The sequence below is a fragment of the Muscardinus avellanarius genome, assembly GCF_963383645.1.
Source record: "Muscardinus avellanarius genome assembly, chromosome: 13".
Taxonomy (NCBI): Eukaryota; Metazoa; Chordata; class Mammalia; order Rodentia; family Gliridae; genus Muscardinus; species Muscardinus avellanarius.
The window spans coordinates 38905532-39027427 of record NC_137799.1 but is presented as its reverse complement, the minus strand read 5'-3'; the positions used below and the strand labels follow the sequence as shown (position 1 = coordinate 39027427).

At 40.1% G+C, this 121896-nt stretch overlaps 1 protein-coding gene and 1 pseudogene across 10 annotated transcripts; one reads left to right on the top strand and one right to left on the bottom strand.

Moving 5' to 3' along the window:
• Window positions 1–627: 627 nt before the first annotated feature.
• Window positions 628–102447, top strand: MELK (maternal embryonic leucine zipper kinase; the record flags this gene model as incomplete). Of its 9 annotated transcripts, none has more annotated exons than XM_080709594.1 (17): window positions 628–685; window positions 2368–2453; window positions 3100–3216; window positions 7363–7506; window positions 9572–9640; window positions 11537–11629; window positions 15428–15526; window positions 33090–33158; window positions 34504–34602; window positions 51500–51586; window positions 60109–60228; window positions 70132–70242; window positions 86215–86446; window positions 91353–91449; window positions 93474–93642; window positions 97399–97502; window positions 102270–102447. In XM_080709594.1, 17 exons carry the CDS (start codon window positions 628–630, stop codon window positions 102445–102447), a joined length of 1932 nt encoding a protein of 643 aa, XP_080565720.1. The 9 variants fall into 9 exon arrangements, with proteins under 9 accessions (XP_080565720.1, XP_080565719.1, XP_080565723.1 ...); XM_080709593.1 differs by having other exon boundaries at window positions 3100–3220; window positions 7313–7506; XM_080709597.1 differs by lacking the exon at window positions 7363–7506.
• Window positions 8185–9213, bottom strand: LOC308272692 (ornithine decarboxylase-like; annotated as a pseudogene). The gene has a single exon. The product of its transcript is annotated as an ornithine decarboxylase-like (transcript).
• Window positions 102448–121896: the final 19449 nt, after the last annotated feature.

The window sequence follows — 121896 nt, the reverse complement described above, 5'->3', positions numbered from 1 at the left end:
CTCACTAAGTAGCTGAGGCTTTCCACGAACTGCAATTCTCTGGTCTCTGCCTTCCAAATGCTGGGATTACAAGCGTGTTCCACCACGCCCGGCTCCTGGCCTCAAATTTGAGATGTTGCTGGGATTATAGGTGTGTGTTGCTGTCCTGGTAACAATATTCTTTTGAAAGTTTATCTTTTAGCTAGGTGTGATGATGCATGCTTGTAATCCCAGTACTTGGGAGGCTGAGATAGGAGGTTCCAGGCCAGCCTCAGCAACTTAGTGAGGCCCTCAGCAACTTATGGAGAACCTGTTTCAAAATTAAAAGAGAAAAAAAGGAAAAAGAGATCTGGAGGTATAGCTAGGAGGTAAAACAACCCTGGGTTTCATTGCTAGTACCCCCCTTCCAAAATTTATATTTCATGTTTCTTTATCTGGAAATTAATTTGTATGTGTGGTATGAGATCAGAATTCTGTTTTTTTTCCCCTCAGGTTGATAATCAGTTTCCAGTATCAATTTTATGCCTAAGACATTTATATTTGAGGTTACAATTGGAAGAGATAATGTGATAACATTTCCTCTATGGCATGTACTATTTCTGTCTTACAGATACTTTATATCATTTTGAATAAACTTCCAGGTGGACCATGAAAGATTATGATGAACTTCTCAAATACTATGAATTATATGAAACTATTGGGACAGGTAATTGTTACTATTTTCTTGGTGGCAGACCAATTATTTGGGAGTATAGTCTTATTTGAGTAGTCATGAGCTTTTTAGTTTAACTTAATGTTTTTTTTCTGGAAAAGTGCAGCAAGGATAGAGGAGTGTTGTTGGAGAGGTGCTGTGGGTCATTGCAAGGACTTTGACTTTTATCCTGAGTAAAAGTAGTTGGAGCTGATATGGAAGTGCAAACCTGTAATCCCAATACTTGGGAGGCTCAGACAGGAGGATCATAGGTTCCAGAGCAGCCTCTGCAATTTAGCAAGATTCTTAGCAACCTAGTGAGACCCTGTTTCGAGTCAAAAAATTTAAAAAAAGGGCTGGGGGTGTAGCTCAGAGGTAGACTACTTCTGGGTCCAATCCCCAGGAACGCGCGTGTGTGCGTGCACATGCAAACACACACACACACACACACACACACACACACACACACACACCCCAGAGTTTTGAGAGATCTGACCTTTTCACGGAGTCATGCTCTCTGCTTTGTGAAAAGATTGAGTGGGAGAGGGCAGAGGCAGAGTGAAGTTAGGAAGTATTGCAATAATTCGGGTGAATGATATTAGAGGTGATGGTGGCTGGGTTGAGAGTAATGGTAGTGAAGGGTATGTAGTTAGTTATTGAGGTATAACATATAGTAAAATATGCAGCATGCACCAATCTTTTTGTTTTTTGCGGGTCTGGGGATGGAACCCGGGGACATTTGACCTCTGAGCTACACCCCCTGCTCTATTTTTTATTCTTTATTTTGAAACTGGGTCTCACTGAATTGCAGAGGGCCTCACTTAAGTAGCTGAGGCAGTCCGCAAACTGTGATCCTCCGGTCTTAACCTCCCAAATGCTGGGATTAATTAATTAAAATGCTGGATTAACCTCCCAAATGCTCCCAAGCGTGTGCCACTATGCCTGGCTAGCAAGCACTAATCTTGATGGAGCTTCACACGCACGCACGCACGCACGCACGCACGCACATGCTCAGATAAGACAGTTTCTAGCCAGTGCCTACTTCCTTTCCTCAAGTAACCACTGATATATTTTCCCCAGGACAAGCCAGTGGGATTTGTTGGTGGGTTGGATATGGAATACTAGAGAAAGAAGAGTTAAAGGATGACCAGAGGTTTGGGCCTGAGAGCATCTGGGAAAACAGAGTTACTGGTTCCCCAAATGGGGAAGACCTTGGCACAGATTACTAAGAGCTTCTTTTGGAAAATGTTAATTTGAAGAATTTTTCCAGATATCTAAGTAGAGACATTTATTCAGCTTTTGACCCAGTTTTGAAACATAATTGCTTATCCTCAGTTTTAAAACTGAAGTTTTGTATAATTTGTCTTTGGTCTCAGTCACTTTATATTATGTTCTAAAAGTGTTAATTATAAAGCAAATTTAATTGCAAAGTTAATCTTAAAGCATATTACTAAAGAATAAATTGTTTTCCTACTTCTTTATTATAAAATTAGAGACATATTATCACGATAGAGAAAAAAATATTTGGCTAGACATTGAATGAGAAGACGCTAAAGTTATGACTAACATTTCAGAAGAGATAGAAGAAAGAACCACAAACTTCCAGGAAAATAAGGCTTGATAGAATATTTTAAAGTTATGTGAAAAGGTGTTTGTGTCCTGGCTTATCTTTTCATTTTACATTTTCTTGTGTGTAGGTGGCTTTGCAAAGGTCAAACTTGCCTGCCATATCCTCACTGGAGAAATGGTAGCTATAAAAATCATGGATAAAAATGCACTAGGGGTAAGTTTAAAATTTTTAACAACTGTTTTACTTAGAGATGAATTTTGTGATTAACACCTGCATGTTCTAGTTACTGCTTTTTCTTTTTTCTATGTGGTACTGGGGGTGGAACCTGGGGGCATTTTACCTCTCAGCTATACACCCAGCTCTCTTCTTTTTTTTTTTTCTTTTTTTTTTTTTTTGTGGTACTGGGGTTCCTGGAAACACTTCTACCTCCGGGCTACACTCCCAGACCTATTTTATACTTTTTATTTGGAAACAGGGTCTCTTAAGCCAGAGAGGCTGGCTTCAAACCTGCGCGATCCTCTTGTCTCCGCCTCCCAAGCACAGGGATTACAAGTGTGCGCCATCACACCCGGCCTAAGTGGAATATTTTTGAAATTTTCCTTGTTTGGAATGCTCACCTTTTAAAGGAATCTGAGATTCTTTTAATTTCTCTGGGTGTTGTACTATTGACCCACATTGAACTTGTTTTTCATAAAATCCTCAAGACTTTTATGTACACATAATTTTGTTTTTCTGTGTTTTGAACAATTTGTGTTAGGGCTGTTGATAGGTTTTGCAGCTTAGTATTGAAGTTGTTGATATTGATGTTTGGGATACTTCCTAATAAATTTATTACTCATTTAAAATGATGTTTTGTCAGAGTGATTTGCCCCGTGTCAAAACGGAGATTGATGCCTTGAAAAATCTGAGACATCAGCACATATGTCAACTCTACCATGTGCTAGAGACACCCAATAAAATATTCATGGTTCTTGAGGTGAGTATTATGTTCCAAAGACCGAAAAGTGTTTGATTACTTTAATAATAGTTGAGAGAAAATTACTTTTTACTTGAAAGATTAAAGTAAACTGTACTTACTTTATATAGGGTTCTATCTGTAACAGTTTAGATCAAAGAAGTAGACAATATATAATAAATTGAGTTTCATTGTACATGTGCTGTTTCTAATATATGCCTAATGGGGTAGTATAGTGTATTGGATGGATGGATTCTTTCTAATATACTCCTACTAGGTAGTAGTTTTTTGGATGGACTATTTTAGAATTTGTTTCTAAGGAAGGATCCATTTCTATATGGTATGTTAATTTCTTAGGGGTAACAAATGACTGTAAACTTGGTGGGTTAAAACTACAAAAATTTGTCTCAGAGTTCTAGAGCTAGAAGTCCTCTAAAATCAAGGGGTGCATAAGGTTGGTTCCTTCTGGAGGTTCTTTCCTGGTTTCTGGCAATGCTTGGCTCCTTGGCTTATAGACACACCACTTCAGATCTCTTCCTCCATCTCGAGTGGCATTTTCTTCTCTGTATCTTGGGACTCAAAGTCATTGGGTTAAGGCAGACTTTAAGGTATGATTTCTTAATTTGATTACATCTCTGAAAATCCTCTTTATGAATATGGTAACATAGGTACTACATGTTAGGATTTTTTTTGGGGGGTGGTTACAGTTCAATTCACAGCCTGTGGGTAGTTTTCAGTGCATGTGTTATGCAAACCAAACTCTTTGAAGTTTTAACTTGTCTTTTTTGGTATGAAAAATGAAGTCTTTAGAACTTGCATTATTCATCTCTTATTTAATTTTCCTTAGTCTCAGCCAAATTATCTGTAACTGCACATTTTCTCAGATTAGCACAATTTTAAAAGCATATTTTAAAATTCATGTTGAAAATTTTGGATCTAGAGCTATTTTTACTTTACTACACTGTAGATTCACTCATATGGCCTAGAATATTGATTCAGAAAAATTTAAAAGTGATTCTTTTTCAAATTATAAAGATTTTTTTTTTTTTTTTTTTTTTTTTTTGCGGGTCTGGAGATGGAACCCTGAGCATTCAACCTCCGAGCTACACCTCCTGCACAATTTTTTTCCTCTTTATTTTGAAGCAGGGTCTCACTGAGTTGCGGAGGGCATCACTAAGTAGCTGAGGTTGTCCATGAACCGCGATCCTCGAGTCTCAGCCTCCCAAATGCTGGGATTACAAGCATGTGCCACCACACGCCTGCTTTTTTTTTTTTTTTTTTTTTTTTGCTTTTGAGGAAGGGTTTTGCTGTGTTGCCTAAGCTCTCCTCAAACTTGAACTCCTGGGTTCAAGTGATTCTTCTATCTTGGCCTTCCAGGTGGCTAGGATTATGGGCATGTGCCACCATCCTAGCTGAAATTCTTAAGAAAAAAACAAAACCTTCTAATATTCATGAATCTTAGACAAAATTTTAAAAGTACAAGAGGGTATATAATGAAAATAAAATTTTAAGTTGGGCGTGGTTTATAATCCCAGTATTTGGGAGAATGAGACAGGAGGATCACAGCTAGCCCCAGGAAATTAGCAAGACCTTGTTTAAAAACAAAAATAGAAAAAGAGTTCGGAGTTAAGCTCAGAGGTAGAATGCCCCTGGGTTCAAGCCTTAGTAACACACACACACACACACACAAAACAGAAACATAAAACAACTCAAAACACACAAAACAGAAACATAAAATATATTTGTGTGGCACTTGGGATTGAATCTAGGGCCTTACACATGTAAGCGCTCTGTCAATGAGCATTCCGTCTCTGAGCTACACCCCTGTCCCTATTTTTATTTTGAGACAGGGTCTTATTAGATTGATGAGAGTCTTATTTCTTGCTGAGGTTGTCCCCAAACCTATAATCCTGTTTCAGTCTCCCAAGTACTGAGATTACAAGTGTATGCCACCATGCCTGGCTATTTGTATCCCTTTTTTCAAATTTTTGAGATGGTCTTGCTAGGTTGCCCAGGGTAGTCTTTGCTTGCTTGCTTCCTTCCTTCCATCCTTTCTTCATATTTTTTGTGGTACTAAGGATTGAGCCCAGGGGCATTCTACCTCTGAGCTATACCCTAAACCCCTTCTCTTTAAATTTGTAATTTTGAAACAGGGTCTTGCTAGGTTGTTGAGATTCTTACTATGTTGCGGAGCCTGTCCTCAAATCTGACCTCCTGCCTCAGCCTCCCAATGTGGGATTACAGGTATGTGCCACAACACTTGGCTTTTCCCACTGTTTTGAAGGTAATCTCTGTTACTGCACCTGCCTTGCCCTTCCCAGCTGGTCTCTTTTACCATAGATTATTTTGACCTGTTCTAGAATCTTATGTAAATGAATTTTAGCTGGCTTTTTTTTTTTGTTCAGCATAATACTTTTGCAAGTCACCATATCAATATATTATTTTATACTTTGCTTTCTTACTTAATACTTGACATTGTTTCGTATCAGTTTGTGAAGAGCTTTTTAAAAATTTTTTATTTATTTTTATTTTTTATTTTTAGATTACTGCCTAAAGCTAAGTGTGGTGGTACATGTTTGTAATCCCAGTACTTGGAATGCTGAGGCAGGAGGATTGCAAGTTTACAGCCAGCCTTAGCAACTTAATGAGGTCCTCCACAACTTAGTGAGACCCTTTTTATAAAGATTAAAGATAATTTTATTTTTATTTTTTGGTGGTACTGGGGTTCCTGGAAACCCTTCTACCTTGGGGCTATACTCCCAGACCTATTTTATACTTTTTATTTGGATACAGGGTCTCTTAAGCCAGCACGGCTGGTTTCGAACCTGCGCGATCTTCCTGTCTCTGACTCCCAAGCACGGGGATTACAAGCGTGTGCCACCATGCCTGGCAAGATAATTTTAAAAAAAGGGGTAGGAGTATAACTCAGAGGTAGAATGCCCCTGGGTTCAGTCTACAGTACCAAAAAGAAAAAGAGTTGGGGCTCTGTACTCATGAATGGGATTGGTGCCCTCATAAAAGAGGCTTGAAGGGGGCCTCTTTGTTCCTTTTTGCCATGTAAAGACACATAGCACAGGCTATCTATGAGCAATAGACCTTCACCAGACATAGGCCTTTGCAGACATCTGGCACTTTGAATTTGGGGTTCTCAGTCTTCATAACTGAGCAGTAAATTTTTGTTATTTATGAATTACCCAGTATAGGGTATTTTGTTACAATATCTTTAACAGACTAAGACACTTTTCAATCTTTTATAAACAATGCTGCTTCAGTGAATGATCTTTAATGTGCATCATTTTTTATATAAGTACATCTATAAGAACAATTCTTATATGTGGAATTATGAGGTCAAAGCTATAGGTATTTATAATTTTAATAACATTGCTAAAATGAAGTAAAGTTTTTTGGGTGGTACTGGGGATTGAATTTAGAGGCATTCTACCTCTAATCCACACTCAGTGCCCTATTTTTTTTTTTTTTTTTTTTTAATTTTGAAACAGGGTCTCAGGGCCTCACTAAGTTACTAAGGCTGGTAGTGAATCTGCAATCCTCTTGTCTCAGCCTCCCAAATACTAGGATTACAGGCCTGTGCTACCATGCCTATGAAATTTTAATTGGAAATCCTATTTATAGAAAAGTAGAGCTGCTTTGGATAAGGGTTGGAAAGCCTAGAGTTTTGTGCTCTGACACCTCTTCCTTCAGCAACCACTTGGGTACCTCTTTGTAACTGAGCTCCTGGTACAGAATAAAAATCACTGGTTTTGGGGCAGTGATCAACAGTAGTTACTGGAGGAACAATAATTACTGCTTTCTTTAAAATTGTAGGTAGCTATACTAAATGTGAATATAGCATTAGAATGAGAAAGAGTTTTAGTACTTTGCTATAAAAATATAAAGCCCTGAGTGAACTCTTTAAAATCACAGTGGTAGTTGGTTTTACTTCTGTTTGCTGGTAATAAAACTGTTGAAGAAAAGAGTTATCGTTTTCATTTCTAGAAGAATTGACTTGGTTGATTCTGAGTATATTTTTGAATATGCATACTCATTTCCCTTGCCTTTAAAGTTGAATTAATTATATCTCTGAGTTCAATATAATTTTTTTTATATTCCTCCTAAGTAATTTCTGTAAGATATAACAATATTTCTGTGACTCTCTTGCTGTTGAAGTACTGCCCTGGAGGAGAGCTGTTTGACTACATAATTTCCCAGGATCGCCTGTCAGAAGAGGAGACCCGAGTTGTCTTCCGTCAGATATTATCTGCAGTTGCTTATGTTCACAGCCAGGGTTATGCTCACAGGGACCTCAAACCAGTAAGTGACTACGGCATATTTAGGTGCTCATCTGAGAGTTTAACATCATCTACCCATTATTTTCAAGTTTCTAGATGTTCTGCTTAAGAATCTCTTTATCAGAATCTATGGCATTTCTCTTTTTGGCTTTTTTTTTTTTTTTTTGGTGGTACTGGGGTTCCTGGAAGCCCTTCTACCTCCAGGCTACACTCCCAGACCATTTTTTTATTTTTGGAAACAAGGTCTCTTAAGCCAGCGCGGCTGGCTTCGAACCTGCGCGATCCTCCTGTCTTTGCCTCCCAAGCGCAGGGATTACAAGCGTGCACCACCACGCCTGGTGCTTGGCTTTTTTTTTTTTTAATTTCAAGATACTTTATTTTCAAATCAGGTCACAACACTAAGCTTTTGGCCCATTCTGCCATTGTACAAGCTACAAATGCTTGCTCAGCAGCTGAGGGACACTCTTTAGAGTAGCATATTTGAAAAGTGAATAAAAATCCATATAAAACAAATGTCCAAATAGTTTCCATAGGAACACAGATAAGTGTGACCCCCAAGCTTCCAGTTTTCCATATTGCTGCATCTATGCCAACCCTACTCTACAAAGACATTTCAAAACTAGCAGTAATTAAGTAAAACAGTCCCCCCAGATCCCTTACTTCAAGCTAAACTTGCAGTTAACAGCTACAGGAATGGCATCTACACATTGATGCTCGTGGAAGCACAGGCTGTCGGGTGGCGGTTCATTCCGCTCTCCTGAGCACAGGACACGGGCAGAGCTCCTCCACGTCCTGCTCCTCCACTTTGGGCGGGAAGCCGTGGTTCTGGATCTGCTGCATGAGTTTCCACATTGGTCCTGACATCACGTAATAGATGGTCGGCCTCTGGAATCCATTGAAAGTAGAGGCAGCAGCAACAGTGTATGCGCCCATGTTCTCAAAAAGCATCCAGTCACCCATGTACAACTCGGGCAGGCCACAGTGCTCTAAGGCCGTCACAGGTTGGTCCCCAGATGCTGGATGAGTGATACTTCTCATCTGGCTTTGGTCTCTTCTGCAGCAGGGGCTTCACGTGTGTGTGATCATAGAGGATACAATTAAATGACCCATATACGCCATCATTCACATAATACATAAAGGTCTGTTCGTTTGCTTCATCTTCATCATCAGAACCTGTCTGCTCCTTCAAGACGAGCTTTTTTTGCAATGATGTTAACTGCAAGCATGAAAGCTGAAGCAACATAATATCTGCCCGGCTTGGCTATGATTCTCACTCCAGAGTCTGATGGAAAGTACTTGTACAGTGCTGGGTTGATCACACTGGTGATCTCTTCAAATTTAAGCCTCACATCCTCAGATCCAGGAAAGCCTCTGATGCCATTCAGCAGGCATCAGAGACTGCCTGCACGAAGGTCTCTGTTGGTGCAGCCACTCCCCACGTGAAATTGACACCAATGACATCAATGTTTAGTTCCTTTGCCCCTTCCAAAAGAAGTCTGCTGGTTTTGAGTGTGGCACCAAATTTAACACTGAGGCGACATACTGCTTTGGAATCATCAGTGGCAATCCGCAAAACCAACTTTGCCTTTGGATTTGCTCTGGCAACTTTCATCAGTTCAACTTCACTGTCAAAGGTCATCATCTGGACTCCCATACTGGCAGCATATTTAATTTGAGACACTTGTTTACAAGGATTTGTATAGATGATCCTCTCTGGAGGCACTCCGAGACTCTGCTAACTGTATTTCTTCCTCTTTTTCATGGTTTTTCATTTCGTTGTCATTGCTTTTTTTTTGGTATTGAGGAATGAACTCAGGGTCATTCTACCTCTGAGCTATACCCCCTGGCCCTATTTTATTTTTATTTTGAAACAGGGTCTCACTAGAAACAGGGTCTCACTACTTGCTGAGGCTGTCCTGTAATCGTCCTGTTTCAACCTCTTAAGTACTGGAATTGCAAGTGGGTACCACCATGCCCAGCTTTATCATTGCTTTTTAATATAAACAATGTTAAATTAGAAATATCTAGAGATGGGATGTGATATAAGGAAGTCAGAATATAGTTTTAATATATCTTTGTTTTCCCAGGAAAATTTATTGTTTGATGAATATCATAAGTTAAAGCTGATTGATTTTGGTCTTTGTGCAAAACCCAAGGTATGTACAGAAGTAAAAATTCATTTATTTCTTTGCAAGTAGACCTGTTAGTGTGTTATCTTGCATTGACTTCTACTTAGTCTCTATTGAGCTTGGTTGCATTTTTTTTTATCAAGAATGTTCAGTGTTATCTCTGGCATCAGTAATTTTTATGGTGTGTGTATGTGTGTACTGGGGTTGAGCCTTGTGGTATTTTACCTCCGAGCAAATCCCCAGACTTATTTTTATTTTTTATTTTGAAAAAGGGTATCACTACTAAGTTGTGGAGAGCCTCACTAAGTGTCTGAATCTGTTATTTTTTTATCTTAGCCTCCCAAATCCTGTGATTAACAAGCGTGGACCAACACGTCTGGCCTTGTAAATTCTTTAGATTATTGTAATATGTAGCCACAACTGAAAGCCACTGTTCTTGGTCTAGGGTTAGTTCTACTAAAGCCCCCTGGGTATGCTGTGAGAAAATTCACCTGAAGTCATTACAGCAGGAATGCTATTTGATCATGTGCTTGTAGTGTGAGTATGTTGCCACCAGGTGATGCCATTTTCATCTAGATAGGAGTTAAGAATTTGGTACATTATGCTTTGTTCAAAGCATAATGGATAGAAATGGAGAACCCCTTTCTTATGAAAGAAGGGAAGTGCCATATGAACTTGTATTCACAGTGTTGGGTGTTTCCCTGATTTGCATTCCATAGTGAAGCACTGCTGTTCTCCAGCATAACTTTTCTTTGAGGTGACTTTGAACCTCCCAGCTTTGTTGTCTGTAGCAGATCTCCTGTGTGGCTGCCTGTTGGAGGCTTCCTCCTGAGTTTTCTAATGATGGTACTCACAGTCTCTAAAATGAGCTGTCTACACTCATTAAGAATGTTGAAATTGCAGTCCGTCTTAGTCCTTTGTAATCCCATGACTATTTCCTGTCCCAGTCAGAATTAGCTAGGTGTAGAGGAAAGCAGATTTTGCTCCTTCAGCTGAGTGCTTGATTCTTTCTAATTCTTCTCCCTCCCTTAGCTTTTTACATATTATCAGTAGAGCCTTGTGTTTGGAAGCAAATGCTAGAAGTCAGGTACCCCTCCCCCACGCACACCTATAAAGACATATAAAGATCATACTTTAAACAGATGCTGGTTTAACTCATTGGGGAATGCTGTGATAGGCTCCATTAGCCTTTTTTTTATGGCTTCTGCAGATTCAGTCCACATAGAAAGTAGGTACGAGAGGATCACCTCGGCCTTCTGTGAGGAGCCCACTTCTGGGCATGTTTCAGTTGCAAATGAAATCTGTTTCATAAGTCCTTTTGTTTTAGGACTTTATTTAGGAGTTGGACAATAGATTCATTTTTATTATGCTTTTATATTTCTGTGGGAGAGAGAGAAGAAGGATGAGCAGATTTCTCATTTTACCAGATCTGGAAGCTAAGGTGGTGATTTCTTTTATATCTGAGTCTAGATAATGGGCCCTCAAGGCACTGTTCTATGTACCATGTTGCTCTCTTTGCTCTAAGGAAAAAGAAACTCTTTGGTATTAATAAAGATTTGATGTTTGAGTAGGAACTAGTAAAGAAATAATGCTTTTTCCATGAGTAGTTGGAGGTGAGAAGACATGTGCTTGGATGTAAGACTGATTTTTATGGGAATGGATAGCTAGGAAAATGTGAACCTGACTGGACTGAGCTAAGGGAAAAAGAACTTTGTACCAGATTGTAGCGGTATTGGAAACCCAGAAAACCAGAGACCACATTTGCATGCGTGCATATATGCAGAGTGTTAGGTTGGCTGCAAAGTCTCTTATTGTTTGGGGTAGTTCTAGAACTAGCTCACCTTTGTGTTCAGTGTGTTTATCAAGGTTTAATACTCTTATGGGTGGTAATTAATAAGTGTTTTATTTTTATCCTAATGATAGGGTAACAAGGATTACCATCTACAAACATGCTGTGGGAGTCTTGCTTATGCAGCACCTGAATTAATACAAGGCAAATCTTATCTTGGATCAGAGGTAATTATTCATTTATTAATATATAAGCAATATATATTTATTGGTAATTTAGAGTGAGTCAGGTAATGTGCATTGGGGATATAAAAATAATCTTGTTAAGCAAGGAGTTTAGTCTATTTGGATAGTGAGATTGATTTTTTTTTTTTTTTTTGGTAGTACTGGGAATGGAACCCAGGGGCATTCTACCTCTGAGCTACACCTCCAGCCCTATTTTTTAATTCTTTATTTCAAAACAGGTTTTACTGAGTTGCAGAGTGCCTCACTAAGTAGCTGTCTTAGTCTCCCCAATGCTGGGATTACAAGTGTGTGCCACCATGCCCATCTTGAGAGTGAGATTTTGTGTGTGTGTGTGGTACTAGAGATTGAATCCAGGGTGCTCGCCATTGAGCGATATCTCCAGACCCTCCTTATTTGTGTTACTGGGGATTGAACCCAGGGGCTTTCAACCTCTGAGCTACACTCCTTAGCCCTATTTTATTTTGAAACAGGGTTTCACTAAATGGTGGAAGGCCTCACTAAGTTGCCGAAGCTGGCCACAAACCTGTGATCCTTCAGTTTTAGCCTCCAAAGCATCAGAATTACAAACATATGCCACCATGCCTAGCTCCTAGCCCATTTAATTTTAATTAATTAATTAATTATTGTGGAACTGGGGATTGCACCCTGGGAATTCTACACCCCTAGCCCTATTTTTTTTTTTTTTTTTTTTTGTGTGTGTGTATGGTACTGGGGTGGAACCCAGAGGCTTTCTACCTCCGGGCTATACTCCCAGACCTATTTTTTATATTTTATCTGGAAACAGGGTCTCACTAAGTTGCTGAGAGCCTCACTAGGTAGCTGAGGCTGGCTTCGAACCTCTGTGATCCTCCTGTCTCAGCCTCCTAAGCACAGGGATTACAAGCGTGTGTCACCACACCAAGCCCTATTTTTTATTCTTTTTTAAAATTTATTGTTATTTTTATTTTTTGCGGGTCTGGGAATGGAACCCAGGGGCATTTTACCTCCGAGCTATAGCCCCTGCCCTATTTTTATTCTTTATTTTGAAACCGGGTCTCACTGAGTTACAGAGGACCACACTAAGTAGCTGAGACTGTCCGCGAACCACGATTCTCCGGTATCAGCCTCCTGAATGCTGGGATTACAAGCATGCGCCACCACGCCAGGCTATATTTTTTATTCTTCATTTTGAAGCACAGTCTCACTAAGTTGTGGAGGGCCTTACTAAGTAGCTGAGGCTGGCCACGAACCCAGATCCTACTCTCTCAGCCTCTCAAGTACTGGGATTACAAGCCTGTGCCACCACGCCCAGCCCCTTTTTACATTTTATTTTGAGATAGGGTTTCACTGAGTTGCTGAGGTTGACCTTGAACTTGTGATTCTTTGCCTCAGCCTCCCAAGTATGCACCATCACACCCACAGGAGAGATTTATAAATGAACAGATAGGATGACAAACTTGCAATACACATAATGATAGTTAATATACTTTTGAAGCAGGGATGTATTTTTGGTGTCCTTATTGTGTTTGCTTTTGTATCGAAGTGCCATAATTTGGACTAGTTCAGCTGGGTAGAGTACAAGGCCAGTGTTACAGGTTCACTTTTCAGAGATGCTGATTAGCACAGAGGAAACCTATATTTTATCCATACCTGACATGACGAGACCAGCAGTCCAGGATTGGGAGGGCAGAGTTTTGCCTGTTTTATACTTGATACTTTAAGCTAGTGAGCTCCTCCTATTTTTTGGAGTACTAGTTTTTCTGGTATTAGTATCATAAAGTATAATAAAATAAAAAATAAAAACCTTAATCATCAAAAGCTCAGAAAGTGCTAGTTTGAACAGTTTTCTTATTTCAGGACATCTCTAAATCTTTTTTTTCCCCCCTTATGGTGGTAACACTGAATATTACCACTTGGGAATATTGAACCTTGGGCCATTCTGCCTCTGAGCTATACCCCCAGCGTTTTTTATCTTTTATTTGGAAATCAGGTCTCACAAAGTTGCTAAGGCTGGCCTCAAATCTGCAATTCTCCTGTCTCATCCTCCCAAGTACTGAGATTGTAGGCATGTACCACGATGCCCAACTTTATTTACTTATTTATTTTTTATAATACTGGGGATGGAACTCAGGAGCCTTCTACCTCCAGACTATATCTCAGCTCTATTTTATTTTTATTTTAATATTTATTTATTAATTTAATTTAATTTTTTTTTTTTTTTTTGCGGTCTGGGGATGGAACCCAGGGGCACTCAATCTCCGAGCTACATTTCCTGCCTTTTTTTTATTCTTTATTTTTAAACAGGGTCTAACTAAGTTGCAGAGGGCCTCACTAAGTAGCTGAGGCTGTCCGTGAACCACGATCCTCTTGTCTCAGCCTCCCGAATGCTGGGATTACAAGTGTGCGCCACCACGCCTGGCTCTGATTTTATTTTTTATTTGGAAACAGAGTCTTGTTATTGTTGAGGTTGGCCTTGAACCTGTAATTCTCCTGTCTCAGCTTCCCAAGTACTAGGATTACAGGCATTTGCCACCATATTTTTCCCCGTTTTATTTATTTTGAAATAGGGTCTCACTAAGTTACTGTGGGCTGGCCTTGAACCTGTGCTCCTCCTGTTTTAGCCTCCCAGGTACTGGGATTCCAGGCATGTGCCACCAAATCTTTATTATGTTCTTGTACAGTGTGGTCCTTTGGAAGGGAAACATCATAGGTTGCTGGAGGGGTTGATTTTATTTGCCTGAAGAATCCACTTTTTTTTTTGTGTGTGTGTGTAGTACTAGGGATGAAACCCAGTAGCATTCTACCTTCAAGCTATACCTTAATTCCCATTTTTTATTCTTTATATTGAAACAAGGTCTCACTAAGTTGCGGAAGGCCTTACTAAGTAGCTAAGGCTGGCCGAGAACCTGCAATTCTCCTGTTTCAGCCTCCCAAGTACTGGGATTACAAGTGTGCACCACCACACCTGGCATAAGAATCCACTTTTCATGTGGAACATATTTTGGAAACTGAGAACTACCAGTTTAGTTAGTTTGTAACATGAAAAAATAAGAAGTAACTTATTGTTTGTTAACTTTATTTTGATACAATCTCAAACATACAGTGCAAAAATTAGAATGAAGAACTTTGGTATTTTTTTTTATTCAGATCCACAATTGTTTATATTTTTCCCTATTTGCTTTAGCATTCTGTCTCAATATATGTATATATATGTATATACATGTACCTGTCATTATTTTTGTGGTGCTACACCTCTAGTCCAATTTTTATTTTTTTTTTAACATTTCACAAAAGACTTTATTGGTTCTCAAAAAGTAATTAATGAATATTTAAAGGTACAGTTTATAAACAAAACAGTCTTATCTTGATTTTTACCAATTTTATTTCTTATTTGGAAACAAGGTCTCACTAGGTTGATGAGAGTCTCACTATTTGCCAAGGCTGGTCTTGAACCTGTGATTCTCCTGTCTCAGCCTCACAAGTATGGGATTATAGGCGTGCACCACCATGCCTGGCTTCAATATTTATTTATTTATTTATTTATTTATTTATTTATTTATTTATTTATGTACTGGGATGGAACCCAGGGGCATTCTACCTCCGAGCTACACCCCGAGCCCTATTTTTTATTCTTTATTTTGAAACAGGGTCTCACTGAGTTGTAAAGGGCCTCACTAAGTAGCCGAGGCTGTCCATGAACCATGATCCTTCTGTCTCAGCCTCCCAGATGCTGGGATTACAAGCATGCGCCACCATGCCTGGCTCAATTTTATTTTTGAATGATTTTTTTCCCCCTCTCAGGCAGATGTTTGGAGCATGGGCATACTCTTATATGTACTTATGTGTGGATTTCTACCATTCGATGATGATAATGTCATGGCTTTGTACAAGAAGATTATGGTGAGTATACAGGCATAGAATTTCAGTGTAAAAGTTTTCTATACTGTATGCTTCTATTTATAAAAGTATAAATACAGACAAAAGTAACCTATGCTGTTAAAAATGTATGTAGTAGCCAGGCGTGGTGGTGCACACTTGTAATCCCAGCATTCGGGAGGCTGAGACCGGAGGATTGTGGTTTACAGACAGCCTCAGCTACTTAGTGAGTCCCTCTTCAACTTAGTGAGACCTGTTTCAAATAAAAGAATAAAAAAATAGGGCAGGGGGTGTAGCTCGGAGGGAAAATGCTCCTGGGTTCCATCCCCAGACATGCCCCTGCCCCCCCCCAAAAAAAAAATCAAGGTAATAGAGACAATCCAAATAAAAAATTAAAAAATAGGACTAGGGGTATAGCTCAGAGATAGAATTCCCCTGGGTTCCCTCTCCAGTACCACCAATAAATAAATAAATAAAGGTAATGGTTATTGTTTGGGAGTAATCAAGAGGGAGGTGAAGGGAGGCTTTTCTTTCTTGATCTGACTGCTATTTACATTTGTGCATTCAACTTTTGAAAACTTACCAAGGTGTGCACTTAGGATATATGTACCCCTCTCTCTGTATTATACTTTCTATTTTTTGTGTGTGTGTGTGGTGGTACTGGGGTTCCTGGAAGCTCTTCTACCTCCAGGCTACACTCCCAGACCTATTTTATACTTTAAAAAAAAAAGTTTGGAAACAGCGTCTCTTTAAGCCAGCGTGGCTGGCTTTGAACCTGTGCGATCCTCCTGTCTCTGCCTCCCAAGCGCAGGATTACAAGTGTGTGCCACCATGCCCAGCTGTATTATACTTCTTTAATAAAACACTAGATTGAACTCAAAGGTATTCTACCTTCAAACTATACCAACAGCTTAAATTTTTTACTTCTTATTTGGAATTAGGATCTTACAAGGTTGCTGAGAGCCTTGCTAAATTGTTGAGGCTGACTTCGAATCTGCAATCCTCCTGTCTCAGTGTTCCAAGTACTGGGTTTCCAAGCATATGTCACCATACCTGGCTAAAATCTGACTTTAAGGTATATTAAGATCACAGTTAAGAGTACCATAAGCTTTGTTAAAGTCATGTATGTATTAGAGACAAATGGTTGCACAGGGGTGGGTATGGGGAGTGACTGTTAATAGGTATGGGGTTTCTTTTGGAATGATGATACATTATGGAATTAAGTAGTGGTAATGATTGCACAATCTGTTTTATTTATTTTTATATTTATTTTTTGTGGTACTGGGGATGGGACCCAGGGGCATTCTACCTCTTAGTTACACCCCCAGCCAAAGTTTGAAACAGTCTCACTGAGTTGCAAAGGGCCTCACTAAGTAGTAGCTGATGCTGTCCTCAAACCGCAATTCTCCTGTCTCAGCCTCTCGAATGCTGGGATTACAAGCGTGCGCCACCATGTCTGGCACAACCTGTTTGTTTGTTTGTTTGTTTATTTATTGCAGTACTGGAGATTGAACCCAGGGGCATTCTACCTCTGAGCTACACCTCCAGCCCTATTTTTTATTCTTTTTTTTTGTATCAGGGTCTCACTGAGTTGCAAAAGACCTCACTAAGTAGCTGAGGCTGTCCTTGAACCTGTGCAATCCTCTTGTCTCAGTCTCCTGAATGCTGTGATTACAGGTGTGCACCACCACTACCAGCCTTGTTTTATTTTTATATATGTGATGCTGGAGATTGAACCCAGGGCTTTGTTCAGCCTGAACACATGCTCTACTACTGAACTACATGCTCAGTCCCCCAAACTTTGTGAATATACTAATATCCATTGAATAATACACTATAAAAGGGTAAACTAGGCTCAGCAGGGTGCTGCATGCCTGTAATCCTAGCAACTTGGGAAACAGACAGGAAAATTGTACATTCTGAGGCCATAGTTAGGCAGCTTGGTGAGACCCTGTCTAAAAAAATAAAAAAGGCTGGGAAACTAGTTCAGTGGTAAAGTACCCAGAAACAAACTAAAAAGGTCAACTGCAGTTTTCCTGACTCAGCCTTCCAAGGACTGTGATTACAGATGTGCATGCTTGACTTTGACTTTATTTAATTTTTGGTACTAGAGTCTTGAATCAAGGGGCATTCTGCCTCCAAGTTGTATCCCCAGCCCTTTTTATTTTTTATTTTGAAATAGCACTGAGTTGCTGAGGCTGCCCTCGAATCTGGGATCCCCTGTCTCAGCCTCCCAAGTACTAGGATTATAGGTGTGTGCCACCATACCTGACCCAACTTTGACTTTAAATATTATATATTGTAGACATCAGTCAAGTGTGGTGGCACACACCTGTAATCTCAGTACTTGGGAGACTGAGACAGGAGGATTGCAGGTTTGAGGCCAGTGTGTGGTAACAGGGAAGACACTGTTACAAAATAAAATAGGGATGGGGTGTATCCTCAGAGGTAGAATGACCCTGGATTCAATCCCCTAGACATCCCCTCCAAATTATAGTGATTGTTTTTATATTTTAGATTCTGGTAGCTAAGATTTGAAGTTTATTATTAATATATGTAAGAATTCTTATTTCAGATGGTCTTATTTCAATTTTGTACATAGCTTGTCAGGTCCAAGTAGATAGTTTTTTACTCTTATGTTTTGGCTGATAGATTGCATGTGGTAGAGGTGATTGTTTACTTGTACTCAGTCTGTGCTTTCTTTGCAAGAATCTTGAGCTACTTGCTATTTTGTGAAGATTTAGTTTAGTTAAACTATATACTACAGTCAGGCGTTGTGGCGCATGCTTGTAATCCCAGTGCTTGGGAGGCTGAGACAGGAGGATCGCGCAGGTTTGAAGCCAGCCTCAGCTACTTAGTGAGGCTCTCAGCAACTTAGTGAGACCCTGTTTCCAAATAAACTATAAAATAGGTCTGGGAATATAGCTTGTATGTAGAAAGCCTCTGGGTTCCACCCCTGGTACCACCAAAAAAAAAAAAAAAAGAAAAGAAAAGAAATTATCTGAAGTTATAGCTGGCTACTCTGTGATGCTGAATAATAACAAAAGGGGTCATCTGTGTACCTGGGTGAGGACTGATAACTCTTCTGTGAACACTGCGCAATCTAACAATATTCGACTGTTTGATGATGGGTATTGGGAATTACAGTAAGATATTATCCCATAAAGGATAATCAGAGCTAAAGCTTTGAAAATTCACTTTGACAATAAAAAGTTATCAATGAAGATGTACAACTTTGAACTGGGTGTGTTGGCACATGCCTGTGATCCTAGCTACTCAGGAGACTGGCAGGAGGATCAAAAGTTCAAGGCCAGCCTGAGGGACTCTGTCTCAAAATATGAAGAATGGGGATTTATCTCAGTAGTAGAGTGCTTGCTTCACATGTGGGAGACCCTGAGTTCAATCCCAAGTACTGGAGGGAGGGAGAGAGACGGAGAGGGAGGGAGGGAGGGAGGGAGGGAGGGAGGGAGAGAGAGAGAGAGAGAGAGAGAGAGAGAGAGAGGGAGAGAGGACTTTGAGCAGTCTAACTTCATATATCCCTTGGATGTACCTGGTAAAGCAAAATGAATTACTGTATGGATTTACTGACTACAAGATTTTAGAATAATTATATATCCTTTATAGTAATGATTATACAGGGCTAGAATCTTTGATTTACAATGTTAAAATGATGTAATTCATGTGTAAGAAGAATGTTTGCCAGTCGGGCATGTGTTCAGCTGGTCCACTTAATACCCAGGTATTAGGAGCAAGTTAAAGAGAAGGCATAGGTGGGATGGGGCGTATCTCTCTCTCATCCTATTGGAAAGTACTTGCTGATCTGTTAAGAGATCATTTCTGCCATCCCAACCTGACTTTAAGTAGCATGATACATATTCCTATGGGTTTATGAATAGTTAGGAGTCTTTGTTGTAGCTTCTTCTTTTCTTTTCTTTTTCTTTTCTTTCTTTCTTTTTTTTTTTTTTTTTGGTGGTACTAGGGTTCCTGGAAACCACCTCCAGGCTAGACTCCCAGACCTATTTTATATATTTTTTAATTTGAAAACAGGGTCTCTTAAGCCAGCAAAGCTGGCTTCGAATCTCCGCGATCCTCTTGTCTCCGCCACCACGCCCGGCAGCTTCTTCCTTTCTAGAGTGCTAAAAGCAAAGGAAGTTTGGTTAAAACCACAGTCCTTTTGGAAAAATTATAGCACTGTTTGGGAGACTATGGTCTATGGGCAAAATATGGCCTACCATTTATTTGTTTAAATAAAAATTTACTGAACACAGTGATACCTATTTGTGCTTTATCTTTTTTTTTTTTTTTTTGTGGGTCTGGGGATGCAACCCAGGGGACTTTGACCTCCAAGCTGTACCCCATGCCCTATTTTTTATTCTTTATTTTTAAACAGGGTCTCACTAAGTTGCGGAGGGCCTCACTAAGTAGTTATCCTCCAGTTTCAGCCTCCTGAATGCTGGGATTACAAGCCTGTGCCACCATGCCCAGCTCATGGTTGTTTTTATATAACAACAATAGAGTAATTGTGACAGAGATTTTGTGGTTCACAAGACCAAAGATATTTATTTTCTCTCCCTTTACAGAAGATTAGTAATCTGAAGTGGAGTAGTACTGTCTAGAAAGTCCACATATTCCTTTCCTAGAACATTGGCCTGAAAGGCCTAGTGTTTATCAAGCAAGAAACTCACAGTCTAGCTGGGTGTGGTAGCGCATGCCTGTAATGCCAGTACTTAGGAGGCTGAGACCCCATCACAGGTTCAAGGCCAGCCTCAGCAATTTAGTGAGACCCTGAGCAACTTAGCAAGACCCTTTTTCTTTTTTCTTTCTTTCTTTTTTGTTTTTGGTGGTGGTACTGGGGATGGAACCCTTCTACCTCCGGGCTATACTCCCAGACTTATTTTATATTTTTTACTTGGAAACAGGGTCTCTAAAGCCAGCAAAGCTGGCTTTGAACCTGCGCGATCCTCCAGTCTCAGCCTCCCAGGCACTGGGATTACAAGCGTAAGCCACCGCGCCTGGCAGCTAGACCCTTTTTCAAAACAAAAAATAGAAAGGGGCTGGGGGGTATCTTGGAGGAACAATGCTATGCCCTGGGTTCAATCCCCAGACCCTCCCCAATACAAAAACTTGACCTTTTTACTTTTTAATTCCTCCTTGGTCTATGGGTCTTTGTTAATACTTTCTTTTGGAAAACATTGTTAAATTGTAGCATATCTTTAAAATGGAATACTCTATAGACAATTAGGAATGTTGTAAAACATTGATAATAAAATGATAGTAAGATATATTAAAGCCGGGCCTGATAGTGCACACTTGTAATCCCAGCATTTGGGAGGCTGAGACCAGAGGATCGTGGTTCGTGGACAGCCTCAGCTACTTAGGCCTTCTGCAACTCAGTGAGACCCGGTTTCAAAATAAAGAATAAAAAATAGGGCAGGGGGTGTAGCTCAGAGGTCAAATGCCTCTGGGTTCCATCCCCAGACCTGCAAAAAAAAAAAAAAGGTATATTAAGTAGAAAAGCAAGGGGTAGAATAGTATGTATAGTACACTGTCAATTTTGTAAAAAGTAAAGCAGGCTGATTGTGGTGTACATGGCTGTAAACCCAGCTACATGGGAGCTTGAAGTTGGAGGATCACAAGTTTAAGGCCAGCCTAGGCAACTTAGTAAGACCCTGCCTCAAAATAAAATTTTACAAAAGGAGTGGGATGTAACTTAATAGTAAGGGCAAGTGCCCAGGATAGGTAAGTTCCTGGATTTGATCCTCAGTACCACTACTACCACCACCCCCCCCTAAAAAAAGAAAGAAAAGAAAAAAGAAAGTAGAGGGAAATATATATTATTTGCTCACATATGGTAGGAGATAGTAGAGATAATTGCTATTTTCTCTAGAGGAAAATTAGAGACAAAGGGTGGAAGGGAGACATTATTCTCTGCTTTTTTTTTTTTTATTTTTTTATCTGGGGATGGAAGCCAGAGGCATCTGACTTCCGAGTTACACCCCCTACCCAATTTTTTATTCTTTATTTTGAAACAGGGTCTCACAGAGTTGTGAAGGGCCTCACTAAGTAGCTGAGGCTGTCCATGAACCATGATCTTCCCTGGTCTCAGCCTCCCAAATGCTAGGATTACAAGTGGGCACCACCAAGCCTGGCTATTCTCTGCTCTTTTGTTTCTTATTGTTTTTGTGCTGGGGATTGAACCCAGGAGCATTCTATCTCTGCCCCACATTCCCAGCCCTCTGAGTTGTGGAGGGCCTCACTTAAGTAGTTGATACTGGCCAAGAACCTGTGATACTCCTATCAGCCTCCTAAGTACTGGGATTACAAGCATGCGACGCCACCTCACCAGGCTTTTATGCCTTTTTATACTTTAAAAATTTGAATCGGGTATGGTGGTGCATACTTGTAATCCTAGCATTTGGGAGACTGAGACAGAAGAATCGTGGTTTGTGGACAGCCTTAGCTACTTAGTGAGGCTCTTTGCAACTCAGTGAGACCCTGTTTCAAAAATAAAGGTTTCCATCACCACTACCACCAAGAAAGAAAAAAAAAAATTCTATAGTAGCTGGGTGTAGGGGTGCACGCTTGTAATCCCAGCATTTAGGAGGCTGAGACAGGAGGATTGTGGTTCAGAAACAGCCTCAGCTACTTAGCGAGGCCCTTTGCAACTCAGTGAGACCCTGTTTCCAAATAAAGAATAAAAAATAGAGCTTGGGATGTCGCTCAGAGGTAGAATGCCCCTGGGTTCCATCACCAGTACTGTAGTACCGCAAAAGAAAAAAAAAATCTTGAATCCTATAAAGGTTTTACTTCTAGTTTGCCTAACTGCTCTGTCTAGGGCTTCCATTATTATGTTGACTAGAAGTGATAAAAGTCAACATCTTTGTTTTGTATTTCTGATCTTAGAGAAAATGCTTCCAGTGTTTTACTATTGAGTGTGATGTTAGCTGTAGATTTTTATGGTAGTGTTTTTTTCCCCTTCTCTTCCCAGTTTGTCAAATGTGTTCATCATGAAAGCATGTTGAAACTTGTCAAATTTTTTGCATCTATTTAATTGGTTGTAGAGTTTTTTCTTCCTTATGTTAATGTGGTACATTATATTGATTTTAGCATGTTGAACCATTATTGTATTCTAGGAATAAATCCCACTTGATCATTGCATATAATCCTTTTAATATGCTGTTGAATTTGGCTTGCTAGTTTTGAGTTTTATTTATTTATTTATTTATTTTGGTGATACTGGGGTTCCTGGAAACCCTTCTACCTCCAGGTTAAACTCATAGACCTATTTTTATATTTATTTGGAAACAGGGTCTCTTAAGCCAGCGGGGCTGGCTTCGAACCTGCGCGATCCTCCTGTCTCCACCTCCCAAGAGCGGGGATTACAAGCCTGTGCCACCACGCCCGGCTTTAGTTTTGAGTTTTAAAAAGTAGAACGGTAAAATTTTTAGTTTTGAATCCCAAAAGCTGATGTGGAGAGTAGGAGAGGTGACTTCTGCAGGTCACATCTAAGTTTCTGTATGTAGTTGTATAGAAATAAAGTTGTGTGCTTTTTTGAGATGTGTTAAAATCTCTTCTGCCTAGAGCAGCTGCAATTAGTCTATTTGTTGAATATTTTTGGTTTGCCCTATTTCTTTTTTTTTCCCCTCCAAAGGGGATAGAGCTTTCTGAAGTGTGTTTGTTGCATATCTTCTTGGCCTTTGCACCTGGTTGCTCAGGAAAAACTAAGATGTTGAATGCATATTCTCATTCTTTTGTAACCTAAGTAATACTTAACACTCATGAGCTATTGCTATATGCCAGGCTTTGCTCTAAGCGAGGCATTTGCTATTATTGTTCCCCTCCCATAGTATAGAGACCTTAACTTACATGGGGCCTTAGGACTAGTAAGTAACAGAGCTGGGGTTTCTATCCAGCAAGCCATCTTGGAGTCCATTCTTATAACCCTATGAATACTGTTTCTCAACTCTGTGGTTGCTAGTCTCATCTGAATTCAATTCCCAGAAGAGAATTAACTCCCACCCCAAGCTATTTTTTTGTGCTCTTTAACTTGAAAATGCTTCTAGACATCTCATGTTTTTAGATTTACCAAGGCTACCAATTAAGTTTCCCTAATTCATGTAGGTGTAATTGTGCATCAGCTTTTCCACTTACTTTAGATGTTACCCCCAAAAGACTTACTTGTCCTGGTTTTCTTCATAAGTAGTATGAAAGCATTGCAATAATCAGTTATTTCCAGCGTCCATTCTAGCTCCAAGTAGCTTAAGTTCTTTGACTTCTGTTTATTCACATTCAGTTTTTCTTGTTTCAGTCTAGCATTCTCTTATGTTGAAATTTTGAACCTTGGTCCTGCTGTCATGTAATAACAGCTGTCCCTGCGAGCATTGAGTCACTCATACAGTTCTTAAATATCTCTTAAAAAACTAAGTGGACTCTTGCGTGGCCCCGCCCATGGAGGTGGCAGCCGTCACCTACTCTGCATCATGGCTTTCCTCAGATCCCTCCTGAAGTCCAAGATGTCAAAAGAGGATCAAGAAGTTCATCTGATGTGTTTTGACATATCTGTTTGATAATAACTGGTGGAAACCCAGAAGGACTGACAACAGGGTGCAGAGAAGACCCAAAGTCTGGATCTTGATTCCTACCACTGATTATAAGAAAAACAAGAAACAAAGCACATGCTGCCAGTGGCTTCCAGAAGTTCCTGGTTCAGTGTCAAGGATCTGGATTCTTACTGTGCTGAAATTACTCATAATGTTTTCATCGTGAAAAGAGCAGCCTAATGGGTCACCACGCTGCACAGTACAAAAAATGTACTTTTTATTTATATTTAAATAAAAGCAAGCCAGGCATGGTGGTGCACACCTGTAATCCCAGTACTTGGTAGGCTGAGACAGGAGGAGTGCAGGTTTATGATCAGACTCAGCAACCTCCTGAGATCCTCCACAATTTAGTGAGACCTTGTTTGTTTATTTATTTATTTTTTAATGCGGTACTAAAGATGAAACCCAGGGGCATTCTTCCTCTGAGCTACACCTTCAGCATGTGTCACCATGCCCAGCTTGAGATCTTGTTTCAGAATAAAAAATAAAATAGAATTGGGGGTGTAGTTCAAAGATAGAATATCTCTTCATTCAATCCTCAGTACCAATAAGTAAATAAGTAAATAAATAAGTGAATAAATAAATAACACCCCCAAAACTGAATAGAAAGAATACTCCTAAGTATTTGGGTACTGGTTTTTAGACTGAATCACATATACCTAACTAAGATTTTATACTCAGGTAAAATAAGTGACTGTAACTACCCTACTAAAATTAAATTTCATTATGTTCACGATGTTCCTAATTACTGACTTATCCCTGAACTATCTATTTTACCTGTCTAGACCTTAAACTGCTATACTGTTTGTCTTCATTCGCTATTACTACAAGTTCATATTCATGTGGCAGCCATGAAATTAATACTATTAATTATTAATGTATTGTTTCATCAGTATATTTATTTGAATGCACTAGTGAGTCATGAATTAATCCTTTGGAAAGGAACTTACCTTAAAATAATACAAAAGCATTACACCCTAGTAGATATTAGATCCAAGTTTTGATATTTTTGGTTAATCTAATACCTTTGCAGTAGAATGAATGTGGTTGGAAATGTCTAATACTTGTTCAGTAGAGATTTGGCCTTTCTAATTAATATTATTTACTAATAGTGTATATTCTTTGTTTCTCCTACTCTGAATTTTATTTTTTAGTTTTTTATGTATTTGCAAGTTGAAAATTGATTCAAATTAGGACTTTTATGCATTATTGTGGAATTTAATTTCACACATTATAGATTTTGAAATTTATTGTAATCTTGGCTCAGAACTATTGTTCCGAGTCGCAGTGTAATACAGTCTGCTGGTTGAATCTAATTAAGGTGTCGTATCACTTGCATGCAGTATGTATCTTTGCCTAGAATGTTCTAAAATTCCTCACTTGGGAATAACACTTCCCTTAGTTCTTGGCTTGATTGAAAAAAATCTAGCAATATTTGACACACCATATGTAACTCTTGTTTAAGAGGCAGACTTCATTTATCCTTTGCATTTGTTGACGATTTTAACCAAAATGCTCAACTGCAATTTCCAGCATGATTACTAATAGATTGAGTATTAATCTTATTAATGTCACCTATATTCGTTTGCTATCACTGCATTCAAAGACAAGCATGATGTGCTCCAGCTCTGGCTCACAAATATTAGAACAGTGTAATAATTTAGTAAATGAACATTGGGTGGTTTGAAAGTAAAATTGCTTCTTCTTTTTCTTTTTTGTGTTGCTGAGGACTGATCCTAGGCCCTCAACCATTCTAGGAAGTGCTCTACTACTGAGCTACATCCCTCGCTCCAAATTGCTTAACAATTATAATTTATAATTTATAATTTTAAAGAAAATGAAAAAATTGTCTCTTTGTGAGGTTATATTTTACAACTATAGAGTTGACTACAGTACTGTGATTATGTGTTGAAGAGATCGCCTTTCTTCGAACCATGTGAAAAATGAACAATTTCAAGCCTGCTAGCATTCCCAGGATTATCTTGCTTAGCCCACAGATCTTTTATCCCCCTCCCAGTTAGTTTTCACTGCTGTTGCTCTTGCTTACATTTGCAAAGTAATCATCTCTTAAAAAAAGGAAACAAATTCTCCAAAGACTGAGCAGAAACAAGGGTTAAGGGGCATGGCCCCAATTGACACAGGGCTTTTTGTGGAGATTCTTTTTCCCAGCAGAATTGTTCTTGAAGGTCTTTTCTGTTTGGTCTTTGGATATATATTTAATATTTAAATAAGTAGTCTTTCTCTGTCTTCTTGTAGGTTTTCTCAGATCTTTTAGCATAGCACAATAGAAAAGTACTATATCTCTCTTCTGGTCTCATCTCTTGCCTGTTTTTGCTCTGTAACAGTGTTTCTCAACCTCAGCACTATTGATTAATACTTAGACCAGATAGCTCTTTGTTGGAGGGGGTTGTCCTGTGCACTGTAGGATGCTTAGCAACATTCATGGCCTTTACTGACTAGAAGCCAGTTCTAGCCCCCAAGTTGTGATTGTCAGAAATGTGTCCAGACACTGTCAGCTGTCTTTTGTGGGACAAATGAGAACCAATGTCTTATAATATTGAGAAAATACTTAATCTTCCTTACTGAGATTTCGTTTTCTTGTTTGTGTAATGTGGTTAATAATACCTGCCTACTCCACAGGATAAAACACATGTATTTTGTGCATTTTAAAGTGCTGTGTAGCCGGGTGTGGTGGCCCACGCTTGTAAACCCAGCATTTGGGAGGTTGAGACAGGAGGATTGTGGTTTGAGTTCAGCCTCAGCCACTTAGTGAGACCCTGTTTCAAAATAAAGAATAAAAAATAGGGCTGCGGGTGTAGTATGGAGGTAGAATTCCCCTGGTTTCCACCCCCAGTACCCCCCTGCCCCACAGTACTTTGTAGAAAAAAAAAAAGAGGTTGGAGCTGGGCATGGTGGTGCATACCTGTAATATCAGTACTGGGGAAGCTGAAACAGGACGATCATAAGCTTGAGGACAGCCTCAGCAACTTAGACCCTGTTTCAAAAAGAAAAGAGTTTGGGTTAAGTCTAACAACAGAACTTAGCTCTGGACTCTATTTCTGCTGATACTTCTGGGCAGGGATGAAGCCAAAAAATGTCAGGGTATAGTGACAGTCATGGGCCTCATGATTTACTGTACAGGATACTCTACAGAGGTTTTCAAACAGATAAAATAGGTGAGTGCATTTCAGTAGGTGATGTGACGAGGGAGGGCTTGACTAGATGCTCTGTTCCTTACCAGGTGCCATTCTGAGATTATAAGGCAGGTGCAGTGGGGTAGAATTCCATTAGGACAGCACGTGACATTCCTCAGAATGGCCTTAAGTCCTTTTTACTACACTGAGTAGCATTCTGTCACTCATGGCTTTTGGCCAACATGCCCATGACTATCTCTGGTCTACTGCTTTTTTGAGTATCTCCCTTTCCTGTTTTTTTTTTTTTTTTTGGTGGTACTGGGGGTGGAGCCCAGAGGCTTTTCTACCTCTGGGCTATACTCCCAGTCCTATTTTATATACTTTATTTGGAAACAGGGTCTCACTAAGTTGCTGAGAGCCTCACTAAGTAGCTGAGGCTGGCTTCGAACCTGTGCGATCCTCCTGTCTCAGCCTCCCAAGCGCGGGGATTACAAGCGTGCGCCACCATGCCCGGCCTTTCCTTTCCTGTTTATATCAGATTCAGTAAATATATATTTTGTGTGTGGTACCTGGGGTGGAACTCAGTGGTTTTTCTACCTCCGGGATATACTCCCAGACCTATTTTGTACTTTATTTGGAAACAAGGTCTCACTAAGTTGCTGAGAGCCTCACTAAGTAGCTGAGGCTGCCTTCGAACCTGTGTGATCCTCCTGTCTCAGCCTCCCAAGCGCTGGGATTGCAAGTATGTGCCACCACGCCTGGCCAGATTCAGTAAATATTTATTGTCTCATAAATACAAAGTACTCTTCTGGGTACTTTCACATACTTTTTTTTTTTTTTTTTTGTACTAGGAATTTAACCCAGGGCATTCTATCTCTGAGCTATACCTCTTTTTTATTTTCTTTTGCTACAAGATCTCACTAAGTTGTGGAGGCGGGCAATGAACCTGCGATTTTCCTGTCCTATCCTCCCAAGTACTGGGATTACAGGTATGTGTCACCATGCCTGGCTCACTCAATCTATATTCAGTGCATTTTCTCTTTTTCATTAGTTTTGGAGACATGGTGGAGTTTGCCATGGGTTAATTGTTTAGTTCTCACTGAGTAACACAAACAATTCTCTGATAAATGCTGTCATTTATAAGGTTTTATATGCCAAATTATTTGCTTAGCATAAAAGTTTTTTTGGGTGCTGGAGATTGAACACAGGGACATTCTACCTCTGAGCTATACCCCCAGCCCTATTTTATTTTGAAACAGGATCTCACTAAGTTGCTAAGATCCTTGCTAAGTTGCTGAGGCTAGCTTCAAACCTGTGATCTTCCTTTCTCGGCCTCCAAGTATTGGAATTATAGGCATGCGCTACCCTGCCTAAATATCATAAATTATTAAAAGTGAAGTTGCTGGATCAAGTATGTGTAATTTTTAATGCTTTTAATGTATATTTTCAAATTACTCTTCAGAAAAGTTAATACTTTCTAGTTGTATGATGAATAATAATGACTATTGTTCCTGAACTCTTACTAATGTTGGATGATGTCAGTTTTTTTTAAGTTTGTTAGTTTGAAAGCTGGGGATCATGTGCCTGTGCCTGTTGTCCCAGATACTTAAGAGTCAGAGGCAGGAGGATCCTTTGAGTATAGGAGTTCAAGAGCAGCATGGGCTATATAGCAAGACGTCATGTCAAAGACAGAAAAAAAGTTTCTCAGTTTGATAGACAAGTGGTATCACATTTTTTTATTTAAGTTGATTTTTTCTCTCTCACAGAACTAGGGTCATTCTACCTCTGATGAGCTACACTCATCGTAGTGTGGTTGGGAGCTACACTCCCAACCCTATATTTTGTTCTTTATTTTGAAACAGGGTCCCACTGAATTGCAAAGAGCCTCTTTCACTTAAGTAGCTGAGGCTGTCTGTGAACCATGATCCTCCTGTCTCAGCCTCCTAAATGCTGGGATCAAAAGTGTGTGCCACCATGCCCAGCTATTTAAGTTCATTTTTATCATTAGATTAGTTAGACATCTTTTTATGTTTGTTGTTGTTGTTGTTGTTGTTGTTGGTGTGTGTGTGTGTGTGTGTGTGTGTGTGTGTGTGTGTGTGTGTGTTTTACTGGGGATAGAATGCAGGAGATTTCTACTTTGGGGCTATACTCCTAGACCTGTTTTATGTTTGGTTTATTTGTAATTTTTGTGGGTTTTTTTTTTTTTTTGGTGGTATTGGGGTTCCTGGAAACCCTCCTACCTCTGGGCTACACTCCCAGACCTCTTTTTATACTTTTTTATTTGGAAACAGGGTCTTTTAAGCCAGCACAGCTGGCTTTGAACCAGCGTGATCCTCCTGTCTCTGCCTCCCAAGCGTGGGGATTACAAGCGTGCACCACCACGCCTGGCCTTATGTTTGGTTTAGAAACAGGGTCTCACTATGTTGCTGAGAGCCTAAGTAGCTATGGCTGGCTTTGAACCTGTGGGATCCTCCTGTCTCAGCTTCCCAAGTACTGAGATTGCAAGCATGTGCCACCACGCCTGGCTATTTTCGTGTTTATTGGCCTTGGGAGGCTGAGACAGGATTATCTCGCAGGTTCGAAGCCAGCTTCAGCTACTTAGGCTCTCAGCAACTTAGTGAGACCCTGTTTTCAAATAAAATATAAAATAGGCCTGGGAGTGTAGCATGAAGGTAGAAAGCCTCTGTGTTCCATCCTGGGTAACACACACACACACACACACACACACACACACACGCACACACACCAACCAGGTTTATTCTTGTTCCATCCCGGGTAACTAACACACACACACACACACACACACACACACACACACACACACACACCAACCAGGTTTATTCTTAGGAGTTTTACCTGTCAGTGTCTTTGTCTATTTTCTTTTGGAATGTATGCTTTATTTATTGAACAAATGTTAATTGAGCATTTTTTATATACTTGGGCCAGATACTGTTCTAGGTGAACAGAATAGACAAAATCCCTGTGATTGAAGAGCTTATAGTCTAATGTAGTGCAATAGAAAATGAATAAAATATGACAGATGGTAATAAGGGCTGTTAAGAAAATTAGGTGTGGATACGAAGTAGAAGATGATTGTGGGGGTGGTCAGGGGAGCCCTCACCAAGACCACTGGCATTTAAGTGGAGATCTGAAGATTAAGGCACAGGTTCTGCTGATTTCTGGCAAAAGTGTTGTAGGCAGAGGGAGCAGTAGATGCAAAGGCCCTGTGGCAAGACTGATTTTCATCTGTAACTATAGTTTGGTGTGTGAAGGGGAGACTGAAGAGGAGAGGTTGAGAGATAACAAGGATGTAGTGTATGTGGGGAGAGAGACAGACCACACAAGGCCTTGAAGTCAGGGTAAGAACTTCGGGTTTCACTCTGAGTGAGATGGGGAGTCACTGGAAAGTTTTAAGTAGTGAAGTGACATGACTTGACCTAGTGTCTTAAAAGAACATTGGTGGGCTGGACATGGTGGCACATGCCTATAATCCCAGTACTTGGGAAGCTAATTCAGGAGGATCACAGGTTTGAAGCCGATCTCAGCAACCTCACAAGATCCTGTTTCCAAATAAAAAATCAAAAAATTAAAAGACTGGGGTTATAGCTCAGAAGTAGAATGCTTCTGGATTCAACCTCCAGTATCCCCCTCCAAAAAAAGTGGTGAGTGGAGACTAGACTTTGGGGTCAATTATGGAATCTGAAAGACCAGTTAGGAGCCTATTGCACAATGCCAGATGTGAGACAATGTAGGCTTGAATGAGGTTGCTGGTGGTAGAGTTAGTGACAAGTTATTTCTGGATGTATTTTGAACACATGGCCAATAGATGTTGAACTGAATATGGGGTATGAGAGAAAGGGTTAAGATGACTCCAAACTTTGTGGCCTGATCAACTGGTAGGAAGCAGTTCTATTAAAGGATATGAGGAGAAATGTGGGCAGAAAAGTTTTACTGGTGGTGGTACCTCTTAATGATTTCTGAGACCTTTTATGAATGATTAAGTACATTATTTTGTCATGTAAGTGGAAAAGGTTTTCCCTACTATGTTGTTAATTTTCCTAGTGTTTTGCTTTGCAGAAATGTCAGATTTTAATTTATGTTAGTCTTTATAGTTTTTGACTTTGATGTCATGTCTAGAAAGATTCTGAAAAGAATCACCTTTTCTTGAAGTTCTCTTATGGTCTTGTATTTGCATGTAATCTGGGTGAAATTAATTTTGGTGTATACTGTGATTTGGTGTATACAGTTCAATCGTAATTCCTCCTCAAATAATTATATTGTTATCCTAACATCATTAAATAATTTGACATTTGGGAGGCTGAGACCAGAGGATTGCGGTTTGCGGACAGCCTCAATTACTTAGTGAGGCCCTCCGCGACTCAGTGAGACCTGTTTCAAAATAAAGAATAAAAACTTGGGCCGGGCGTGGTGGCACATGCTTGTAATCCCTGTGATTGGGAGGCGGAGACAGGAGGATTGCGCTGGTTCGGAGCCAGCCTCACTGGCTTAAGAGACCCTGTTTCCAAAAATAAAAAAGTATAAAATAGGTCTGGGAGTGTAGCCCGGAGGTAGAAGGGCTTCCAGGAACCCCAGTACCACCAAAAAAAAAAAAAAAAAAAAAAAAAATGGGCAGGGGTATAGCTCGGAGGTCAAATGCCTCTGGGTTCCATCCCCAGACCCACAAAAAAAAAAAAAAAAAAGAAAGAAAGAAAGAAAAAAAATTGATCTCTGCTGTGAGAAATGATTGTATCATTTCCTCTGATTTGGGAAAGAGGAATTCTAACATGTATTAGTGTTAGCAACTCCCTGGTTTTGTCTTCAATTGGTGACATGATGACCATAATTTCTGAGTGTACTAGGTTGTAAATATTTGTCTCTTAAGTGTTTTCCATTCTGTCAAAAAAAGATAATTGTCTTAGAAAGTAGCTTTTATCAGAATGATATGTAGCTTGTTTATATCACAGCCTGCTACCAAATGTGCTTGCTTGTTTGGTTTTTGGTGATGGTACTGGGGATTGAACCCAGGGCCTTAAACTTACACATGCTGGGTAAGCACTCTACTACTGAGCTACATCTCAGCCCGCAGATATGCTTTTCTGTTGCTTCATTCTGTCAACTGATAATTACTCTGAGATTATAAATTTCACTCTGCTTCAGCAATGCAAATTCAATACAGCGGTATACTTACTTTTCATATAATCATACTATGGATTCACAAGCCCTTTAACATTTGTTTTCCATTGATATATTCTCTGTGCTTTAGTCCTTCTCTTACATGTAGATAATTTAGAAATGATCTAATATTTAATTTACTGGATTTTGTTCTTTAAGGCAAGAAATAAGTCTTATTTTTTGCCATACTGGGGGTGGAGCCCAGGGGCATTCTACCTTTAAGCTACACCCCAGCCATATTTTTTATTCTTTTTCTTGAAACAGGGTCTCACTAAGTTGCAGAGGGCCTCACGAAGTGGCTGGGGCTGGCTGCGAACCTGGATCCTCCTGTCTCAGCTTTCCAAATGCTGGGATTACAAACATGTGCCACCACACCTGGCATAAATCTTATTATTAATAATGCTTAACAAATCTTATACTTGGGTGGCCTCACGAAGTGGCTGGGGCTGGCTGCAAACCTGGATCCTCCTGTCTCAGCTTTCCAAATGCTGGGATTACAAGCATGTGCCACCACACCCGGCATAAATCTTATTATTAATAATGCTTAACAAATCTTATACTTGGGTGAAGTCTTCAAGTTTGGAAATCAACCTCTAACATATCATTGCCTTAGAAATATGAGTTAAGACTGGTTTAACCTAAATCTCTTACATGTTTATCTTTGCTTTTTTATTTTTGTAGAGAGGGAAATATGATGTTCCTAAGTGGCTCTCTCCCAGTAGCATTCTGCTTCTTCAACAAATGTTGCAGGTAAACTTTGTTATTTATTTTTAAATAATAGAAAACCTATTGTAATTGTTTGATCCAACTTTTAAGATATCTATTGTAATGCCACATTATCATTGTCTGTTACCTTATAAAAGGATTCCATTTATCATTTCTACTTTGCAAATATCCTATTTTTAGACCGCCACTCTGTTTTTGAGGGTGACTTTGGCTTTTTCTTGAGCATTGTCTATTTCTTTAAACAAGCACTTGCTCCACTTTCCTGTTCCCACTCTTGCACAGTGCATCAGTGAATGCTTGAATGCCCTGGTGTACAACGGAGTGAGCTCTGTTATCTAGTACAGTGACTCTGAAACTTTAGTATGTGTCAGAATCTCTAGACAGACTTGTTAATACACAGCTTATTGGGCCCCATCCCCAGAGTTTCTGATGTAATAGATCTGGGGTAAGAGGAACACTTGCATTTGAAACATGCTTGCAGGTGATGCTGGTGCAGCTAGTCTTGGAACTGCACTTTGAGAAGCACTGTGTTAGTGGAATGAGGCTCTGAGGGTGAGAAGTCTAGGTATTCGCCGTACTGATCAGTAGGCACACCACCTAACCTGGTTTTGATATATGAAATGGGGGTCTGAGTCCACCTCACTGCTGTGTTAAAATAAAATTGGTAGGAAACACTTTGAAAATATGAGTGTCTTATTAGTGCACCATTTTATTCATTATGTATTCCAAATATCTTCCAGCTTTTCCATATATTAAGCCATCTCTACCTTTTATTCAAAATTTACCCCAGGCTCACCCACCTTGATTAAGTAGGCCAGACCACCAAATCTCCATAATGAGATTGAAAATGCCTCATCCTTTCTTCTGGACTCCAAAAAACTTAATCTTTGTTGATTAATTTTTCTCTCCTCACATTTGAAAATTACAAATGGGAAAGAAAGGTGTGCTTTTCAACTTGTTCTATGCAATTGTAAGCTCATTGGAGGTAGAGATTGCATATTCAGTATGAATGCCCTGCATTGTGGTTGCTTGAATATTAAATTGGTGAATATTTCCCATGAATAGGTTTTCCAGCAAAAGACTATTACATCATACAATAGATTGACTGAACTTCATGAATAATGTCCATACCAATGAAGTTCATGTTTGTTAAACATTTTTCTTCTAAGCCTGTTGGTTGCTGTAGTTTTCTTGCTTCTATTGCCTCTTTAAAAGAATTTATTCCAAGGCCATTTTAAGGTCTTTGACAGCATTTCTCTGATGATAAAGTGTACATCTGTTCTGGTGCATTTTGAGTTCTCAGGAGGAAAGGTGTTCTGTGTTTTCTATTTGAAAGGTTAATCTCTAGCTACTTCTTAATGGCCACTAGGTGGACCCAAAGAAACGGATTTCTGTGAAAAACCTACTGAACCATCCCTGGATCATGCAAGATTACAACTGTCCTGTCGAGTGGCAAAGCAAGACTCCTGTAAGTAAAATAACATCATGTAGATTTTTAAAAACTTTTTGTGATCTTCCTGTGATTTTGGGATCTATAATGATGTGCTCTAAATATAAAAGTAAATGTATTTGGTAGGTAGACTTACTCTAGGACAGTGAGAAGTTTCTTAACTTGGGCTGCACTTCAGAGTCACCTGGGACCTTAACAAAGCAATGCCTCTTCCCCATCCCCGAATACTTAATGACTATTTTTTAAAGCTCCCAAGTGTTTCTCATGTGTAGTCACTATTGTGAACAGTGCTCTGGGAATCTTGGCAAGTTACTTAACTTTGATAAGCCTATTTATTCATCTGTAAAAAGTAGGCTAAACCAGTTCTATTTCCCATAGTAGTTATGAAGTTATATCACTTCTCAGACTTTTTAGTCTGAAGACACTCTTACACTTTTGATATTTGTTTGTTTAAAAATAACACTAATAAACTTATTACATATAAAAAATTTTTTTTTTTGTGGTACTGGGGATGGAACACAGGGGCCTTCTACCTCCGGGCTACACTTCCAGACCTATTTTATATTTTATTTGGAAACAGGGTCTCTTAAGCCAGCTGAGGCTGGCTTCGAACTTGCGCGATCCTCCTGTCTAAGCCTACCAAGCGCGGGGAGTACAAGCGTGTGCCACCACTCCCAGCTTACATATCAAAATTTTTTGTGAAGAAAATCCATTTAAAAATAAATTTAGCAAGAACAAGTAGCATATTTAGATCTGCATTTTTTTTAAGTCTGGCTTAATAGAAGACACCTTTATAGTTACTTGCTTCTCAGTCTGTTTTGATAAATTATTAGACTGAAGCATATGAGGAAACTGCAGCCTCATACAGGCATGTTATAGGAAAAGGGAGGGCTATCTTAACCTTTTCAGATATTTTTGATAAATTATTCAAACTTGACAAATGTTAGGTTCCTCCTCCTCCTCCTCCTCCTCCTCCTTCTCCTCGTCCTTCTTCTCCTTTTGTGGCACTGGGAATTGAACATTGAGCATTCTACCTCCAAGATATACCCTAACCTCTTTATTTTTTGTTTTGAGACAGGGTTTTGCTGGGTTGCTGAGAGCCTCACTTGCTGAGGCTGTTTTCCAACCTAGGATCCTCCTGTCTCAGCCTACCAAGTACTGGGATTATAGATGTGTGCCACCAGGCCTGGTGACTAGTGGTAGTTTCTTAAAGATTTGTTGTGCTGATACATGCCTGTAATCCCATTGCTTGGGAGGCTGAGACAAGAGGATCTCAGGTTTGAGACCAAATTTAGCAACTTAGTGAAGCCCTTAGTAACTCAATGAAACCTTATTTCAAAATAAAAAAGGGTTGAGAGTATAGCTCAGAGGTAGAATGCCCCTGGGTTCAGTTCCCAGTACCTACAACACACACACACACACACACACACACACACACACACACACACACATCAGTTTTATGTGGAATTGGAAATCATGTCAATGAACTCAGTATTTTCCATAAAATCCACTCATCTCTCCATTGACTCCTTTCTTCCATGTAACATTGTTCATTTGGAAAGTTCTCATTCACTAGGTTGTACAAGTCTTCCACAGGTTAACATATTTCACTGTACCACTGTACAATTTATTTAATTTAAGTAATTAAATATTTCTCTGTGCGATTACCTTTGAAAATTAATCTCATCAGAAAATATCTCTAAGTACTGGAAAGTTGTCAGGTTCATGGTAGCAAATACAAGTTTCCCAAAATTCAATTATTTTGAAAGCCCAAATTATATCATTGGCAATAAATACTGTCAGTTAATTTCTTTAAAGTGACAAATTCACTGTTCATCTTCGACAGAGTGTCTGCTAAATATCCAAGTCTAAACAACCATACTTTGTTAATGTTCTTTCAAATAAAAAAGTGTTCTATGAAAGAAAATGGTTAATTGAGCTTGTAACACAGTAGCACAGGTGCTTTTCCTCCAGAGAGGCATCATACATTGGTGTGCCAAAGTGCAGGTTGATGGTTTGTATTTTATCTCACAGAAGAGTAAAAACATGAGTATTCAAGGTTGAAATTTAATAAAATCAATACTTTTTATTGCTTCATTAGACTTAATTGAAACTGCCTTTTTATTTTGAGTTATGAGTGCATCACAAAGAATATAGTGTCTTAGTAAAGTTTGTTGCTCATGTGTTGACCGATACTAATGCACCAATACTTTTATTCATTATTGCTTTTGTTCCATCAGTGCAAATGTCAGCACTGTGAAAAGTGAAAAATAGTTTTATTAAGATAGTTTTAGCTTTGGACAACCTCGGGGATCTTTAGACTTCACTTCAAAAACTACTCTAATATATAAACAAAGGACTTAAAAAGCATAGGATGCTGCTATTCAGGTTTTTTTGAGTATTTTAATATTAATCTAGGTTAATGTTTTAAAAAAAATAGGTTTGTTTGTTTCAGTAGTAGGAATTGAACCCAGGAGTGCTCTATCACTGAGCCCTTTTATTTATTATTTTGAGATAGGGTCTTACTAATTTGTCCATGCTGGCCTTGAACTTGGAATCTTCCTGCCTCAGCCTCTCGAGTAACTGGGATTGTAGGTGCTTACCACTGTTTTAAACAAATGACTTCTGGACTGTGATTAAAAATGTTGATATTACTAGAGGATATGTATACTTTGTGTGCTAGTTAACTATTGATGCATTAAAAAAAATAAACGCCTGAAAGTAGTGGCTTAAAACAATACTAATTTACAATTCTGTGAACTAGCAGTTTGGATTTGATTCAGCTGGGCAGTTCTCATGCTTGGTTTTTTTTTTTTTCTTTTTTCTTTTTTCTTCTTCTTCTTTTCGGTACTGGGAATGGAACCCAGGGGCATTCTTCCTCTGAGCCACGCCCCCGTCCCTATTTTTTATTCTTTATTTTGAAACCAGGCCTCACTGAGTTGCAAAGGGCGTCACTAAGTAGCTGAGGCTGTCCTTGAACCACAATCCTCTGGTCTCAGCCTCCCGAATGCTGGGAATACAAGCATGTGTCACCATGCCCAGCTTTCATGCTGGTTTTGCTGGATCACTCATGTGGCTTCAGTCATCTGGTAATTTGACCAGTGCTGAATGGTAATACAAGTCTCACTCAAAAGATTGGCTGAGCCAGGCATGGTGGCACACACTTGTAATCCCAGCATTTGGGAGGCTGATACAAGAGGACCATGGTTCAAGGACAGCCTCAGCTACTTATTGAGGCTCTTTGCAACTCAGTGAGACCCTGTTCAAACCAAAGAATTAAAAAAAAAAAAAAAAGATTGGCTGTTTTCTGGGCCACTTGTGTCCAGCAGCCTGGCCTGGGATATTTCATATGGTGATTGGATTCTAAAAAAAGGAAGAAAGTGGACAAGCCCTAATACCCAAGTAATTTTAAGCCTTTGCTTGCATGCATTGTGCTTGGTAATGTCTCATTGGCCAAGCAAACCCCATGGCTGAGCCCAGAGCCACAGTGGAGGGTATATTCCTCAAGGCCAGTAAAATTCTTATTCTTTATTTGTAGATAAGGAAACTGAGAAATAAATAAGAGATAAATTCAGTGAAAACAGTGCCATTGCTTTACATTTTTGTGAATTTCTTTAAGTCTGGCTTAATAAGGCACTTGAGTACTTAACTGCTTATGCATTCATTTGGGTCTGATATATTGTTTTTATTCAAGCAGATGAAGAAAATGAAGCCTCAAAGACATGTTTAATTAGAATAGGGAGAAGTATTTTAATAGCCCTTTTAGATAATTGAGGATATTCTCTGATATTGCACCAAAAATTCAGCAGTAAAGTGGAACATGCATATAGATCAACAAAATATCTTGTCTGTGTGTTTCAGATATGCTACTGTGTAGACTTGATACAGTAGAGACATATTTACTTCCTGACATAATCACACCAATAAACATACTCTTCTAGCTGGGCCTGGTGGGCATAGGAGGATAGTAGGTCCAGCCAGCCTCAGATACTTAGTGAGGACCTCCACAACTTAGACCCTGTCTCAAAATAAAGAATAAAATATAGGGCTGGGAATGTAGCTCAGAGGTAAAATTCCCCTGAGTTCAACCTCCAGTATCGTTTAAAACAAAATTCTCTTTCTAGTGGCCAACTGATCTAGGAAAGATAGACTTCACTTGCTTCAAGCCCCTTCTCACTCTTAACTATTAATGGCCATGCAACCTGGGCTAAAATCTTTCCTGATTCTTCTTTTACTGTCATCTCCAGAAATTTATCCATATTTCTCCTGACCCTCCATCAATCTTTAATGTCTTTTGAGCAAATACAATTTAATTTTAACAATTATGAACACTGAGAGCCTAAGAATTGTGCAAGTGCCTGAACATTATGGCAGAAGGGCCAGGAAAACTACGATGTGCCCCTTGTGGAGAGTGGATAGTGCAAATACTGTATTCAACCATTGGGGGTCATTGTTTCTCCATGTGTACAGGGCTTCGCATGTCGGCTTGGCCTCTGAGAGGGTACGATGCAATACTGTTTGTGGTAGAACAGATACTAAAACGAAGAAAGTCTTTTCAACAACCCAAAAGATTTTATCTTGGTCACAGTATAAAGTAAAATATAAAGCTTTATACATTAACCAGATTACTCAATTTTCCTTACTTTTTTTTTGGGGGGGGCACTGGGGTTGGAACCCAGGGACATTTTACCTCTGAGAATTTTATTTTGAAACAGGGTCTTGCTTAAATTGCTGAGATTGGCCTCAAGTCTGCAATCCTCCTGTCTCAGCCTCCCAAGTACTGGAATTATAGGTGTTCACTACCATCCCAGCTTCCTTACTTTTTTTTTGGTACTAATGGTTGAACCCAGAGGCATTCTACCTCCAAATTATACCCCCAGCCTGGTTTTATTTGTTATTTGGAAACAGTCTCACTAAGTTGCTGAGGCTAGATTTGGACTGGCAGTCCTCCTGTCTTAGCTTCCCAAGTACTGGAATTACAAGCGTGCACCACCATGCCTAGCTTTCCTTATATTTTAAAATAATAATTGCTAATATTTGTCAAGTACTCAGAATAGTGTGTCATTACAGTAAGGGATCTATCTGTATATGTTATACTGTAGTGTGATTAGTAGTCTAATATAGAATTCGTAGCATAGTACCCTTAAGAGCCAGGCACTATTCTATGGGCTATGTGTTTTTTTTGTTGTTGTTGTTGTTTTGTGGGTCTAGGGATGGAACCCAGGGGCATTCAATCTCCAAGCTACACCCCCTGCCCTATTTTTTTATTCTTTAATTTGAAACAGGGTCTCACTAAGTTGCGGAGAGCCTCACTAAATAGCTTAGGCTGTTCGTGAACTGCGATCCTCCGGTCTTAGCCTCCCGAACGCTGGGATTACAAGTGTGTGCCACCACGCCAGGCTCAGGCTATGTGTTTTTAACTCTTTTAGCTTATCTAATTCTTACACTACCCCTCTAAAATAGGGAGTTACTTTCTCCATTGTGCACATGGAGCAACTGAGACTCAGAAACATTAAGTAACTTGTCCATGTTAAACAACTAGTATGTGTAGAACCAGGATTTTTTTTTTCTTGATACTGGGGATTGAACCTAGAGGCATTATACCTCCAAGTTATACCCCCAGCCCAGTTTTATTTCTTATTTGGAAACGATCTCACTAAGTTACAGAAGACATCACTAAATTGCTGAGGCTGGCTTTGAACCTGCGATCTTCCTGCCTCAGCCTCCCAAGTACTGAGATTATAAGCATGCACCACCTCATCCTACTTAGAACCAGGATTTGAATATAGACAGAAGGGCTGCAGCATGTAATGGATCTGATAGGTCAACTGCTTCAAGCTCAGGGCCTGTGTCCTGCGCATCCGAAACCTTTGTGGCAGACATTGCTTATCTGGCCTCTACTGGAGCAGAGTCATAGAGAGCATTGTGATGTGGTAGAAAATCCCTGAGCTCATCTTGGGTGGCTAATAATCACTTTTCTGAATTTTCATTTTGTTACCTGTAGTATGGGTTTTTTTAATTTTTAATTTTTAATTTTTTAATTATTTTTTGTGGGTCTGGGGATGGAACCCAGAGGCATTTGACCTCTCAGCTATACCTCCTGCCCTGTTTTTTTTTTATCCTTTATTTTGAAACTGTGCAGCTATGATCATGGTTGTTCATGCATTAGTTTGGTATTTTGGTTTTCATTTTTTTTGGTGGATACCCAGAGGTGGTATTGCTGGATCATATGGTAAGTTTGTTTTCCTTCTTCTGAGGATCTTCTATACTGTTCTCCAAAGTGGTTGCACCAACTTGCAATCCCACCAACAATGTATTAGAGCTTCTATTTCTTCACACTTATTCCCACTTACTGAAAACCTGAAAGCCAGAAGGTGAGTAACTTTTGACAGGATGATCCACTTACAACCAATTTGTTTTTTTTTTTAAATAGAAGTCACTTGGGTTTGGAAATCTGCTGAGAGATTAGGTGAGGCAGCGGCAGCTTCTATTGCTTCCTGGCCACACAGTTGAAGAAACCCACTGGCCCTTTGCTGTGAAGTAGGCCCCAGTTCCAGGCCTGCCATGCAACAGGCTCCGGGCCCTGATTTGCTGGCCTCAGACCTGGCCTTGCCCCGCGGCAGACTCAGGGCCCGGCTTCACTGGCCCCAGACCCGGCCTCGCCTCATGGCAGGCTCAGGGTTCGGCCTCACTGGCTCCAGACATGGCCTCACCCTGCGGCAGGCTCTGGTTACTGTCACTGTGGGTGTGACATTTACAGAGGTTCCTATTTTCCTTCATATATATAATTAGTAGGAGAAAACAGCATGTATCATTTGCAGAAACTGAGAGTCCAGTTCCCTAGGAGCAATGGATTTTATCTCCCAACTGAAAGTGGAGGCACATATCCTCACCATGGAGAGTGGGATCCACTGGTCCAAGCACACCCTGATCCCTAGTGCAGTGCAGAGGAGCGCAGTAGCCATGAACTGAGGTCTCCTGGGACCTCTGGCTCAGCAAATCAGCCCAGCAATATGGGTGGGGCTCTCTCCAAATTGTCCTGGACATTTTTCCCCATATATGGTCAAGTTATTTTTGACAAGGTTTCCAAGAACACTGGGTGAAGAAAATAATATTTTCACTAAATGTTGTTTAAAAATAATAATTACATGAAAAAGAATAAAATTGGACCCTTACCTAACACCATATACAAATATTAACTCAAAATAGATAAAAGGCCTAAATGTAAATCTTAAGACTATAAACTTTCAGAAGAAAACCTGGGTCATAAAACTTCACAACATTGAAATTGGCAGTGATTTCTTGGATATGATTCCAAAGGCACAGGCAACAAAAGAATAAATAAACTTCATAAAAAAAATATTGTACATCCAAAGACAATGTAAGCAGAATTAAAAGTTGCTGATAGAATGGGATAAAATATTTCCACTTGCTATATCTGAAGGTATATTAATATTCCAATAGAAATCCTAAAAATCAGCAAAAATAAAAGCAAACAATACAACTTAGAAATAGGTAAAAGATAATGAATCTCCAGAGATTTTTTTTTTTTTTTTTTTTTTTTTTTGTGGTGGTACTGGGGTTCCTGGAAGCCCTTCTACCTCCAGGCTACACTTCCAGACCTCTTTTATACTTTTTATTTGGAAACAGGGTCTCTTAAGCCAGCAAGGCTGGCTTTGAACCTGTGCCATCCTCCTGTCTTCGCCTCCCAAGCGTGGGGATTACAAGTGTGCGCCACCATGCTGGCTCCAGAGATTTTTATATGACCAATACACACATGAATATCACTCATCATTATCATAAAATAACTAATCATTAAGGAAATACAAATAAAAACTAAGTGAAATATTACTTCACATTTGGTAGGATGGCTACTTAACATGAATTTCCTTGCTCCAGCCCTATACCTTGAGTTTGTTACTATCTTTACTTGTAAAGTATGTTTCTTGTAAGCAGCAGATGGATGGATTCTGGTTTTTAATCCATTTTGCCACTTTATGTCTTTTTTATTGGGGAATTGAGGCCATTTACATTCAGTGTGATTATTGAGAGATAACTTTTAATTCCTAACATGTTAAGATTTTATTTCTGTTTGAAATACTGTTTAGTTTTGCTTAGTTGTCTGCTGGATGGAAAATCTTGTTTCTCTGGTTCTGGTGTGTATTACCCATTTCTTCTTTGTAGTTAATCTCTGAGTATTTTCCCTAGTGCTGGTTTTGAAGACATAAATTCCTTCAGTTTCTGTTTGTCATGGAAGCTTCTTATTTTCCCATCTAATTTGATAGATAGTTTTGCTGGGTAGGAAATTTTTGGCTGGAAGTTGTTTTCTTTCAGAGTTTGGAATATGTTATTCCAAGCCCTTCTGGCTTTCATGACTTGGTTTGGGAAGTCTGGAGTGATTCTAATTGGTTTGCCTCTGAATGTCACTTGGCCTTTTGTTTTTGTTGCCTTTAAGATTCTCTGCTTGGCTTCTACATTGGTCATTTTGACAATTATGTGGTGTGGGGAACCTTTTCTCTGAGCCTGTATAAAAGGAGTTCTGTAAGTTTCCTGGACCTGTGTATTGACCTCTTGCTCTATGTTTGAAAATTTTTCTGCTATTATTTCTTTGAAGAGATATTGATCCCTTTGGTTTCACCTTCTTTTTTCTCCTCTATTCCAATTATTCTTAGTTTAGCTCTCTTAAAATGGGCCCATATTTCTTCAATGTCAAATTCCTGCTGTCTGACTTTTTTTTTCTAAGTTATAAATTATGTGTTCGTTTTTGGAGTGATCATCTTCTAGGAGTGAGATTCTATTCTCCATGTGGTTTAATCAATTGTTTATAGTTTGAATTGATGCCTTTACTTCAATGATTGCATCCTTTATTTCTTTTAGACACTCTTTAAATTCTTTTCAAAGATTCTGTATTATTTCTACAGTTATATTCCTGATTTGATCTTCTGGAGATCTCTGAATTTCTGTGTATTCAGGTTCTGATATTGTGGGGTTATGGGCGTTCATTGCTCTATTGTTGTTCCTCTTTCCCATGATTTCAGAAGTTTGTGCCTTCTCTGGGTTCTTCCCCTGGTCACCACAACTTCACTTAGGGTGCTCTGGATCTTGAGTTTGTGGTAATTTCAGTCACTACTACTCCTTTACTGGGTTCTATTGCAAAGTCTCAGACCCAGGGAGTTAATCGAGGCTGCAAGACTGTGGGGATGCCGGGCTGGGTGTTTTCCCATGGGAAGCTGTGACCAGGGTGTGGTATTTTTGCCACCACTACTCCTTCACTGTGTTGGCCTGCAAAATCTCAGACCCAGGGAGATTATCAAAGCTGCTCAAGTCCCTGGGGGTGCAGTACTCAGGTTTCTCCTGTAGGGGCCACAATTTCACTTATGGTTATTGTGCACGCTGATCTGGAGCTGTCGTGGGTGTGGTGAACTCGCCACCACGGTTGGCAATAAGGCGCTGCTGCCATGCCCTTGGCCGTGAGGCTGGCGTATTTCTTTTCTGGTTTTGAGCTTTGTTCCGAGTCCCTGGAAGGTGTGATGAGCTTGGCCACTGGGAGTTTTAGATGTTCTTTGTGCTGAAAGAACTGCTGAATTACACCTGAGTGATCTTCAGCTCCTTGTTTACCTTTCCTCTCTGGTGCCTGGTTTTGTGAGGCAAGATGCCACTGGCGCGGCTCCACCACCTCAATGCGGGCTGGTTTCTTTTCTGGTCTCTGGTTGTTCTTGTCTTCTTTTTCTCTGTCCCTTGTGTTTACATTTTTTATTTCTCTGCTCATAGTGTTTTCTGGCTATGAAAACTGCTGATTTTGTGGCAATAGAGATCGAGTGTTAGCAGGACTCGTAAACACTGCTTTTCTCGGTTGCCATCTTCCCAGAAGTCGACATTTTTCTTACATAGTATGTTGTTCAGAATTCCTGTACATGTGTGGCAAGAGGAGTCTACTTTTGTGGAGATATTTTCAAAAATTTAAGGTGGATTGGATTGGATATGTCTGCCCCTCCCGAATACTGGCCGCTCCTACCGCCATTTTGATTAGTCTCCACAAAACTTTTTCTTATGTAGTATGTTGCTCAGAGTTCTTGAGCATGTGAGGCAGGAACAATCTACTTTTGGAGAGATTTCTTCAAAAATTCAAGGTGGATTTGGTTGGATCTGTCTGCCTCTCCTGAATACTGGCCACCACTGCTGCCTTCTTGGTCTCTCCTACAGTATGTTGTTAAGTATTCCTGTGCAAGGGTGGCGGGAGCAGTGTGCTTTCTGATCTCTTCTGGGATATCCCGCCAAAATCACTTTTCTTGCAGTGGCAGGTGCCGCGATGTAGTCTTGCCTCTAATTCTGCCATTTTCCACTCTCTCTCCTCTATTTCAGATAGGATGTAATGACTGGAAATGTTTCAGTGTGTTGTCCCATTCAGCTATTAAATCAAAATGTGTTGTCCAGGGTTTCTCAGGGGGATGCACATCCTATTGGGCTGCTACTAACCATCACCGCTGCGGTTGTGGTCACTGCTGCAGCTGCAATTGCAGCTGCCGTCATCTTCCTTCCTCTTCAATATTTTTTAATAAAAGAAAACAGTACGTGTCTTTTGCAGCAGTTGGGAACCCAAGTACTTAGTAGCAATGTATTCAATCTTCCCATGAAGAGCAGAGGCCCACAGCTTCACCATGGAGAGCGGGTTCTGCTGCTCCTAGTGCACCAAGCCCCAGTGCTACGCAGACCCAACTATGCGGGGCTCCATCTGATGCGCCCTGAAGATTTTTCTTCCATAGTATGTTGTCCAGAGTTCCTGAGCATGTGAAGCAGGTGCAATCTACTTTTGGGGAGATTTCCTCAAAAGTTCAGGGTAGATTAGAATGAATCTACCTGCCTCTCTCCGATACTGGCCATTGCCGCCATCTTGGCCCTCCTCCCGAGCATTTTTCTTACATAGTATGTTGTCCAGAATTCCTGAGCATGTTGGGCAGGAGCAATCTTTTTTTGGGGGGAGATTTTTCCAGCAGTTCAAGGCGGGTTGGATTGGATTTATTTAGCTCTCCTGAATATTGGTTGCCGCTGCTGCTGTTGCCGCCGTCTCTGCCATCTTGGTCATCTCTTCTGTCTTATATTTTAGGTAGGAAGTCATAGCTATAAATGTATATGTTGTCCCAATCAGATATTAAACCCAAATCTGATGTCCAGGGTTTCTCAGAGGAATACACGTCCTATTTGGCCACTGCCAACTATTGTCATGGTCGCAGTGGCGTCTGCAGCCGCCAACATCTTGGCTCCTTCCTCTTTTTTTTTTTTTTTTTTTTTTTGGTGGTACTGGGGTTTCTGGAAGCCCTTCTACCTCTGGGCTACATTCCTGGACCTATTTTTTAAATATTTTTTTAAATTTGGAAACAGGGTCTCCTAAGCCAGCATGGCTGGCTTTGAACCTGCACTGTCCTCCTGTCTCCGCCTCCCAAGCACAGGGATTATAAGCGTGTGCCACCATGCCCGGCTCAATATTTTTTAATAAAAGAAAACAATATGTGTCTTTTGCAGGAGTTGGGGGCCCAAGTACTTAGTAGCATTGTGTTTTATCTCCCTACCAAGACCAGAGGGTCACAGCTTCACTATGGAGAGCGGGTTCTGCTGCTCTGAGCGCACCCTGTCCCAGTGCTGCGCCGAGGAGCACGGCAGCTAGGAGTGCCCTTGGCTCCTGGAATGCATGGCGCTGGCTGATCTGACTATGCAGGGTTCCATCTGATGCTCCCCGGACATTTTTCTTACATAGTATGTTGTCCAGAGTTCCTAAGCATGTGGGGCAGGTGCAGTCTACTTTTGGGGAAGATTTCCTCAGATGTTCAGGGTGGATTAGAATTAATCTATCTGCCTCTCCCCGATACTGGCCGTTGCTGCCACCACTGCCATCTTGGCCCTCCTCCTGAGCATTTTTCTTATATAGTATGTTGTCCAGAATTCCTGAGCATGTGGGGCAGGAGCAGTCCTTTTTTGGGGGAGATTTCTCCAACAGTTCAAGGCGGGTTGGATTGGTTTTTATCAACCTCTCCCGAATACTGGCTGCCGCCGCCGCCACCATCTCTGCCATCTTGGTCCATCTCTTCTTTCTTATATTGTTAGGAAGTGATGGCTATTGGCTGCCGCCGCCGCCACCATCTCTGCCATCTTGGTCCATCTCTTCTTTCTTATATTGTTAGGAAGTGATGGCTATAAATGTCTCTATATATTGTCTCAATCAGATATTAAACCAAAATGTGATGTCCGGGGTTTCTCAGAGGAATACCTGTCCTATTTGGCTGCTGCCAGGTATTGCTGCTGTGGCCGTAGTCACCAATGCAACTGTGGCCACCTCCATCTTCCTGGAAATCTCTAGTATAGGTATTTTAATGTCAGTTTCTTATGCATGTTTGGGTCATGTCTTGCCATTTATAGTTAAATTTTATAGATCATATTAGGTCATTTCTCTGCTTAGCCTACTATACATAGAGCTATTGCAAAGACAAATGAGTTATATACAGAAGAGGTATATGGAGTTGTTGCTTTTCAAATACTTGTTTTTCTTTTTCAGCATTGTGTTTTACAAAAAATGGAGTATAAGCTGGTTGTGGTGGTACAAACCTATAATCCCAGTACTTGGGAGTTGGAGATGGAAGGATCATAGGTTCAAGGCCAGCCTGAGTAAATAAATAAATAAAAGGGCTGGGGAATGCCCCTTGGTCCAATCCATAGCAACACACACACACACACACACACACACACACACACACACACACTCACTGAGCTATAAGAAGTAATTCAGATTTACATTGATATTTAAGATATAGATGCTATAACTATGTATGATCTCTTGCCATTTCCATTCACAGCTCTAGTACCTAACTATTGTTTCGAATAGAAGTTTTATTCAATTCCATTTTCTGCACTAGTGAACAGGAGATGTAACAGGCACAGATAATTCAAAATAATTGGCTAGTTTCGGGGTATGCATTTTCTTCTTAACCTAACTTGAGTATGTGTGACTGAGAATTCAGGACACATAAAGTATTGAGCCCCTTTGGAAAACCCAGCTGGAGAGAAGCCGTGTTTTTCAGACCTTGATGTCTTTTTTCGCCCCACTCTATTCATCTTTCCATTTCAGGAGTCCAGCAGAAAGCACAGCACCTCCTTCTTACCCTTCTTCCCTTTCACATGCATTGCTTTTGGTAAAGGTATAGAGCAGGAGTCTAAGAAGAGAGATGGTTTTCTTAAGAGAAATTCAAAATCTTTGTCTTCCTGCTTGAGCAGTGATGATACTGAATAAAGGATCCTCACTTGGGCTGTGTGTGGTGGTCCAGGCCTGTAAGCCAGCACTTGGGAGGTGGAGACAAGAAGATCGCAGGTTCAAGGATAGGTTTTAGGACAGCGGTAAGCAGTTTAGCAAGACCTCAGCAACTTAGTGAGACTCTGCTCCAAAATAAAAATATAAAAAGGACTGGGGGTATAGCTTGGAAGTAGAATGCCCCTGGGTTTAACCCCCAGTACCAAAAACCCCCACAAAATCCCAAACCCAACTTGGTGTTAAACTATTTGTGCTTTGGAAGTTGGGATCATTAAATGGGAAATTCTATAGTACCGGGAACTGCCAGGCTCAAAGCAAATCAATGAAAACTTATTCTTCCACAGTTCCACCAATATAAGCCTCTATGGCCACTATTTTCCCTGTAACCCATGGGGTTGTGCTGTACAGCCAATAGTGCAAATTTGTGTCACTCGGTTCCAGCTATTGCAACAAAATACTATATATTGGGTAAGAAATTTATTTCTTAGAGTTCTGGAGGCTAGGAAGTCAAGATCAAGGCACTGCCCTATTTTGTGTCTGTTGATGGCCTGCGTGTGTGTGTGTGTGTGTGTGTGTGTGTGTGTGTGTGTTTGTGTGTATGGTACTGGGGATTTAACCCAGAAGCATTATACTTCCGAGCTACACCCCAGTCCTATTTTATTATGTACTTATGTATGTATGTATGTATGTATGTATGTATGTATATATGTATGTATGTATTTGTGGTACTGGGTATGGAATCCAGGGTCCTTCTACCTCAGAGCTATACCCTCAGCCCTATTTTTTATTTATTTTGAAACAGAGTCTCATTGAGTTGCAAAGGGCCTCACTAAGTAGCTGAGGCTGGCTGTGAACCTTGATCCTCCTGTCTCAGCTTCCCAAATGCTGGGATTACAAGCGTGTACCACCACACCTGGCTCTTATTTTTTATTTTAAATAAAACAGAGTGTCACTAGGTCGATGAGAGTCTCACTACTTGCTGAGGTTATCCTCAAACCTGTAATCCCCCATCTCAGCCTCCCAAGTACTGGATTACAGGTGTGTGCCACCACATGCGGCTTGGCCTGCATTCTTTTAGTCGGTTCCCTTGCACTGCAGCCCGCCATGGTGGAGGGCAAGGGATCTCTTTGGGGACTCTGAGTATACTGATGTCGTTCATGAGGATGGGGCCCACTCTGGCCTAATCGCCTTCCAAATGCCTCACTTCCTTATGCTGTCACATTGGTGATTAGATTTCAGCAATGAATTTTAGTGAGATACCACTTTTAAGCCTCAGCAAGGGCATTGTTTCTCTCCTTCTGTAATGGCACAATGACTCCATCTTGAGTTCACTGTTAATAGTGTGGTGTTCTGCAAAAGGGAAGGTCATGCTGGGCATGATGGCGCACGCTTGTAATCCCCGTGCTTGGGAGGTGGAGACAGGAGGATCACGCTGATTCGAAGCCAGCCTTGCTGGCTTAAGAGACCTTGTTTCCAAATAAAAATATAAAATAGGTCTGGGAGTGAAGCCCGAAGGGTTTCCAGGAACCCCAGTACCAACACCAAAAAAAAGAAAAAAAAAAGGGGGAAGGTCATGATGTTGTTCTCTCTGTGCTGAGCAAGCCTCCCTTTCATGTTATGTGGTTCTGACCTGATCTTGAAGGTCAATGACAATCTTGCGTGTTCGATCTAAAGAAAGTGATAGAATGGTAAGAATAGTTAATCTTTAAGACTGGTTAAAGAAACTGGAAGAGAGAAAAGTTGAAGAGGAAAGATTGACTATTATATTAAAATTTCAGAAAGGATGTTATATCAAAGAAGAAATTGATTGTTGGTAAAAAAAAAATAGCTTTTTTTTTTTTTTTTTGGTGGTACTAGGGGTGGAACCCAGATGCTTTCTACCTCTGGGCTATACTCCCAGACCTATTTTATATTTTATTTGGAAACAGGGTCTCACTCAGTTGCTGAGAGCCTCACTAAGTAGCTGAGGCTGTCTTCGAACCTGCACGATCCTACTGTTTCTGCCTCCCAAGCGTGGGGATTACAAGCGTGCGCCACCACACCCGGCCAAAAATAGCTATTTTTTAATGGCTTAATCTGTTTAGATATCCTGGTTACTCCCTATATTTTATATATATTGCAAGGGATACACCATCTCTCTTTTACAGGTGATGAAACTTATAGAGGCTTAGAGAGGTGTAGTGACATGCTCAAGGTCATATGATTATAAAATGATGCCAAGGTCATCTAATGCCAAAACCTGTTAGCTGCCACGCTGCGTGGACTCAGAGTGGATAGAGATCACAGGGAGACAGACCTCAGGCAACAGGAGAAGCTAACCATCCCAGCTCTTCCGAGTTCCCTGCAGGAGACTACTTGAAGCAGAAAGTCAAACATCACTTCCTGGGGCTGTTGTGAAGAGGATGTCTTACTTTGGAAAGAGAAACTTGAAAATTACATTCCTTATAATTCTCTTCACATGTGATCTTCTGAATTGTTTGAGGCCAGGCCATTCCTTCCTTTTTGTTCTCAGTGATCCTTTTTAAATTTATTTCTGGCCCCATTTTTGGTGAGGTCTGTCACGCAGAGATATGAATGCGTGAATAATTTCCATCCTTAAGTAAACTGATATTTAGGTGATGGTTCTATTTTCAACATGGTGACAACTGCAGCACCTATGACACCATTACAAGGGCTCCTTGCATTGACTACCATATATCTTTCTTTTTAGCCAATTGTATAGCCATTGATTTTTGATGCCTGGATGGTTGATCTGTGATGAAAATGTCACTGCATTTCTTGCAGTAGGGAGGGGGGTACAAGTCCATTTGCTGTGCAAAGGAGTTTTGACAATTGATCATGTGATGAGGGGGCATATGAAAAACTGGGAAAGAAATCATCTTCTTAAAATGCCTAATGTCATCTGATAACATCTTTTAAAATTATGAGGATTATTGGGTTGGGGATTGCTCAGTGGTAAGAACACTGACCTAAAACAAGTGAGGCCCTGGGTTCAATACTCAACACCATAAAAAAAATTATAGCCAGATGTGGTGCACACCTGTAATCATAGTACTGGGCTGAGACAGGAGGATGGTAGATTAGAGAATAGTACACCAGCAACTTAACAAGACCCTTACCATCTTGGTGAGACCCTGTTTCAAAATATGAAATGATGTAAGCTGGGCGTGGTAGCGCACATTTGTAATCCCAGCATTTGGGAGGCTGAGACCCGAGGATCGTAGTTCGCAGACAGCCTCAGCTACTTAGTGAGGCCCTCCGCAACTCAGTGAGACCTGGTTTCAAAATAAAGATTAAAAAATAGGGCAGGGGGTGTAGCTCAGAGGTCGAGTGCCCTTGGGTTCCAATCCCCAGATCTGCAAAAAAAAAAAAAAGAAAAGAAAAAAAAAATGAAAGAAACAGTGTAGTTCAGAGGTAGAGCACCCTTGGGTTTGATCCCCAGTTACACACACACACACACACACACACACACACACACACACACACAATAATGAATTTTGATTCATACTGTAAAGTTAAATTCATGTCGTTTTTACATATGTGTTTGGTTTTATAAAGTATTATTAAAATTATGTTTGTAATTTTTGTTAATAAAGTTTATAAAATTCTTTTTTGTAGCTTATTCATCTTGATGATGATTGTGTAACAGAGCTTTCTGTACATCACAGAAACAACAGGCAAACAATGGAGGAGTTAATTTCATTGGTAAGAAATACATGAATTAAGAGTGAAGTCTTTTGTTTTAGTGTTCTTTTTTTTATCTGGACATTAAACATTATGTAACGTTTTTCATACCTGTTATTTTAGCATCAATGTAAATATTGTATTTATTTTATATTTATGTATACTTGAAAGTAATTCTTTTCTGATGTCTGTTGGATGTCCTCTTTAAAAATTATTATTTTAAGTTGGGCGTGGTGACTCACGCTTGTAATCCCAGCACTTGGGAGGCTGAGATAGGAGAATTGCACAGGTTTGAAGCCAGGCTCAGCTACTGAATGAGGCTCTCAACAACTTAGTGAGACCCTGTTTCCAAATAAAGTATAAAATAGGTCTGGGAGTATAGCCTGGAAGTAGAAGAGTCCCTGGGTTTCACCCCCAGTAACCCCCCCCCCCAACACACATATTATTACTCTAGCTGGGCATGGTAGTGTGCGCCCATGCTAGTATTGGGGAGGCTAAGACAAGAGGATTGCAGGTTCAAGGACAGCCTCAGCAAGTAGTGAGACTGTCAAATACCTAGCAAGACCCTGTTTCAAAATAAAAATAAAATAGGGCTGGGGTAAGCCGGGCGTGGTGGCGCATGCTTGTAATCCCAGTGCTTGGGAGGCTGAGACAGGAGGATCATGCAGGTTCAAAGCTAGTCTCAGGTACTTGGTGAGGCTCCCAGCAACTTAGTGAGACCCTGTTTCCAAATAAAATATAAAATAGGTCTGAGGGTATAGCCTGGAGGTAGAAAAGCCCTTGGGTTCCACCCCCAGTACCACAAAAGAGTACCAGTTTTCACTACTTTAAAGTTCTATGAGCAGGGCATGATGGCGCAGTTTTCCCTACTTTAAACTTCTCTGAGTGGGGCGTGATGGCGCATGCCTGTAGTACCAGTACTTGGGAGGCTGAGACAGGAGGATCTCAGGTTCATGGCCAGCCTCAGCAACTTAGTGAGTCCCACCACAATTTAGTGAGACCCTGTTTCAAAATAAAGAATAAAAAATAAGAGCTGAGAATATAGCATGGTGGTAGAATGCCCCTGGGGTTCAATCCCCAATGCTGAAAAACAAAACAAAAAAGCAGTTCTCCAACATGGAAATCTGGTTCTGCCATAAAAATGAAGTAAACATACGGTTTTCTTTTTACCTAAAAACCTGTAGCATCACATCATCCTCAACCATATGAAATAAATATCATATAATCGTCAAGATTTTGAACTGGGCATGATTGTTCAGAATTACAGGCACATTTATAATCTCAGTACTTGGGAAGCTAAGAGAGGAGGATTGCAGGTTTGAGACTGGCCTCAGCAACACTCTCAGCAACCTAGTGAGAACCTTTTTCAAAACATAAAAAGTCTGAGACCTGAGTGTGGTGGCCTTTGCTTGGAATGCCAGTACTTGGGAGACTTAGACAAGAGGATCTGGGCTCACAGACAGCCTCGGCTATTTAGTGAGACCCTCTGCAACTTAGTGAGACCTTGTTTTATAATAAAGAGTTAAAAGTAGGGCTGGAGATGTAGTTCAGAGGTAGAATGCCCCTGCATTCAATCCCCAGCACCACCAAAAAATAAGGGGGGTTGCTGAGGATATAGCCAGGAGGTAGAATGCCTTGGGGCTCAATTCCCAGTCCCCCCCCCCACACACACACAAAAAGATTTCTGATGTTGGATGTTGGATCACTTTAGCTCTTCCAGATGCTTAATTTATAGTTTATACCTATATTTTTTTCCGAGAGACAGAGGCATGAATGCCTCAGAGACACGAATGCCTCAGAGGCAACTGTTGTCTCTGAGTGCAGTCTTAGGCAAGGATCAGAGTCAGCTTTGCTTCTGATTCAGTACCATGTCTCATCATTTATGATTTATATTTGTTTTTTCTGTTTTCCAACTTGCAAGGTTCGGACCTTAGCTAAATTTTTTTTTTAAACAAACAATGCTTTACTTAGGCACTTTTATTTTTTCCACTGAGGAGGCTATATAAACAAATTCTTTTGAATGTATAAAGCTCTAGAATATGTCAGAAAATGGAAGTTTACTTTTTCATGGATAATGCCTTTAAGGAAACTTAAGCAATCTAAAAAAAAATTATATGCCTTTTTTGGGGGATGATCTTAATAGAAGACTATATTTCAGATGTAAAAAAATTTTAAGCCAGGTTTGGTGGCGCACGCTTGTAATCCCCGCACTTGGAAGACGTAGACAGGAGGATTGCACAGGTTCAAAGCCAACCGCGCTGGCTTAAGAGACCCTGTTAAAAAAAAATGTGTGTGTGTGTGTGTGTGTGTGTGTGTGTGTGTGTGTGTGTGTATGTGTGTGTATAGATATGTGTACATATATATATATATATTAGGTCTGGGAGTGTAGCTCGGAGGTAGAAGGGTTTCCAGGAACCCCAGTACACCCCCCAAAAAAATTAAAAAAATGTTTTTCAAACATCTATAAGAGTAGAAAGAATAGTATGATAACTATGAAACTCACCGAAATAGTTTCATTGTACTCATCATCCAATTTTAACAATTATTAGTATTTTTCCAGTTTTAACTATAAACCACAGTCTCTCTCATTTACCTTTTCCAACTGGAGTATTTCAGAGAAAATCTCAGACATTATGTTCTTCTTTTTTTTTTTTTTTTTTTTTTTTTTCCTTTTGTACTGGGGATTGAAACCTGTGATCCTCCTATTTCAACCTCCCAAGTACTGGGACTATAGGCTTGTGCCACCACCTGGCACATGATGTCATTTTTCTCTAGGAAAAATTAGTATCAAGCCCATAAAATTTCTTTTTTTTTACCCTGTGTTATTGGGGATTGAACCCAGAGGTATTCTACCACTGAACTATACCCTAGACCCTTGAAAACACTTTTTCTTTTTTTTGGGAGGGGTGGTATTGGGGTTCCTGGAAACCATTCTACCTCTGGGCTACACTCCCAGACCTATTTTATACTTTTTTTAAAATTTGGAAACAGGGTCTCTTAAGCCAGCGCGGCTGGCTTCGAACCTGGGCAATCCTCCTGTCTCCATCTCCCAAGTGCAGGGATTACAAGTGTGTGCCACCACGCCCAGCCTCCTTAAAAACACTTAAAAAAAAATTTAAAACAAGAATCAAAGTTGCTGAGGCTGACTTTGAACCTGTCATCCTTCTGTCTCAGCCTCCCAAATATTAGGATTGGCTGTGTGTCTTGCTGTCCCCAGCTAGATACGTAAATACCCTAAATCTGAATCTTTAACATACTTAGGCATGCTGGCATATGCATATAATCTTAGCACTTAAGAGGCCAAGATAGGATTGAAGGTTTGTGGCCATCCTCAGCAATTTTTTTTTTTTTTTTTTTTTTTTTTTGTGGTGCTGGAGATTGAACCCAGAGGCTTTCTACCTTCGGGCTATACTCCCAGACCTATTTTCTATTTTATTTGGAAACAGGGTCTCACTAAGTTGCTGAGAGCCTCAGTAAGTAGCTGAGGCTGGCTTCAAACCTGTGCGATCCTCCTGTCTCAGCCTCCCAAGTATTGGGATTACAAGTGTGTGCCACCACACCCGGCTAGCCTCAGCAATTTAATCGAGGCCCTCTGCATCTTGGTGCGACCCTTTTTCAAAATTTATTTATTTTTCGTGTGGTATTAGGGGTGGAACCCAGGGGCCTTCTACCTCTGGGCTACATTCCCAGGCCTATTTTATATTTTATTTAGAAACAGGGTCTCAGTGAGTTGCTGAGAGCCTTACTAAGTAGCTAAGGCTGGCTTTGAACTTACACAATCCTCCTGTCTCAGCCTCCCAAGTGCTGGAATTACAAGTGTGTGCCACCATGCCCAGCTTTCAAAATTTAAAAATAAAATAGGCCTGGGTGTTGCCGACTAATCTCAGTTGGGTCGTTATTGTCAGCTCCCGGTCAAATCCTCAGAAAGATGGGGCAAAAGGCAGGTGGAGTTCTGCAGAAACTTATCTGCAGCGATTCTTTCCCCTCTATGAATTCCTTAAGTTTTTAGGTACGGCGCTTTGGAAAGAATCTGAGGTGGACCAAGGCTTCTTGAGCCAATGACACTTTATTACAAAAACTCCAAGAAATTTATACCCTTCACCAGTAAAGTTAATAGTAAGAGGAGAGGAAGTGAATGTAATCACTGTGAAACAATAGTGAATGACACGTAAACAGAGGTAAAAAAACTAGTCCGGTTTTCAGCTGGCTTTTGGCTTTCAAGGGATTAACTCCGGCTCTCTCCCAGATCTTACAGTCAAGCAGTTCCAAAGGGCAATCTTTCAGAAGAAAACGGGCACACCCAAGGCTTGGAGGCTTCTCGGGGAATCTTCTTTAACTTTCCTGGAACTTTCCATCTTTTGTGCTCAGTTCCATATAGCAAGTGTGGGGAGATGTGGTGATTCAGGTGGATGTGATAGAGTTTCTCCAGGTGTTGGCATTTTACCTTCTAAATCTGAAAGCTTAAGCAAACTCACAACACAGTTTGGTAGACAAAATACCACAAACAACACCACAAAGTTCTTGGTTTTAACTGTCAGATGTATTTCCTTAACTGCTGAACACTCTTCTTTAGACAACGAGCCTATTAAAAGTCTAACCATCTTTAATAATCCATTTCCCTGTCACAAGCCCTCTGCAACCTGCTCTTAACCTTCTAATTCCTTTCTTTCTCAGTTGGGACTTTCTTATGATAAGCCCTTCTTCATGAAAAAGTGCTTTCTTACTCTTATGGTATTTCCTTTCCTTCATACATATATATTTAGAATATCTGTCCTTTATTTTGTCATTTTCATTTCTAGCCATGCGGCATTCTCCCTGTCTCGGGAACGCTCACACTGGGCGTAAAGGTCAACAATCTTTCTCCTTGGCTCTATTGTATTTTGGCAACTAAGTTGTTCATCAACTAAATTGCTTCGAAGTCACACACAAAATTTTATCTTCTCTGTCTCTAGGCAGGATCTCAAGGGTAAACAAAGTTTCCTTAAACTGAGCTATCGGTTACCGGTTACCGGAGTTAATAGCTTAACCTAGTGATAGGAGTTACCGGTTACCGGAGTTAATAGCTTAACCTAGTGATAGGAGTGAGGGTCGGAGACCCTTTGTGATTGCTGCAGCTGGAATGCTTATCACAGCATCTGAGTTCTGGCCAGTTTTTTCCTTACTATTGAGCAAAGCCAAGGACGTTTAGACAAATTATTAGTTTATTTCCACGGACTCAATTTCATAGTCCTAATTTCACATCACCGGAGCAATTCGTGTAGAAAGTTAAAAGGAATCATTAATAGTCATGAAGGGTATCTAAAAGTGGGGGATATATTGGCCAGAGACAACACCTCTTTCTCGGGGCGTTTTTGCCGAATAACTATGTGGAGTGGGGTCTCAACACATAGATGCCGAGGCAGCAGGATGTCTTGGCACCTAGGTTGTAGTTCAGAGGTAAAATGCCCCTGAGTTCAATCTCCAGTACTCTCCCTACCACCACACACAAAGTAATATAATCAACTGGGTGTGGTAGTATGCTCCTGTAATTCTGGTTTCTTGAGAGACTGAGGTTGAAGAATTCCAAGTTTGAAGCCAGCTTTGGCAACTTTTATTTGGAGATCCTGTATCAAAAAAAAAAAAAAAAAAGTTAAAAAGGACTGTAGATATAGCAGTGGTAGAACACTCTGGGGTTCAATTCCAAACCCATTACTGCTAAAACTAAAAATAAAACAACTCAGCATTCAAGAATCATTGAAAATAAAACCTTTCATGTGATATCTTTTACAATTAGGTCTCTATATATCTTCCAAACTTCAAAGTGAAATAGGAATTAATTGCTTCCCTCCTTATGCCGAAAGCACAGATATTGAAGCATATTGGGAATTATTTTCTGGTGTTACAGCTCTCTAAGAATCTTCTGAGTCATTCTGAAAGTTAAGCACAACCAACATTGATACTGCAGTGAGTAAAATAATCGTTTTCTCATTCTTAAATGCCTGTTTATACTCAAATCCAGTTGCAAGAATGAGGAGGAGACAGGCTACTCTTTCTAGGTCAGATTTCTCATCCTTGGCTGTACATTGGTATCATCTGGCAACTGTTAAAATAATCCTCATGCCTTAATTTTATCCCCAGGGATTATAATTCAGCTTGGTTATGACCTAGTAGGTGTTGGAATTTTAAAAAGCTTCTCAGATGATTGCATTGTGCAGCTGTGGGTTAAGCCTGTTTCAGATTCTTGCTATGCAAAGTATAGTCTAGGACCAGCAGCTTGTTAGAAGTACAGTATCTCCGACTCCACCATAGACATATTGAATCAGATTCTATGTCTTAATAAAATCTCTACGTTCCCAGCCAGGAGGATTTTTGCACCTTGGGGATATTTGGAGACATTTTTAACTGTCACAACGTGGGAGTGGATGTCTACTAATGGCATATATGTAGTAGGTAGAGGCCAGAGATGCTGCCACATATTCTATGATACACGGAACAGTCCCTCACGACAAAGAATTATTCAAAATTATCCAAAGAATTATAAAAGCCAGGACTGCTAAGATTGAAGACCCTTGTCTGAGTACTCTCGGAGAATTCACATTAGTTTTAGATACTTTCCAATTTGAAGAGCCCTGGGAAAACCAATTTAAGATCTCAGATAGCACCTGTTATAATTATTGTAGCATCTCGGGAGCACTGCCTTTTGGGGCTGGTAGATAAAATACAGAGAGATAGTTTGATTCCCTGAGGTCCACGCTGATCCGGTGTTGCTGGTCTTTGTGCAAAGACAAAGAAACATTATTCCTAAATAATCAATGCATATAGAACTCCCATTTTCATATTCTATATGTGAGCTTTTCTAAACTCTTATATGCAGTAGTCAGTGTCTCCTATGGCTCATTATTTTGAGCCATATCATCCTCTTGAGATTCGTAGCAGTGGTGACAGAGCTTCCAGCATACTGCTCCCCTTCCTTTCCCCCACTCCTCCAGCAGCAAGTGGCTCTGGATTGCAGGGAAGCCATTTATCTGTTAGGGGGACTTCACTGGCAGTCACGTGTGCATATGTGGACCTATTCAAACCAAGGCAGAATCCTCTCCACTCTCATGATGCAAACACCCATTTTTAAAAATACACTCCTATTGGTGCATTATAGTCTCACTATCATAATGTAAACCATAGTGACTTTCTAAAAACTTATTAAAACAAAAAGGATTTAAAAAAGCAAAAATCTCTTAAGAACAAAGATAATAAAAGAGGAGACAAAAGGATGTCAAGAGAATTTTGGAAATTATAAAATAGATAAATAGCAGCTGATAGCATTTTGGAGAAAGCTGAACGCCAAGTGCATGCAGTGGGAAAAGGCAACAGGCAAACTGAATTGATTAGAGCCTTGGAGCTGCAGAACAGCTCAGGAACTAGAGGTCTCAGGAACCTGAGGTCCAGGCAGGGAGAAAGACTAGACACGGAAAGATTGGTTGAAAGTCATATTAGAAGCAACAAGGACCCTAAATCCCTTTCTTTATTTGTGCTGCATGCTGCTGCTTCTTCTCCACCTCAGCAGAAGATTAGAGATGTTTAATAAGAGACTCTTGAACCAGACAGAGCTCGGTGGAGAGGATGAATCATTCTGAAATGGATGCAAAGACACACAAAGTCCTCATATTGAACAGTAAACCACTGTCTCTAGCCCCCTTCTCTGTTTAACTGAGAATGCTGGAATCAGGATTTTATCCTGTTTTCATTGACAGTGAAGAAAATATTGGAAGATTTATCTCTAGGAAACAGTGAATAAAGACCTACTATTGGATGTTTGGGCATTTGGATTTCTGTGACTATTTAATCCTTAGAGAAAAGCCTTGAAGGTGATGAGCAGCCCATCTCACCTATGAAGGCTCTAATCAGCTGTGTAATATAATTCCTTTTTTTCTGGTACTGGGGAATACTGTTTATATACTTATAATAATATAAATATTGATTTAGCCAAACATTATGATTAGTAGGAGGATACAGGGAAGCATGTGTAAGGAAGAGAGGGAGTTGCAGTACAGCCAAATTCTTATTTTTCCATACTAGTAAATCTATAAGTAATATCTGAAACTAAAGAAAATATTATGTAAGCAATTAATTTCAAAACAGGAATAGAAAAATTAAAACTTAAAGTGTTTATAAGTTTTTCTTTTTTTTTTTTTGTGGGTCTGGGGATGGAATCCAAGGGCATTCGACCTCCAAGCTACACCCCTTGCCCTATTTTTTATTCTTTATTTTGAGACAGGAGGGCCTCACTAAGTAGCTGAGGCTGGCTGCGAACTGTAATCCTCCAGTCTCAGCCTCCTGAATGCTGGGATTACAAACGCGTGTTACCACGCCCAGCTATAAGATTTTCTTTCTGAGAAGTGGAAATTACAGGTATGTGGAGGTATGGAACAGAGGATTGATACTTGTTATTACCTACCTCTGTAAAACTTTGACTTTAAAAATGTCTGTTACATTGAGGAAAAATTTTCAATAGGACATTAACAAGTAATTTCAGTCTTCTAAAACAGTTTGATTTCCTTTTCTTCCAGTGGCAATATGATCATCTCACAGCTACCTATCTTCTGCTTTTAGCCAAGAAGGCTCGGGGAAAACCAATTCGTTTACAACTTCCTTCTTTTTCCTGTGGGCCTGCCAGTGCCACCCCAAAGGTAAATTCCAGAAGCTTTTGTGTGAATATTTGCTGGTCTTGCCATGTACCACAACTTTGGGGCGTCAGGGAGCCAGAAGCAAAGCATTTTATGAGAAAAGAGGGGAGTTTTCAGTTTGAACTCTAAACGTTAATTTTATTTTTTTTTTTTGCGGAACTAGGGATGGAACCCAGGGGGCATTCTACCTCCAAGCTACACCCCCAGGCCTATTTTTTAGTCTTTATTTTGGAACGGGGTCTCACTGAGTTGCAAAGGACCTCGCTAAGTAGTAGCTGAGGCTGTCCCGCAAACCGCAGTCCTCCGGTGTCTGCCTCCCAAATGTTAAGATTATAAGCATGCACCACCATGTTCAGCTAAAAGTTTGAAATTTAACTTGGCATTGTGAATATCTCCTCCCTTCCCCCCACCCCCCGTTTTGGTACTGAGGATTGACTCTAGGGGCATTCTTTTTCCTAGCTGCACTCTGAGAGATTATTATTATTATTATTGTTTTTGTTTTTCTTTAGAAACAGAACATCTTGCTAAGTTGCCCAGTGTCCACTGAGCTGCTGAGGCTGGCCTCAAGTCTGTGATCTACCTGTCTTAGCCTTTGTAGTACTGGGACCCAGGTGTATGCCACTGTGCCTAGCTTTAGTTCTTTCTTTCACAATGTAGTTCATGATTATTGTAGAAATAAGCTAAAAGAATTGACCTATAAAGCTATTAACTACAGATGATATAGTTAATATTTTGGTATATCTTTCCAGTCTTTGCCTTTATTGTACTTGTTTATGTAATTTATGTACATGCAAGATTTCTTAAAGGCCAGGCATGGTGGTGCATGCTTGTAATCCCAGTATTCAGGAGGTGGACACCAGAGGATTGTGGTTCGAGAACAGCCTCAGCTACTCAGTGAGACCCTGTTTCAAAAAATAAAAAGAAGCTGGGCGTGGTGGTGCATGCTTGTAATTCCAGCATTTGAGAGGCTGAGACGGGAGGATTACAGTTTGTGGACAGCCTCAGCTACTACTTAGTGAGGCCCTTTGCAACTATGTGAGACGCTATTTCAAAATAAAGAACAGCCAGGCGTGGTGGCGCACGCTTGTAATCCCAGCATTTGGGAGGCTGAGACCAGAGGATCGCGGATCACGGACAGCCTCAGCTACTTAGTGAGACCCTCTGCAACTTAGTGAGACCCTGTTTCAAAATAAAGAATAAAAAAATAGGGCAGGGGATGTATCTTGGAGGTCAAATGCCCCCTGGGTTCCATCCCCAGACCCGCGAAAGAAAGAGAGGGAGAGAGAGAGAGAGGGAAGGAAGGAAGGAAGGGAGGAAGGGAGGAAGGAAGAAAATAGGGCTTGGGGTTTAGCTTGGAGGTAGAATGCCCCTGGGTTCTATCCCTAGTACCGCAAAATAAAATAATATAAATAAATAAATAAAAAGACTAAAAATTAGGACTGGGGATGTAGCTCAGAGGTACAACGCCACTGGGTTCCATCCCTAGTACTGAAAAAAAGAAAGAAAAAAGAGCTCTTAAGGGACAGTGTTACTAAATTGTAGAGAACAATTTAAAAAATTTTGGGGAATAAGAATAGGGTGTATTTGCCTCTTCTTAGTCATGTGTTACATGTATAGTGGGTCTTTTTTTGTGTGTTGTGATAGGGATTGAACCTAGGAGCATTCTACCTCTAAGTTACACCCTCAGCCTTATTTTTTTTATTTGGAAACAGGGTCTCACTAGGTTGCTGAAGCTGGCTTTGAACTTGCAATTTTCCTGTTTCAGCCTCCTAAATACAGGGCTTAATATCATAGGTCTTGTGTCCTTGGTAGACTTAATCTGTCTCCCATCTTTCCTCCCTTGTTGGTCTTTTGACCAACCTAATAACTAAAAGTAACAGTTCAAGTGTTTGTATTATGTGTGAAAAACTCTAAATCTTCATTTGACATAAAATATCCTAATAAACATTTTAAAATTTATTTTAAGGGTTTAAACTTTTACCATAGCTATAGGTCATACAACTCAGATTTCTTGCCTGAGAGTTGGTTGTAACCAAATTATTATTCTCGGTTTTGCTGTCTTTATCTCACTTTCCTTTGTTGTGGACATTTGCAATGGTGGAGAAGTTTTACAAATTGGAAGTAACATATCATTCCTAATTGTTTGTATTAGTCTGTTTACTGTGTGATTCTTTATATCTTCCATGGCTTAAAACTCACCTATCCAACATGGATATGGTACCTAATGCTTTTAATCCCAGTACTTGAGAACTTTTTTTAAAATAGAAGAATAAGCTGGGTGTGATGGTGCATGCTTGTAATCCCAACATTTGGGAGGCTGAGACAGGAGGATCGAGGTTCATGGACAGCCTCAGTTACTTAGTGAGGTCCTTTGCAACTCAGTGAGAACTAGTTTCAAAATAAAGAATAAAAACTAGGGCTGTGGGTGTAGTTCAGAGGAGAATGCTCATGGGTTCCAGCTCCAGTACTGCAAATAAGTAAATAAGCAAATAAATAAAATAGAGCCGGGCGTGGTGGCACATGTTTGTAATCGCAGCGCTTGGGAGGCTGAGATAGGAGAATCGCACAGGTTCGAAGCCAGCCTCAGCTACTTAGTAAGGCTCTCAGCAACTTAGTGAGACCGTTTCCAAATAAAATATAAAATAGGTCTGGGAATATAGCTCAGAGGTAGAAAAGCCCCTGGGTTCCACCCCAGTACACACACACACATACACACACACACACACACACACACACACACACACACACTAAATAAAATAAAATAAAAAAAAATAAAAATAGAAGAACTAAAGCTGGGCATGGTGGCATAAACCTGTAATACCAGTACTTGAGCGGCTGAGACAGGAGGATCACAGGATGAGGATAGCAGGATCACAGGATGAGGACAGCCTCATCAACCTAGTGAGACTCTGTTTCAAAATAAAAATAAAATTGGGCTGGGGATATAGCTCAGAGGTTGAATGCCCTTGCCGTCCCCAGTAACTAACTAACTAACTAACTAACTAACTAACTAACATTCTCTCTCTCTCTCTCTCTCTCTCTCTCTCTCTCTCTCTCTCTCTCACACACACACACACACACACACACACACCACCGCCGCCACCCCCCCTCCCCCGTCCAAATAACTTTGTTAGGAGGGTATAGAATTTGTAATAAAATTTTTTCTTAGATCAATTTGTTTTGCAACTTAAATTACTTTAGCATTAGGAAGCTGTATCTATATTATCCTCAGAGACAGATAATTGGCCATCTTTCTAGAATTCAAAATAACTCAAATGACTGTGGATGAGATTTTTTTTTCTTTAGGTCTCAGAACTGGGGAAAAATTTTTTTTTAAATTTTAATTATTTATTTATTTATTTATTTATTTATTTATTTATTTATTTATTTTGTGGGTCTGGGGATGGTACCCAGAGGCATTTGACCTCCGAGCTACACCCCCTGCCCAATTTTTTATTCTTTATTTTGAAACAGTGTCTCACTGAGTCGTGAAGAGCCTCACTAAGTAGCTGAGGCTATCCGCGAACCGTGATCCTCCTGTCTCAGCCTCCCAAATACTGGGATTACAAGCATGTGCCACCAGGCCCAGCTCAAAAAAAATTTTAAGTGCTGCCTCTTTCATGATCTTTCATTTAAATCTCTCTCTTGCCGGGTATGGGGGCGCACACTTTTAATCTACAAGCCTGGGAGGCAGAGACAGGAAGATCGCACAGGTTCGAAGCCTCAGGTACTTAGTGAGGCTCTCAGCAACTTAGGGAGACCCTGTTTCCAAATAAAATATAAAATAGGTCTGGGAATATAGACTGGAGGTAGAAAGCCCTTAGGTTCCACCCCCAGTGCAACAATAAATCGATAAATATCCCTCTCTTGAAATTTTTTCAGCACCTCATTTATATCTTTTTAAAAATTAATTAATTAATTAATTTATTTATTTATTGGTGGTGGTGGTACTGGGGTTTCTGGAAACCCTTCTACCTCCATACTACTCTCCCAGACATCTATTTTTTATATTTTTATTTGGAAACAGGGTCTCTTAAGCCAGAGAGGCTGGTTTCAAACCTGTGGGATTCCTCCTGTCTCCACCTCCCAAGCACGGGGATTACAAGTGTGTGCCACCACACCTGGCCTCATTTATATCTTTTTGACCCTTACCAATCATGTGCTTCAGGTCTAGTGCGTCTTAGGTCCCTGACAGACTTAATGTGACCTCATCTTCCCTCCATAGTAGGTCTTTTGACCAACTAAGAACTAAAAGTATCAGTGCAAGTAGCTGTGTTTAAAGAAATCTCTAAAGTAGGATCTTATTCCTAGGATGGTGTGTTAGTGTGTTTTTGGAGAGTTTTGTTGGGCTGGTGAATACCGCATGCCTAGATATTTTGCCTGAGGGCTTCATGAATCTATCCATCATCCTTCCTGCCCACAATGTCAAACCCTTTAAACTTTCAGGCTCATTAGAATCCAGGAGGATACCAAAACATGAACATTGCTTCTTATCAAGATAATCACAGAAAGGTATTAGATACCTCTATATTTAGAATAATTGCTTTAGTTATAATTTAAATTTACAGCACCTCAGTTAAGAGGTCTGAGACTTTTTACTGAGTCATTGATTTTCTTATATTGGAAATGGGATGGTTTCAATTGAACTGTAAAGTATCCAAGTGGAAAATATCTGGGAAGATACTCTCCCATCTATTACCTAAGGAACATTTTCTTAATAATCTCATCATTAGTGTAGTCATTATTGAGTCAGCTTTTTATAGCACATTTTAATGGCAAGAAATGAAATATACATCAAATTTTGGGTTCTTTTTTATTTGCGTGTGTGTGTCTGTGTGTGTGTCTGTGTCTGTGTGTGGTACTGGAGATAGAACCCAGAGGCCTTCTACATTTAGACTATACCCCAGGCCTATTTTATTCTTCTATTTGGAAACATGGTCTCACTCTAAGGCTGATTCAAATCTGTGATCCTCCTGTCTCAGCCTCCCAAGTACTGGGATTGCAAGCACTTGCCACCATGCCCAGCTTCTTTTCTGATCTTCATGCAAACCATTGAGTCTTGAAGCAAGCCACATAATTTCTTTGTGATGTTCTTTCCCTTAGTAGATGCCTTCTTTTTATAGGATATTATTTTTAGGAAAGTAATTCTGAATACTTCAGTGAAACATTAATACAATCTGAACCAAGAATCATCCAAAAAAAAAAAAAATCACACAGATATCAGCATTTTCAGGCCCCATCTTGGAAACAGATGGGGCCTGGATCTTGGGAAACAGATCCCTATAGAGTATGGTACTTGCTGTCTAACAGTCAAGTAAGGCAAGACATATATGAGAAGCAATATATATTTTAGTAGATGATGGTTGCCAAATAAGTGACTAGAGGAACTTGAGAGGATGGGAGTGATCACCACTGGAGGTCCACGCTAGATCAACAGTTGACAGTTGAGGTTTTTTTTTTTAATTCCTGAATATTGAACCCAGGGACTTTCTACCTCTGAATTACAACCCCAACCATATTTTTTGAGTGTGTGTGGGGTACTGGGGATTGAACCCAGAGGCATTCTACCTTTAAGCTATTCTCCCAGTTGAATTATTTTTATTTGGAAACAGGGTCTTGCTAGGTTGATGAGTCTCACTATTTGTGAGGCTATCCTCGACCCTGCGATTCTCCTATCTCAGCCTTCTAAGTACTGGGATTACAGGCATGCACCACCATTCCTGGTTTATTTTTTATTTTGAAAACAGGGTCTCCCTAAGCTGCTGAGGCTGGTCTTGAACCTGCAATCCTCCTGTCTCAGCCTCCCAAATACAAGGATTCCAAGAGTGCACCACCACTCCCGGCAACATTTGAGTTTTAAGAAATGGGGAAGAAGGAGCATAGTAACCAGGGCAAGATAAATGGAATCAGCTAAAGCTCAGACATCTAATTGTGTTTCATATATTCTCTTCACAATGATTAGGCTTCTTTGGTTAAAAATAAAAGTTCTAGGAGGGGAAAAGTAAGAGTGAAAAGAGAACAAGTAAGTTGGAAAGCAGGGCAGAGCTTAGACCATAGAGAACCTTGAAGTGCCATGTCAGGGTTTTAGACTTTGTGCTGTAGGTAATGAGGAACCATTGATTTTTGAGCAAGAAAGAGACAAGAGTATAATTCTGAAAAATTCGTCCCCTGGTAGATAGAATTGTGCAGTCAGGGATGGTATGTGTGTTGTTATTTCCTATTGTGGCACCCATGACAGCTATCATTTATACAAAACTAAACTTTTCGCCACTGAGCCTAGACTTAGCTTTAGTATTTTTTTCAGCCTAGCACTCCACGCATCCAGTTCTATTTGAGGGTAATTGTCAATCCTGAAGAACGCTGTCACCCCTGGTTGAGAGAGTGGGAAGAGACCAAATTGTCTGCCTAGTCCAGATGTAAGATTTGTCCTTGAACTGGAGCAATGTCAGCAGGCCTGGAAAAGAAGAATAAAGTATGAAATTCAAGTCAACTTTCCTGGCCAGACTCATAAGGTTTTGAGGAAAAGGGGACAGAGAAAGTAAAAAACACAATAATGTCCCACAGTCTTAGACTTTAGGGTATATGTATGTAGTATAACCTTAGTTTACAGAGGGGAAAGAATGGAGGAAAGTAAGTTAAACTCTAGTGGTAGTGTTAGCACAGGACCTCAAGTGTCCTGTCTGTAGAAGATCATTTATAAGGCTAACTTATTTCTGGTAGAAATGATTGATTATTATTACAACAAAAATACCTTAATTTCAAAGTCACTTTCTTTGTATCTTAAGTTTCTTATCTAATAATTTGAACTAGAATTTTTTTTTTTTTTTGTGGTGGTGGTACTGGGGTTCCTGGAAACCCTTCTACCTCCGGGCTACACTCCCAGACCTATTCTTATATATATTTTTTTATTTGGAATCCGGGTCTCCTAGCTGGCTTTGAACCTGCACGATCCTCCTGTCTCTGCCTCCCAAGCGCGGGGATTATAAGCGTGCGCCACTACGCCTGGCTTAGAAAAGTTTAAAAAATTTTTTATTGGTGCATTATATTCATACATCATAATGGGGTAAAAAGCTTGTGTAGACATACCTGCACACATCACCCAGTTAGCCCCTACCCAATCACCACCCCATTCCCTCCCCATCCCTCCTTCCCATGCTTGGCTTAGTGGTTGACTTCAGTATGTTTAAGTATATCGTGTGCTTTAGAGTTTCCTTCTTCCCTCCTCCCATCCCCTCAGTTAGGTTGTCTTATTTACTCTTCTGTAAGATTTCCTTTTTCATCTAGAGTTCTTCCTATGACCCATTTGTCCTTTGCTTTCACATATTAGGGAAAGCATCCGATTTCTTATTTTTTGTGACTGACTAATCTCATTTAGCATAATGTCCTCCAGTTCTATCCATTTCCCTGTAAATGATGTATTTTTTTATGTCTGAGTAAAATTTCATTGTGTACATTATCTCACAGTTTTGTAATCCATTCATCGGTTGATGGACATCTTGGCTGGTTCCATAGTTTGTCTATGGTGAATTGTGCAGCTATGAACATAGATACACATGCATTAGTTTGGTAGTTTGTTTTCTTTTCTTTTGGGTAGATACCCAGAAGTGGTAATGCTGGATCAAATGGTAGATTTGTTCCCATTCTTCTGAGGATTCTCCGTACTGTTTTCCAAAGTGGTTGCACTAATTTGCAATCCCATCAACAATATTTTAGAATTCCCAATTCTCTACATCCTCACCAGCATTTGTTATAGTTTGTGTTTTGAATGATTGCCATTCTAGTTGGAGTTAGGTGAAATCTCAGGGTAGTTTTCATTTGCATCTCTCCGATTGCCAGTGATGTTGAACATTTTTTCATGCATTTATTGGCCATTTGAATTTCTTCTTTCATGAAGTGTCTATTTAGTTCGCTTGCCCATTTTTTTTTATTGGATTATTTGTTTTTTTAGTGTTGAGTTTCTTGAGTTCTCTGTATATTCTAGATATTAGTCCTCTATCAGAGGGATAGGTGGTAAAAATCTTTTCCCATTCTCTTGGCTCTTGATTGAGGTTCTTGACAGTTTCCTTTGCTGAACAGAGGCTCTTTGGTTTCATGAAATCCCATGTATTGATTCGCCTTTTAGTTTGTTGTGCCTTTGGGGTCTTCTTGAGAAAGTTTTTATCTGTGCCTATGTGTTACAGTGTTGGACCTATGCCCTCTTCAAGGAGCCTCAAGATCTCTGATCTAATTTCCAAGTTTTTGATCCATCTTGAATTGACTCTTGTGCAGGGTGAAAAAGTGGGATTAGTTTACAATTTTCTGCATATGGTTAACAATATGGTAATTTAATGGGCATTGCGTTAAATCTGTAGATCACTTTTGGAAGTATGGTTATTTTAATGATATTTATTCTGCCTATCCAGGAACATGGAAGATCTTTCCATCTCCTAAGATCTTCAATTTATTTTTTCGATATTTTATAATTTTCTTTGTAGAGGTCTTTTACCTCCTTGGTTAAGTTTATTCCTAAGTATTTTATTTTTTTGTGGGAGAGCCTGAGTGGAAGTGTTTTCTGAATTTCTTTTTCAGTGGATTTATGGTTGGTATACAGAAAAGCTTCTGATTTTTTTAGATTGATTTTGTATCCAGATACTTTGCTGAATTTATTGATCAGTTCTATAAGGCTTTTGGTTGAGTTTGTTAGGTTTTCTAAATATAGTATCATATCATCTACAAATAGTGAAAGTTTGAATTCTTCTTTTCCTATTTATATTTTTTTGATTCCCTTTTCTTGCCTTATTGCTCTGGCTAGAGTCTCAAGTACTATATTGAATAGAAGTGGTGAAAATGGACTCCCTTGTCTTGTTTCTGTTTTTAGGGAGAATTCTTGAAGTTTTTTCCCCATTTAATATGATGTTGGCTGTGGTCTTATTGTAGACTGCATTTATGATGCTGAGATATGTTCCTTCTATTCAGATTCTCTGCAGTGCTTTTATCATAAATGGATGTTGGATTTTTATCAAATGCTTTTTCAGCGTCTATTGAAATGATCATGTGATTTTTGTCCTTGGTTCTGTTTATATGGTGAATTACATGGATTGATTTTCGTATGTTGAACCAGCCTTGCATCCCTGGGATGAACCCTATGTGGTCATGGTGTATGATTTTCTTGATGTGGTTTTAAATGTGTGTTGCTAGTATTTTGTTTAGCAGTTTTGCATCCAAATTCATCAAAGATACAGGCGTGTAGTTTTCCTTCCTTGAACTGTCTTTATTTGGTTTTGGTATTAATGTGATGTTGGCTTCATAGAATGTATTTGGGAGAGTTCTATTTTTTTCTATTTCATGAAACAGATTTAGGAGTATTGGGATTAGCTCCTCTATAAAGGTTTTATGGAATTCACTTAGGAAACCATCTGGTCCTGGGCTTTTCTTTGATGGTAAGCTCTTTATTGCTGTTTCAATCTCTTGATTGCTATTGGTTGGTTTAAATTTTCTATATCTTCTTGACTCAGTTTAGGAAGGTTGTATTTATCTAGAAAGTTGTCAATTTCCTTCAGATTTTCCATTTTGTTGGGGTATAGTTTTTTAAAGTAGTGTCTGATTGAACTAGAAATTTTGATTTCTTGTTTTTGGTACTTGTGGGGAGCTCGTTCAATTTTCCATCTCTCATTTGTTTCTGCTTTCAGAAACAGTGAAGTGAACTCAGGGACATTCTACCTTCAAGCTATACTTCCAGCCCTTTTTATTTTGAAACAGGGTCTTGCTAAGTTGCTGATGATGACCTTAAACCTGTGATCCTCCTGTCTGAGTCTTCAAAGTACTGGAATTATAGGCATGCATTACCATGCCCAGATGGAATATACTATTTTAAAAATCAAATAATGGTGCTGTATTTCTAATTTCTATTTTCTTCTAATTGAATAGTCAAAGAATCTGAGTCTGGAAGATATGAGCACAAGTGATGAAAATTATGTGACTGGACCACTAGACTATGAATGCTGTGAAGATAACCTGTCAACTCCACAAACACCACAGGTTAGTAGTTTTTGTTCTTATTTAAGTCAGAATATATGTCTTCATTATAAAAACATCTAGACTATCACAGATCAAAATGTGTGCTTGCAAACTTACTCAATTTCAAAACATTGAAATCATTAATGAGAGATTATTAGAATATGAATGTAAGAAAGCTACTTATTTCCAAGTTTAGGAAAAGCCAAGATTCCATTTTAGAGCACTTTATTGCTACTTCTTTTTTTTTTTTTTTTTTTTTTTTTTTCTTTTTTCTTCAGTACCGGAGATGGAACCCAAGGGCATTCTACCTCTTAAGTTATACCCTCAGCCCTATTTTTTATTCTTTATATTTGAAACAGGGTCTCACTGAGTAGGCAAGGGCCTCACTAAGTAGCTGAGGCTGTCTGCGAACCGGGATCCTCCTGTCTCAGCCTCCCAAATGCTGGGATTACAAGCATGTGCCACCACGCCCTTCTTTAATGAGGTATAATTTACATGTAGTAAATAGTTAATTTCATCTTTCCTAGTGTATAGTTCTATGTGTTTTAACATGTAATAACCACCAAAATTAAGATATAGAGCACTTTAGTTACTTCCCATAGTTCTGTTATGCCCCTTTGTGGTCAGCTCCCCCATCCCCCACTCTGGGAACCAACCAATCTGTTTTTCTTGCCTTTTGATAATCTTTTTATTCTACTTGAAGTCTATTGAGCTTCTTGGATATGTGGATTAATGTTTCCCAAATTTGGGAAGTTTGGCTGTTACTTTTTTCAGTTATGGTTTTCTGTACAATTTTCTTTTTTTTCTTCTGGGGTTTCTACAATTTATATTTTGGCACACTTTATGGTGCCGTTCAGGTCTCTGAGGCTCTGTTCATTTTTCTTTTTCCTTTTTCTTCTGTTCCTCAGACTGTATAACTTCAATTAATCTTTTTCCAAATTTGCTGATTCTTTCTTCTAATGAAATTTTCATTATAGTTACTTTTCAACTCCAGATTTTTTTATTTTGGTGGGAGTGGTGGTGGTAGAAATTGAACCCAGAGACATTCTACATTCGAGCTATACTCCCAGCCCTATTTTATTTTTTATTTGGAAACAAGGTCTTGCTAAATTGCTAAGGACCTCATTAAATTGCTGGCTTTGAGCCTGCAATACTCCTGTATCAGTGCCCCAAGTACTGGGATTACAAGCAATTACTACCATTCTCAGCTCAACTCCAGAATTTCTACATGGTTCTTTTAAATAATCTTATCTTGATTCTTTATTTGTTATGACATTGGTCTTATACTTTTCTTTAGTTCTTTTTTCCCCCTTCCTTACTAGTGATAGATTTATAAGTATTCTAGCTATACCCTTAACTCTTTTTACTTTAATTTTTTTTTTTTTTTTTTTTTTTTTTTTGGTGGTACTGGGGTTCCTGGAAGCCCTTCTACCTCCGGGCTACACTCCCAGACCTATTTTTACATTTTTATTTGGAAACAGGGTCTCTTAAGCCAGCGCGGCTGTCTTCGAACCTGCATGATCCTCTTGTATCTGCCTCCCAAGCACGGGGATTACAGTCGTGAGCCACCACACCTGGCTACTTTTTAAAATTTTTAAACAGGGTGTTACTAAGTTGCTTACTAATTCACTAAGATCTTAGTGAATTGATGAGGCTACTGTCTCAGCTTCCCAAGTACTGGGATTGCAGGAATGTACCACCATGTCTTACTCTTTAGTTTTTTAGGCATGCTTTTCTTCTTTGAATATATTTAAAAACTGATTGTGTGTTTGTGTGTTGTTAGGGATTGAACCCAGAATGTTTCACATGCTATGCAAATGCTCTAGTAAAAACTAATTTAAAGTCTTTGTCTAGCCGGGCATGGTGGCAGACGCTTATAATTCCAGTACTTGGGAGGCTGAGACAGGAGGATCCAGGTTTGTGGATAGCCTCGGCTATTTAGTGAGGCCTTTTGGAACCCAGTGAGACCCTGTTTTAAAATAAAGAATAAAAAATAGGGCTCAGGGTGTAGCTCGGAGGTAGAATGACCCTGGGCTCCATCCCCAGTACTGCTAAATAAATAAATAAATTAATAAATTAATTAAAGTCTTTGCCTGGTTTCCCCAAGACTCATGTGTTAAAGGCTTGGTCCTCAATGCAGCGGTGTCCAGTGGTGTAGTCCTTAGGAGGCAATTGGATCACAAGGTCTCTAATCTCATCAATGACTTCTCCATTGATGGATTCATAGCTGAATGCTCTATTCTGGAAATGGTAGAAATGTTAGGAGGTAAGGTGTAGTTGGAGGAAGTGGATCGCTGGAAACATGTCCTTTAAAGGTAATTTTTTCCCCTGTCCCTTGCTGGTTTTTTTTTTTTTTTTTTAATTTCCTGGCCACTATGAGGTAAGCAGCTTTTCTTTGTCATGTCCTTCTCTCATGAGGTTCTTCCTCACCATAGGCCCAAAGCGGCAGGGAACAGTGACCATGGACTCTAAACCTCTGATACTGTAAGCCAAAAATCTTTCCTCCTTTAAGTTGACTTCCTCAGGTATTTTGTCATAGTAATGGAAACTTGACTAACATACCTGATAAGTCCAGTGACGGCTTCTTCAAGGACCGTTTCTACTGATAGCTTATTCCTTACATATGGGCCATACTTTCGTGTTTTTTGTATGTCTCTTCTTGTAATTTTTGTTGTTGTTGAAAGTTGGACACTTTTAAATAACAGAATATGGTGATGCTGGTAACCAGATTTATTTCCCACTCTAGGGTTTGGTGTTGTTTAATGACTTTTATGAACTAATTCTATAAAGTCTGTATTCTTTGTTGTATATGGCTGCATAAGTCTTCAGTCGATGAGTATAGTGGTCAGTTAATGCTTGGACCAAGATTTTCTTGGATACCAGGAACCAGTGTCTCCCATTTTTTGCATAGGGTTTTCTGTGCATGTAGGGGTACTTTTTCAGTGCTCAGCAAGGCAGTCAACAACTCTGCCTTAATTTTCATTTCCTGATTGCTTAGAGCCTCAAGGTCAGCTGGAGGTAAAAGCTTAGAGCTTTCTTGAGCACTTTGCACAGCCCTGGGCATGAGGATAGCCATGCACATAAACATGGGTTTCCAGGTGCTCGTGGATATATTGAGGCTTTTTTTTTTAAGGCCACTGTGGACATCTCATTCTCTAGCTTTTCTGTTTAAGCTTTTTGGTAGTCTGTTGTTTACCCTGTCTGTTACCTACTACCTCAGGGACTCACTGTGTTCTATGACTCTTAACTGTTTTTAGCACATGCCTCTAGGGAAAAGGCAAGCTCAGAGTAAAGACAAATCAAGATAGTCTCAACAGAGGACTTTTTCAGAGAACTACCAGATAGTTGAATAAACTATCCTCTGTGAGGATAGTTTTGAAGGAGCTCTAACTTGTTCTGCCCTCTCCAGTGGCTCTGGGGCTGCTAATTTTCATCAGAATTGTGGGCTGTTGGTTTCTAGGGCTACCACAGAGCTGGAGAGAGGAGTAGGCAGGGTAAAATGTCAAAATGCTTGCTGTTCCTACTTAGCAGTATTCCTTGAATAAAATGAGTCTTGGCTAATATACAAATTTATGAATAAACACAGATGTATTCTTTCCTTTTTTGGTATTGGGGATTGAATCCAGAGTCATTCTATTTCCAAGGTACATTCCCTAACCTGAATTTATTTCTTATTTGGAAGCAGACTTACACTAGGTTTCTTTCTTTTTTTTTATTGGTGCACTGTATTCATACATCATAGTAGGACACATACTTTTGTAGACATACATGCACACTTTTCCCAGTCAGCCCCCACCCAATCCCCACCCCATTCTCTCCCCATCCCTCCCTCCCATGCTTGGCTTAGTAGTTGACATCTAGTATTATGGCAATTTATCTAAAATTAAAAATGATAATCTCACATAACAGTTTCATTTGTCTGATACCAAGCTTTTGATGACTTAAAGATAACATTTCAATATTTCTTTTTGCTTTCTTTCTTACCAGAGAATATTTTTTTTCTATTTTTTAGGTGAAACTATCATATATTTATATATTTATTTTTCAGAAAAAAATCTATCCTAATATGGAATATGGACTCTAGGTACCCAAAACGATCTTAAAAAAGAACAAAGCTAGAAGATATATATTTTCTGATTTCAAACCATATAAAGCTACAATAATTGAAACAGTGTAGTACTATTCTGAAGGCAGATATATAAACCATTTGAGTTAAATAAAAGCCTAGAGGTAAATTCTTCCATATATTCTCAAGTTCTTTGTGACAAGGTTTCCACGAACATTTGGTGGTGGAAATATTAATCTTTTAACTAAATATTGTTAAAAAATAATAATTACATGGAAAAGAATAAAATTGGACCCTTACCTAACCCCATATACAAATATTAACTCAAAATAGATAAAAGACCTAAATATAAATCTTAAGACTATAAACTTTTAGGAGAAAATCTGGGTCATAAAACCTCACAACATTGAAATTGGCAGTGATTTCTTGGTTATGATTTCAATGGCACAGGCAACAGAGGAGTATACAAACTCCCTAAAAAATAAAAAAAATTATTTTATATCCAAAGACAATGTAAACAGAGTTAACAGTTACTAATAGAATGGGATAAAATATTTCCAAATGCTATATCTGAAGGTATATTAATATTCCAACTAGAAATCCTAAAAATTAACAACAATAAAGGCAAACAATACCCTTTAGAGATAGGTAAAAGACTAACATAAGTAATGAATCTTCACAGATAACCAATCTTAGTTGACTGTTGAATGGAAAATCTTGTTTCTCTGGTTCTGGAGTGTGTTACCTATTTCTTCTTTGTAGTTAATCTCTCTAAGTATTTTCTCTAGTGCTGGTTTTGAAGACATAAATTCCTTCAGTTTCTGTTTGTCATGGAAGCTTCTTATTTCTCCATCTAATTTGATAGAAAGTTTTGCTGGGTAGGAAATTTTTGGCTGGAAGTTGTTTTCTTTCAGAGTTTGGAATATGTTACTCCAAGCTCTTCTGGCTCTCATGACTTGGTTTGGGAAGTCTGGAGTGATTCTAATTGATTTGCCTCTGAACGTCACTTGGCCCTTTGTTTTTGTTGCCTTTAAGATTCTCTGCTTGGCTTCCACATTGGTCATTTTGACAATTATGTGGCGTGGGGATCCTCTTCTCCGATCCTGTCTAAAGGGAGTTCTATACGTTTCCTGGACCTGTGTATCGACCTCTTGCTCTATGTCTGGAAAATTTTCTGCTATTACTTCCTTGAAGAGATTGTTGATCCCTTTGGTTTCACTTTCTTTTCCCTCCTCTATTCCAATTATTCTTAGGTTAGCTCTCTTAAAATGGGCCCATATTTCTTCAATATCAGATTCCTGCTGTCGGATATTTTTTTCTAGATTAGAAACTATGCGTTCATTTTTGGATTGCTCATCTTCTAAGAGCGAGATTCTGTTCTCCATGTGTTCTAATCAGTTGTTTGTGCTTTGAATTGAGGCCTTTACTTCATTAATTGCATCCTTTATCTCTTTTTGGTTCTCTCTGAGTTCTTTTCGAAGCACCTCTATTATTTCTACAGTTATTTTCCTGATTTGATCTTCTAGAAATTTCTGATTTTCAGTTTTATCGGGTTCTGATGTTGTGGGGTTGTGGGCATTTATTGCTCCAGTATTATTCCTCTTTCCCATGATTTCGGATGTTTGTACCTTCTCTGGGTTCTTCCCTTGGGTCACTATGACTTCACTTAAGGTGTTCTGGATCTCTAATCAGTAGTATCTCAGACCCCACTACTCCTTTACTGGGTTTTATCACAGAGTCTCCGACCCAGAGAGTCGATAGAGGCTGCTTTAGACTGTGGGGGGTGCCAGGTTGGGCGTTCTCCTATGGTGTGATATCTCTGCCACCGTCCCCCCCCCCCACTGGGTCAAGTCCCAGGGAGTACAGTACTGGGATTTCTCCTCTGTGGCCCGCAATTTGACTCACTGTTCTTGAGTACGCAGATGTAGCTGTACTGGATTTGGTGAATTCTCTGCTGCTGCCGCTGGTGGCAATATGGCGCCGCTGCTACGCCCTCGGCTGTGGGGCTGGTGTTTTTCTTCTTGGTTTTGATTTCCACTCTGAATCCCTGCAGCGTGTGCTGAGCTCGGCCACTGGGAGCTTTAGATGCTCTCTGCGCAGAGAAATCCCACCTGGCTGTTCCGCAGTGGCTCACTTCGGCTTGCTGTAGCCATCCTGTGAATTCGCCGGTGCCGCCGGCAGTATGGCGCTGCTGCCACGTCTGCCGTGTCCTCGGGCGTGAGGCCGGTTATCTCCTCTGTGGCTCTGTTCTCAGTCCGCTTTCTCTCTGGAGCCTGGTGATTTTTTGTTTCACTGGTGATGGTGTTTTCTGGCTATGAAAGGCGCTGATTTTGTGGTAATGGAGATTTGTTGTTAGCGGGCCTCTTAAGCCCCACTTTTCTTGGTCGCCATCTTCCCGGAAGTCCGACTTGCACTAGGTTTCTAAGAGTCTTGCTAAGTTGCTGAGGCTGAGTTTGAACCTGCGATCCTCCTGCCTCAATCTTCCAAGTACTGGGATTACAAGCATGCACCACCACGCCTGGCTCTTTCTTTTTCTTTTTCTTCTTTTTGAAAGTTTCTAGAGATTGAACCCAGGCATTTTACCTCTGAGCTACACTTCCAGCCCATTTGAAATAGTGTCTCACTAAGTTGGGTAGGTTCTTATTAAGTTGCTGAGACTGGCTTTGAACCTGTGATCCTCCTGTCTCAGCCTTCCAAGTATAGAGATTACAAATGTGCACTACCATGCTGGACTGAGGTATATTTTCTTAATGGATTTTTTTTTTTTTTTTTTGGCGGTACTGGGATGGAACCCAGAGGCATTGTACTTCTGAGCTATACCTCCAGCTCTATTTTTTAGTCTTTTTATTTTTGAAACAGGGTCTCACTGAGTTGCAAAGGGCCTCGCTAAGTAACTGAGGCTTGTCCACAAACCTCAATCCTCTGGTCTCAGCCTCCTGAATGCTGAGATTATAAGCATGCAGATATCCTGGCTGGATATGGATATTTGGGTATATAGATATCAATTTTTTTTTCAAATTGAGTCTTAAATGTACTTTTTTATTTTTTTATTTTTAAATTTATGTGAAACTTGTCAAAATAATTAAAATGTACATGGAAATGCAAAGAGGCAAGAATAGCTAAAACATTCCTCAAGATTAAGAACAAAATCTAAAGCCGGGTGTAGTGGCGCATGCTTATTATAATCCTAGTACTTGGGAGGCTGAGACAGAAGGATTGCAGGTTGATGACCAGCCTCAGCTACTTAATGAGGTCCTCATCAACTGAGTGAGAATCTGTTTCAAAATAAAGGATAAAAAATAGGGCTGGGAATATATCTCGGAAGTAGGATGCCCCTGGGTTCAATCCCCAGTACCACACCAAAAAAAAAAAAGAAAAGAAAAGAAAAAAAAAGAACAAAATCTGAGAAAATTGGCCAACCAGATATAAAAGTGATTAGGATATTAAAGAAATTAAGATGTGTATTATTGGTACAAATTATATAGTGCTGGGATGGAATCCAAGGCCATTCTTACGCCCTTATATTTTAGATGTATAGACTAAAAATAACTTGACTAATCAGGCATGGTGGTGCACACCTGTAATCTCAGCTACTTCTGTGGCTAAGGCAGAAGGATCACAAGTTGGAGGCCAGCTTGGGCAATATAGATGCTGTCTCAAATAAAAAGGATTGGAGATGTCTTTCATGTAGGAAAATGTTCCTGCTGGATTCCATCCCTAGAAAAACACACACACACACACACAATTTTCATTGTCCTCTTGAATTGATTGATTGATTGATTGATTGATTGTGGTACTGGGGTTCCTGGAAACCCTTCTACCTCTGGGCTACACTCCCAGATTACAAGCGTGTGCAACCATGCCCGGCTGTCCTCTGAATTTAAAATGTAACAATTTACATTTACTAATGTATTCATCTCACTTTTTCTATATTTTCCCTTGGGTTTTTTTCTTCTTTTTTTCCTCCTTTTATTGGTTTCAGGTTTATTTCTATTGTTTCAAATGTGTTATTTTACCCATGTATAAACTGGGTCTGGGGGCACACGCTTGTAATTCCAGTACTTGGGAGGCTGAGAAAGGCTGATCACAGGTTTGCTGCCAGACTTGGTTACTTAGTGAAGTCCTCTGCAACTTCCGGAGACCCTTGTTTCAAAATAAAGAATAAAATAGGCTGGGGGTGTAGCTCAGAGGTAGAATGCTCCTGGGTTTAATCCTTAGTAATAAATAAATAAATAAATATATAAATATGTAAATAAATAAATAACTCATGTATAAAGTTAATGTGTATCTTTACGTCCTTTCTAAACAATATGAAGTCTTTAGAATACTTCATCTCTGTTAACTTTTTCTATATTACATGCTCGATGTGCTCAAAACTAGCTAATTTTTTTAAACACTTGTATATTCTCAGGAAATTATTGCAAGTACTTTTTTTAAAATTTTTATTGGTGCACTGTATTCATACATCATAGTGGGATACAAACTTTTGTAGACATACATGAACACATCGCCCAGTCAGCCCCCACCCGATCCCCACCCCATTCTCTCCCCATCCCTCCCTCCCATGCTTGGCTTAGTGGTTGACATCTAGTATTATAGCAATTTATCCAAAATTAAAGATGATAATCTCACATAACAGTTTCATTTGTCTGATACCAAGCTTTTGATGACTTAAAGATAACATTTCAATATTTCTTTTTGCTTTCTTTCTTACCAGAGAATATTTTTTTTCAATTTTTTTTAGGTGAAACTATCATATATTTATATATTTATTTTTCAGAAAAAAACTCTATCCTAATATGGAATATGGACTCTAGATACCCAAAACGATCTTGAAAAAGAACAAAGCTAGAAGATATATATTTTCTGATTTCAAACCATATAAAGCTACAATAATTGAAACAGTGTAGTACTGTTCTAAAGGCAGATATATAAACCATTGGAGTTAAATAAAAGCCTAGAGCTAAATTCTTCCCTATATTGTCAAGTTATTTTTGACAAGGTTTCCACGAACATTTGGTGGTAGAAATAATATTTTAACTAAATATTGTTGAAACATAATAATTACATGGAAAAGTATAAGTTGGACCCTTACCTAATCCCATATACAAATATTAACTCAAAATAGATAAAAGACCTAAATATAAATCTTAAGACTATAAACTTTTAGGAGAAAATCTGGGTCATAAAACCTCACAACATTGAAATTGGCAGTGATTTCTTGGTTATGATTTCAATGGCACAGGCAACGGAAGAGTATACAAACTCCCTAAAAAATAAAAAAAATTATTGTATATCCAAAGACAATGTAAACAGAGTTAACAGTTACTAATAGAATGGGATAAAATATTTCCAAATGCTATATCTGAAGGTATATTAATATTCCAACTAGAAATCCTAAAAATTAACAACAATAAAGGCAAACAATACCCTTTAGAGATAGGTAAAAGACTAACATAAGTAATGAATCTCCAAAGATAACCAATCTTAGTTGACTGTTGGATGGAAAATCTTGTTTCTCTGGTTCTGGTGTGTGTTACCTATTTCTTCTTTGTAGTTAATCTCTTTGAGTATTTTCTCTAGTGCTGGTTTTGAAGACAAAAATTCCTTCAGTTTCTGTTTGTCATGGAAGCTTCTTATTTCTCCATCTAATTTGATAGAAAGTTTTGCTGGGTAGGGAACTTTTGGCTGGAAGTTGTTTTCTTTCAGAGTTTGGAATATGTTACTCCAAGCTCTTCTGGCTCTCATGACTTGGTTTGGGAAGTCTGGAGTGATTCTAATTGGTTTGCCTCTGAATGTCACTTGGCCCTTTGCTTTTGTTGCCTTTAAGATTCTCTGCTTGGCTTCCACATTGGTCATTTTGACAATTATGTGGCGTGGGGATCCTCTTCTCCGATCCTGTCTAAAGGGAGTTCTATACGTTTCCTGGACCTGTGTATCGACCTCTTGCTCTATGTTTGGAAAATTTTCTGCTATTACTTCCTTGAAGAGATTGTTGATCCCTTTGGTTTCACTTTCTTTTCCCTCCTCTATTCCAATTATTCTTAGGTTAGCTCTCTTAAAATGGGCCCATATTTCTTCAATATCAGATTCCTGCTGTCGGATATTTTTTTCTAGATTAGAAACTATGCGTTCATTTTTGGATTGCTCATCTTCTAAGAGCGAGATTCTGTTCTCCATGTGTTCTAATCGGTTGTTTGTGCTTTGAATTGATGCCTTTACTTCATTAATTGCATCCTTTATCTCTTTTTGGCTCTCTCTGAGTTCTTTTCGAAGCACCTCTATTATTTCTACAGTTATTTTCCTGATTTGATCTTCTAGAAATTTCTGATTTTCAGTTTTATCGGGTTCTGATGTTGTGGGGTTGTGGGCATTTATTGCTCCAGTATTATTCCTCTTTCCCATGATTTCGGATGTTTGTGCCTTCTCTGGGTTCTTCCCTTGGGTCACTATGACTTCGCTTAAGGTGTTCTGGATCTCGAGTCAGTAGTATCTCAGACCCCACTACTCCTTTACTGGGTTGTATCACAGAGTCTCCGACCCAGAGAGTCGATAGAGGCTGCTTTAGACTGTGGGGGGTGCCAGGTTGGGCGTTCTCCTATGGTGTGATATCTCTGCCACCGCCCCTCCCCCACTGGGTCAAGTCCCAGGGAGTACAGTACTGAGATTTCTCCTCTGTGGCCCGCAATTTGACTCACTGTTCTTGAGTACGCAGATGTAGCTATACTGGATTCGGTGAATTTTCTGCTGCTGCCGCCGGTGGCAATATGGCGCCGCTGCCACGCCCTCGGCCGTGAGGCTGGTGTATTTCTTCTTGGTTTTGATTTCCACTCTGAATCCCTGCGGCGTGTGCTGAGCTCAGCCACTGGGAGCTTTAGATTTTACCTGCGGCGAGAAATCCCGCCTGGCTGTTCTGCAGTGGCTCACCTCGGCTTGCTGTAGCCGTCTGGTGAAGTCGCCGCTGCCGCCGGCAGTATGGCGCTGCTGCCGTGTCCTCGGGCGTGAGGCCGGTTATCTCCTCTGTGGCTCTGAGCTCTGTTCTCAGTCGGCTTTCTCTCTGGAGCCTGGTGATTTTTTTGTTTCTCTGGTGATGGTGTTTTCTGGCTATGAAAGGCGCTGATTTTGTGGTAATGGAGATTGGTTGTTAGCGGGGCTCTTGAGTCCCGCTTTTCTTGGTCGCCATCTTCCTGGAAGTCTTTTTTTTTTTTTTTTTTTTTTTTTTTACTGGGGATGGAACCCAGGAACATTCTACCTCTGAGCTACACTCCCAGCCCTATTTTTATTCTTTATTTTGAAACATTGTCTCACTAAATTGCAGAGGGCCTCATCAAGTAGCTGAGGCTGTCCTTAAACTGCAATCCTCCTGTCTCAGCCTCCTAAGTACTGGGATTATAAGCATGCGCCACCACACCCAAATCCAACTTGAAGGATCTTTCTTCTTGCTTCTGTTACTGCTGTTGAGAGATCAGTGTCAGTCTAGTTCCTTTTTTCATATATCCTTTATCTTTTCTCTGGGCTGTATTTCAGATAAATATTTTCAGAGTTATCTTCCCATTCAAAAATTCTCTTTTCATTTCTATCTAATTTGCTATTTGATATATCCATTGAGTTTTTCATCTTTTAATCATTATGTTCTTTTTTATTTTTAGTGGTTTTTAATTATTTTTCTAATATATTTAAAAATACATCTTCTCATTCTATTCTCATGTCGTTCAGAAATTGCTTTAAACATGCAAATGTATTTATGTTCTGTATTTTATAATTCCAGTATCTCTCATATTCTGGTTCTCTCATTTTATTGCTGACTTTGTTATTCTGTTTATATCTTTTAGAATTAGGGGGGGGATGGATCTTGCGCTGTTGTCCTGTCCTCAGATTCAAGTAATCCTCCTGCCTCTGCCTCCTGAATAATTGGGATTATAGATGCACGACACCATGCCCAGTTGGACACCCCCCCCCATGGCACCAGGGATTGAACCCTGGAGCATTCTACTTTCAAGTTACACTCCCAGCCCTATTTTATTCTTTTTTTTGTACTGGGGGCGTTACCCAGGGGAGTCTACTTCCTAGCTACACCCCAACCCTATTTTTTTTTCTTTTAACAATTTTTTATTGAACATAAATAGTATACATTTAAACTATATTTGGTGCCCCCCCTGCCCCTGTTTTCCCTTCCCCCCTCCCACCAATGGTTGTCCAGGTTAACCATGTCTTATTCATAATTTTACACATGTTCAGATGTAGACCCTCATTAATCAAGATCGGCCTTCCTCCTCTCCTATCTTTCCATTCAAACTTAGCTAGTATTTCCCCTCTAATATCTGGAGTCCCACTGGTATCCTCTGTGTTCCCTAGTTTGGGCATATTAGAGGAAACATATGTATCTTCTCCTTCTGTGCTTGGTTGATCTCATTTAACATAATGTTCTCCAGGGCTTTCCATCTTCTTGCAAATGATATAATTTTGTTCTTCTTTATGGCTGAATAGAATTCCATTGTGTGTATTTCCCACAGTTTTGCTATCCATTCATCTGTTGATGGAGACCTGGGTTGGTTCCATATTTTGGCTATTACGAATTGTGCTGCTATGAACATAGGCATGCATATGTTGCTGTATTTCTCTGAATTCAACCCCTTTGGAAAGATACCCAGGAGTGGTATAGCTGGATCATATGGTGGATCTATTCCCACCTTTCTTAGGAATCTTTACACAGATCTCCATAGTGGCTGTACTAGTTTGCACTCCCACCAACAGTGTAAAAGAGTTCCTCTTTCCCCACATCCTCACCAGCATTTGTTGTCATTTGATTTCTTTATGCTTGCCACTCTGACTGGGGTTAGATGGAATCTCAGTGTAGTTTTGATTTTCATCTCCCTGATGGCCAGTGATGAAGAACATCTTTTCATGTATCTATTGGCCCTTTGTATCTCTTCTTTTGTGAAGTGTCTATTTAGTTCATTTGCCCATTTCTTTATCGGGTTGTTTGTTTTGCTAGTGTAGAGTCTTTTGAGCTCTTTGTATATTCTGGATATTAGCCCCCTATCAGAATGGCGGCTGGTAAAGATCCTTTCCCATTCTGTAGGCTTCCTCTTTAGGTTATTGATAGTTTCCTTTGATGAGAAGAAACTTTTTAGTTTGATATTATCCCACTTGTTTATTCTTGCTTTAATTTCCTGAGCTTTGGAGGTTTTGTTGAGAAAGTTACTGCCTGTGCCAATATGTTGTAGTGTTGAACCTATGCTCTCCTCTACTAACTTCACAGTCTCAGGTCTAATTTCTAAGTCTTTGATCCATCTTGAGTTGATTCCTGTGTTTGGTGAGATATAGGGGTTTAGATTCATCTTTTTACAAATGGTTAGCCAGTTCTCCCAGCGCCACTTGTTGAAAAGGCTGTCTTTATTTTGAAAGAGTTTCATTGAGTTGCAAAGGGCCTCACTAAGTAGATGAGGCTGTCCATGAACCGAGATCCTCCCAAATGCTGGGATTACAAGTGTGCACCACCACGCCCAGTTTATTCTTTATTTTTTAAACAGGGTCTCACTAAGTTGCAGAGGGCCTCACTAAGTAGCTGAGGCTGGCTGTGAACCTTCAATCCTCCTGTCTCCGCCTCTTAAGTACTGGGATTACAAGCGTGTGCCACCTTGCCTAGCTGGATTCTTTTTTTTTTTTTTAACACCCCTTGCCCTATTTTTTATTTTGAAACAGGGTCTCACTAAGTTGCAAAGGACCTCACTAAGTAGCTGAGGCTGGCCACAAACCATGCTCCTCCTGTCTCAGCCTCCCAAATGCTGGTATTACAAGCATGTGCCACCAAGCCGGACTAGAATTTTTTTATAGGCTCATTTTTCTTTGAACTCCTTGGGAATTCTTTGAGTTTCATCAGGTTAAGGGTTGAGGGATTATTAGGTTACATTGAAGCCTATCTTTCAGAAGAAAAAGCCTCTCTACTCCACTCACTCCCCAACAGGCTGCTTCTACCAGCCTCCTGGGATATGGCTTACTTAGGAGTACATTACATTAAATTTAGGCTTGAAGTTTCTGAAACCACGGAGTTTTATGAATTTGGACCTTAAACTTAATGTGATGAATGGTCTGTGTTTACTTACACATAATTAAAGGAGACTATTTTTTTTCTCCTTTCTCAGAGCCAAGGTCTGAGTCCCTTTGAATGGCTGGTTTCTATTTAATTGACCCTTTCGTTTTAGTTATATTCCCTCCTAGCTTTATATGGGAGTATTGGCTCTTAACTTACCACTTTGCAGAGATCTAAGGTTTCCATTGACTGTTAAAATCCTGAGTATAAGTAAACAGAACAAAAGGTAGATGCCTTTAGGACAGCAGTGAACTTTAACCTTAGTTTCAACTTCAGATTCGTGTTACTGTTTTTAGTTTGGCCTCTGAGAGCTGGGTATGGTGCTTCACACCTATAATCTCAGTGCCTAGGAGGCTGAGACAGGAAGAGTGCAGGTTGCAGGACAGCCTCAGCAAGTTGTGAGACTAATCAACCTACTAAGACCCTGTTTCAAAAATAGAAATAAAAGCCAGGCATGGTGGCGCACGCTTGTAATCCCCGCGCTTGGGAGGCTGAGACAGGAGGATCGCACAGGTTTGAAGCAGCCTCAGCTGGCTTTAGAGACCTTGTTTCCAAGTAAAATATAAAATAACCAGAGGTAGAAGCCCTCTGGACTTGGGCATGGTGGTACATACTTGTAATCCAGCACTTGGGAAGATAAGACAGTACCACCAAAAAAAAAAAAAAAGAAAGAAAGAAAGAAAGAAAGAAAGAAAGAAAGAAAGAAAGAAAGAAAGAAAGAAAGAAAGAAAGAAATAGGGTTGGGGTGTAGCTTAGAGGTAGAAAGTCCCTGGGTATAATACCATTACCAGATGCACACAAAAATAGTTTGGCCTCTGAGAATTTTCCTTACCCTTTTGTAAGTTCCAACTACAAATTTGAAAGCTTTAAAAGGTTTTTTAATCTATCATTTCTGTCTTTCTTTTTTTCTCTCTCTCTCTTTTTTTTTTTTTTTCCCCTGTGGTACTGAGTATTGAACCCAGGGGCATTCTACCTCTGAACTATATCCCCAGCCCTAGTTTTTAAATTTCTATTTTGAAACAGGGTCTCGCTAGGTTGATTGCTGAGAGTCTTACTGTTTGCTGAGGCTGTCCTCAAACCTGCAGTCTTCTTGTCTTAGCTTCCCAAGTGCTGGATTACAAGTATGTACCACCATGCCCAAGTCCATCATTTCTGTTAGAGTACTTTAACCTTTTTTTTCAGCTATGATCACTGACTAGACTTTTGTTTTCTAGTATGTATTAGAGGCAAGCCATGGCAATCTAGGTATAGCAAGCATTTCTTTCCTTCTTTTTTTTTTTTTTGCGGTACTAGGGATGGACCCCCAGGGGCATTCTGCCTCCAAGATATACCCTCAACCCTGTTTTTTATTTATTTTAAAACAAGGTCTCACTAATTTGCTGAGAGCCTCACTAAAGAGCTGAGGCTGACCACGAACCTGTGATCATCCTGTCTCAGTTTCCCAGGTCCTGGGATAACGGATGTACACCACCACTTCTGGCTATAGGAAGCATTTCTTAGGGGTTATTTGTGGCCATTCTTATTTAGTATTGCCTAAAATCCTGGTATGATTAAATACTCAGCCTGAAAAATGTTGAGTTATCTATCAGTAGAACAGACTAAAGTGATCTACCTGTACTAAAGAGAACTGGATGCATGTTTTCAAATTTTCTGTTATCACCAATAATATCTTTTTGATAGTATTTAATTTTAGTTGCAGTACTGGGGGGTTGAACCCAGATAGTACTCAGTTTTAATAAAAATAGTGCAAGTTAATTTGCAGATATTTAAAGCATCTTATAAAGACATTATCTTTTCTTCAGTGTGCTTTATTTCCTTTTTTCTTTTTTTCCAGTTTACCAAGCATTGGATAGAATCAAATGATATGGAGTCTAAATCATTAACTCCTATATTATGTAGAGCATCCGCAAATAAATTAAAGAACAAAGAGAATGTATATACTCCCAAGTCTCCTGTGAAGAATGAAGAGTACTTTGTATTTCCTGAGCCAAAGACTCCAGTTAGTAAGAACCAACATAAAAGAGAAATACTCACTACACCAAATCGTTACACCACACCCTCAAAAGGTATTTGCTAAGTGAATTAAGGAGTGATTAAAAAGCTTCAAATGCCGGGCATGGTGGCGCACTCTTATAATCCCCGCGCTTGGGAGGCTGAGATAGGAGTATCGTGCAGGTTCGAAGCCAGCCTCAGCTATATAGTGAGGCTCTCAGCAACTTAGTGAGACCCTGTTTCCAAATAAAATATAAAATAGGTCTGGGAGTATAGCCCAGAGGTAGAAAGCCTCTGGGTTCCACCCCTAGTACACCAAAAAAAAAAAAAAAAAACTTCAAACTTTATTTTTATTACTATGTTAAGTAAATATCAGATTAGAAATTACTAGCATTGCTGTCAGGAATTTCTAGAAATCAATTTCTTTTTTGTGTGTTTGTATGTGGTACTGGGATTGAACCCAGGGGCATTCTACCTCTGAACTACACCCCCATCCCTGTTTTATTTTTATTTTGAGACTGGGTCTTGCTAAGTTGATGAGAGTCACACTATTTACTGAGGCTGTCCTTGAACCTGCAATCATTCTCTCAGCCTCCCAAGTACTGGAATTATAGGTGTGGGCCACCACATTCAAATAAGTTTCTATTTATTTATTTATTTATTTATTTATTGGTGTTTCAGTGAAATGAAAGCACATTAGCTAACTCATAATTTTTCTCAAATAATACTAAGTTTTATTTTCTCTTTCATATTTGTAAAATTGAATCATAGCCTAATAGGTTATCAAAACTGAAAGACAACTTATTTAATCCAACTCCCATTTTCACAGCTTAGGACCTGGGACTCCGAGAAGGGACTTGCCCAAGGTCATGTGTCCAGGTTTAGTTAGGCCTTGCTTGCCAACTTAGCCCCACTTAGACTGACCCAGGCTGGAGTCTGCTGAGCCCTTCTTATTCCTCTGGACCTCCAGGACTGGTGTCTGATCCTGTTCTGCCCTGTTGTAAAACTGCCTAGAGATGCCCCCCAGATATCTGTGTCTGTGTTCAGCTGTCATGACTCTCTTGTTTCTTTTGCTTTCCTCTTTAATCATTATTAAAGTTTAATCTTTATGTAAACAGTTTGCTTACAATAGCTCTGTTTTTGGTTGCTGGCATTATCTGGACACATTCTGCTTTGTCAGTGTGCCTTTTAAAATACAGTAACTAAGGCCAGGAGTGATGGCGCACGCTTGTAATCCTCGCGCTTGGGAGGCAGAGACAAGAGGATCATGCAGGTTTGAAGCCAGCCTCGTTGGCTTAAGAGACCCTGTTTCCAAATAATAAAAAAAAAAAGACATAAAATAGGTCTGGGAGTGTAACCCAGAAGTAGAAAAGTTTCCAGGAACCCCAGTACCACCAAAATAAAAAAAAAAAAGAATAAAAAATAGGGCTGGGGATATAGCTCGAAGATAGAATGCCCCTGGGTTTCATCTCCAGTACCGAGAAAGAAAGAAAGAAAGAAAGAAAGAAAGAAAGAAAGAAAGAAAGAAAGAAAGAAAGAAAGAAAGAAAAATATCTAGAATTGAACCCAGTTTTCTAGGTGGAGGTCTTAACCCAGGCTAAGGCAGTTAGTGTCAATGTCAGCAGATTCTCATATTTATTGCAGCTGTATAGTATGTATTAGGGTCATATATGCTGAATGAATGGATGAATTAGAGCCTGAAGGAATTTTATTTACCTTGATATAGTCTATGCCACTTAAAAAATGATACTTTCTCCCAAAACGGGAGGCCAGATTGGAATGTTGCTGGTTAAGAAGATCCTGAGAAGCAGGGTTTGGTGGTACACGCCTATAATCTCAGTACTTGGAAGGCTGAGGCAGTAGGATCTCAGGTTTGTGGCCAGTCCTAAGCAATTTAGCAAGGCCTTCAGAAATTTAACTGATTTTAAAAAATAATAAGGCTGGAGGTAGAAGGCCCCTGGGTTTAATTCCCAGTACCGTAAAAAAAAAAAAAAGATTATCCAGTGAGATAACATCTACACATAATAGAGTCTCAGGGTAGTGATTATTTCATCTTTTCCCAATGAGGGCTTCTCTCTTTTGTTATTTCTCTTAATATAACTACAGTTCTTTATTGAGCAATGGGGTCATGCAGGAAGATAATATGACCCTTAGCTCAGTCAGGAAATTTTTAGAAAAGCTTTCAGTAATATAGTCATTTTTGTTATAGCTATTTTTAACTTTTTATGTAACTGAAGGTTTTGAAATGTGTATGATTTGAAATTTATTTTATAATCTTGAAGTGTTGTCAGTATATATATCTTGTCCCTATGAGACTGTATTAGTCAAAAGTTTTATTGGCTGTTTTTCTTTAAACAAAAGAGCTGCCTAACAGAGCAAATGGCTGAAGCTATAATTGGTGGTTTCCATTAGTGCATCTTACTTTTGCTGTTAGATGTTTTTGACATAAATATTATTTTTATTTTTTGTGACTTCCATACTATCAGGTCAGTGATAGTTGAGAGGGCAGTTGTATTTAGCATAGACTCTCAGTATACAAAAATGAAAACTTTTTTCACAGGTATTTCTGATTGTTCTTGTTCTTGTTGAACTAAGAAGAATAGAAATTAATATTTATAAGCAAAATCAAACCTCTTACCTTGTTAAAAAATTTAATACTAAATGGGGTGCAATGGCATACATCTGTAATCCCAGTACTTGGGAGACAGAAACAGGAGGATCGAAGGTTCAAGGCCAGCCTCAGCAACTTAGTAAGACCCTTGATAATTTACTGAGACCCTGTTTCAAAATAAAACAATAGCTGGGCGTGGTGGCGCACACTTATAATCCCCGCACTTGGGAGGCGGAGACAGGAGGATCGCACAGGTTCAAAACCAGCCTTGCTGACTTAAGAGACCCTGTTTCCAAATAAAAAATATAAAAAATGGGTCTGGGAGTGTAGCCCGGAGGTAGAAGGGCTTCCAGGAACCCCAGTACAACAAAAAAACAATAAAAAAAAACAATAAAAAGTTTCAGTTTGGGGGAGACTGAGACAGGGGAGTCATAGGTTCAAAGACAGCCTCAGCCAGTTAGCAAGGCCCTCAGAAACTCAGTGAGACCATATTTCAAATAAAAAATAAAAATAGGGCTCATGATAAAGCTTTGAGGTAGAATGTCTCTGGGTTAAATTCTGAGTACTGCAAAAAAATAGAAAAGTAAAAAGGAATACTAAAGTTGCCCAGCGTGGTGGCGCATGCTTGTAACCCGCACTTGGGAGGCGGAGACAGGAGGATCACACAGTTTCGAAACCAGCCTCGCTGGCTTAAGAGACCCTGTTTCCAAATAAAAATATAAAATAGCTCTGGGAGTATAATCCAGAGGCAGAAGGGTTCCATACCCAGTACCACCAAAAACAAAAACAAAAACGGACTGAGGTAGAATGCCCCTGGGTTCAATCCCTAGTACCACAAAAATATCTTGATATTTTCTTTGTTATTATAAAGCAAATATTATCCTAAAGTATATAAAACATTTCGATCATGAACAAAAAGTCAACTAATCAGTGAATAGATTGGTTAATGGTAACTAGATTTGTTAATACAAAATTATTACAATTTATCTGAGCTATAAATACCCACAAAATTTGGGAACTGGAAATACTAAAAAAATATCAAAACTCATACTCCTTTAATAGCATTTGTCAAGCTTTCAATGGAGACTGGTTTCTTTGCCTACAGGAGTTGAATATTGCTACGAATTGAATTGCCACCTTTCAATGCTATGTCAGAATCATAAACTGGGCCCTTAAATAATTTAAAATGTGTGTGTGTGTGTGTGTGTGTGTGTGTGTGTGTGTGAGAGAGAGAGAGAGAGAGAGAGAGAGAGAGAGAGAGAGAGAGAGAGAGAGAGAGAAAGAAGGGATACTGGGGATACTGGGGATTGAACCCAGGGACATTCTGCCTCTAAGCTATACTCCCCACCCTGTTTTATTTTGAAACAGAGTCCCACTAAGTTTTGAGGGCCTTACAAAGTTGCTGGGCCTGGCCATGAACCTGTGCTCCTCCTGTTTGAGCCTACAGATAGACTTTGATTTATAGAGTCAGTAATCATGAATTCTGTATTTATATGATCTAGCTAAATGTATTACATGACATTTATGATAATAAAATGGCCTCAGTTTGCAGCAAAGACAAAAAAGAGCTACACATAATCACATGGAAATGCTTCTTTAAAGAATTAGAGGTGCCGGCCGGGCATGGTGGTGCACTCTTGTAATCTCTGCGCTTGGGAGGCGGAGACAGGAGGATCGCACAGGTTCAAAGCCAGCCGCGCTGGCTTAAGAGACCCTGTTTCCAAAAATAATATATAAAAAATAGGTCTGGGAGTGTAGCCTGGAGGTAGAGGGCTTCCAGGAACCCCAGTACCACACGCACAAAAAGAAGAATTAGAGGTGCCGGGCATGGTGGCGCTCGCTTATAATCCCAGCATTCAGGAAGCTGAGACAGGAGGTTCATGGACAGCCTCAGCTACTTAGTGAGGCCCTTTGCAACTTAGTGAGACCCTGTTTCAAAATAAAGAATAAAAAATAGGGCTGGGGGTGTAGCTCGAAGGTAGAATGCCCCTGGGTTCCATCCCCAGTGCTGTAATAATAATAATAATAATAATAATAATAATAATAATAAGAGGTAGATGTGGTGGCTCACACCTGTAATCCCAGTATTTAGTAGGCTGAGACAGGGAGCATTGCAGGTTTGAGACCAGCCTCAGTAAGACCATATTTCAAAATATAAAATTAAAAAGGGCCAGAAGTAGCTCAGAGGTAGGATGTCTCTTGAGTATAATCCCTAGTACCACCAAAAGAGAGAGAAAGAAAAGAACTAGTGCTTTTAGGGCTTTTACAGTATTTCTGAATAAATGTATGAGGTGGTGTTTGCATTACTGATAGAAGTTTTGGAATCATAATATTTCAGTTACGCATGGTCTTTGTTGTTTTTCTAATAGCTAGAAATCAGTGCTTGAAAGAAACCCCAGTTAAAACTCCAGTAAATTCAGCAAGAACAGACAAGTTAATGACAAGCGTCATTAGCCCTGAAAGGCGGTAAGTATTCAGTTTTTCAGACTCTTTGAACCTCAGTATATGTAACTGTAAGGTTTCTTTTAATTTATGATGACAGCGATTAAGGGGATCTGTGACACAGATGCCTTTGGGGACTCTGGGAATGTCCATCTGTGTGGGGTTGGATGTGGTCAGTACTAGAGCTGTTGCCCCTGCCTTCCTTATGGGTAGAATTGTGAAATGGAGCAGTAGTGGGATTGGCACCTTCACTCAAAGGTCAACACGCTGGGAAGATAGTGGCTCTGCCTCCAGCCATGTGGTTTCCTCTCCAAGGCCCATCTTTCCCCACTCTTCTGCCAGGAGAATATAGGGATTCACTCACAGACCATCCTCCTAAATAGTAATGATACTAAGGTGTTTCAAAGAAAGCCCATTACTTCTTAGATGAAAAGTTCTATCGCATAGGGAGTTGTTGTCTTTTATAATTGCTTTTAAAAGGCATGATTCATTTTGGGGACAGTTGTAGGAATTGGAATGTGTGAATAATACGTGGAACTTCTTTGATGTGGTTTTGTGGTTATATAAAAAAGTGTTCTTTTTATTGTTGTTGTGGTACCGGGGATGGAACCCAGGGGGATTCTACCTCTGAGCTATACCCCTAGACCTGTTTTATTCTTTTATTTTGAAATAGGGTCTTACTAAATTGCTGAGGCTGGCCTTGAACCTGTGATCCTCCTGTCTCTACCTCCCAAGTACTGGGATTACAAGCATGTACTACCATGCCCAGGCAACAAAAGTATTCTTATTTATCAGAATGTTTATTGAAGAGCTGGGCATGGTGGCGCACGCTTGTAATCCCTGTGCTTGGGAGGCTGAGAAAGGAGGATCGCACAGGTTCAAAGCCAGCCCCAGCTACTTAGTGAGGCTCTCAGCAACTTAGTGAGACCCTGTTTCCAAATAAAATAGAAAATTGTTCTGGGAGTATAGCCCAGAGGTAGAAAGCCTCTGGGTTCCACCCCTAGTACCACCACCAAAAAAAAAAAAAAAAGCCGGGCGTGGTGGCGCACGCTTGTAATCCCCGCGCTTGGGAGGCAGAGACAGGAGGATCGCGCAGGTTCGAAGCCAGCCACGCGCGCACTGGCTTAGGAGACCCTGTTTCCAAATAAAAATGTTAAAATAGGTCTGGGAGTGTAGCCCGGAGGTAGAAGGGCTTCCAGGAACCCCAGTACCACCAAAAAAAAAAAAAAAATGTTTATTGAAGTGCTTCAGAGGGAAATGTCTTGATAGCTTCAAATGTCTCAGTAAATATGTGCATATATTTAACATATTTATTGCTTGTACATGTTGAGAAAGCCAATGAAGTAAAATATTAACAATTGTTGAATCTAGGAGGATATATAGCTATTCACTGTAGTATTTCTATTTTTCAGTATATTTGACTTTTTTTGTGTATGGTACTGGGGATGGAACCCAGGGACATTTTACCTCTTAGGTACATCCCCAGTCCTATTTTTTAGTCTTTATATTCTTTGAAACAGGGTCTCACTGAGTTGCGAGGAGCCTTGGTAAGTAGCCGAGGCTGTCCGTGAATCACAAGGTCTCTGCCTCTGCCTCCTGAATGCTGGGATTACAAGCATGTGCCACCACGCCCAGTTTATATTTGACTTTTTTTTTTTTTGGTGGTGGTACTGGGGTTCCTGGAAGCCCTTCTACCTCCGGGCTACACTCCCAGACCTATTTTATACTTTTTATTTGGAAACAGGGTCTCTTAAGCCAGCGAGGCTGGCTCTGAACCAGTACGATCCTCCTGTCTCCGACTCCCAAGCGCAGGGGGATTACAAGTGTGCGCCACCACGCCCAGCCTGACTTTATTTTTTAAGGAAGGGAAAATAGTTTCTTTAAGTGAAGGGAAGGGAGCTGGCTTTGGTTTCCCTGAGGAGGAGCAAGATGGGCTGGCCCCGGCATACCTGGCCAAGGCACCGCAGGTGCATAAAGGGACAAAAGCAGGGCCTGTGAGGCCCTAGCAGGCAGGAGGCCCAGTGCTATTTGTTCTGTGTTTTTTTAAGGTGCCGTTCTGTGGAACTGGATCTCAACCAGGCACATATGGAGGATACTCCCAAAAGAAAAGGAACTAAAGTGTTTGGGAGCCTTGAAAGGGGATTGGATAAGGTTATCACTGTGCTTACCAGAAACAAAAGGAAGGGCTGTGTCAAAGATGGGCCAAGAAGGTTAAAGGTAAGTGGGCTGGTTTTTGTTTTTTTCTTCGTGGTACTAGGGATCAAACCTAGGAGCGCTCTAGTACTGAGTTATACTCCCAGCCCTTGTTATGTTTTATATTAATTTGCTGAAACTGGCCTTGAATTTGCATCCCCCTGCCTCAGCCCCTTGAGTGTTCCACTATATCTGGCTAGAATTCTTTAATACAGATTTTAGAAATTGACTGCTACCTGGAATTCTTTTGAGGGCTAAATGAATTAAATTGATTGGTGTTCCTTTTATTCATTCATTAGCCCGGCGTGTGTGTGTGTGTGTGTGTGTGTGTGTGTGTGTGTGTGTGTGTAACTGGGGATTGAACCCAGGAGGATTCTATCTCTGAGCTACACCCCAGCTTTATTTTTTTATTCTTTATTTTGAAACAGGGTCTCACTAGGTTGTGGAGGGCCACGCCAAGTAGCTGAGGCTGGCTGTGAACCTGTGATAATCCTGTCTCAGCCTCCTAAGTACGGGGGTTTCAAGCGTGTACCACCATGCCTGGCCATTAACTACTTTTTGAGCACTTAGTATATGTATGCTACTGTGCAGTGGGCTTTGAAAATACAGAGGTAGATGAGATAATCATTCTTTACAAAGATAAAGTGACAGAATTTCATTATTTAAGATCAGATGGCAGCATTAATCACAGAGGCATCATGGAAGTAGGGAAGCATGTGGCTGATAATGGGGAATAGAAAACTCTTAAGGATGAGGGCTTGAGCTTAACTGTTACATTTTAGCACATAAAAGAGTACCTGGAGCTGGGCGTGGTGAAGCATACTTGTAATCCCCGCATTTGGGAGGCGGAGACAGGAGGATTGCACAGATTGGAAGTCAGCCTCACTGGCTTAAGAAACCCTGTTTCCCAATTTTAAAAAAAGCATAAAAATGGGTCTGGGAGTGTAGCCCGGAGGTAGAAGGGTTTCCAGGAACCCCAGTACCACCAAAAAAAAAAAAAAAGAAAGAGTACCTGGCACATAGATTCCTTTGTAGGCCTTCCCAAACTATTTGCATGTGTAGGAAGTTAGTTTGAACTTTAAGTGCAGTGTCCATGAGGAACATAATAAGTAACAGGCTAGGAAGGTAGGCTTAGAGGTCCTCAAGGACCTTACTAAAAGGTGTGGATCTTATTTGGTAGAGATGTGCTTTAGCCAGGCATGGCATTACATGCCTGTAATTCCAGTACATTGGAGTCTGAACCAGGAGGATCACAGGTTCCAGACCAGCCTCGGAAACTTAGTGAGATTCATAGCGGCCTAGTGAGATTCTGTTTGAAAAAAAATAGGGCGCTGGATATTATACCTTGGAGGTAGAATGCCTATGGGCTCAATCCCCAGTACCACAAAAGAGAGAGAGAAAGAGAAGAAATGTTATGCTTTAAAATGGATTAATCTGTCAGTAACGTGGACAATATATTTGGTAGGGGAAGGAAGGAAAAGTAAGCTATTAGATACAAAGCTTTTTCCCTGCTTGAATTCTCTCTGAACATTTATTCAAATATTGAATGAACGGCGTTTTTCTTTGGTGGCAGTGGAGGAAGTAAGAAGTAAAGGATGAGTAAGGCCCAGCCCGTGCCCTGGGGACTATAGCGTGGCGCTGGGAACAGGCTGGGTGCTGCTCTGACACTGTTAGTGCCACGGTAAACAGATACTCCAAGAAGGTGGGCCCAGCAGAGGGGGAGGATGGTGCTGTGCTTGCAAGTTGGGGAACAGACCTGTGTTTGTGCAAAAATTTTTTGCACCAAGACTTGAGCATTCCTGGATGGTTTAGGGAAAAGAAAAAGCGGAGTTATTGGATGGAAGGGTACTTCAGAGAGTCTTCTGAGATCCTATTTATGTCCTGTCTCAAAGTAGAAGATAATGTGTTTCACCTGGAGTTTTCTTATATATCTCCAGTGAATTTGTATCACACTATAGGAAACTCTACCTTAAAAAATTTCTATTTCCTCTTTGGGCCACAGATTCTGATTTTGAAAATTAAAATAGCTGGGTCATTTCATATCTTAGCATTTTGTTATTTAGAAAAAATCATTCAAATCTGAAAGACATAGAAACTGTAATCTTGTTTGAGAATGAAGGGACTGCTAGGAAGGTAGGGATTTTTGTTCTTCTAGGACATGCTAAAACAGTGTCTAGCACAAGGTAAATATCTAAAAATGTTTATTTATTTACAGCACTGAGAATTGAACCCTCCTGGGTATTCTACCACTAAGCTGTATCCTCAGCCCTTTTTTATTTTAATATAAGGTCTTGCTAAGTTGCTTAGGTTGGCCTTATAATACTGACAATCCTCCTGCTTCGGCCTCCTAAGTGGCTGGGATTAAAGGTGTATCCCACTATGCCTCATAATTGTTGAATGAATGGATATATAGTTACCAATTAAGAATGAAATTGTTTCTTAGAATTATGATCACAATCAATGAGAAAAAATAACTTGCCATTACCTTTTTATTATTTTTAGATTGAATCCAAGGGCATTCTACTGAGCTACATGCTCAGCCCTCTTTTATTTTTATTTGAAATAGGGTCTCACTAGGTTGATGAAAGTCTCATTACTTGTGAGGCTGCCCCCAAACCTATGTGATCCTCTTGTCTTAGCCTCCTAAGTACTGGGATTATAAACATGTACCACCATGCCCAGTTGACATTACTTTTTTAAAGGAATGCCTGTTAGCTGGGCATGTTGGTGCACATTTGTAATCCCCCGTACTTGGCAAGATGAGACCCGAAGATTGCATTTTCAAAACCAGCCTCAGAAACCTAGTCAGGCCTTTCACAACTTAGTGAGACCCTCTTTCAAAATAATAATAATGTAAAATAGGGATGTATCTCAGACTTAGAATGCCCCTGGGATCCATCCCCAGTATCATATACACAAAAGGAATACCTGTTATGTTCATTTTCGCATAGAATTCTATAAGAGTCTTAAATACTCCACAAAGTATTAAGGAACTATATCCACCTATATAGAAGGCAAACTGTCAGCCGGGTGTGGTGGCGCACGCTTATAATCCCAGCATTTGGGAGGCTGAGACTGGAGGCTGGTTCATAGATAGCCTCAGCTACTTAGTGAGTTCCTTTGCAATTCAGTGAAACCCAGTTTCAAAATAAAGAATAACAAATAGGACTGGGGGTTTCAAAATAAAGAATAAAAAATAGGACTGGGGGTATAGCTTGGAGGTAGAATGCCCCTGGGTTCCACCCCTAGTACTGCCAAAAAAAAAAAAAAAGCAAACTCTCCAGGGCATTTGTTTCATCTTTTTATAGTTTATATTTCATTACTGCTAATATCTCAATCCTGTTAAGGGAGAAACAGGTACATATGAAACAGATAGGTTGATGCTATTTAATACTTACTTCGTTAAAAAGATTGGGAGGGCTGAGCATGGTAGCCCGAACCTGTAATCCTAGTTACTCAGGAAGCTGGGTAGGAGGGTGGCAATTGGGGGCCAACCTGGGTAACATAGTGAGACTTAGTCTTAAAAAAAAATAAGCAAAATAAGATTGGTAGGAGTTGGACAATGGATACTAGTTGGTGTCATTTCTCCAGGATTTCACGGTGTCATCTCAGTCCAGCTAACCAAGAGTTGGCTGTCAATTCTTTCACTATTTTCTTAAAATATTTCTGTTTGAAAAGATATTATATTGAGGAGTTTGGGATCTCTAGATCAGAAAGGATAATCTTTGTGTTGCTGTAGAGATTTTCTTCTCACCTTTTTTTCCTTTTTTCTTTTTTAAGGTTCATTATAATGTGACTACAACCAAATTAGTAAATCCTGATCAACTCTTGAATGAAATAATGTCTATTCTTCCAAAGAAGCATGTTGATTTTGTACAGAAGGGGTAAGACGCACATTTATAGATTAGTGTATTATCTTTTAGACTTTGAAGAAAAGTGGGTTGATTCTCTTTATCTTACCACCTTAGAAAACAAAAAAAATCCTTTATAGTAGCATTTGGTGTTTTTTTTTTTTTTTGGTGGTACTGGGCTTGGAACCCAGAGGCCTTCTACCTCCGGGCTATACTCCCAGACCTTTTTTTATATATTTTTTGGAAACAGGGTCTCACTAAGTAGCTGAGGCTGGCTTCGAACCTGCGCGATCCTCCTGTGACAGCCTCCCAAGTGCAGGGATTACAAGTGTGCGCCACCACGCCCGGCTTTTTCTTTTCTTTTTTTTTCTTTCGGGTCTGGAGATGTAACTCAGAGGCATTTGACCTCCGAGCTATAACCCCTGCCCTATTTTTTATTCTTTATTTTGAAACAGGGTCTCACTAAGTTGCGGAGGGCCTCACTAAGTAGCTGAGGCTGTCCGTGAACCACGATCCCCTGGTCTCAGCCTCCTGAATGTGGGATTACAAGCATGCGCCACCACACCCGGCTATGGTTTTCTTTTAAATCTTTTGTTTTCTTATGATTCTCTACAATAATATTTATTAATTATAATACAATTAATGACACTTTATACAAATCAAGGATTTATAAAGAATCCTCTCTCTCTCTCTCTCTCTCTCTCTCTCTTTTTTTTTTTTTGGTGGTACTGGAAATTGAACCCAGGGGCATTCTACCTCCAAGCAGTATCTCCAGTTATTTTTATTTTGAAATAGGGTCTTGCTAGGTTGTTGAAAGCCTCACTATAACTATGTTGCTGAGGCTGGCCTCAAGCCTGCAATCTTCCTGTCTCTGCCTCCCAAGTATTGGGATTACAGGCATGAGCCACCATGCCTGTCTGAGAATCCGTCTCTTTATTCCTGGATTTTCAGTACTGAGGAAGTTATTTCACTTAGACTTTTCCCTGTTGTCTAATAAACTGGCTCCTTGGTGATGATCTCACAGTTTAGATTAGCCAACTCTCTTCTGGTTACCCAAGATATTTATATTGCCAAGCATATTTATATTGCCAAGCATTTCCATTAGTTTATGGCTCTAAAATTTCTTTATTAAAGCAACTAAATAGATCCACGGTATTAGCTTTACATTGCTGTGACAAAATCCCTGAGAAAAATAACCTTAGAGTAGGAAAGACTTATTTATTTATTTATTTATTTATTTATTTATTTATTTATTTATGGGTTTTTTTTTGTACTGAGGATTGAACTCAGGGGCATTCTACCTCTGAGCTACACTCTAAACACCTTCATCTTTTAAATTTTGAAGCAGGCTGGTCGTGGTGGCGCACGCTTGTAATCCCCGCGCTTAGGAGGCTGAGACAGGAGGATCGCACAGGTTCCAAGCCAGCCTCAGCTAGTTAGTGATGCTCTCAACAACTTAGTAAGACCCTGTTTCCAAATATAGTATAAAATAGGTCTGGGAATATAACCTGGGGGTAGAAAAGCCCCCCCAACCCCACCCCACCCATACTACCAAAAAAATAAATAAATAAATTTTGAAGCAGTGTCTTGCTAGGTTGCCGAGAGTCGCTCTTAAGTTTTGAGGCTTTCTTCAAACCCGTGGTCCTCCTGTCTCAACCTCCCAACTCGTGAGATTATAGGCATGTGACACCATTACTTACCAGAAATATCTTTTTGGCTCACGGTTTTGGAGGATCAGTCTGTGGTGGGCTGGCTCATTGCTTTGGCCTGAGGTGAGCAGAGCATGATGGCAGATGTTCGGAAGACTGGAGGAGTGAATCAGCTTTTACCCCATGACAGTCCAGGAGCAGGGAGGTGAAGGGAGAGGGTAGAAGGAAGGGGCCAGGGACTAGGTGCAGTCAGTCCCCAAGGCCACGCCCCCAGGGACCCCACCACCTCCCTGTGAAGCTATCAAATTATTATTCCCACTTCCCTGCCCTGTGATCCAGTCGCTTCCAGAGATCTCACTTGTGAACAAGTGACCAAGCCTTCAACATGTGGGCCTCGGGGGTAATATGGACCCAAAACATAATAGCCACTAATAGATTTATCAAAAGCATGGAATAGGATGGTCAACATAAGCTCTGTAACTCAGCTTTATTATTATCATCATCATCATCATTATTATTATTATTATTATTATTATTATTATTATTATTATTTTATTATTTTCACAACTGGGGGTTGAACCCAAGGGTATTCTACCTCCGTGTTACACTCCCAGTCCTGTTTTTTATTTTTACCTTTTGTGGGGGGGCGGTGCTGGGGATGGAACACAGGGGCATTTTACCTCTGAGCTACATCCCTAGTACTATTCCTTATTCTTCATTTTGAAACAAGGTCTCACTAAGTTTCAGAGGGCCTCACTAAGTAGCTGAAGCTGGCCTCAAACCTCCAATTCTCCTGTCTCAGCCTCTGAAGTACTGGGATTACAAGTGTGTTCTACCACATCTGGCTTCATTTTTATTTTGGAACAGGGTCTCACTAGGTTGATGAGAGTCTCACTACTTGCTGAGGCTGTCCTCAAACCTGCAATCCTCCTGTCTGAGCTTCCCAGGTACTGGTATTACAAGTGTGCACCATCAGACCAGGCAGAAATAATCCTGTGCAAACATAGTTTTACTTTATGCTATCTGTAAATGTTGACAGACCTTAATGATATGAGCTGGGCTTTCTTTTATTTATTGGGTACATTGTAATTTTATATCATATTGGGGTACAGAGTATGAAAAGCACATGCACACTACTCTTGTTGCCTTGGACATGGAATTCCTCCCACACCCTCACCCTGCAAGTCTTTGAAACTTTTTCCAATAAGGATTATTATCTTTTTCCAATAAGGATGAATTGCTTTTTACTAAATTTTTCTATGATTCACCTTCCTCTCAAGAACCTTACAGGGTTCTCCTTTTGGCACACTACCACTAAGCTACATCCCCAGCCCTTTAACTTTTCTTATTTTAAGACATAGTCTCACTAAGTTGCCCAGGCTGGCTTTGACCTTGGGGTCCTCCTGCCTCAGCCTCCTGAATTGCTGGGATTATATGTGTTTGCCATTGTGCTCAGCTTGATTGCTTAATTTTAAGAGACCAAGAACTTCTCCAAAACAAATAAGTAAGACAAAGAATAATTTGTGAAACTTCGCAATACATAACAGATACAATAATTTCTTGACACATCAATGAACAGTGCCCAATCATATACCCTTAAATATTTAGGCACTTAAAGTCAGTTCTTATTATAGATCAGCAAGACAAAACTTTAAAATATAACATAATTTAAAAATAATTTTATTTACATGAAATCAATTCATGCAACTTTTCAGGATCATTCCTGTTTCTTAAGATGAATTTAAACAAATTCACTAATACTAGATTTTTCTGTTGTCATGGTAGGTGACATGACATTTCTAATTATGAATGCCATGGGTTTTTTTTTTTTTTGTGGGTTTTTTTTTTTTTTTTGTGGTACTGGGGTTCCTGGAAGCCCTTCTACCTCCAGGCTACACTCCCAGACCTATTTTTACATTTTTTATTTGGAAACAGGGTCTCCTAAGCCAGTGCGCGCGTGGCTGGCTTCGAACCTGCGCGATCCTCCTGTCTCTGCCTCCCAAGCGCGGGGATTACAAGCGTGCGCCACCACGCCCAGCTGAATGCCATATGTTTTAATTATAGGAATATACCATTTTCTTTTCCTTCTTTTCTTCCTTCCTTCCTTCCCTCCCTTCTTCCTTCTTTTTCTTCTTCTTCCTTCTTCTACTTCTTCTTCTTCATTGGTGGTACTGGGGGTGGAACCCAGAGGCTTTCTACCTCCGGGCTATACTCCCAGACCTGTTTTATATTTTATTTGAAAACAGGGTCTCACTAAGTAGCTGAGGCTGGCTTCGAATGTGTGCAATCCTCCTGTCTCAGCCTTCCAAGCGCTGGGATTACAAGCCTATGCCACCACTCCCGGCCAGGAATATAACATTTTCTTAGGCTTTCTTTTGCTTTTCATTCTGCCATAAAGTGTTGTAAGGATCATTACCTCTACTAGTATTAGAAAAACCTTAAAACTGGGTATCTTCCTGACAGGTTAGTGTCTTCCTGCTTTATTTATATGAAAGACGAGTGCTTCTTCTTTTTTTCTTTTCTTTTTGTGGTGCTGAGGATTTAACCCAGTGGCATTCTACCTCCGAGCTACACCTCCAGCCTATTTTTTATTCTTTATTTTGAAGCAGGGTCTCACTAAGTTGTGGAGGGCCTCACTAAGTAGCTGAGCCTGGCTGAAAACCTGCAATCCTCCTATCTCAGCCTCCCAAGTACTAGGATTACAAGTGTGTGCCACCACACCTGGCAGAAAGACGAAAGTTTCTTACCAAGTCAATGTACATAAAATATTCTTAATCTTTCCTCTACTTTCCTTTGTTGTGAACATTGTAGAAATGGCCTAATGTTCCTGGGTTATGCTATTCAAAAGTTTGCATAAAAAATGCCACATTTCCCGAGTATGAATGGCATGCATAACTATGAAACAAGGGTTTTCCTTAGAGCACGGGAGAACTCTGGTAAAGCCTTTTCATCCTTATTCTTTATTCAGGTCCTTGTTCTGCTTCTGGGAAAACAGTCATACCATAGGCCATTTGGAACCTTTAAGCAGCAATGCAATGCTTAGTGTGAATGCTGGCTCATTTCTCCACCAGCCTCTTAGAAGATAAGAAACTTCTTGTATTATCTGGGATATTCATGGTTCTCCTTCTAACTGGTATCTTATTTTTCACAGCTATACACTGAAGTGTCAAACACAGTCAGATTTTGGCAAAGTGACAATGCAGTTTGAACTAGAAGTGTGCCAGCTTCACAAACCCAGTGTGGTGGGTATCAGGAGGCAGCGGCTTAAGGGTGATGCCTGGGTTTACAAGAAATTAGTGGAAGATATTCTGTCTAGCTGCAAGGTGTAATTGATGGATGGTTTCCGTCCTGCCTGGGAAATGTGGCTGATACAGCCAACATGGATACTAGTTTGATTTTAAAGTCCATGGAACTACAAACTCATTTCTACAGAGCTGCCTTAAACACTAATATCTTTCTATTTTTAAACAGAATGTATTGTTTTATGGATGAATCTAAGGCAAGTCCATCTGTCATTATCTGTTACTGTCTTTTTTAATCATGTGGTTTTGTATATTAATAACTGCTGGCTTTTCCTTGATTCACTTCCATGTGTGAATGTAAGCTCTTACGATGTCTCCTTTTAATGTGTAATTTCTTTCTGAAATAAAACCATTTGTGAATATTAGCTGGCCTTTCTTCTTTATTTCGATCCAAATAAAACCTCGAATGGCATCCTGACTATTAAGTAGAGACTATTTGGAGTATGTTTTATCTGTTATCAAATATGCCTTGGGCAGAAAAACAGATAAGAATTCATTTGCATAATTTTTCCTGTCTCTGATTTAAGTAGGATTTATTGAGATCGTTAACTAAGTCACAGCTGTGGTTACCAGAGTTAAACAACACATTTAATATGTTGAATAAAAGTGTATTGACTTCAGTAACTATGTTCAGTCAACAATGCTAAGTATCTGAACTATGAACCCCATAAAATGTTACTTTATGGTAATTTCTTTAGGTCTCAATGTTAGCCCCAAATTTGTATTTTTATTTCATTTTATTGGTCTCCAAAGGCCAGAACTCAAGTTACATTTGTATAGATTTTTACCAATTAAACTAGTTGGAAAAAAAAAATAGCACTATTTCTGATCAGTATCCAGGGAGTGTTTTGTCATTCATTTATTCAATAAACATTTGCTAAGTGCTTGCAAGCATCGGGTCCTGGAGCTGAAGATGATACTGTCTGTAAGCTTGGGGACCTGAGAGTTACTATCAGGGGCAGATTATAAACCAATACTTATAGAGCAGATGATCTGAAGGTAGAAATGATTTCTTAGAAGAAACAGCATTTGTTGTTGAAGGATACGTAGGAGTTCATTTAGAAAGAGGAAAGTATGCTGTTTTTGACAGTGAGAGGACTATGTGTAAAAGCCTTGAATTTAAAAATAGCATTATATATTTGGGGCACAAGATGGTTTAGGAGAGAAATGTCGGAGGTAAAGTTGAAAGTATAGTAGGAAATAAGGCATGAAGGAACTAGAATGCCCACTTAACTCTGGCAGAGGAAAGCTGTCAAAGCATTTAAAAATTTTCCTAAACAGCTTTATTGAGATATAATCCACAGACTGTAGGATTTACTCCTTTAAAATATGTACAATTCAGTGGGGTTTGGTATATTTATAGTTGTACAACCCTCAGCACAATCTTAATTCTATAACATTTTTATCCCTAAAAGAAATCTTGTACCCATTGTTGGTGGTCTAGGATATGTGATATTTTTCCATTTTGTGTCTGTTTCTGAGACATACTATTAGAAGAGAAAGGAGCTGAATAATACCTTTAGTGTGCTTGCATTTATTGTTTTAAAGGGATGAAAGACTATAACATATAAGTGAAAATATAACTATACACATGATGGTTTTCGTGAATAGAGCTGCAGCAAACCAATAATATTAATCGTTTCAGAGAAGCAGAACTGAGTGTTGGTGACTCAAAGATGAAAAAAAGTCCTTTTTATTTTTCACACTGGGGATTGATCCCAGGGGCATTCTCTCTCCAGGCTATAGCCCTACCTATCCCTATTTGTTATTCTTTATTTTGAAACAGAGTCTAAGTTGTGGAAGGCCTCCCTAAGTAGCTGAGGCTGGCCAAAAACCTGTGATCCTCCAGTCTCAGCCTCCCAAGGGGGAAGAAAAAAGTCTTTTAAAGTATGTTCTTTAGTTTCTTTTTTTTTCTTTTGGCAACCCTATGAATATATTGCATTTTCTAAAAATAATACTGGAATCCAGGCACATGCTACCTCTGAGCCTCACGCCCAGCCCTATCTTATATTTGTTATATGTTTAAATTTTTGTATATAATAAATATTTATAGGGTACAGTATAACATTTCAATACATGTATATACTGTATAATGATCAACTCAGGGCAATTGGTATATTCATCATCTCAAACATCATTTCTTTGTGTTGGAAAAATTCAAAATCCTGTACATGGCAGGCATGGTGGCACACTTCTAATCCTAGTACTTGGGAGGCTGATATGGGGATCGCAGGTTTGCAGCCAGCCTCAGCTACTTAGTGAGGCTTTTGCAACTTAGACCCTGTTTCCAAATAAAGAATAAAAATAGGACTGGGAGTGTAGCTTGGTGGTAGAATGCCCCCTGGATCAACCCCCAGTACCAAAATAATAATAATAATAATAATAATAATAATAATAGTAATAATAATGCCTGTCTGCTATCTATTTTGAACATATAATCATACAGTTAATCACAACTGCTTATTCAACAATGCTATAGAACATTAGAAGTTTCTCAGCTGGACATGGTTGGCGCATGCTTGTAATCCCAGCATTTGGGAGGCTGAAACAGGAGGATCCAGGTTCTAAGCCAGCCTCAGCTACTTAGTGAGGCCCTCTGCAACTTAGTAAGACCCTGTTTCAAATAAAGAAAAAATAGGGCTGGGGTGTAGTTTGGAGGTAGAATGCCCCTGGGTTCAATAAAATCGCCGGTACCGCCAAAAAAAAAAAAAAAAAAAGTTTTTTTTATTCGTTTCCCTGTACCTATTGACCATCCTCTCGACATTGCTCTTCTGACCCCCTTTCAGCTGTTGACCCTTTTATTGAGCTATCTGCCTTTTACTTAAACTTGAGAGCTCTTTTTGTTTTTCTTTTTACAGTACTGGGGATTGAACAGGGAGGGGCATTCTACCTCTGAGTTACACCCCCAGCATATTTTTTATTTTGAAACACTAAGTTATGGAGGGCCTCTTTAAGTAGCTTAGGATGGCTGCAAACTTCCTGTCTCAGTCTCCCAAGTACCGGGATTACAAGTATATGCCACTACACCCAGCTTGAGAGCTATTTATAACTTTGTCTTTTATGAGACATGAACTTTTCTCCGTTTGTGACTCCATTTTCTTTTTCTTTTTTTTTAAGACTGGGGATGAAACCCAGGGGCCTTCTACCTCCAGGCTACACTCCCAGACATATTTATGTTTTATTTAGAAACAGGGTCTCACTAGATTGCTGAGAGCCTCAGTAAGTAGATGAGGCTGGCTTCGAACCTTTGTGATCCTCCTGTCTCAACCTCCCAAGTACTGACATTACAAGCCTGCACCACCACGCCTGGTTCTTTTATTCTTTATTTTGAAATAAAGTCTCAGTAAGTTGCAGAGGGCCTCACTAAGTAGCTGAGGCTATCCGTGAACCCACAATCCTCCCATCTCTGTCTCCAAGCACTGGGATTACAAGTGAGTGCCACTACTCCTGGCAACTTTTCCTTTTCTCCCTCCCTCCCTTCCTTTCTTTCTTCCTTCCTTCCTCTTTCTTTCTTCTTTCTTTCTTTCTTTCTTTCTTTCTTTCTTTCTTTCTTTCTTTCTTTCTTTTTTTTTGGTGGTACTGGGGTTCCTGGAAACCCTTCTACCTTCAGGCTACACTCCCAGAATTATTTTATATTTTTATTTGGAAACAGGGTCTCTTAAGCCAGCAGGGCTGGCTTGAACCTGCATGATAATCCTGTCTCTGCCTTCCAAGAGCTGCCTTCCAAGAGCAGGGATTACAAGCATGCGCCACCACGCCCGGCCTACTTTTCATTTTCTTAACAGTGACTTTTGAAAAGAAAAGGTTTTAATTTTGATAAAATTCAGTTTATTGGTATTTTATACTTTTCTTATATCTAAGAAAACTGCTTAACCTAAAGTCACAAAGATTTTTTTCTTGTTTTTCTTCTATTATTTATAATATTAGTTCTTATATTTCAGTCTGATTCATTTAGAGTTGAGTTTTGTGGATAGTATGAAGTAAATGTACAGACTGAATTTTTTTTCCATCTGGGTGTCCCGTTATTTTAACACCCATTTATTGAAAAGACTGCGTAGCTGAGTGGGGTGGCATTCACCTATCATCCCAGTACTTCAGAGGCTGAGACAGTTGGATCGCAAATTTGTGGCCAGCCTCAGCAACTTAGTGAGACTCTGGTTCAAAATAAGAAAATAAAATAGGACTGAGGGAGGGGGTGGTGGCTCAAATGTAGAACACCCCTGGGTTCAAACTAGTCTTTTCCTACTGGCACATTTGTTATAAATCATAAATCAATTATCCATATGTGTGTGGACTTTTCTCTCGATTTTTTTGTTTCATTGTTCTATATGTTTACACCAATATCATAGTATTTTGATTGCTATAACTTTTAGTAAGCTTAAAGTAGTATGGCTCTTTCAACTTCACTCTTTCAAAACTCTCCCTCCCTCCCTCCCTCCCTCCCTCTGTTCCCCACCCCCTCTGCCATGCTGGCATAGTGGCATAGATTCCCAAAGTCAGGGATACTGCCCTCTGAGACAGGGGTGCTGGATCAGTGGAGGGGGAGTAGTATCCTTGGGTGTAATTGAGGGCATTGAATAAAAGTAAGGGGGTGGTGGGCATGCCCAGGAGGACACTGAGTAAATTTTTTTTGGTTGGTCAGTCAGTTTGTGACTATTTCCTAGATTATGAACATGTATTACTAGTTTATTACAATCTACCATAGCATTTTCCAAGCAAAATAAAAATAAAACCTTCCAATAGTTTATTTATTTATTTATTTATTTATTTATTTATTTATTTTGGTGGTACTAGGGGTGGAACCCAGAGGCTTTCTACCTCCGGGCTATACTCCCAGACCCTTTTTTAAAATATATTTTATTTGGTAACAGGGTCTCACTAAGTTACTGAAAGCCTCACTAAGTAGCTGAGGTTGGCTTTGAACCTGTGTGATCCTCCTGTCTCAGCCTCCCAAGCGCGGGGATTACAGGCATGTGCCACCACGCCCGGCTCCTTCCAATAGTTTAAATACATTACCCTCTCTTGCTTTTTGCACTACTGTTGTCTGTATTTAAAATTTCATTCACAATCAATATGGATTTATATTTACACATTTCACTCTGTGTGTGTGTGTGTGTGTGTGTGTGTGTGTGTGTGTGTGTGTGTGTGTGTTACTGGGAGTGGAACCCAGAAGCTTTCTACCTCCGGGCTACCCTCCCAGACCTATTTTATTTGGAAACAGGGTCTCACTAAATTGCTGAGAGCCTCACTCAGTAGCTGAGGCTGGCTTTGAATCTGTGTGATCCTCCTGTCTCCGCCTCCCAAGCGCGGGGATTACAAGCATGCGCCACCACGCCCAGCTTACATTTAACTTTTCATTGCTCTTGATTTCCTACCTTCCCATGTTTTCATCTGTGGTCAGTTTTTGGTCTTTGACCTTTGCCTAAATAACCTCCCTACTCCCCTCTCCCCGTTTTTGGTACAGAGGATGAACTTCATGGACACTCTACCTCTGAGCTATACCCCTAGCCCCCCTCCTGCCCCTTAAATTTTATTCTTTTGAAACAGGATCTTGCTAAGTTGCTGGCTGGCTTTGGACCTGTGATCCTCCTGTCTCAGCTTCCCAAGTACTGAGATTAAAGGTGTGCACAACCATGCCCAGCAGGAACTCCCTTTTGTATTTATTTTTAATGCAGGTCAACCAGCAATAAATTCTTTCATTTTTTGTTTGTCTGAATATGTCCTTACTTTCATTATAAAGATTTCCCCAAGTTGTAGATGGCCTCACTAAGTTGCTGAGGCTGGCCACAAACCTGCATCCAGTTTCAGCCTGGGATTACAAGGTACTGGGATTACGAGCATGCACCACCATACCTGATGTAATTGTCTTTTTAACTTTATATTTATAAAATGGGTTCTAATTCTCTGGTGAAAATTTCTCTTTTCATTTGTTTTCTGTTTTCTTGAACATTAATAGAGATTTTTAAAAGTTTCTTATCTAATAGATCATTCTAAAACCAGAAACAACTATGGGTCAGTTTTATACCAGAGTTTAAAATAAGTTCCTTGGCATGTCTAATAACTTTTTATTGGGTGTTAGGTATTATATATTAAAAGTTGTCTAAGCTCTAAATATCTTCCTGAGCTGATACTTGTAGTTGAACTAGGGCTTTCAACAGACAGCCTGCTGTATTCACCAGGACTCGTACTTCTAGTAGGTCCTGAATCTAAATTATTTCTCCTCAACCCTATGATGTTGTAAAAAATTGGTTTGGGTTAATTTGGATCTTAATTTTTTGCCTTCCAACTTTGCATAATTTGGAAATATCTTTTTTTTTTTTTTTTTTTTTTTACTGGTCTGAAGATTGAACCCAGGGGCATTCGACCTCCGAGCTGCACCCCCTGCCCTATTTTTTATTCTTTATTTTGAAACGGTCTTTTAACTAAGTTGTGGAGGGCCTCACTAAATAGCTGAGGCTGTCCACAAACCTCCATCCTCTGGTCTCAGCTTCCAGAATGCTGGGATTATAAGTGTGCACCACCACGCCCGGCAAAGATTTGGAAATATCTTGATGGTGGAAATGAACTATGTGTTTAAGTTTCCCCAGATCGCCAGTGTATTCACTCTAGTCCTGTTTTTCTGGTCTTCCCCAATACTTTTGTCTGGATAAAGTCTGTTCTCATTTCTCCATCTGTCCTTTCTAGTTGTCATTTCTTCAGCAGCTCCCTGATGCTTTTAATCAAAGAAAACAAAAGCCAAATGCCGGGCGTGGTGGCACAGGCTTGTAATCCCAGCATTCGGGAGGCTGAGAGGAGGAGGATTGCGGTTCAAGGACAGCCTCAGCTACTTAGGCCCTCCGCAACTCAGTGAGACCCTGTTTCAAAATAAAAAATAGGGCGGGGGGGGGGTGTCAAAAAAGAAAAGATCCAGCCAGGCAAGGTGGTGCATGCTTATAATCCCAGCATTTGAGAGGCAGAGACAGGAGGATCCCGGTTTGCAGCCAGCCTCAGCTACTTGGTGAGGCCTTTAGCAACTCAGTGAGACCCTGTTTCAAAGTAAAAAATAGAGCTGGGGGTATTTCTTGAAGGTAGAATGTCCCTGGGTTCAATCCCCAGTACTGCAAAAAAAAAAAATACAAAACAAAAGAAAACAAATTCAGTTTTTCTAGTTCTTTACAGGAACATTCACCTGCCACAATCCATTTTGTTACACTTTGAGGAGAGATTCTGTCTTCTTAAATATGCAAGTCAAAGCTAACTAAATTTATTTTATGCCCCACTGAAGGTTTGCAAGCTGTTTGTTAAAATGCTGAACTAGAATTGGGAAAACTGGTAGCTGAGAAAAGAGCTGGTTAGTTGCTGGGATTACCTAGGAAGTAGCATAAAGGATAAACAGATAAATCCAGAAGATGGCTGGAATTATCAGAGATTAGGAAGTGATTGGTTGTCAAGGGACTAAGATGGTGAGATAAAGGATACTCTGATGTTTCTGGCTCACATCTAGATAGATAGGCAAGCCATTACCAAGGGAAGGAATAAATAATGCATGAAAAGATCTGTTTTAGGGAGTTGAAGTGAAGTTTGTGTACCCATTGAGTTTCAGATACCTGTTTTACATCCAGGGGGAAATTTCTAATATGCAGGAAAAAAACATGTATTTGAAACCCAAGAATGATATGGGAGCTGGAGATATGAATGTGTTACTCATTAGTGAATAGGTAGAAGTTTTTCAAATCAATTATATATATATATTTTTAGTTATTTACAACATCATTTCAGCTTAGAAATGCTATTAGTTCTACTGCCTATTGGACTAGATCAAGTAGAAATATGACAGTCTAAATCTTGCTTTTCCTTTTTCCTTCATTTTGTGTAGTATTAGGGGTCAAACCCAGCCCTGTACTATTGTTTTTTTTTTTTTCTTTTTTCTTTTTGGTGGTACTGGGGTTCCTGGAAGCCCTTCTATCTCCGGGCTACACTCCCAGACCTATTTTTACATTTTTTTAAATTTGGAAACGGTCTCCTAAGCCAGCGCGTGCGGCTAGCTTCGAACCTGCGCGATCCTCCTGTCTCTGCCTCCCAAGCGCGGGGATTACAAGCGTGCGCCACCACGCCCGGCCTATTGTTTGTTTTGAAACAGGATCTCACTAAGTTTTGGAGGGCCTCACTAAGTTGCTGAGGCTGGCCGCGAACCTGCGATCATCTTGTCTCAGCCTCTCAGGTCCTGCATTACAGGTGTGTACCAACACACCTAGCTTGCTTTTCCTTGAAAATAAAATGTCAGTGTTTGTCTTATCACTTAAAAAATATATCACTTGCTCTGATTTTATAGGACCACTTTGGAAAATTAAAGGAATATAGCGTGAGCCAAGGAGACAGGCGTAGGATAGTTCCCAAGAGGCAAACATGGTTTAGATCATTGACACTCAAGCTGCATAGCTATGAGTCTGCTCTGCACTGCAGTGGCCAGCCACCTCTGGGCTGCTTTGTAGGGTGCCTGCAAATCTTCTGCCCCGAGGAAGGCATAGTATGCAGCAACAATAAAAGGGCATGTGAAGAATGGTTGAAGGAATTTGGAGTTTGAAAAGTGGAGAAGACCTTGGGCCTTCCCCTCAAATACCTAAGCAATCGTCACGTGGAGGAGAGTATGGGACTAGTTTCGGGTGACTGACAGGCAAACTAAGTGCAGTGAGAAGTTGAGATGGAGATCGTCGCTTATTCATCCTGTATTCTCTGCATGTAGTTGTGACTAGCACATAGCAGGAGACTCAGCATATACTTCTAAAGCAGAACCACACTGAGTGTAAATCCAGTAAGAAGAGTGCTCAAAGCTACATGGCGAGAAGGTGCTGCTTAGCTCTCCAGTGGCTCCCCCCTGCGTGAAGATGTTCGGGCCTGTTGGCTAACTTTTATTTGTGGGGTATGTCACAGAAGGCATTTGAGTCTTGAACTAAACCCTGTTCCTGCAGCTCCTGCCAGCCTTGGCCTCTGTGATCCAGCGGCAGGATGGGAAATAATGGAGCAACAGCTTGGCCACTGAGAGTAGAATGAACCTGGGGACTTTGGCAGCAGTATTTTAGATGGTTTGGGGTTTTCTGGAAGTTGGGAAAGATAGAATGGTGATGGGTTTACAGGTAAAATGATCGTGTTTGTTGTCTGTAATAGGGAGAAATAACGACCCTCGTAGTGTCCTGTACTGAGCGTTGTGTATGTGCCATATACTCTGTGTAACTGGATGAGTTATATCAGGGGCCAGTGTCTACCTCTTGCCGGCCAGCCTATGGCCTCTTTTTTTTTTTAATATATATTTTTTATTTGGAAACAGGGTCTCTTAAACAAGCAAGGGGCTTCGAACCTGCGCAATCCTCCTGTCTCCGCCTCCTAAGCGCGGGGATTACAAGCGTGCGCCACCACGCCCAGCCTGTGGCCTCTTTTGGTAAAGTTTTATGGAACACAGCAATTCTCTTTTTATCTACAGCTGTTTTTGTGTTCTAGTAGCAGAAGTAAAGAATTTTGACAGAGAGCATGTGGCCTGCAAAGTATAAAGTATTATCTGACCTTTACAGAAAAAGTTTACTCACCTGACTTAAATAAGTTTTTCCTTCCTCCCTTCCTTCCTTCCTTCCTTCCTTCCTTCCTTCCTTCCTTCCTTCCTTCCTTCTTTCTTTCTTTCCTTCCTTCTTTCTTTTTTGGTGGTTCTGGGGTTCCTGGAAGCCCTTCTACCTCCGGGCTACACTCCCAGACCTATTTTATTTTTGGAAACAGGGTCTCTTAAGCCAGCGCGGCTAGCTTTAAACCTGCGCAATCCTCCTGTTTCCACTTCCCAGGCACGAGGATTACAAGCGTGCACCACCACGCCCGGCTTAAATAAATCTTTTTAAGTCATCACCATAGCCCTGTAAATTATACATATTTATTCATTTAGTTTGTACATTAACTCTGCAAGGTAGGTGGAACCCCTTTTCTACAGAGAAAAAAGCTGAGGCCCAGAGAGGCAAAGTAGTAATTCTTGAAGTCATAGAACTTACATTGCATTGGGTTTGGAATAGGTGTGACAGGCTCCAAAGTCAGCATTCTTTACTAGCATTTGAGGACTACTCTCTCTTGAAGCTGTCCCACATAGTGGTTATACATGATATTTATTAAAAGATTGCCTTTCCATAACAATATTACACAAACTGGTTAAGATAGAAATCTTAACCTCAAGTCAGGCCCTAATTCTGTAATATCCTATAATTGACTGTGCTAAATAAGAGTACGATCTACTAAGAAGATATAAATGGAAAGACTTTCAGTTTCAGGATTCCACAGTAACATCAGACATTTCAAAGATCTTATTGTGTTACAAAAATTTACAGAATCATCACACTTTCCTCTCCACGTCGTGTCCATTCTGACATGCGTGGTGTTCTGTGCTCCCAAGCTGGTTTATACTCTGAAAAACTTCAGCCATTTCCTTGATGCAGAAAAACAACATGCATAGAAACATAATCGAATTACCACACACACAGTCAAGGCACAGAGTCATAGTGCAGAAAGGCGGGCCTGCCTGCCTGCCTCCCTTCCTTCCTTTTTCCTTTCTGTTAAACCCAAGAGCATTCTAGCTCTGAGCTCCTCCCCCAGCCTTTTAATTTTTTTTTTTTTTTGTGGTACTGGGGTTCCTGGAAGCCCTTCTACCTTTGGGCTACACTCCCAGACCTAATATATATATATATATATATATATATATATATATATATATATATATATATATATATATTTGAAACAGGGTCTCTTATGCCAGCGTGTCTGGCTTCGAATCTGCGCGATCCTCCTGTCTCCGCCTGCCTAGCGCGGGGATTACAAGCGTGCGCCACCACGCCCAGCTCTAGCCTTTTAATTTTGAAATAGGATCTTGCTAGACTGCTGAGAGTCTCACTAAGTTGCTATGGTTGGTTTTAAACCTGTAATCCTGTCTTAGCCTCCCAGGCACTGAGATTACAGTCATGCACCACCATGCCTGACAAAAGATGTGATTTCATAGGAGACATTCAAAGAAGTGTAGTACTGTAAAAAAAAAAAAAAAAAAAAAAAGAAGTACAGCAAATGGGACATTTGTCATGTTTGTCCTAAGAGATATAAACTGTTCAGAAGGCCAAGGTTTACTAAAAGGTTAAAGCGATATACTTCAATATTAGAGTGTCAAAGCTACCAAAAAAGGTCTCAGGAAAAGGGTATCTCATGATTTACTATTTTAACTTTTTTTTTTTTACATTTTATTGTGTATATATAATGATACATCTGATTTTGTTTGAGGCTAGCTATGCAGGTTAGGAAGCACTGATTTGTAGAATTTCAGAGTCAAAAGGGGCCCTTGAGACGAAAATCTACTTCCCTTCTCACCTCGCTCCTGTCCCTGCCATGTCCTTAGCCGAGAGATGGGTCCTTTTCTTTTCTTTTCTTTTCTTTTTTTTTTTTTTTTTTTTGAGAGAGAGAGATGGAAAAAAATCAGTGGGGACAAGCCCAGGGTGACAAGATCCAGCATCCATCATGGCTCCTGACCACGAACAGTTGGAGCCTTTCTCTTTACTCTTTGGTGTTTTTTTTTTAATTAACCTTTTCTCATCTTTCCTACTTTAGAATTTCACATTATAGGCCTTTGTTCATTCTCCTCTTTTCTCTAGATAATGAAAATGGATATAATATGAACTTAAACTCACTTGCCCTGGGTCATTGCCAGTGCTTAATAAAAGTGTATTAGTATTTGTAGTAATGATAATAACCCACAGATAATGATGTCGCTAAAGACCAAAGGGTCCCCTTGCAAGAGACGCCCCCCTCCCCCCGCCACCTAGCTTTGCCAGATTTAACGGAGACCTTGACTGCTTCAGATAGTCATTGTCCCTTCTAAATTATCAAGGTTTCATGGAGACGGGCATTCTTCACTTAAGGGATTTGCAGACTGTCTGATGTGCTAGGCTCTGGATAACCTTGTTTCTATGTCATCATATGTCTTGTTGCCTCTCGGAAATTGTTCCCTGATGTTTGCAAAAATGAACTACTTAAAGGAAAACTAGAAGAAATTCCTTTTGTTCTCTTCTCACACACACTTCACCCTTCCAAATGGTGGCATTCAGATAAGTGGAGGTGGCCTGGCCTTGCAGATGTGACAGGGATTTTCAAAAATCTGGAAGTGTGTGGAAGAGCGGTTTGGCTTCTGGGCACACCCATGAGGCTCACAGAAGACCAGATGCATGGGTGAACTGAGAAGCCAGGTTTGGTTTGATAGGAAGTAGGACTTTTTTGTTGTTGTTGTTTTTAGCTGTCTGGGAAGGGATTTCCCTCTTGAAGCAGCAAGATTGTCATCTCTGGATTCTTAAGTAAGGTCAGGAAAGTCCCTCCACTGGGACAGTTGAGCAAGGGTTATCAGGATCAAGTAATTTTGAACTAAATCCCTTGAAGTTTCTCTTTAACCCTAAGACAATAATTCTTTGAGGTGCTTGATATGAGAACCTAGGTCCTGGGTTTTAGATTGTAGGTGGGAGCCCCAGACGGTTCTTAATAAAAAGCTCAAGTTTAGGATATAGCTTTAGGAAGAGGAAATGTGTCCCTTTCCAAGGGCTGTGTCCAGGGCTCTCCTGTCCCAGGGCTTTATAACTAGGTCTAAGCCCCAGGATATCTGTGGCTGAACCCAGCCATTGTAAATCATGACTAAAAACAATGGAGTTAAGCTGGGTATGTGGTGCACATACTTGTAATCCCAGTATTTGGGAGTCTGAGACAAGAGGATCACAGATTCAAAGCCAGCCTCAACAACTTAGGCTGTTAGCAAGACCCTGTTTCTAAATAAAAAATTAAATAGGGCTGGGGGTATAGGTCAGAGGTAAAACTCCCTTGGGTTCAATTTTCGGCACCAAAAAAAAAAAAAAGTCACAACTGGATGGGATGGTGCACACCTTTAATCTCAGTACTTGAGAGGCTGAGACAGGAGGATTACAGGTTCAAGACCAGCCTCAGCAACTTAGTGAGACTTTTGGCAACCTAGCAAGACTCTGTTTCAAAACAGATGAATAAATAGGGCTGGGGGTATATCTTGGAGGTAGAATATTCCTATGTTCAATCATCCACACACATACCAAAAAAATGGAGTTAAAGAGAGATGGAAATGGGAGCCATACACCATGGAAGCCAAGAGCAAAGGCCTTGGAAGGAGGGACACTCAGCAGTGCTGGATGCTGCAGAGGAGGAGTGAGGAAAGGCCATCGGGCCCGGGCTGGAGGAGCCGGGGTCTTTTCCGGTGTGTTAGGGGCAGGAGTTTGATCTCAGGAAGGCAAGAGGCAGGGAGTTGAGGCCACATGCTCATGGGTTGGCTGTAAGAACAGTTGGGTGGAGGCTCGACTCGTGAGATTCATGAAAATTGAAGGCAGAAAGGAGGAGCGTGAGGATGAGGAAACATTGCTTTATGTTAAAGATAGAAAAGTTTGGAGGCGGAGGAAGAGCAGAACTTCCATGTGGTCTTTATCGTTTGCAAAGCGCTTCTCAGGTCCGTGGTGCAGTTCGGGTCCTTGAGCGGCACTCCGCAGACTTTGGTATCATCTCCATTTTTTCAGAAGCATAAACAGACTCCACACAGGTGGGACTAGCTTTAAAGGGAAGGTGAGAAATCTTTGTTTAAAGGGGATACTGGATTGGCATGAGGAGACCACCCAGAACGGAAAAGTCTCCTGGGGAGGCTGGCAGACTCCGTCACTGTTCTGCCTTCTGAAACTGCGGAGGTTTTCCTGTTTTTGACCTTACAGTTTTCCTGCCACTTTTTGTTTACACTGCCACTCCCTGACCCCTGACTATTAACTCCAGCCTTCTGGCTTTGGCCCTCTTTTCTTCATATTTTCTTATTTCTCTGGATGATCTCATCCATGCTATGGCTGTGTGTACATGTATGTGTGTGGGGCAGGATACTGCGATGAACCCAGGGCTTCATACATTCTAGGCAAGGGCCCTACCATGAGCTACATCCCCAGCCCTATTGTTATTTGGTAGTGGGGATTGAACCCTTCAACCTCACCCCCAGGATTTTCATATTTATTTATGTATTTACTTTTTGTGGCACTGGGGATGGAACCCAGGGACATTGCACCTCCAAGCTACACCCCAGCCCTATTTATTATTCTTTATTTTGAAACAGGGTCTCACTGAGTTGCAGAGGGCCTCACTAAGTAAGCTGAGGCTGGCTTTGAACCTGCGCGATCCTCCTGTCTCAGCCTTCCAAATGCCGGGATTATGAGCGTGTGCCATCACGCCCAGCTAGTCTTTTTATTTTTGAAACAGTGTCTCACTGAGTTGCTAAGGGCCTTGCTAAGTAGCTGAGGCTGTCCGTGAACCATGATCTTCCGGTCTCAGCCTCCTGAATGCTGGGATTACAAGCATGTGCCACCACGCCCAGCTCTTATTTTTAATTTTGAAACAGGGTCTTGCTAAATTGCTGAGAATTCAGTCTGCAACATCCTCATGAAATAATGATTAAAACATCTATAAACATCTATAAATGTCTGCTTAAATGGATGTAAGTAAAATCTGGCAAGGTGCCGGGAGTGGTGGTGCACGCTTGTAATCCCTGTGATTGGGAGGCGGAGACAGGAGAATCACACAGGTTTAAAGCCAGCCTCAGCTGGCTTAAGAGACCCTGTTTCCAAATACAATGTAAAATAGGTCTGGGAGTGTAGCCCGGAGGTAGAAGGCCCCTGTGTTCCATCCCCAGTACCACACACACACACACACACACACACACACACACACACACACACACAATTTGGCAAGGTGAGAAGTAGTAGATGAGGTCTAAAGCCAGACACTGCCCCAGCAGCATGACCACCCGCTCAGAGCCCATGCCAGACTTCATGCTTATTGTCCACTCCCTCTTGCTTAACCCCCACACTCTGTGTTCTTCGTCTCATTTCTGCTCCTGGAGGTTGGGGCAAGTGTGTGGTTATTCTCTTTGGTATTCCCAGTGCCGACCACAGAGTCTTGCCTATTAATGATGCTCAATAAATGTCAAAATAAGAACATAAAAATGGATTTAAAGGGATGAAATTAGAAGTAATGGAGAGTTGAGGCTCAGTGTGGGAAATGAGCACAACCCAGGTCACATGGCCAGTCTTGGCAGACCTGACCCCAGATGACCAGGAACCTGCCCAAGGCTATTTTATAGGGGGCTTGAATCTCCTTCAGTTATGTAGAGGGCTAGCTCAGCAGTCAGCCTTCAGTAGGTTCTGTGTGTGTGTGTGTGTGTGTGTGTGTGTGTGTGTGTGTGCGCGCGTGCGCGCGCACGGGTGCACATGCACTCTTGTGTGTGTACTGGGAAGTTTTGGGTGTGACACAGAAGGGAAGAACAGACATTTGTGCTTCCGTCAGTGTTCAAGGGTGCTGGGCTGATGCTTCGAGAGTTATTGGAGATGCAGTCCACTAGTTCTCTCAGAGATATTTTCATCTTTTTAACATTGCCAGGCAAGGTTAAAATCAAATCTGAACCCACATTGTCTCAAGTGTTGTCTTTTATTTTTGTTTTGAAGCTAAGAATCAGCCAGGTGTGGTGGTGCACGCTTGTGATCCCAGTACTTGGGAGGCTGAGACAGAAGGATCGCAGGTTCTCAGCCAGCCTCAGCAATTTAGTGAGACCCTGTTTTCAAATAAAAAAATAAAACGGAACTGGGAGTGTAGCTCAGAGGTAGAATGCCCCTGGGTTCAAGCCCCATTACCACAAAACAAAACTAAGAATCAGCCACCACAACACACCCTGAGGGCAGCCAGCCTCAGTGAGGGGCTGAGGTGTCATTTATGGCTCAGTCTGACTCTTGAACATGGATGGACAGGAGGGCTCTGGAGAGAGGCTGTGTGATCACCTTTTGTAGAATTCTTTTCTCTCTTAGTTTGCTATTGAGTTCTCCTCTTAGCATGGTCTTGGCAAAATTATTCTTTGATTTTGAAAAAAAAACCCCACTTCTCTGTTCTGAAATTTATGCTCCTCATTTGTAAAATGAGTAGGTTACACTAGATACTCTAATGGTGGCTTCTATCCTTGAATTTTATGATTAGAGTCCCTTTCCTCATTGTGAAAACTTAGACATTCATAGCCACCATTTATATATCTAATATACATATTAGAGATAATTTATACATATTATCAAAATTTGTGTTTCTGTTTCATTCTTGGTGAGAATGAATCTCTATCCTTTCCTTACAGGGATACTTCATCATTCCTTAAGTGTCGAATCCACTTTCTTTCCTAAACACTTTAATAAGGCTTATTATTTCAGCCATTTATATGTAACATTAAAGTTTAATCATGAAGTTGTTAACCGTAGAAAATTATTAAATAAGTGAGTTTGGGATGAGCATAGAACAGCTGAAAAAAATGAGTATTTCAGAATGAGCACTTTGGAAAAGAAATTTATGCACAGAAAACAATGGAGAATTATAATCAAAAGCTCTGGAGATCTCAAGCTGATTTGTCCAGCTATTACATAGTCATTTTGATTTAAATTAAAATTGTGACTATTTTCTAGTCTACTAAAAATATGAGGTGTCACATTAAGCGTTCTAATGGTGCGTTCTCTGGGGAATGCAAAAATGCGACACTGTAGCACATAAATAACTATATAGTGAAGAGTGAATACATTCTCTGTCAAAAATGAATATGATAAAAACAGAAATGACAGTGGATTGTCTTATTTTCTCTAGTGAAGTGCAGCTCACACATTAAAGCAAAGAAACAGTTCACAGGGTATCTGACTCCGTACCACTTTGTCAGAGCTGATGAAAAGAACAGCACAAAAATTTTTTAACTGGTTGATAAACTCAGGCATAATTAAGGCCATATATTTTGTTTCCCAAGGAAAGCATTTTCTTAGCCGTAGAAAGTAAATTGGTATTAACGTATGTATTCCTATTAAGAAAATTGGAGCCGGTCGTGGTGGCGCACACTTGTAATCCCAGCATTCAGGAGGTGGAGACCAGGGGATCGCGGTTCACGGACAGCCCTCAGCTACTTAGTGAGGCCTTCGTAACTCAGTGAGACCCTGTTTCAAAAATAAAACCCAGTACTGAAAAAAAAAAAAAAAGAAAGAAAGAAAAGAAAATTGGATTGAGGTTTTAACTGCTAAAAGCATGTTTAAGGCAATCAAACTTCTGGAGGAGGTTAAGAAATTAAGTGAGAAGCAGGATGCATGACTTCCAGGAGGGGTTCGATCTGGTCTGTGTGCGTGCTTGAATGCTCAGTCAGGGTGGGAGGCATCCTGACAGTAGGGCACAGACAGTATAACTTGCTTGGAATAAGTGTTTCAAGGTAAAGCAGAGCATCCGGAGAAAAAAGAGTGTTAACTGAATAAGAACCAGAGGCAAGAGTTACTAGAAGTTTGGTTGAACTTTTTGGTAGCAAAATAAATAGAAAATAGAAGATTTCATAATTGTTATAATGTTTTCTAACTTCTTGGAGCAATGATTTTCAAACTTGATTATCTATCTATCTATCTATCTTTCATCACTGAGATTGGACCCAGAGACATCCTACCTTAAAATATAATCAAGCACTCCCATCCTTTGATTATATTTTTAAAATTTGAAATAAGGTCTCACTAAATGGCTGAGAGCCTCGCTAAGTTGCTGAGGCTGGCCTCAAACCTGTAGTCTTTCCTGTCTCAGCCTCCCAGGCATTGGGATTACAGGTGTGCATGACCATGCCTAGCTTGACTATACTTTAGAATGATCTGTGAAGTTTAAAAAGTACTGATGAATAAGCCCCTCCTCCCCAGAAATTCTGTTTAATTTGTCTAGGGTGAGGCTTGAGCATATTTCTCTCTCTCCTTTCTTTTTTCCTTCCTTTCTTCCTTCCTTTCTTCTGTCCTTCCTTCCTTTCTTAGATAACATCTTCCTAAATTGCCCCTCAAACTTACAATCTTTTCACCTGAACGTCTCACCTGTTAGCTAGAGTAACCGGCATGTGCCACCATACCTGGCTACATCTGTGTGTGTGTGTGTGTGTGTGTGTGTGTGTGTGTGTGTGTGTGCATACCCAGGGGCATTCTACCTCCAAGCTGCACTCTCAGTCCTATTTTATTTTTATTTTGAGACATGGTCTTCCTAGTTGATGAGAGTCTCACTACGTGCTGAGTTTGTCCTCGAACTTGTGATCCTCCAGTCTCAGTCTCACAAGAACTGGGATTACGATGTGCATCACTATGCCTGGCTTCATCTGTAATTTTTAAACACTCCTCAGGGGTCTGATGCACAGCCAGAATTAGGGCTCAATCGTTTATGGAAAACAAATGAGTAATCACTGTTCTGTAGAACATGCAGACATTCTTAATACAGCCAATTATCATATCGATTCGTAATACAAGAGAAGTATTGATTTGTATTCCAGTCAAGGTATTTCTAAAAAAAAAAATCAAATTTCAGGTTTCCTGCTACATGAAGCTACAGGCATCTGTACTTTCAGCAAACCATTCCTGAAAATCACACATTTTGCACAGAAATGCTGACTGGGAGCCTATTTTTCATTATTTTAAATGAGAAGAAAATACAGCATGTTACATGTCAACCCCAAACCTTTAACTATGTTTCCCTAAAACACAACTAGAGCATAACTGAATGTCTTTAGTTATAAACTATCACCCAAGATGGATGGTCAGGGTTGCAAATTCAATTAGTAAGGATATTTTTATTGGCTGCAAGTAATAAAGCATCTTCATTAAAGTGGTATTTACTTCATAGCAAAAAGTCCAGAGGTCACAGAGTTGGTCCAGCAGCAATGGAATCAAGGGCTATCACATCCTCACCTGCTTGCCTGATGTATATATGTATGTATGTATGTATTTAGTGGCATTGGGCCCAGGGCATTCTACCTCTGAGCCATACCCTCAGCCCTTTTTATTTTTTGTTTTCAAACAGAGTCTCGCTAGGTTTCTAAGAGTCTTGCTACGTTGCTGAGGCTGTCCTTGAACCTGTGATCCTCCTGATACTACATCTCAGCCACCCAAGTACTGGGGTTACAAGCTTGTACCACTATGCCTGGCTTTCTCACTTTTATCCTTTGCCACATTCTTGGTGTTGTGGATGTCTCCCCTCATGGTCACAGGCGGCGGCTGCAGTTCAGAACACCACATCTGCTATCGACAGCATTCAAAGCAGGAAGGAAGGGAGCAAGAGAACACATCCTATCAACCTCTCTTTGTATTAGGAGCAAAGTCTTTCTTGCAAAACTCCAAGCAGAATTCTCTGGCATCTCAGTAGCACTTGGGTTACATGGCTATTCAGAGCTACAAAGAAGGCTGACATCTACAAGTTCTAACATGTGAAGACGGAGGAGTAAAGAGGCCAGTGGAGTCCAAAATTGATCATTAATGAGTTCCTTGTCCTTGGGCAGGTCTCTCGTCTCTCTCTCTGCTATTTATTTATTTATTTATTTATTTATTTATTTATTTGGTACTAGGGATTGGACCCAGGGGCATTCTACCTCTGAGC